Source organism: Thamnophis elegans, chromosome 13 (genome assembly GCF_009769535.1).
Source record: "Thamnophis elegans isolate rThaEle1 chromosome 13, rThaEle1.pri, whole genome shotgun sequence".
In the NCBI taxonomy this organism is placed as follows: Eukaryota; Metazoa; Chordata; class Lepidosauria; order Squamata; family Colubridae; genus Thamnophis; species Thamnophis elegans.
Window position 1 is genome coordinate 22,993,954 of NC_045553.1, and position 143,451 is coordinate 23,137,404.

The following is a 143,451-nucleotide window of genomic DNA, read 5'->3' on the forward strand; positions in this document are numbered from 1 at the left end:
CAGATAAGGTCTGTGACTGTAAATCCTCCCTCGAAAGACTTTGCTGGATGTGAATGAGCAGAATTCAGAGTCAATTGATAAAAGTGTTTTTTGTCAGGACAAGGAGTTTGCTTCGTGCTCTTGGGAAGCCTCTATACCTTATGATTCGTGACTAATGTATCTTTTCTTTTATGTACACTATTCTATTCTATTCTATTTGAATATTCTGTAGAATAGTTTGTAATGTAGCCATAGCCAAAGTATATGAGGCTCCACTGAGCTCTCCTGAAATACTACCTTGGAGAAGATAAGGCACCAAAAGAAAGGACTTCACCTGTGCTGGTGTCACATTCCACATAGATAGGTTGGTCTTCAGGTTCTTCCTGTAAGAGGGAGAGATAATTTTGAGCCTTGTAGAAACTGGTGCACTGTGTTGTGTTAGAGTACGAGTACAGAACAACAGCTGGAATGTTCCAGATGAACTAGGACGAATTTGTCATTTGATGCAAAGTTAGTTACCTTGTCCTCTTTTGAAGCCGGGAAAAGATCTGCGAAAAAGTTCAAAGAATAAGAATGAACAACACCAAAAGAAGAATTTCTCTGGAGATTCTCAGTCCTCCAGGTTCATGGTTGTCCCAAAGGTGCTTTTTTCAAGAGGCAACTGGACTTCCTGGTTTTTCTTTGAAGGCGTTTCGCTTCTCATCCCAGAAGCTTCAGAGCTGAAGAAGCTTCTTGGATGAGAAGTTAAATGTCTTCAAAGAAAAATCCAGGAAGTCCAGTTGCCTCTTGAAAAAAGCACCTTTGGGACCAAAAATGAACTTTCAGAGAGTTGATATCCACAGGTCTTCAAGCTGCCAAGACTGGATAAGCCACACAATAGAACCAGGGATGCTAAAATACTTTCTTATTTGTTGCATTTTCAACATAGGAAAACAGGGATGCGGTGGCTCACTGGCTAAGACGCTGAGCTTGTCGATCAGAAAGTTTGGCGGTTCGAATCCCTAATGCCACATAACGGAGTGAGCTCCCATTACTTGTCCCAGCTTCTGCCAACTAGTAATTTGAAAGCATGTAAAAATGCAAGTAGAAAAATAGGGACCACCTTTGGTGGGAAGGGAACAGCATTCCGTGGGCCTTTGGCATTTAGTCATACTGGCCACATCACCACGGAGACGTCTTCGGACAGCGCTGGCTCTTCGGCTTTGAAACGGAGATGAGCACTGCTCCCTAGAGTCGGGAATGACTAGCACATATGTGCGAGTGGAACCTTTACCTTTACCAACATAGGAATGTCCATTAAGGGTTACAATAAACCCCAAATAAAATTTTTGGTGAATTAACCTCACCTTAAAATTACAAGAAAGATATATAACATTTTTTAAAAAAATGTTAAAATAGCAAACTCCAATTTTCTCTTCCAAATTTTTGGTAAGTTGTCAGCATGTACAGCAAACTCTTTAATTGCTGATGCAACTGGTTGGCTTAGTTCATTAAAAAAATTCTAATATGTCCCAAATTCTGGGGATTTCCAAAGGTGGCAATCATTGTGATACACCTTGCTACAATTCTACCTACCGCTGTTTATGGCCATTTTTGCTTGATGGCCAGAGAAGGCCGAAGTAGGCAAAGACACTCGGCGAGCTGAGGGAGGGAAAGAAGGGGGCTGAGGAGACTTCATCAATCCTTTTTTCAGTACTGTAAAGAGAAAAAAAATAGTTATCCAACTTGCACAATGTTGGGGAATCTTCAGCTGCTCAACAGAAACAGAAAAAAGTGGAATTTATAACATATTGAAATATATGTATAGGGTACTTTAATTCTTTGATTTGAGGTGGAGTCAGGGAAATTGAATGGAGCTGTGCATTTGCTGGCCGGATGCCGTTCCTGACACCTATGCGGAGTTCACAGCAGATATTTTCTCTTTGTGTCACAGAGAGAGAAACATCTGTCGCTGTCTAGGATTGAACTGTCAACCTTCTGAGTGGGGGGCAAGTGTCTTCATCTCTAGGCCACCATGCTACTCTCCCGCCCCCCAAAGTTAATAATCTATCAAAAAGCTAAGTTGCACCCTGGCATCTGGGGTTTTGCTTCTCTGTTTTGATACTGATGGCTGCGGAATTCTGGGAGTTGAAGTCTGTAAATTTTAAAGTTTCCAAGTCTGGAGACCCCTGGGTCAATATGGTTCCAACATGTCTTCATAACCTCTCTTGGTGCACAACAAACTTCCTGCCTACGCCATTGTGTCTTTCCCTGGCCAAAAGAGAAGCAATGGTTGTGTTGTTAGTTGTGAAATTGTGCCCAGCTCACCATGGACAACATTCCTCCAGGCCTTCCTGTCTTCTACCATCCTCTGGAGTCCATTGAAGCTCACGCCGACTGCTTCAGTGACTCCATCCAGACACCTCCTTCTCTGCCATCCCCTTCTTCTTTTGCCCTCCATCCTTCCCAGCATGAGACTCTTCTCCAGGGAGTCCTTCCTTCTAATTAGGTAGCCAAAGAATTTGAGTTTCCTCTTCAGGATCTGGCCTTCTAAAGAGTAGTCAGGGTTGATCTCCTCTAGGACTGACCGATTGGATCACCTTGTAGTCCAAGGGATCGCAGGAGTCTTCTCCAGCACTAGAGTTCAAAGGCCTCCATTCTTCGGCACTCAGCCTTCCTTAGGGTCCAACCTTCACAGCCATCCATTGCAACTGGGGAAACCAGAGTCTTGACTATAAGCACTTTGGTTGGCACGGGGATATCTCTGCTTTTTAGTCTGCTGTCTAGATTTGCCATTTCTTTCCTCCCCAGGAGCAAGCCTCTTTTAATTTCTTGACTGCAGTCCTCATCTGCAGTGATCTTGGAGCCCAGGAAAATAAAATCTGTCACTCCCTCCATTTCTTCCCTATCTATTTGGCAGGAATTGAGAGGGCTGGATGCCATGATCTTACTTTTCTTAATGTTGAGTTTGAAGCCAACTTTTGCACTCTCCTCCTTCACCCGCATCAAGAGGCTTTTTAGTTTCTCTTCGCTTTCTGCCATTAGAGTGACATCCTCTGCATATCTGAGGTTGTTGATATTTCTCCTGGCAATCTTAATTCCAATTTTTGATTCATCTAGCCCCACCTTTCTCATGAAGGTTAAAAAACTAGATTAGGCCACCTTCAAAGATGCAAGTCCTCCCATCCCAGTGTTGCCTCCCCCACAGGCCCCACACTCCAACATTCCCCGCCCCCCAGCAGCCCCTTCCTCTGACCTTCCTCAATGGCTTGGATGTTGATTGTCCCTTCATCACCACTATCTTCAGCTCCAGGCTTTGTGAGCAACTGTAAGGCACAAGAGGAGAAATTTGGTAGGACAAGCAAGAGAACTCTTCCAAAACATCTTGGAGTCCTAGTGGACAACCATTTAAATAGGAGCCAGCCGTGTGCAGCAGTTGCCAAAAAAGCCAACACAGTTCTAGGCGGCATCAACAGAGGAAGAGAATCAAGATCACATGAAGTGTTAATACCACTTTATAAGGCCTTGGTAAGACCACACTTGGAATACGGCATTCAGTTTTGGTTGCCACGATGTAGAAAAAATGTGGAGACTCTAGAAAGAGTGCAGAGAAGAGCAACAAAGAGGATTAGGGGACTGGAGGCTAAAACATATGAAGAACAGTTGCAGGAACTGGGTATGTCTAGTCTGATGAAAAGAAGGACTAAGGGAGACATGATAGCAGTCTTCCAATATCTCAGGGGTTGCCACAAAGAAGAGGGAGTCAAGCTATTCTCCAAGGCACCTGAGTGTAGAACACAAAGCAGTGGGTGGAAACTAATCAAGGAGAGAAGCAACTTAGGAGAAATTTCCTGACAGAACAATTAATCAGTGGAACAGCTTGCCTCCAGAAGGGTATTTGAGGGGCTGCCACAAAGAAGAGGGGAGCAAATTATTCTCTAAATCACCTGAGGGCAGGACAAGAAACAATGGATGGAAACTAACTAAAGAGAGAAGCAACCTGGAATTAAGGAGAAACTTCCTAACAGTGAGGACAATTAATCAGTGGAACTGCTTGTCTCCAGAGGTTGTGGGTTCTTCATCACTGGAGGTTTTAAAGAATAGACTAGACAGCCACTTTGATTAACAGAGTTGGAAAGGCCCTTTTAGGTCATCAAGTCCAACTCCCCTGCCCAAGCAGGAGACCTGACACCATTTCTGAGAGATACTCTCTTCTTGAAAGCTTCCAGTGATGAAGCTCCCACAACTTCTGAAGGCAACTTCTGTTCCATTGGTTGATTGTTCTCACTGTCTGTCAAGAAATTCCTCCTTATTTCCAGGTTGAATCTCCCCTTGGTCAGTTTCCATCCACTATTCCTTTTCTGGCTTTTGGGTGCTTTGGAAGATAGATAAATTGATGAACGATTGAGCAAATTAGCTTATTCAAGAGAAGGGTTTGGGGGTTGCATGACAACTATCTTCCAGTCCTTAAGAAGCTGCCATAGAAAAGAGGACGGACTTATGTTCCAAAGCACCAGAGGGAAGGACAAAAAGCAATGGGTGGAAGCTCATTAAAGTGAGACACAACCGAGAATTCAGGAGACAGTTCCTTAACAGTTTCACAGGGTCGGAAGGGACCTTGTAGGTCATCTAGCCCACCCCCCCTGCCCCAAGCAGAAGACCCTACACCATTCCTGACAAATGACCGTCCAGTCTCTTCTTGAAAGCCTCCGGTGATAAAGCTCCCACAACTTCTGAAGGCAACTTCTGTTCCATTGGTGGATCATTCCCACTGTCAGACATTTTTTCTTGTCTGAAATAGTATAGGGTCTCCTGCAGGGGGGCTGGACTAGAAGACCTCCAAGGTCCCTTCCAGCTCAATTCTGATCATTTTCCCAAACTCCAACAGGTCTCTTACCATGCAGGGCTTGGCATGCAAACTGCCGGGCGGCATAGAGAAACGTCTCACATTTGGACAATCTATGGACAAAGAATGATCTGAGATGTTATTGGAAATTTGCTCTTCCTCCATTTCTCATTTTCTGCTGCTGTCCTTCTTTTCCTCCTATCCCACTTTCTCCATCCATGAAACCTCTTTCTCTGGTATGTAGAGATCCTCCATGGATTATTGAGTCCAAGCTTGCTACATAATTATGTATATGTCTTAAATTAGAGATATTGCCCTTTTTCTGAAGGCATCTTTGACTTCGGCTCTGGGCCACCCAACCGCTGCAGCCAACATCAGGCCAAGTTGTTTCCCAATCGTCTCTTTTTGACAGACCTCAGTTCCCATATTACCCTGTTAAATACCATTTTCCATCAGGTTTCATGAACACCAGGAAGAGTTATTTTATTTAACATATTGATCTTTTTTTTTAATAAAGAAAAGAACTTTCCCCCAAATGTGCAAAAAACAGACATTTATAATCCATCTCTTGCAGGCATGTGACTGAGTTTTTGCCCTGTCACCTGTAACCCTTGACCCCAGAAAATGAATGAATGAATGCTGAGATGGATCACTCTTGCTCAGTTTTGAAGAGTTATTTCATCCACATGCAGTTTAATTTTTAGAGTAATGTAAAGAGAGCTGGGGATTTGAAGGAATTGCTGATCCATAAGTAGCAGTTGCAAACTGGTTGGACAACTGAAGAATAGACAGATTTCCTTGCTAATTATTATAATAATTATTTAGCTTATTTAGGTTATTATAATTAATCTTAGCTCACTGAGTTAATGTCAAGTTTCAAGGTTTTTGGTACCTAAATAAGGATCACAATGGTAACCTCTAGAATTGAGAAAGAATCAAGCAGACAGGAAGCCCAAACCATCAAATCAAACTGAACTCCTGATGACCTCATGGATATCTGCATATGGTTGGCTGTTTTTTTTTTCTTTTTGCAACAGAAAAGATTGCCATTGCCTTCTCCTGATCCAACTCTGTCATTTCCTCCAGTTCTCATCCGAGCCCTAACCAGCTGAATCTTGCTAAGCTTTTTGAGATCAGCCAAGGGCAACAATTAAAACATAAGTGGGGTCTGCAAAATACTAAGAATTTGTGGCATGTATCTTTATTTCAATTAGAGGTTTAGAGGTTTATTACACTTGTATGCCGCCCTATTCCCGGAGGGACTCAGGGCGGCTAACAAACTGAAGGGGAAGGGAATAATACAGACAAAAACAATAAAAACAGAGAAACAAAATACAGAAACAATTTAAAAACAGCCAAATGTCTCAGGGATTAGATCAATGAACCAATTCTGTCTCTCTCTTTTTCTCTCTCTCCTCCTTCTCTCTCTCCTCGTATGTGTGTGAGAGAGGGGTGGGGAGAAGAAAGAAAGAAGAAAAAGGGAGGGAATAAAGAAAAAGAAAGAGAGAAAGAAAGAGGGTATAAAGAAAAAGAAAGAAAGAAAAAAGGAAAGAAAGCAAGAAAGCGTGCCTGATTGGTTTCCAAAATCTACCATGTCCCAAAGTATCTCTTGCCATAGCATCACAATTTGGTCTGCCAAAATCCAGCAACTAAGGTTAAAGGAATACCCCCCCCCCCCATTATTATGATAATCCTTGCATGCTTCTCCCCTCTTTGCAGCTCACCCAGGTATATCCCCTGGTCAGACTCTTGCGGTGGGACTACAGACACTTTCTTAGTCGGTTCTTCTCTTGGGGGAGGTTCATAGGTATCCTGAGCTTCCTCCTCCCCTTCAGCAGAGCTTGGCTGAACCTAAAGAAACATACCAAGAAAATCGCATGAGGTCCTGAAGATGCCTTCCCATGCCATTGTTTCCACATGGGTGCAGAGAAGCCGCGAGAAAACCAAAATAGACGCACAAGGGCAAATATCACAGGCCAGAATTCAAGGTTGCAACACTAACAGCTCCAGATAAGGTAGGTCCCTTTCAGAGGTGGTATTCAGCCGGTTCAGACTGGTTCGGGTGAACTAGTAGTGGAAATTTTGAATGGTTCGCTGAACAGGTAAATACCATTTCTGTCTGTCCCTGCCCCCGCTCCCTCATCCCCGCTCAATGTCACTTACGTCAAATTGGCCATGCCCACTCAGTCACATCACACACACACACTGCCAAGCCACGCCCACAGAAACGGTAGTAAAAAAAATTGAATCCCACGGCTGGCCCTTTCTAAAGACCTGGAGTGTAGAGAGCAACTCCCAAGCACTTCCAGAGCCAGTCCTTTCTCACATGAGATCGGTCAGATGTGCTGGGACTACAATTCTAATCCCAGCTCAGCTGCAGAGAGGGATGCTGTAGAGAAGGCAGGGAAATGTCATTTACAAGAGCATAGAGGTGACCTTGGAGAGAATGGTGCAGTGGCCTAGAGGTTGCGCCCTCGCCTCACAATCAGGAGGCTGTGAGTTCGAACCTAGGTAGAGGCAGATATTTCTCTCTCTGGACAAAATGAGAATATGTCTGCTGAAAAAAAACTGCATTGGCGACAGGAAAGGCATCTGGCCAGTAAACACTCAGCTCCATTCAGTTGCTCAGACTCTACCACACAAGGGATTATGGGGTCATTAAAGAAGAGAAGGAGGAGGAGGAAGAGGTGACCTTGGAGAAGGTATGAAGTACAGCTGATCCTCAAACACCATTGAGTCTAAAATTTCCATGATTAAGCAAGGCCATTGTTGAGTGAGTTTGCCCTGTTTTACAAACTTTTAGCCATAGTTGTTAAGCAAATCACTACAGGTGTTAAGTGAATCTGGCTCCCCCCCCCAACTGACTTAGCTTGTCAGAAGACAGCTGGGAAGGTGACACATGGCAATCCCACGACCCTAGGACATTGCAGGGTTTATAAATACACACCAATTATCAAGCGCCTGAATTTTAATCACACAATCATGGGGATGCTGCAACATTAACTATGAAAAGTGGTCATAGGTTTTGGGGAAATCCGTGTACTTACCACCTCCTCCTGGATGTCTGAAACACACAAAAAAGGTTGGCTCAATTGCATTCACTGCCTTAACTTGAGCAACACAATATTGTGGCCCACCAGTGGCCAGCAGAGCTGTCAGTCAATTGGGACAGTGAGGTGGTTGGGGAGAAACATGGGCCAGTCTTGAAATCTGGGGAGGGCTCTGTGTCAGAGGCAGAGAGGGGGCCAGGGCCATCTGACAGTTATCAGCTGCCTTCGGAGTCAGACATCAGTGAGGCAGACGTACAGCTGGAGCCTGTTCCCAGTGTGCGCATGCGCAGAGCTGCCAGATGAAGGAAACAGCTAAAGAACAGGGGTTGACTTGGGAATAAGGCCCCAGATGGATGATGAATGGCCCCTCCCAGATGAAATAAAAGAGGAATGAAAGGGGAGTGGAGTTTTCAGGAGACAATTAGTTCGCTTAATTGGTCGTGACTCTCCGAGATTCCTTTCCAAGTTCTGCAGATATCGGCTTGGCAGCTCTCCAAGCCAGATAAGGTCTGTGACCGTAAATCCTCCCTTGAAAGACTTTGCTGGATGCGAATTAGCAGAATTCAGAGTCAATTAATAAAAGGGTTTTTTGTTGGGACAAGGAGTTTGCTTCAGGCTCTTGGGAAGCCTCGGTCAGAACACACAATGAGTTTTTTCTCTCTTCACACTTATAATGACTGTACCCTCCCACCCACTGTTATGCTGGTTGGTCTGTCATAATGCTTGACATCATAGATCCAGATCAGAAGAAGTACTAAGGCTAGTCTGATCTGCTAGGGGAAATTATACTTGGGCCTTTTATATGTTAAACATTAGCAAGCAGGAGAAAAAAACTAACTTAGAAAGGGAACAAAAGGCAGGCAAAAACAGGGGAAGAGAAAGACGCGAACAAAGCCAACAATTTGCATTATCTCTGTATCAGAAAGCACAGAACTTTCCAGAATGACTAAAAACAATTCTGAAGTCATCAGCCTGGAAAGTCCCAAAGGGCTCAGCCTTTACGTATTCCAGTTTTTAGGCCCACAAAAGCAGTGGAAGAAAGACAGACGTGAGAACACAAACTGACCATGCCCACATCCCCCTCGGCCCTCCAAAGTCAAACCCAATCCTGATGTGGCCCTCAATGAAATTGAGTTTGACACCCCTGTTCTACTACAATGAGGCATTATTGGAGAAATAATTTTGCTGGATGGGCATGATGGAATCAACAAACATTCCTGACTATCATTCCCCCAAATCTTGGGCTACAAAGTTTTTTTCCCATAAGGTCCCCCTAGTTTGATGGTATCATTTAGAGAAATAGTGCAATTTTGCTGACTGGGATCCAAGCAGGGGTGAAAAGCTACTAGTTAGTAGTTAGTTACTACTAACTACTACTAGTTAGTTAGTAGTTCGTTACTAGTAACGAACTACTACCGGTTAGTTGAAAAGCTACCTGTTAGTTACTATCACCCGAACCAGTAGTAAAAAAAAAACGTCTACCGATTCAGGCGCGCTCTGCGCATGCACGGAAGGTCCTGTGCATGCATGGAGGTGGCACGAATGGACGTGTGCATGCTCACATTGCTACCAAACTGATAGCAAAGGTAAGTGGATTTCACTCCCAGATCCAAGTCTGATTTTAGGAGGTCTCTTAAGCGGTTAATGAAAAATGAAAACTTTTCTGTAAACTGTGAAAGATGCCAAGTATGGTGCTTGATAAGGAAGTTGAACTTTCAGAATGAAAAATCACAGGATCGTTCTCTGATGGGATGGAATCTCACTTACCAGGTCTCTTTGGAGGTTCCGGTGGAAGTTCACACCTTTAAGGACCACAGACAAAGATGGCGAATTTAGAGACGTCCTGAAAGGTTCCTATTTCCTACGTTCGTCACTAAAAATACTTGCAACCTGCCTACCATCTCATTCTCTTGCCAGAGCAAAGAAAACCTGACCATTAACTTGGGCTGTATTTCATTGGGTCAATTTATATCCGCAAGAGTTCAAGAAGGCATGCATGGCACCTCCTCCTCCCTTGCCCCATTTAGTCTCCAACCTGAAGCCATGCTCAACTGGTTTCCACTAAGTTTTTAGAAGATTTCGGGAAAGCTACGCATAGACAGGAAGAATGAAGAACATGAAGAATGCTAGATGGCAACCAACATCTTATTCTTTCACGCAGAAAGAGTGTGGTTAGGAAGCCTTCTTATACTGGAATCCTAATTGGAATGAAGGCGCCATCCTGCATCAGAAGATGGTAAAATCAGTGAATTAACGATGGCCTTGAAGCTGATAAGAATGTAGTATTGCAAGCTAATTCTGCTGACTGCCGGCTGCCTGCAGTTTGGCAGTTCGATTCTCATCGGCTCAAGGTTGATTCAGCTTTCCGTCCTTCCGAGGTCGGTCAAATGAGGACTCAGATTGTTGGGGGAAAATGGCTGACTCTGTAAAACCGCTTATAAGGGGATGTAAAGCACTGTGAAGCAGTATGTAAGTCTAAGGGCTATTGCTATTTTGTTACAAGACCACCTAAGATACCCTGCTCTCTCGTCTGATCTCTTCTTAAATGCCCACAGCTTATTCCAGTTTATTCCACTATATTTCTTGGTCTGACTTTATGCCATAACATTCCATAGAGGTTGTTACTCACGCAGCCTTACTCTTCCCAAATATATTCTGTAGAGAGAATGAGAATGAAAATGTCATCAACATCTTCCTTAATTTTTGAGCATTCCAGATCTCCCAATCATCAAAGGGCCCATGTATTGACCTTTAGCAGCATTGACAGACTGAGGAGAAGTGGAGCTAATTCAAAAGTTCCCTGATGCTCTTTTGTACACTCAAATGTTCCTCCCAAGCTCCAGTTTTGCTAGCAGAGGGCTGCAGGAGACAGCTGCAGCCGAAAACAGAGCTCAGGAGCCAGTTTTCGCTGGCAGAGTGCTCAGTCCTCCCCAGGCACTCAGCTGGCCACATCCACTCTGGCCACACCCACCCCAGCGCCCGAAGTCAAACGCAACCCTGATGCGGCTGTCCATGAAATCGAGTTTGATGCCACTGTCTTAGGAGTTATTTCCCATCCATTCACCCTCAACCCTTCCTCCATAAAATAATGCCACAATCTCTTACCATGCTGAAGCAAAGCAGGTCCTCCGTGCCTGGTTGAATCTCCAGCACTGGAGAGAGAGAGAGAGAGAGAGAGAGAGAGAGAGAGAGGGACTGTGTTTGCCTATTTGCATAGGCCTGCTGCAGGTATCGACAGGGAAGGTGGGGGACGGGACATGTCTTCAGCTAATGGCATGGTAGGGAGGGTTGGGTTCTCTCAAAGGTGTTTTTTCAAAAGGCAACTGGACTTTGTTTTTCCTTGAAGTGGTTTCGCTTCTTATCTAAAGAAGCTTCATCAGTTTTGGCAGAATGGTTTGGAAGGTGGAAGGCTTTGTTCATTCTGACAGGATGGTTTCCCCCTCCCCTTCATCCTGTCAGGACTTAACCTTTCATCTCCCCCCATCCTGCCCAAGCCGATGAAGCTTCCGGAGGGAAACTCACTTAACTTGTGTCACTCAATGGCAGAAATTTCAGGTTCAATTGTAGTTGTATATCGAGGGCTACCTGTATAACTTAGAAAAAAGGCTGCTGGACACTTAGTTTTGGAGATGTTTCAATTGGCCTAAATGCTGCACTCAGATTGCTAGTATTTCTCCCACAGGTGGGATTCAGCCGGTTCAGACCTTTTCAGCCAAACCAGTAACTCTGACTATCAGCTGGGAGCAAATCCAGGCATGAAATGCTCTAATCTTCGCTACCGGTTGGGAACTGGGAGCATGCTCATGCACGGCCCTTCTGCATATGCACAGAGCATCCATGATGACATCTGGGCGGTTGGTCAGAGCTTCCCATCACCGCCACTACCGGTTTGCCCGAACTGGGGCGAACCAACAGAATACCACCTCTGAGCAAAACGGTTCACTCTGACTTTCAGCTGGGCCCACCAGCCCACCCCTGCGCTATACTCACCTATATTGCCTTTTCTGAAGCCCAGCTGACGGGTGCAGCAGAGTGGATTTCTGTGCCTCAGCTGTTTCCCTCCCCAGGAGTAATACGGAAGGTGATTTATCTATAAATTTTGTGCAAAGTGCGCGCATGGTGCCAAATGATGACAAAGGAACTGACTTCAGTAAGGATTAGCTCGGACGTAACGTAAATATTCTCCCCTGAAGAATTTCTCAGAAAATGACCGGGCTTAACTTATCCTACTTTAGACATACGATGCCAAGACCCAGCTCTCTGGAGGAGGCTCAAAAGCTGAGAAGGATGGAAGGAAAGAGAAGACAACGACTGCAGCAGAATGGTAGCGGGACTACGTCACAGTGGCAATGAGGTAGCAATTGTGAAGAAAATGCATGGTGGTTCGAATGCAGTATTGCAGGCCAATTCTTACCGCTGCCAGCAGTTCGATCCTGACCAACTTAAGGTTGACTCAGGCTTCCATCCTTCCGAGGTGGGTAAAATGAGGACCCAGATTGTTGGTGAACAATAGGCTGACTTTGTAAACCACTTAGAGAGGGCTGTAAAGCACTGTAAAGCAGTATATGTCTAAGGGCTAGGGGCTATTGCTATCTGTGCAGTTGCTAAGGAGTCTTTGATTAGAATAGAATAGAATGAATAAGTTGGAAGAGACCTTGGGGGTCTTCTAGTCCAGCTCCCTGCTCAAGCAGGAGAACCTATACTATTTTAGATAAGTGATTGTCTAGTCTCTTCTTAAAACCTCCAGTGATGAAGCACCCTCAAATTCTGGTCGCAAGTGTTTCACTGGTTCATTGTCCTCCCTGTTGTTCTCACTGCTAGGAAGTTTCTTCTTAATTCCGGGTTGCTTCTCTCCTTGATTAGTTTCCATCCATTGTTTCTTGTCCTGTCTTCAGATGCTTTGGAGAATAGGTTGACCCCCTTTTCTTTGTGGCAGCCCCTCAAGTACTGGATTACTGCTATCATGTCACCCCTAATTCTTCTTTTCATGTACATTCATACATTATGCTAAACTATGGTTCACTTCACAAATTAAACCAAAATAGCCAAGTGATTGTTTAGTGAGACGTACGAGCTCATTTTGATGCCATTCTAACGTCAAAGCCAATGCTGCCATTTTGCTTCACTGACGCCAGACCGCCATAAACCCCAAGGGAGAGAAGGAGCCAATGGGGGGGGGGGGGGAGACCAGAAACCGAATTGGATACCTGACCCCAAGTCTACAAGTGTGGGAATGAAATGCAGATCATCCCCCACTCCACCTGTTACCAAAACAATTTGTTTGAATCTCATTGGACACTAAACAGGTAATGGGGGCGGGATCTGGAAAAGTAAGTAGGCAGTTTTCACACGCAAACATCAGATCTGGTTCTTCCTATCTTGTAATCACTTGGCTTTATTAAACTTATACCTTTGATTATGAATGCAGCCAAAGGCTCCTCTTTTCTAAATGACCGAGTCAGGACAAGTCTGTCAATCCTTAGAAAGCCTGGCTGAGGCTATCTTTGAAGCTTCATAGTTGCCACAAGGCAGAGGGGGAGAAAGGGAGGGGGGAAATTAGATAGCTCGGCTTTGCCATCAAAATGAAGTTTTCTTGTGGGAACCAAGGTCATTCCAACAGGTGGTTGAGAAAAGGAAGAGTAAGGCAAGTTGCCAGCACCCCTATTAGACAATGTGACCAATGACCTGTGGGAAAGGGGAAACTTTTACTTTTTAATCAGGTGAAAAATGCAGGAACCTTTAGAGTCTGCTTTCACCAGTGGTGCCAATATGATGTATCCAATGAATTAGCAACAGCAATAACAGTTAGACTTATATACCGCTTCACAGGGCTTTCAGCCCTCTCTAAGCCGTTTACAGAGTCAGCATATTGCCCCCACAGTCTGGGTCCTCATTTCACCCACCTCGGAAGGATGGAAGGCTGAGTCAACCTTGAGCCGGTGAGATTAGAACCGCTGAACTGCAGATAACAGTCAGCTGAAGTGGCCTGCAGTGCTGCACCCTAACCACTCGGCTATTTTTTGTTTTTTGAGGAATCTACTGCCCAATTAAAAGTAAAACTTAGTCACTTCCCCTCCAGTCACATGGTCCAATCAGCATGTAGTCGTTACTAGGTGACCTCAATCTCCACCTCTCAAACACCTGCCCGAATGTCCTTGATTCCCAGGGGAAAGAATTTTATTTTGGCTACAACACCCCAGCTATCTCTACACCCCACATCCTGCCCCCTTAGCTCCAGGCTGTGTCAGCCCTGAAGCAACGCAAAGAGAAACCTTTTTAGAGGAAAGCTACAAAGAGAAAATGGCCACAGTTAGGCCAGCTTCAGGGTTGACACCTACCTGTCTCAGAGTTCTGCTTTCAATGGGTGCATTCAGGGGTGTAATTCAACAGATTCTGACAGGTTCTAGAGAACCAGTAGTGGAAATTTTGAGTAGTGTGGAGAACTGGTAGAGGAAATTTTGAGTTTGGAGAACCGGTAGCAGAAATTTTGAGTAGTGCGGAGAACCAGTAGCAGAAATTTTGAGTAGTAGTTTGGAGAACTGGCAAATACCACCTCTGTTTGGCCGTGGCGTGGGGAAAGAATAGAGATTTTGCAATATCCTTTTCCCAGAAGTGAGGAGGGAATGGAGATTTTGCAGTATCGTTCCCCAGCGACGCCCACCAAGCCACGCCCACAGAACCAGTAGTAAAAAAAAATTGAGTTTCGCCACTAGGTGCATTACTGGGAACACTGACACCAATAGTCAGGAGACTGGTTCTTCATAGCTCGGATGACACAACAATGCAAGACCGGCATTTCTCATTTTTAAAAAAGTGCTTTATTCCATTTTTTTTTCACAGTATGAAGATAGCAACTGCAGTAACAACCATGGACTACACAAAAGGACCTGGTAAGAGAAGTCAAACCAGGCACAATGATTTCTACAGGAATATGCAGAGTCTCCAAGACCTCAGCCAGCCCAAGAAAGGAAGGAGATGACCATGGAGGTCACCCCAACTTCATTCTGTGTTAATCAATGACCAAACTGAAAGAATCCTCTCCGTCCTTCCCCTAAATGGAGAGGTGCAAGGTGGGATATGTAGTCCCAAAGGTTATAGTTGCTGCAGGATGCTGTAGTTCAAGACCATTTGGAACATTCTAGACTGAGAAGGTCACCACTGATGGGGCCAGAGATATTCTTTACTCTGAAGTGAGACCTCAGTGACCACTGCCTGGCCAAAAGAAGACAAGATGAGCAATGAAGGGAGATATAAGGCACTAGAAATTCCACAGGGTGTCTTTTAGAGTTGTTACCACTGGGGTGTGCAACCTTTTAGACTTTTGGACTTCAATTCCCAGAATCCCCCAGAATTCTGGTAGTTGAAGTCCACCAGTCTCAAAGTTGCCAAGGTTGGACACCCTGGGGTAAGAGGCTTGGCTCCTCACCCGCATTTTCCCTTCTGCTCTACCCCAACCCTATTCCAACACAGAAAACTCCAAATTTGGGATTAAAGATTGAGCATCCTAAATTAAAAGGCAGCACCCAGATTGGATTCTGTTTGGAGACAGGAGGAAGCCACTGCCAGGAAATCATGAGGAAAAGGAGAGGGTGTCTTCGGTCTTTGGTCCTAGCCAAAGGACTCAGGAACGGCAGCCGACACCAGAACAAGCTTGCAATTTTATGAGCTTCTGGTTCATCTGCACGAGCAGCGAAGGGTCAACGCTCTTGGCTACATTGGAGAGCTGGTGTGGGTCTGCCGTCAGGTTGTAGACTTCCACAAAATTCTGCAAGAGAAAAGTAGGATCGGGAGTGAGCAGTGGTGGGTTCCGGATCCCGTTGTACACTGCAACAGGGCTGGGTGTCTACCACGGGCACGCACACAGCGCACGCATGCACAACCACTACCTGCGACGCTCCAGCTGCTTGGCGGAGTGTCGTGCAGGCACCATACACTGCACACTCATGGACAAATGGCCCGTTTCCTTCAAATACAGGTAAGGAATGAGGGCTGGTGGGTGAGCCCTCCAAAGCACTGTTCTGGTACGGTGACTGCTGCTTCTGCCAGGCACCGGTACGTGCGTACCAGGGCATACCACCCAGAACCCACCACTGGTCAGGAGGCAGCCCCTCCGAGAGAAAATCCTTCCGCAGAGGGAGAGGATTCCCACCCACAGCCTTCCTTCAGAAGTCAATGGCCATCCAACCTGTCTTCTGCTTATAAGGTGGTCCTGGTTGCCTTCATGTCTGGGGAAAGACTTCACCCCCTTGGCAGAACCAACCTGGGAGAATCATCCCTTAGAACAGGGGTGTCAAAGTCAAGGCCTGGGGGCCAGATCGGCCCATGGGGCACTTAGATCTGGCTCACAGGGCTGCCCTGGAAACAATGAAGGATCGGCCCGTGAAAACAGGGTCCTGAACTCCTTTTTCGGCTACCACGGCGTCCTGCAACCCTCTGCCAGAAAAAAACAGAGTTCACGCAAATCAATGCATGAACAGTGTGACACCTGGGTGTCATACACTCTAATACAAATAAAACTAATAAAGTTGGTTATAGAGAAAAGGAAAAGCAAATCAGAACAAAAAGAGAAATCCTCTATCCATCGTCTCTTGCCTGCTTCAATACTTTAATTGCTATGCTTTTTTTGACTTGCCTCCCAGATTCCTCTCTTGAATCTTGATCTCTGTCTGCATCTGAGAAGCTCTGATCATTCTTGAAGGCCACAGACCTGACTTTCTGAGCCCTAACACAGAACCTTCTGACGCTAGAGAAGGCGAGAGCAAAACCATGGCCGCTTACCTCTTTATCGGCAAATTCACAGTATTGCATGTTCGTAGGCCTCAGAGTGCGCACGCAGGCATATGTGTTGTTGTAGGCATCTTCACACACGCAGTCAGGGAAACAATGCTATGGCAAACAGAGTTTGGGAAACCGTTCATGAACTGAAGATTCAATGGGAAACTTAGGTTCTCCTGCCGAGTACGAAGACGGCTAGTGAGGACTGACCGACTTGCATCAAACTACACCCACCAGAATCGAGGGTGATCACAAGGCTGCAACCCTGTTTGTCTGAGCTTTGCAAAATCGCAAGACCTTTTTCGGTGGGACAAAAACTCTTAGTAGAGCAGTTAAGATGTCAATGCAACCTCACAGGGACTTCCTTGGTAAAGAGGGCATAGCTAGCTGGCTGGCACAGATTTATTCCTTATTTATTGATCGAAGGGGCGGGGCAGTGGCTTAGCAGTTAAGACACTGGGCAAATCAGCTGGAAAGCCGATAGCCCAGGTTCGAGACCTGAGCACTCTTTGGCGGCATGAGCTCCCGCCCTCCCCTCCAGCTCCTGCCAACCTGGCAGTTCAAAAGCGTACAAATGCAAGTAAGTACCACTTTGTGGGGAAGGTAACAGAGCTCCAGGACAGCACTACTTCAATGGCTTTGAAACAGGGATAAGCACCACTCCCTATAGTCAGCAACTAGCGGAGTAAAATTGGCAGGGACTCCTTTACCTTTTTATTGAACTAATCAATGGATACAGCTGCTCATTTTTCAACACAACTCTTAGTGACTTATATAGAATTAGAGACACAAATAGACTATAGCAAACTGTAGCATAATGGCAACCAAGAACAACCTCATTTATCAACAATAGCACAACTGTCTTGTGGGCCCTAATTACCTCCAAGCTCCCATAAATAAGAAGGAAAGACAAAAGTTCATTCGTCTTTCCATCACTTTATGGAACTGTGATGGCGAACCTATGGCACGCGTGCCACAGGTGGCACACAGAGCCCTCTCTGCAGGGACACCAGCCATCGCCCAGGCCAGCTCCATCGCAAACATGTGTGCGCCTCTGCCGGCCAGCTGGTATTTGGGTCTTTCAGGGGAGGCAGGAATGGAGAAAGCCTCTGTGCGCTAGGGAGGAACTGCTCATATCTAGGAGGCAGGAATGGAGGAGAAAGTCTATCTGTGCTGGGGAGAAACTGCAAAGATTGCAAGCCCCCACCCCATCCCCAGTGCCATGTTTTGGGCTTGAAAAGCCTCCAGCTGGAAGCTAAAAGGGGGGTGGGGTGCGTGCATGGGGGGATGCGGAGGGAATGCGGGTGCATGCATGGGGGGACTTACACTGCATTTTGGGGATTGGGACACACACATGTGCATTCACAGTGGGGCACGCACACTTTGGACACTCGGTACCAAAAAGGTTTAACCATCACTGTTTTAGAACATCCGTTTCATTGCCCTGTAACACAGCAACTGCCCTACTCCTCCTCTTAACATGGTGAACTAGGTTCCCAGGGGTGGGAGACCATGCCTACGCAGGGATGTGAGAATGCAAGAAAGCCTCTCTCAGTAGCGTGTTAGGCTGATAGACCCTTTACGTTCACTTTGTGCTTTGCTATTATGTAGTGACCGTCTGTTGTGAACTGTGGGGAGGGGGATGCTTGGGAGGAAAGTAGAAGCTACTGGTGATGCCACTTCAAAGTCACCCAGCTGGAAGAACGATGGAGCTGCATACCACCCTGGGCTCAGACTGACCGTTATGGAAACATTTTGCAGGACAGACAGAGATGCGTGTCGGTGTGTATAGAACTTAGTGATTTGGGCATGTGAATCTTAGTTCTGGCTTTGCATCACTGCAATACATTCGATTTCTATTCAACTCTATATTTCTCCACAAACGGAGCCAAGGACCGTTCTTACAAAGAGGTTCAAGCTGTAATAGCAAGTCTGACAGCCTGAGTTGTAGGAAAATGATGGGGAGGGCCAAGCCAAGATCTGCTTTGCATAGGCAAATGTGCCAGCCTCGTCTGGAACAGAAATGCCATTCCTGATCGGAACTGCTTTAGGGAGGGTGAAAGAGCCTGTTTCTCGGAAGCCAAATAAGACAATGTTCATTTATTATTAGGACCCAGATTGTTGGCAGGTAATAATTTGTACTCTGTAAACCGCTTAAAGAGGCCTATAAACATTCTAGGAAATGATATATAAATCTAAGTGCTATCCTCCTTCCTTCCCTTCTTTTCTTTTTTCCTCCCTCCCTCCCACCCTTCCTTTCCTTCCTCTCTCCTTCTCCTTCCTGGTGGCACAGTAGTTAGAATGCTGTATTGCCAGCTAATTCTGCCAACTACCAGCAGTTTGATCCTGACCAACTCAAGGCTTGACTCAGCCTTCCATCCTTCCAAGGTTGGTAAAATGAGCACCCAGATAGTTATGGGACAACATGCTGATTCTGTAAACCGCTTAAAGAGGGATGTAAAGCATTATGAAGCGGTATATGAGTCTAAGTGCTATTGCTCTTCCTTCCTTCCTCTCCTATTTCCTTCTCGTTTCTGGTACAGCAGTGGTGAGAATGCAGTATTGCAGGTCAACTCTGCCCACTGCCAGGAGTTCAATTCTGTTCGGCTCAAGGTTGACTCAGCCTCCCATCCTTCCCAGGTGGGTAAAATGAGGATCCAGATTGTTGTGGGACAATATGGTGACTCTGTAAACCACTTAGAGGGGGCTGTAAAGCACTGTGAAGCGGCATATAAGTCTAAGTGTTCTTGCTATTAGAAGTTTATCCCATCCTTTCTCTGTGAGTTTGCCCTGCTAAGCACCTAAGTTATGGGAACAGAGTACCAATACAGACAGGCGTTCAATCAGACACAACAGGATTTTTCTAAGACCCATCTTCTCTCTCACAGAGGAGTGAATTTTTTAAATGACAACATTCCACTACCCAGAGGTTTTGCATCACAACTCCCATAATCCCTTGCCGCTGGCTAGATGGGTAGGGGAACTTTTTAGTTTTTCTACAGAACTGCCTACTGTCTTTGTTGGGGGTCTTCTGCAGCTACCTAATAAACCAGAGTCATACCCTTGCCTTCTATTCCTAGAAATGCTTTCTTTACATGCAAAACACATGGAAATTTAGTTGACTAAAATGACAAAGATAAAAGTAAGCCGTTATCTGAGCAGCTTTCACAAGTAAAATAAATATTTGCAAAGGAGGGAGCTGTGTTCTGGCCAGCTGACACAGATGCAAATGGCAGACTCAACGTTTTGTCATGAAAGAGGGTGTCGTATGTGAAAATGAAGCCAGTGCGGACACTTACGGACACTCCTGACCCCAATTTCGGACACTGGGGGTCCGTGGTTGTGTAGCCTTCTCCAGTATATTGCACCAGGAAATCTGACCGCCATGCAGATTTCTGCACCTTGTTCACCTGCATGAAAAGACACTCGTTTCAAGAAACAAGACGTAAATAGTAAACTCACTCTCTTTTACTGTTATGATTTCTAAATGTATTTTAGACACTTCCTTTGTGCCCTATCAGGCACCATTGCCCACCTAACCTCAGAAAGAGAGATTAAAATATTCTTTAATAAACTAATTCTCATCTCTCTCTCTCCTTCCCTCCCACTCCTTCTCTCCCTATCACTTCTTCACTCTGTCCCTTTTCCCTATTTCCTTATCACTCCTTCTATTCCCTCTCTTCCCCCTCCCTACCATTCCTTCTCTCTCCTCCTCCTCCTCTCCCTACCATTCCTTCACTCTCTCCTTCCCTATTTCCTTATCACTCCTCCTATCTCCCTGCCTTTCTCTCTTCCCCCTCTCTCCCTTCTCTTTCTCTCTTTCTCTATTTCCTTATCACTCCTATCTCCCTTTCTTTCTCCCCCACCCTACCGCTCTTCTCTCTCCTCCTCTCTCCCTCTCCTCTCCCTTCCACTCCTTTCCCCCTCTCTCCTTCCCTATTTCCCTACCACTCCTATCTATCTCCCCTCCCTACCACTCCTTCTCTCTCCCACCTTCTCTTCCCCTCCTCTCCCTACCACTCCTTCCCTATTTCCTTATCACTCCTTCTCTTGCTGCCCCCTTTATCCCCCCTTCTCTCTCCCACTTCCCCTTCCTTCTCTTCCTACCACTCCTTCCCTCGGTCTCTCTTTCTCCCTCCCTCCCTCCCCCTCTCTCTGATAGTGGTCTCCATCCATGCAGGACCCTCAAGATTTCTTTATTTGAATTTATTAGAGATCTGCTGAAATCCCATGAATTTTAAGTTCACATTCTGCGGGGTGATTCTGCAACGCATAAAAGTCCCACGTGCGGCTTCTGAGCAAAACCCACTTTCATAAACACCGCAAATACTTTAAATAAACACACACACCCCTCATTCCTCAGGAAAGCTTTCTAACCAGACTCTCCCACTGGACTACATGCCAAAATTCAAGGCAACCTATTACCAAGAGGGGCAGGAAGGAAACCCCATCCATGCTGGTCTGAGAGGCGTTGACTCCTGCAATGTCCAAGAAGGTGGGTGCGAGGTCGATATTCAGGATGGGTTCCTGAGAGGAAGAGAAGAGGGGAGACTTTCTCAAAGCAACTCGGGACCATGGCTCCCTAACCAAGTCTCGCCCTCCACAGCCTGCAAGAAGCTAACACAGACAGTCTCAACTGTTTGTATAGTGACCATTCAAAGTTACAACGGCACGAAACAAAGTGAGCGTGTTTTCATGCTTATAACCATTGCAGCATCCCAACGGTGACATGATCAAAATTCAGGTCCTCGGCAGTTGGTTTATATTTATGACGGTCACAGTGTCCTGGGGTCATGTGATCCCCTCTTGCAACCATCCAACAAGCAAAGTCCATGGGAAAGCCAGATTCACTTAATAAGTGTGTTGCTGACTTAATAACTGCAATGATTCACTTAGCAACTGTGTCAAGAAAGATTGTAAAATGGGACAAAAGTCACTTAATAAATGTGTCACTTAACAACATAAATCCTGGGGTCAATTGTGGTTGTAAGTCGAGGGCTATCTCAACTTTCCATAACAGTGGCAGGAAAACTGCACAGGGGATGAATTCCCCACCCCCCAAGTGCCTTTCCTTCACCTTTACGATTACACGAAGAAAGATGTTAGATAGAAACTCAGTATTATCTAAAGTAAAGGTAAAGGTTCCCCTCGCACATCTGTGCTAGTCGTTCTCGACTCTAGGGGGCAATGCTCATCTCAGTTTCAAAGCCAAAGAGCCAGCGCTGTCCGAAGACATCTCCATGGTCATGTGGCCAGCATGACTCAATGCCGAAGGAGCATGGAATGCTGTTACCTTCCCACCAAAGGTTGTCTCTCTTTTTCTACTTGCATTTTTTACGTGCTTTCAAACTGCTAGGTTGGCAAAAGCTGGGATAAGTAATGGGAGCTCACTCCGTTACGTGACACGAGGGATTCGAACTGTCAAACTGTCAACCTTTCTGATCAATAAGCTCAGCATCTTAGCCACTAAGCCACCGGCGTCCCTGTTATTGTTGTCTAGCTCATCCCAAGAAGATGCTCTCCAGCCACAACTTGGTTGGGGAGAACGGAAGCTGTAGACCTGCAACGAGCAATATCTATCAAGCAAAGAGCTACAGGTGGCCCTCAAAGCGTTCTGGTATAGCCCTCAGAGGTGCTTCCAAGCACATGGGCTGGATGTCTGCTCTTCATTTTGAACCAGGAGACATACCAAAGCGTAACCTCCAGACGAGGCCTACAACTGATGAAGTAATAAAGGAATAGATGATCGGATGCTATCTTCTGCAAACTGACCCAGAGGACACTAGGCTATGGGGCTTCAGATCTTCTGCATCAGGTCTGAAGAGTCTGTTGTTTTTAAATGGGGGGGGGGATCAGGGGCAGGGGAACACAAATGAAGCTCCTCTTTTTCCCCATGCTCCAACTGACCTTCTATCAGCAAGAAGATGTGAACAAAATGGCAGGGTTTGCTCCAGCCAAGATTCTCTGTGACCATTAACAATGGGAGAACTGCAAGCAGCAATCTTGATTGGGGTGGGACTGGAGGATGGAGAAACCTTAATTGTGGTCTAGCCAAGCAATCTGATCATCAGGTACCACGGAGTCCACCAATAGTCCTATCTCTGCCCAACTCAATAGGAAGAATGTATGCTCATCTAACCTATAACTCGTCATAAAGGTAAAGGTTCCCCTGGCACATATGTACTAGTCGTTCCCGACTCTAGGTGGTGGTGCTCATCTCTGTTTCAAAGCTGAAGAGCCATCACTGTCCGAAGATATCTCTGTGGTCATGTGGCCAGCATGACTCAACGCCAAAGGTGCACAGAACTCTGTTACCCTCCCACCAAAGGTGGTTCCTGTTTTTCTACTTGCAGTTTTTATGTCCTTTCAAACGGCTAGGTTGGCAGATGCTGGGAGACAAGTAACGGGAGCTCACTCTGTTACGTGGCGCTAGGGATTCAAACCACTGAAATACCGATCTTTTTGATCGACAAGCTCAGTGTCTTAGTCACTGAGCCTTAACTCATCATACCCGCATTTTAATTGAAGATGCCCTCCCACAAAGCCTGTGCTACAACCTCAGCACAGACTTTTCTTCTGGAACAAGTAAACCTACCAGGAATGTTTTATTTCCTTTAACACCTGGGCCTCGCACCAGCAACGGCACCCGGATATCAAACTCGTAAAGTTGCCGTTTGTCAATGGGCAGCGAAAATTGTCCTGGAGGTGGGGGGACCCAAAAGATAGCAGAACAGACAGAAAGGGAGAGAAAGTCAAGAGGGATGATCGGCAAACATGAAAAAGAATCATTCTTCAGCAAGTGCCAATATTCAGTTTGGAGAGTGGATTCAAAGGGAATTCAAATCCTATTATCACCAAAATGAATTTCCAGATCCGGCTGAGACAACAAATAGCCAAATTAGTCCAGATAACTCACATTAAGAAAAGATTTGGACAACCATTTGTCTGGGATAGTATAAGGGCTCCTGCCTTGGGCAGGGGTGGACTACAAGACCTCCAAAGTCCCTTCCAGCCTTATGATTCTATGGACAGATTTAGAAGCTGGAATTACTTGAGTAGAATAGAACTAGGAGGGACCTTGGAGGTCTTCTAATTCAGCCTCCTGCTCAAGCAGGAGATCATCGAGCCAGCACTGTCCAAAGCCGTTTCCAGGGTTATGTGGCCAGTATGATGTCCTGGAGACCTGTTAGCTTCCCACCAAAGTGGTACCTATTTATCTACTTGCATTTTCACGCTTTCGAACTGCTAGGCTATGGGAGCTCATCGGGTGGTGCTCGGATCTCGAACCTGGGCTGCTGGCTTTCCAGCCAACAAGCCCAGGGTCTTCACCGCTGAGCCACCACACCACCCTGTTTAATCAAAGAGAGATTCTAAATAGAGACATGATAGCAGTGTTCCAATATCTCAGGGGTTGCCCCAAAGAAGAGGGAGTCAAACTATTCTCCAAAGCACCTGAGTATAGAACAAGAAGCAATGGGTGGAAACTCATCAAGGAGAGAAGCAACTTAGAATTGGGGAGAAATTTCCTGACTGGGAGAACAATTAATCAGTGGAACAGAAGTTGCCTTCAGAAGTTGTGAATGCCCCAACACTGGAAGTCTTTAAGAAGATGTTGGATAACCATTTGTCTGAAATGGTATAGGGTTTCCTGCCTAGGCAGGGGGTTGGACCTCCAAGGTCCCTTCCAACTCTGCTATTGTATTATTGTATTATTGTATTATTGTAAATACTTATGCTTAGTGAGGCATTTTATTAGATGGTAGGGCTTTCTTGTAGAATCATATTTTCTGCTGCTTTTCTGCTTCCATTAATTAACGGTTGTAATTCACGGCTTCTTATTAAATCTAGTTTTGAATGTTGCTGCCTATAACACCGGTGGAAGGGTTATACGTTCCCAATATTCCCTGAGGACGTCTTGAAATAATTTCCTACCTCCGTTTGCCCCGTCACAAGGTTTCTTACAAATATCTACCTCTACTCACCTGTGTGGTAGCCATGATCTGAAGTGTAGAACACATATGTGCTGTCCAGCAATTTTAGGGACTTCAGCTGGTCCAGCACCTTCTGTACCATATCGTCCACTGACAACAGAGTTTGCCACCTGAAGATTAAAGAGAAACCACGAGGTTAATGCTGATTTTCCCCCGCTGAAAGTTTAACCATATAGCAATAGCAATAGCAGTTAGACTTATATACCGCTTCATAGGGCTTTCAGCCCTCTCTAAGCAGTTTACAGAGTCAGCATATTGCCCCCAACAACAATCCGGATCCTCATTTTACCCACCTCGGAAGGATGGAAGGCTGAGTCAACCATATGGAATGCTTGCAACAGAGGCATAGAATCAAAATCATGTAAAGTATTAATACCACTTTGCAAATCCTTAGGAGGACCACACCTGGAATACCGCATCCAGTTTTGGTCACCACGTTACCAAAAAGATGTTTGGAAAAAGTGCAAAGAAGAGCAACTAAGATGATTAAAGGCTTGCAGATTAAAACATATGAAGACATATGAAGAAGGGTTGAAGGAATTGGATATGGCTAGTCTAGAGAAAAGAAGGACTTGGGGTGTCATGATAGCAGTGTTCCAATATTTGAGGGGCTGCCACAAAGAAGAGAGGGTCAACTTATTTTCCAAAGGACCTGAAGGCAGGACAAGAAACAATGGATGGAAACTAATCAAGGAGAGAAGCAACCTGGAATTAAGGAAAAACTTCCTAACAGTGAGAACAATTAACTAGTGGAACAGCTTGCCACCAGATGTTGTGGGTGCTCCATCACTGAAGGTTGCTTTTAAGAACAGATTGGACAGCCACTGAATTGGATAGCCATCTGACATGGTACTGGGTCTTGTGTTAGAGCAGGGGGTTGGACTAGAAGACCTCCAAGGTCCCTGCCAGCTCTATTCTGATTGATTGATTGATTGATTGATTGATCAGTCTATGAATAAAAACCACCTGCCTTATTTTTGGGTCCATGTACCTTGCTGGTTTTACTGACGGCCAGCTCAGGTCCTCAGGATGGGTCAAGAAACCCAACAGAAGATCGATTGTAACTATTTTTTGCTTAAGGATTGAGGTCCAGAGAGATTCTTAATCATCAGGGGTCAGCAACCTTAAACACTGAAAGAGCCACAGAGATCCTAACCGGAAGCTCTCCATTCAATTTTGGAGCCGACCGAAGTGCCATTCCCCCACCATAGACTCTCCTCCTAGTGCAGCATCCTTTTTCCTATACTTGCCCTATCCAAAAGCCCTATCAATTGTGGAGCTGACCAGCAACAGGGAGCCGCAGCAGAGGAATGAAAGAGCCACATGCGGCTCCAGAACTGCAGATTGCCAACCCTTGATCCAGGTCATGGTTGTCCCAAAGGTGCTTTTTCCAAAAGGCAAGTGGACTTTCTTGGATTTTTTTCTTTGCAAACATTTTGCTTCTCATCTGAGAAGCTTCTTCAGTTCTTCCGAAAAGCGAAACATAAGGAAGTCCAGTATGGCTTTTGGAAAAAGCACCTTTGGGATGACTGGGCTTACATGTCACACTAAACCATCTTGTGGTTTTTGTTCCTTGGTGGCTTCATATCTTAACCCAAGAACTGGGGCTTTATATGCTGCATTATTGGCTATTTGGGATGTATAAAAAGCCCTTTTAAAATTGTAAGCCATCGTTTATGCCTTATTACAAATATGTGAACCCAAGCAATTATAGTTTGCATCAGGCCAACCAACTTCATCAAGACATCAATAGAACTGGTTTCAGAGGATGCTTTTTCCACCCCTTTTTTCTTTCTTTTTCTTTCACCACTTTTTGGTAAAACAGTGAGAGTCACATTTTCTTACCGGGCTCGATAAACGCGGTCCAAGAACTGAATGGAGGTGTTGGACATGGGCGTCTTTGCTTGTTTTACCAGCCAGTGCTTGTCCTACAAAAAGGAAGAAGATCCAGGAGAGGACTTCCGGAGATATCCAAAGGTTCGAGGGCAGGAATGGACTTCAAAAAATGCAGCAATGGGTTTGCTGCCCCGTTGCTTAGGTGGGCGTGCCATGGTGGGCGTGGCCTAGCCAGCTTCCTGCACCATGGCGGGGTGGTGGTGTTCGCCTTCCCCTGTCTCCGGAAGCCTTTCTTGAGCCTCCGGGATGGGGAAAACTACTTCCCCCGGGCTCCGGAGGCTGGAAACAGGCCCGTTTACAGACTTCTGGGACCCCCGGTAGGCCCATTTCCCCCCCACTCCCCAAGCCTCCACACAGGACTTGCACTTACCTGGTATGATGAACGGGCTGCATAGAGTCTCCCGGGAGGGGTGAGGTGGGGTGGGAGGGGCAATGTGGGGGAGGCCAGCCAGTGGTGGCATGTGGGGGTTTGCCAAACTGAGCACAATCCTAGTTAGAGAATCTCCCGAACCTGTGAGAACCCCCAGCAGCCCGCCCCTGTTCAAGGGTGGATATTAGACAGGGAGGATCTATAAAAGGACCCCCTCTCCACCATGTTCAGGTAGTCCTTGACTTATGACCACAACTGAGCCCAAACTTTCCATTGCTAAGTGAGACCCTTGTTGGGATTTGCTCTACTTTATGCCTTTCTTGCCCCTATTGTGAAGGGAGTCATTGCCGTTGTCAAGTTAGTCACACAGTTGTTAAGTGAATCTTGCTTCTCCATTGACTTTGCTTGTCAGAAAGTCACAAAGGGAGATCACTGCAACCGTCATAGATATGAGCCAGTTTCCAAGTGTCCGAATTTTGATCACATGACCATGGGGATGCCGCAATGGTCGTAAATGTAAAAAACGGTCATAAGTCACTTTTTTCAGTGCCGTTGTAACTTCAAATGGCCACTAAAATGGTTGTAAGTCAAGGACCAGCTGTAGTAATCTAAATGGGGTGCGCTAACGTGGACCTAAGCATACGCTCCCACAGAGCGCTAGAACTCCATCACTAAATAAAACTAGTTTTTAATCCTGGGTAAAATCTTTGTGAGATTGCTGAGTTTTATACCATCATCTTCATTTAATAACCCCATAATCCCTTGTGGGATGGAGTCTGGGCATCTGAATGGAGCTGAGTGCCCTTCCCTGTTGCCAGTGCGGAGTTTTGTTCAGGAAATATATTCTCATTGTGCCCAGAGAGAGAAATATCTGCTTCTACCTAGGATCGAACTGACAGCCTCTTGATTGTGAGGCAAGAGCTCCACCTCTAGGCCACTGCACCACTCTCATACTGACTTTCCTACAATGCGTTCATTATTCATTTATTCCATTAATATATAATCACCATGCTCAAGTGACTCTCTTGAGATATTAAACGACGACGCCCAAATGACAACTGGCACATTAATAGCAATAGCAATAGCAGTAGACTTATATACCGCTTCATAGGCCTTTCAGGCCTCTCTAAGCGGTTTACAGAGAGTCAGCATATTGCCCCCAACAATCTGGGTCCTCATTTTACCCACCTCGGAAGGATGGAAGGCTGAGTCAACCCTGAGCCGGTGAGATTTGAACCGCTGACCTGCTGACCTAGCAGTAGCCTGCAGTGCTGCTTTTAACCACTGCGCCACCTTGGCTCTTATTAAAATGCTGCCAATTCAACTCTGCCATTGATTAGGACTTTGGAAGAGTGCTGCAGTGGCCTAGAGGTGGAGCTCTCCCCTCCCAATCAGAAGGCTGTGAGTTCAATCCTAGGTAGAGGCCAATATTTCTCTCTCTCTCGATACGATGAGAATATATCTGCTGAACAAAACTCCATACTGGTGTCAGGAAAGGCATCCAGCCAGTTCAAACTCAGCTCCATTCAGTTGTCCAGACTCCATCCTTCAAGGGATTATGGGGTCATTAAAAGAAGATGATTGATTAGGACTTTGAAAAAACCCAACCAATGGCTGCCAAAGGAGGTTGTCATTCATGGAAGGTTGACCGAAGAGTTGAAATAGCGGTCAAGTGCAAAGGCTGCTTTAGAAAGTGAAGGCCACTGATCATGAAGTGAAGGCCACTGACCACCTGGCATGCATTGGCAACTCACCTTCCCGTGCACGTTGAAACTGCCATTGCGAGGGGCTTTGAGGGTGCCGTAGGTGGACTTGTAGTGAGGCGCTGCCGTCCAGGGCGAGTGTGCAGCGGGCGGGGCTAACACCATGAGGAAGGGAGGGCGCGAAAGCTTCCGTAGGAACTCCAGGCTCCGGTTCGTCTGCAACACAGAAAGGATTGGGAAGGGTAGAAGACGACACCCAATGACAGGAGTGGAGAAGGCAGCTATTCCGAGTCTTACCCGTAGGCAAGCAGAAGATGGTGGCACCAGGGACTGGTGAAGAAAAAGTCAAGATGGCAGTCACCACGCTCCTCCGGTTGAACCTTTACTTGTTCTGTTGATGTGCCGTGCGTATTGCATTGTGGCCGTGGCTGCCATCTTGACTTTTTTCAGCCTCCCTTGCGGCCACCCCTGCATGGCACCAGAGTGGAGGTGAAGCCCAGGAGGAAGCGGAGTGACTCACGAGCAGGTCCGTGAGGTAGTCCTCCTCATAGTGGTCCCCGTGCTTCTCCTCATGTCCGTTCAATGAAAGGGTGTAGTTGTAGTACTTGGAATTGCCCACCTGTGGGAGGAGGCACATGGCCCGTTAGACACACAGGGGCATTTATTTATTGAAAACATATTTACATTGCTTGCTCTTAAAACCTGCCCTCACAGCAGTTTACATTACCCTCAAAATGCTGAAATGGCAGTTAAAACAAATTCATATAAAGCCTACATTAAAACAGAACAGCACAGAACAGAATAAGGAATACGATAAAATTAATAGAATGGAGTGGAATTGATTAGATTATATTAGAGAATAGGATAGAATTAATAGGATAGGATAAGATAGGATAGGATAGAACAGGATAGAATATAGAAAATAGAATAGAATAGAATATGGAATGGAATGAAATGGAGGGGAGAATAGAATAGAATAGAATATGGAATAGGATAGAATTAATAGGATAGGATAGGATAGAATATAGAAAATGATAGTAGAATATGGAATGGAATAGAATAGAATGGAATGGAATAGAATTAGTAGGATAGAATAGGATGGATAAAATATAGAAAATGAGAATAGAATATGGAATGGAATGGAATAGAGTAGAATTAATAGGATAGGATATAATATAGAAAATTAGAATAGAATATGGAACGGAATGGAATAGAATAGAATTAATAGGATAGGATAGTGTTGTGGCCCAGCAGGAGCCATTGGACCTGCCACCAGACTCCAACAGCAAGGGGCCCTATGAGTCGGCCCTGGAGGATGTGGAGGACCCTGGACAGGGTTCCGACTCCGAGCAGGGCGCAGAGACTGGTTGGCCACCAGATGGCGCCTGAGCCTTGGCTCAGTGGGGAGGAGACAAGGGAGAGTGATCCAGAAACCCACAGTGAGTTGTTCCTGGATGCACGCCATCGAAGAGCTATCAGGAGCAATTACGTAATTACAGGAGGTAATTACACTCAGCTGATGGTCATTAAGCTCCTCTCCAGACTATAAAAAAGACTGCTTGTGCCACGCCCTTCTTGCAGAAGTCAACAGTTTGACTAAAGAGAAACTAACTTGGCAGGCTGGATTGCTGCCAAGGTTTGTTTGAATTGCTGCAAAGGTTTGTCAGACTTGCTGCCAAGGTCCTTATCTGTTTGTTTACTTGGCTTTCAGCCACCAAGATTCTGGTCTTGTTATTAAAGGACATTCCAATTAAGCTTGTCTCAGCTTTCGTTACTGGATGGAGGAGGAGGTCAGAACAGGATAGAATATAGAAAATGAGAGTAGAATATGGAATGGAATGGAATAGAATAGAATAGGATAGAATAAGATGGATAGAATATAGAAAATGTGAATAGAATATGGAACGGAATGGAATTGAATTGAAAATGAATTAATCGGATAGGATAGGATGAATAGGATAGGATAGAATATAGAAAATGAGAATAGAATATGGAATGGAATGGAATAGAATAGAAGCTAGAAGGGATCTTGGAGATCTTCTAGTCCAGCCCCCTGCTAAAGCAGGAGAACCTATACCATTTCAGATGTGTGTGTCTGATGGTCTCTTCCTAAAAACCTCCAGTGATGGAGTACCCCCGAAGGCAAGCTGTTTCACTGATTAATTGTCCTGCTGAGGCTGATGGCAGCTGGAGTCCAGCAATCCTTGTAGGATGCAGCTGTTCACCCGAGTGCTGGAGAATTTGGGAGTTGAAGTCCACAAGTCATAAAACTTGCCAAGGTTGGATACTCCTGACTTGGGAGGAAACCAGATACTGCCCTACTCACCAAACCTAGCCAATGGGTCCATCCCATGGGAACGTGCTGAACGCCGCCGGCTTGGGGGTGCCCGTACTGTAAAAAAAGGAGAGGCATTGGTGAAAGCACAGCAGGCACACTTGCACAATCGGCTTGGTGGATGTGGAGGAGAAGGATACTGCAAAATCCACATTCCCTCCCCACTCCAGGGGAAGGATACTGCAAAATCTCCATTCCCTCCCCATTCCTGGGGAAGGAAACTGCAAAATCCCCATTCCCTCCCCACTCCAGGGGAAGGATACTGCAAAATCTCCATTCCCTTCCCCACTCCTGGGGAAGGAAACTGCAAAATCTCCATTCCCTCCCCACTCCTGGGGAAGGAAACTGCAAAATCCCCATTCCCTCCCCACTCCAGGGGAAGGATACTGCAAAATCTCCATTCCCTTCCCCACTCCTGGGGAAGGAAACTGCAAAATCTCCATTCCCTCCCCACTCCTGGGGAAGGAAACTGCAAAATCCCCATTCCCTCCCCACTCCAGGGGAAGGAAACTGCAAAATCCCCATTCCCTCCCCACTCCTGGGGAAGGAAACTGCAAAATCCCCATTCCCTCCCCACTCCTGGGGAAGGAAACTGCAAAATCTTCATTCTGTCCCCACTCGGGCCAAATACCACATTTGCCGGTTCTCCAAACTACTCAAATTTTCCGCCACGGATTTCCAGAACCTGCTGAATTTCACCCTTGGATTATAGGGAAAGACACGGAGCTCTACCTGGTTGAGGTATTTGCCAGCATAGAAAGTTTGGTATCCTTGCTTCTGCAGGTAAACCGGGAAGGCAAAGGGCTCCTGGAATTTCTGCCAAGCAGCGTTGCTGCAATTCCCTTCCAAGGTATTGTTCCTCACCAAGTGGTTGTGGGGATACAAGCCAGTCAGGATGCTGCTCCGGCTGGGGCAACACAGGGGGGTCACTGTAAACTAAACACAGAGAAATCCGTTGGGAGAAGGGGATGATTCTGTCCACCGTCTATTCCAAAGTAGCACAACTGCAGAGGCTTTCCAAGTTTCTCTTGCTAGATGCAGCCTGGCTGTCTTGGAGGAGGCCGGAATGCTCTAAAAGTTAACCAAATTGTTTCCAAGAGAAGCCATTAAATTGGTGAATGGACAGCAGTTCAAATGCCTCTGTCCAATTTCCTGACAGTGAGGACAATTAATCAGTGGAACGGCTTGCCTCCAGAAATCATGGGCAGTTCATCACAGGAGCTTTTTAACTAGAAACTGAACAGTCACTTGTCTGAAATGGTATAGGTGCTCCTGCTTGAACAAGGGGTTGGACTAGAAAACCTCCAAGGTCCCTTCCAGCTAATTCTAATTCTTATTCTATTCTATGGTCCCCTCCAACTCTGTTAATCTGTTAAGTACTGTTATATATTGTTTGATTCTACATTATTTTCTATATTCTGTTTTACTTCTTGTAAACAAACATGTGTTTAATTAACATAATAGAAATAGAAATAGAATAAGAATTAGAAGTAGAAGAAGAATAAGAATAGAATCGTGATGGTGAACCTATGGCATGCATGCCACAGGTGGCGCACTGAGCCATTTCTGAGGGCACGTGAGGCGTTGCCCTGTTAGCTCCAGCATGCATGCTGACCACCTGATTTTCAGCCTTGATTTTCAGCTGTTTTTCAACCTCCGGAGGGCAAAAAACCACCCAACACACAAACCAGAAGTTCGGGGACGGATGTGCAAAGACCAGGTGGCTGGCTCGCTGGAACTCAGAAGAGCAATGGGTGACAGCTGGCGTGCCCGGAGAGATGGCTCTGTGTACTACTTCCGGCAGGCGTGCCATAGGTTCACCATCATGGGCCTGTTGGGAAAGCTTGCAAGTCCCCGGAAGGCAGGAGGAGATGGGTTGGCTCTCCCCTCCTACAGGTGAACCTACACCAAGCAATTCTGCAAACCCCATTTGGGGGATACTTACAGCATTAGCAAAGGTAGCCCCGAACTGACCAATCAGAACTTGGGTTTTCTTCATCGGGCTCTGAAGATTGAAAGCCAAGAATCAGAAGGAAGCCTTCAAAACAAGACTATTAAACAGCCCCTTCCTTTGGAAAAACTCCACTCATATTCCTGCGGGCTGCAGGCGGCTCTCCCAAGCTCCATTTTCTCTGGAAGTGGTTTGCAGTTGGCCGTCACAGCCGAAAACAGAGCTCGGGAGCTGTTCTGACCCAGCCTTAGCAGAAACAAGACAGACACTCTTTGTCCCGAAAACCCCCTCTATATTTATCTACTGTGAATTCATGGCATTCACCCACAGAAAGGTCAAGGCAATAATCCTTGCAAGGGTTAATTGCAATAACAGACCTTATCAGTCCTTGGATAATTGCCAGGCTGAGAGTAAAATAATTCCTGGCAAGAAGTCTCTGCACACAAGCAAATTTCAGAAAGAAATATGAATTGTTGTCTCCTATAACCATCACTCCCCTTTTGTTTCTATTTATTCCCCAGTCAGGGAGGGGCCATTCAGCGTCCACGTGTGTCTTTCTTCCTGACCTGGCCCATTCCTCAGTTGTTATCCTCTCCTGAAAGCTCTGTACAGCTGTTCCTCTTCACCGCTTATCTCTGACTCTGAAGGCAGCTGGGAAATGTCAGATGGCCCTGGCTCTATCTCTGCATCCCACACAAAGCCCTCATCAGAGCCTTCCCTAGACTCTAGGACTGGCCCAAGTTCATCCCCAACCTCCTCCTCTCCAAGCCTGCCGCCAGCTCCGCTGGCAGCTGGCGGGCCACAACAGGGGCCCGTTTTCTCTGGCAGAGTTTTTGGGCCACCACAAGCATCCCCAACACGAGTGACATCGAGCTGGCTACCCTGGACACACGCGCGCGCGCACACACACACACACACACACACACACGGTCAAAGAACCCTGATGCGGCCCTCAATGAAATTGAGTTTGACATCCCTCGTCTAGGGTGTCCTCCCTGAGCAGGGGTTGAATTAGAAGACCTCCAAGGTCCCTTCCAACTCTGTTATTCTGGCCAGGTCATGTATCAGAAAAGGAACCAAACTGATCTATGCTGTCACATGGAGATGAAACATCCTTCGTGACTGGAGAAAAGCAGAATGGAAACTTCAGACACAGCAACTTGTTTGTGGTTCCTTTACTAAGCCACATGAGCCACACTAAACATTTCCTTCCTTCATCTGCTGGGACTCTCACAGCATCGCCTTCCAAAATCTATAAGCAGCAGCGATCAGAGAGGCCCTTCGGATTAGGACTGTTTTCCTTTCTCAGAGCGGGCTGAAGCACCCATGTCACCCAGTTATAAGAGGTGGCAAACAGCAAATAGCGGGTTTTAATACAATCAGTATTAAAAGAATAGATAAAGGTAAAGGCTCCCCTCACACACTTGTGCTAGTCGTTCCCGACTCTAGGGGGCGGTGCTCATCTCCGTTTCAAAGCTGAATTGCCAGCAATGTCTGGAGACGTCTCCATGGTCATGTGGCCAGCATGACTCAATGCCGACGCCGCATGGAACGCTGTTCCCTTCCCACCAAAGGTGGTTCCTATTTTCCTACTTGCGTTTTTACATGCTTTTGAACTGCTAGGTTGGCAGAAACTGGGACAAGTAATGGGGGCTCACTCCATTACGCGGCACTAGGGATTCAAACTGCCGACCTTTCTGATCGACAAGCTCAGCATCACTAAGCCACCCTAAAAGAATAGACTGGTCTTCAAGGGTGGTAGTCTAGGAACTGCAGCCAAGAAATTAAAAGAGGCTTGGTCTTGGGGAGGAAAGCAATGGCGAACCTAGACAGCAGACTAAAAAGCAGAGACATTACTCTGCCAACAAAAGTGCATCTAATCAAGGCTGTGGTTTTCCCAGTTGCAATGGATGGCTGTGAAGGTTGGACCATAAAGAAGGCTGAGCACCAAAAAATGGAGGCCTTTGAACTCGGGTGCTGGAGAAGACTCCTGCAATCCCTTGGACTGCAAGGCAATCCAACCAGTCAATCCTAGAGATCAACCCTGACCGCTCTTTAGAAGTCCAGATCCTGAAGAGGAAACTCAAATACTTTGGCCACCAATATATGTTAATTTGCAGAGTTCATTCATTCATTATTTACTCTTTCCAAGTCCAATTGCATCACCTCACTTAATCTTTCTATTGTCCTGTTCAGGTTCTTCCTATATTTATTAACATTCAAACTATTAAATAATAAATGGTTTATATGCATTTGATTGGGAGCCTCTCTCTTACACGCTGAGCAGTGAGCAAGTCCTCCTTAAATTGCCCCTCCCCATTAGATATTACGAACACTAATATAAGGTAATGGACATTAACAATTTATTACTTTTAAATAACATTGACAGGCAAGTGGCTGATTAATATTATTTATCTGCACCGGTAGTAGGCTATTTCTTCAGAGTTTCTGTGCTGTGGGGGGGGGGCAGGTTTTTAAGGACGGTTTTGTTTCTAACTCTTAACATTGTTCTTTGGAAAGTTAGAAGGTAGGCCGGTTAAGAAACACTCTGCAAGAACAGTAAATGCTAGAATGTTATCATTGTGTGATGAAATACCAAATTTTCCAAAGGCGTGTGAATGTTGTCTCCACCCGTTATATACAAGAGCAGGAATCTCCAACCTTGCAACTGGTGTAGGATCTCCTGCTTGAGCAATGTGGGGGTGGGGTGGGTTGGACTACATGACCTCCAAGGTCTCTTCCAACTTGGTTAATCAGTTAACTTTCAAGACTTGTTGCATTTCAACTTCCACTTCTGACTGAGGAATTGTTGAAGTCGACAAGTCTTAAAAAGTGGCCAAGGTTGGAAACTTTTGCACGAAGAAAATGAACGCAGGGCCATCTAGAGTCACTTTCTCACCCTTTCCTGGACTAAGGTGCAAGAATCTTCTCCTTCAGGCTTATCTCTGAATCCCGTTCCCCAGAGGAATTTACACTCGGTAGTAACAGTAGAAACTCCGTCCCGCACCTTCCTGGGCAGCTGTTCCCTATCTACGTCCCTTCCCAGAACAACGCCCACCGCAGCCAGCAGGTAGATTTCGGCTGGGCGTTTGAGTAGGAGACGCTTCCACGTTGCGTCCGGGGGGGCGCAACTCCGAGCTCCGAGGCTTACCATTCCCCCCAGCACCAGATCCTGGTCGTCGGTCAGGATGAGGACGATGTTGGCTCTCTTGGCACCGTCGGCTTCTCCGCGTCCGGCACCCAGGAGCAGCAGGAGAAGCAGCAAGACCCCCGCGAGCCCCTCCCGTCCCACCAAACCCCTCGCGGGCCGCGTGGCTAGCATCCTCACTCCGTGGAAGGGCCCCTTTGGCAGCGCTGCCCGAGCGGAGCGACTTTCAGGAAGTGCCGATGTGCCTCTTTGCTCCGCGTCTTATGACTGGCAAATGCCGCTCCAGCCGCCCACGCAGCCAGGCCAGGCTCCAGAGGTGCAAAAACACACCAACACACACACTGCAAACAAACAAACAACTCCCGTAGCCCGGCTGGGGTGCGCTTGGCTGGAGCAGGAGAAAGTGAAGCGCTTTCACTTTCGCTTCGCGCGCTGGACTCCTGGCGGGGAGGCTCGGCGCTCTTTTAAGATCCCCCTTCATTTGCATGAGTGGGCGGGGACAGCTTCATTCGGACCGCAGCTGGAGCAGATAATGCTCCTCGCGCCTTGCTTTTTGCCTTGCACTTTGTCAGCTGCAGCAGCCACTCCTCTGGGCTCGGCGGGTTGCGGGAGAGAAAGACGCGCGGACGCTTTGCGGTAATCACTGTCTCTCCGGAGTGTGTGTGGGGGGGAGGCTTGGCAGTTTTGTGATCGCCCGCCCGCCCACCCACCCACGGCATCCCTTCACCACCACCACCAGCTGACGAAGAAGGTGTGGGAAACCCCCCCTCAGAAGCCCTCACCCCCCACTCTTAGAAGCCCCACCCCCTAAAAGCCCCCCACCTCCTAGAAGCCACCCCCACCCCTCCTAAAAGACCCCAGCCGCCTGTAGTAGCCACACCCCCTTGAAGCCACCCCCACCCCGTCTAGAAGCGTCTCCCCTAGAAGTCACACTCCCTAGAAGCTCCCCAGCCCCTAGAAGCCCCCCAGACACCCCCTAGAAGCCACACCCCCTAGAAGCCACCCCCACACTCTCTAGAAGCACCCCCCTAGAAGTCATACCCCTAGAAGCCCCCAAGCCAACCCATAGAAGCCACCCCCCACCACTCCTAGAAGCCCTCCAGCCCCTCCTAGAAGCCACCCCCACCCCCTAGAAGTCCCCAACCCCCTGTAGAAGCCACACCCCCTCAAAGCCACCCCCACCCTCTCTAGAAGCCGCCCCCCCTAGAAGTCACCACCCACTACCACTCCTAGAAGGCCCCCCCCCGTGGAAGCCACACCCCCTAGAAGCCATCCCTCACCCTCCCTAGAAGCGGGCAGTCAGCAGAAGTAGCTTGCAGTACTGCACTCTAGCCACTGCGCCACTGACAAATTAAATAAAACAATTCATTTCTCCAAGTAGGCTTCTTGGGAAAAGGACGGGTGCGTCACACCAGTGGGCAGATCATGGCCCAACTGCTGGTGAAAAAACGGCGCCCTCCTCGGATTGAGCCGGGTCAATCAGCTAACTCCGTGTACCCAGTGCTTTTCCCCGAAGTCGTGCTCGGCCTGGTTGAGAAGAGGATGGGCACCAGCCGGAAAACGTTCCTCACCTCCTTGGCTCGCAGCCGAGGCTTCTGTGTAGACGATCCCTGCAGGTAGGTGGCTCCCCCACGGGAGTGGGCTGAAGGGCCACGAAGATGGAAGGCAGGGGTGTCAAACTTGAGAGCTGGGGGCCGGACGCAGCCTGCTGGGTCCTTAGATCTAGCCCGTGGAGCCAACCTGGAAAAAGCAAATGACCGGCCCACGGTGCTTCTGCCAGTGAAAACGGAGCTTGGAGAGCCAAGCTCCGTTTTCACTGGCAGAGGGTTGCAGGAGGCAGTGGCAGCCGAAAACTGAGCGTGGGAGCTCTCCCCCCTTTTTAATAAAAAGTTTAAATTTTTTTCTTTCCATATACATTCACAAATATACATTCACTTTACTTTACTTTACTTTACTTTACTTTACTTTACTTTACTTTACTTTACTTTACTTTACTTTACTTTACTTTACTTTACTTTACTTTACTTTACTTCTTTGCTCTTTTCTTTACTCTTTACTTTACTTTATTGTCATTGTACATATATATATACAGTTTACACATACAAATAAATTCACATAACACCCAGAGATCAGGCCCAACACACAACAATCCCCAAACACACCTCCACTCACCAAAAAGTTCCCTGCCTCTAAACCACCCAAACATCCCCACAATAGACCAAGTAGAGCTGCCCAATAGCTCACTGATGGTGACTCTCATGAGTACTCTTAATATTTATCGGTTATTTGCTAGCATTTACCACAATCTGTTTAAACATATAAAAAGCATAATCGCTTTCTTTCCATCCCGTACATCCATCTTATTTTGAAACAACCCTACTCCATTTTTCTTCTCAACCTCCCTTCTTTACCTTCTTCTTTCTTCCTCACCTTTATCTTTTCTTCTTCCCCTCCCTCTCCCCCACTCCTCTCTTCTTCTCCTCCTTACCCTCTCTCCTACTCTTACTACCCCTCCCTTGCTTCCTCTCCTTTACCCCTTCTTCTTTTCCCTCCTCTTTCTCCTTCCTTCCTTTGTTGCCCTTGCTTATTTTCTTCTTCACTCTGATGGATTTTCAGGGAGAAATTCCAATGATTCCAGTCTCGTATTTACGTAAAAATTTTTTTCCTCTTCTACATTTTTTATTTCTCTATAATTCCACTTGTATCATCTTTTAAACTATATTTGTATCTTAATACTTTTCTATTTTTCCCTTTAACTCCCCTAGATTTGATAATGTATCATATGGGTTGCTTAATCTGAAATCTTTTTTATTTATATTCCTTTTTCTAACCAATCATAAAATCACCCCCAAGTCCTGAAGTACACCGATTCCTCTTTGTCCTTTATTTTCAGTGTTAACCTATTCATTACTGCGCAATCCAATATTTTCTTTATTATCTCCCCTTCTCATATATAAAGTTTTTATTTTTTCATTTTCATAACATATAATCACTTGTATACTATTACATAGCCAACATAGTATTATATTATTAAATGTTTACATCAATTTGTCTTACTATCAACTCCCCAAAACAATTATTGGCTTTTCTGCTCTCCATACACCGTATTTGTACCTTATCCATCATTTTCTTCTCGCTCTCTCCTCCTCCCCACTACCTCCTTTCTTCCCTCTGTAATCCTTCTCTTCTCAACTTCCCCTTCCTCTCTCCTCCTCCTCTCTCCCCTTTCCACTCCTTTATTCTCTCCTCCTCTCCCCCCCCCCGCCCACTCTCCTAGCCTTCTTTTCTTCCCTTCTCTACTTCCCACTTTTCATCTAATTTACTTGGTGTATTTCAGCTTCTGAGCAAGCTCCATTTTATGTTGATGGTATTTATAATTCCTTTTCAATATACATATTTAATTTTAACATATATTTTCCTCCTCCTTTTTTAAAAGAGAAAAAAGTATACATATATAGTAATTGTATTTTTAACCACCACCCCCAGGCTATTTTTATTATTTTATTATCTCCCCTTCTGACGGGATTTTGTCTGTTTTCCAGTTTTGTGCAAATACAATTCTAGCTCGGGTGCCCATTTTTACTGGCAGAGAACTCGGGCTGCCACAGGCGCCCCTGAGACAGGTGATGCCATCTAAGGTTTAATCTGTGATTGAGCCCAGCTTCATACATCTTTGCTTTTGGTCCTAGTGAGAAAGTGACTCACGTTGTGTCCGAAGGCAATTCTGGAGATGAGGTGGTTGAGTGGCTGAAGAAGAATGGAAGGCCACCTGCCAAAGCAGGTGTAGGAGATGGGCCAGCTCTGCTGGACTTCATCTGGTTCACGGAGAGCATGGGTGCCAGTCGGCCCGTTGAGATTGAACCCAGGCATCGGCTGAAGGTACAAAAGCATCCTTACAGGTGGCACTTTGGGGTTGTCTTTAAGAACAAGGCTGGAGCTTTTCACCTGTACGCCTTTCACCTTGCTCTGCTCAACCTGCGTCCTTCAGGTCTTAAGTTGGTCTTAAGTCTTCCTCCCTCCTTCACTCCCTCTTTCCTACTCTCCATCTATGCTTCCTGCCTTTGCTTTGCTCTCCTTCCTTCCTTCCTTTCCTTTCCTTGTCCCTTTTCCCTTCCCTATCCTTTCCTATCTTTCTGTTTCCCTCCCTTCTTCCCTCCCTCCCTTTCTTTCTTTCCTTCCATCCATCCATCCATCCATCCATCCATCCTTCCATCTTTTTCCTTCTTTCTTTTTCCTTCTTTCCTTTCTTCCTTTTTTCTCTTATCTTTCTTTCCTTCTTTCTTTTTCCTTCCTTCCTTCCTTCCTTCCTTCCTTCCTTCCGTCCGTCCGTCCGTCCTTCCCCATGGTTTTTGAGACTTTGCTTGCATGTGAATCAGAGCAAAATTAATTAAGGATGACTTGGACACTTCTGAAGTGTCTCACCTCTTTCTTTTTGCCCAGGTGGCCACTCCTATAGGGCCACCAGAAGAAAAAGGCCAGGTGGCCCCCTACATCTGCCAGAGACGGACTCCCCTGCTGCACCACAACTCCACACTCACGGTAAGGTGACTTCCTCTAGACCAGTCAATCTCTGCCATTTAGAGAGGGGTGGACTTCAGTTCCCAGAATCCTCTAGCTCCTCTAGCTCTACCTCCCGGGGATCAAGGAAAGCCTCTGGAGCCTGGGGATGGCAAAAACGCCCCCCTCCCCTGCTGTGATGCAGGAGTCCGAGTAGGACACACACCCTGGTCACGCCCCCCACCCAAGCAACCCGCCTCTTTGGAGGGCTTGGACTTGGTCTGGACCAAAGTCTCTCCAGGTGTCCATGTTACCTTCTGCCTTTTTCTAGGAGGCCCTCGAAACTATGGCGGAAGAGGCGAAATTCAATGGCAGTGAGGGTCGCAGCTTGGCCTTTTCCAGGGCGGCTTCGGTGCTTAAGGCCCTGCCCTGGAGGGTTGACAGGATTCAGCAGCTCCATACTGTGCCTTGCATTGGGGAGCATTCGCGGAGAATCATCCAGGTAGAGGAAGACTCTGGTCGTCTTATCCCATTCGAGCATCGTGACCTTCCTGTTGGTTTTGCATTGTGATGCCCCTTGTTTGTCATCTTTCTTTCTTTCTTTCTTTCTTTCTTTCTTTCTTTCTTTCTTTCTCTCTCTCTCTCTCTCCCTTCCTTCCTCCCTCCCTTCCCCCTTTCCCTCTTTCTCACCCTCATACTCTTCCTTGCCTTCATATTCCTCACCCTCCTTCTCCTCACCCTACTGCTCCTCCTCCTGCTCCTCTTCCTCCTCACCCTCATACTCCTCACCCTCCTTCTCACCCTCATACTCCTCCTCACCCTCCTCCTCTTCTTCCTCCTCTTCCATGGGGAAGCCAGATTCACTTCCCAACTGTGTTACTAATTTAACACCTGCAGTGATTCACTTAACCACTGTAGCAAGAACATCGTAAAACGGGGCCAAACTCACTTTACAACTGTCTCACTTAGCAACAGTTGGACTCCATTGTGGTTGTGAGTCAAGGACTACCTGTATTGTGTGTGTTCCTTCTCAACAGGAAATGCTGGAAGATGGGATCTCTGCAGAGGTGGAGAAAGTCAGACAATCGGAGAGATACCGGACAATGAAGGTGCAGCCAATGGCTACCCCTGCATGGGGGGAGAACATGGCATGGAATTTGGGACGTGGCATTTCATGCATTCCTATTGTCAGAGGTTCACTGCCTGAATTATGAGTGCACTGCTGGTTTCGGGAGAAGTTTAGCTTCCTTAGGTTTTGGGGTGCCAGTGCAAGTTTCTAGTCCACAGTATACTCTCGGGTCAAGATATATACTGAAATTTCAATCCCCAGGTAAAAAAAACACGATTCCCACTGAATATTTTACATTCTGTAGTTCAGGAAATGTACTTCTACATTTAGTGACCCCCCCCCCACACACCCGCTGACTTTAGAGGGGTCCCGTCCTTCAATTTTATTTTTGTGAAAATTATTCAAGAGGTTTTAAGAACTTCTTGGATTCAGCCTGCTGCTAAGCCCCTTGACCAGCCTAGAGAGAGAGATGAATTGGAGCCTGTGGGTTTGGATGATCGTTTACTGGTTTTTTTTTTAATGTAAAGTGGGATGTCTTGGCTATAATTCACCCAGTGAATAGCCAGGATTGAAAACGGAGTGAAACCCATTTTCTAGTTTTAAGAATGAACCCCGATTTGATTTTCTTAAGAAATTGCAGCAGAGAAGTCCAGGAAAATGCTAGCAGCAAAATGATGGTTTTGCTTTGATTTTTGGAAATGCCAATCCTGTATGAATTTCTTCCTCCAGTAGAGGAGAATATTTGCATCTCAAGGTTGAAATGAGGGGTACTTGGTGCTCTCTCTCGTTTTGGTGGTTTTCTTGCAGACGCTTCCTTACCAGCGCACTGATGATGTTGTCTGGTTTGGTAATGAAATGACTGCAGGAAAACAACCAACCTCAGAAAGCACCGTGGACCCCACAGTTTTCCTCCTCCTCCTCCTCCTCCTCCTCCTCCTCCTCCTCCTCCTCCTCCTCCTCCTCCTCCTCCTCCTCTTCCTCCTCCTCCCTGCAAACTCTAGTCCCTTCTAGCACTGATGGTGTTATCTAGTTTGGTAATGAAATGTCTGCAGGAAAACAGCCAAGCACCAAGGACCCCATGTTTCTTCCTGCATTCTTGACCTGTTAAGTGGTTGAATTATGGACCTTTTGCTTACACAGACAGGGAAGGCATTTTAAGGAATTCCTTTTTCTCCGTAGCTTTTCACAAAGATCTTTGGAATTGGAGTAAAGATAGCCAGCCAGTGGTACCAGGAAGGCCTCAGGACGCTCGCTGACTTATCATTGCACCAGGTAAAATTGAACAAAGAACAACAAGCAGGTGAGTGATTCATGCAAAAAAGGTCATTTTTATTTAGTTTATTTGAAGGGCCCTTTGGTGACACCATATTACAACAACGCCATAGAAGATTGGAAGCTGGAGTGATGATTACCGTGTTTTCCCTAAAATAAGACAGGGTCTTATTTTCTTTTGACCCTCTAAATAAGTGCTTGGCCTTATTTTCGGGGAGGTCTTATTATTTTTGAGGTGCAGGAGGTGGCGAGCGTAGTCACCTCATGGCTGCTGCTGCTGCGTTGCAATATTTTCAAGGAGGGCTTATTTTGGGGGGATGGCTTAATTTTAGTGCATGCGCTCAAAAGCCCGATTGGGCTTATTATCCAGGGAGGTCTTATTTTCAGGGAAAACAGAGTATGATTTTGCTTCAATGTGGGGTGGACAATTTTTTGACTGCAAAGACTTTATAGAAATGTTTTTGGAAATGTTGAGATACAAATCTAGTTCTTAGATTACATTTCTGTCTTCCTCCTCTTCTCCTCCTCCTTCTCCCTCCCCCTCTCACTTCTTCTCCTTCTTCTCTTCTTTTCTTCCTCCTTCTCCCTCCTCCTCTCCCTCCTCCTTCTTCTCCTCCTCCTTCTCCTTCTCATCTTCTTTTCTTCTCCTTCTCTCCTCTGCCTTTCCTCTTCTTCTTCTCTTCTTCTCCCATTTTCTTCTTCCCTCTCTCTCCTCTCCCCTCCCCTCTTCTTCTTCTCTTCTTTTCCTCCTCCTCACTCCCCCTCTCCCTCCTCCTTCTTCTCCTTCTCCTTCTACGTCTTCTCTTCCTCTTCTCTTCTCTTCTCTTCTCTTCTCTTCTTCTTCTCCTCCTTCTCCCTCCCCTCTCACTCCTTCTTCTTCTACTACTCCTCTTCCTTTTGTCTTCTTCTCTTTCTCTCCTCTCTACTCTTCTCTTCTTCTGTTCTTTTCCTCCTCCTTCTCACTCCCCCTCTCCCTCTTCCTTCTTCTCCTTCTCCTTCTTCTCCTTCTACTCATCTTCTCTTCTTTTCTTTCTCTCCTCCACCTCTCCTCTTCTTCTTCTCTTCTCCTTCTTTTCTTCTCTCTCTCTCCTCTCCCCTCCCCTCTTCTCTTCTTTTCTTTTTTCCTCCTCCTCACTCCCCCTTCCCTCCTCCTTCTTCTCCTTCTTCTCCTTCTACTCATCCTCTTCTTTTCTTTCTCTCCTCCGCCTCTCCTCTTCTTCTTCTCTTCTTCTCCCCCTTCTTTTCTTCTTCTCTCTCTCTCCTCTCCCCTCCCCTCTTCTCTTCTTCTTCTCTTTTCCTCCTCCTCACTCCCCCTCTCCCTCCTCCTTCTTCTCCTTCCCCTTCTTCTCCTTCTACGTCCTCTCTTCCTCGTCTTCTCTTCTCTCCTTTTCTTCTTCTCTCTTTTCTCTCCTCTCTTCTCTTCTTCTCTTCTTCTTCTCTTCTCCTCCTCCTTCTCCCTCCCCCTCTCCCGCCTCCTCCTTTTCCTTCTCTACTTCTTCTCTCCTCCTCCTCTTCTTTTCTTCTTTTCTTTCTCTTCTTCTTCTCCTTCTCTTCTGACTCTCTTCTCCTCTCCTCTTCTCTGCAGGACTTATTCATTATGAAGACCTCAATACCCCTGTGGAGCTCTGGGAAGCCGAGGCCATCAGCCAGGTGGTCCGCCAGGTGATTGAGCAGATTTTGCCTGGAGCGACAGTCACGCTGACCGGGGGATTTAGGAGGTGAATAGATTTTGTGGGGTTTGTTGCCTCATTTTGAAATAAACAATTGCCAAAACTCCCAAGAGAAAACAAAGGTGATTTTATTTACTACTTACCTTAAATCATCGGTATGTTTTCTTTATATTCCCTATTGTTGCAAATTTACCTCCCACCTTTTCCTCCTTGTCATGCATACATGCATGCATGCATGCATGTGCGCGCACACACACACATGTATGTATGTATGTATGTATGTATTTAGTGTCACAACCCCTGGTATGCCCAAATATGGGAGGAAGCTTACTGCTTCCATTCTCTATCTATCGGCTCGTCACAAGAGACCATCTAGACAGAAACCCAATATTTTTACTGTTGCCTTTGTTGCCTTTGTGTTGTTTTGTGCTGATAAATAAGTAAAGGGAGACTAGTATAGATCTATTTCAAGCTATTTAGCTCTCATCAGCAACCATACCCTTACTGGGATTAGAACCTGTGCTGTATTACATCTTAGGCAGATGTGTTAACCACTAAGCCACAAGGTTCTCTATTTATCAGCACAAATACAACATATATATTTGGTGGTGGTGTGTATGTGTGTCAAATCCCAGTACTTTTGACAGTGATAGTGTGCATTTTGGATTCAAGTTTGTGTGTCTGTGTGTGTGTGTTCCAGCATTACTTTGACTTGACACTATATAATTCATTCCTTTTCCCATCTAGTACAGGATTAGCATAAATAAATACCCAGGCAATGGCAGGTTATCAGCTAGTTAATAATAATTTGAGTATAATGTTTTTGTCTGAACCCAGCCAATGGGGGGTCGATGCAGCAACATTTAGCACTATTAATACAATACCATACATACAATACATACAATACAATATGATACAATACAACAACACAACACAAGTTAGAAGGCACCTTGGAGGTCTTCTAGTTCTAGGCAGGAAACCGGTTCAGAGAAATGGCTATCCAGCATCTTCTTAAAGACTTCCAGTGTTGGAGCACCTACAACTTCTGGAGGGAAGTTGTTCCACTGATTCATTTTTCTGTCAGAAAATTTCTCCTTAGTTCTAAGTTGCTTCTCTCCTTGATTAGTTTCCACCCATTTCTTCTTCTCCTACCTTCAGCTGTTTTGGAGAATAGCTGTACTCCCTACTACTATCATGTCTCCCCTGGTCCTTCTTTTCATTAAACTAGACACACTCACTTCCTGCAACCGTTTTTTGCATGTTTTAGCTTCCAGTCCCCTAATCACCTTGATTGTTCTTCTCTGCCCTCTTTCCAGAGTCTCCACATCTTTTTTACATCGTGGTAAAACTGAATGCAGTATTCCAAGTGTGGCCTTACCAAGGCATTATAAAGTGATATTTAATAATGTTAAAATGCCAATAAAAACGAACTTGGCTAGAAATTTGTCGCGACCGTCTGTCTCTCTCCCCCAACAGAGGGAAGCCACGTGGCCACGATGTGGACTTGCTTATCACCCATCCTTCTGAAGGTGAAAAAATGGGACTCCTGCCCAAAGTCATCAATATCCTGGATAGGCAGGTAGGCCAAGGGCTTGAATGCAAAGTGGTAGGGGAGGATATGGCAAAATGGGCAGATCTGAACATGAGTGGAAGTGGCAAACATATGTTTGTTCAAAAAGTTGCACAGAAATCGCATTTCTGCAGGGGAGGACTTGCCAAAGAGATACAGATTAACACAACTGGAAGGGACCTTGTATGTCATCTAGTCCAACACACACACACACACACACACACACACACACACACACACCGCTCAAGCAGGAGATCCACTACCATTTCTGATAGATGGCAACCCAATCTCTTCTTGAAAGCCTCCAGTGATGAAGCTCCCACAACCTCTGAAGGCAACTTCTGTTCCATGGGTTGGTTGTTCTCACTGTCAGAAATGTTCTCCTTATTTTCAGGTTGAATCTCTCCTTGATCCGTTTCCATCCATTGTTCCTTACCTGGCCTTCGGGTGCCTTGGAAAATAGTTTCAAGGAAAGATTAACCTCTACAGATAGTCCTCAACTTATGATCACAATTAAGCCCAAAATTTAGGTTCCTAAACAAGACATTGGTTAAGTGAGTTTTGCCCCATTTTTGACTCTTCTTGCCACATGTGTGGGGTGAATCGCTACAGCTGTTAAATTAGTCACATGGCTGTTAAGTGAATCTGATTTCCCCATTGACTTTGCTCATCCGAAGGTCACAAAAGGGGGAAATCACGTGACCCGGGGACACCGGAAAAGTCATAAATACGAACCATCATAAATCCATCCCTGTTGCCAAGCGCCCAGTTTTTGGTCATGCCACCCTGGGGATGCTACAGCAGTCGCGAGAGTGTGAAAACTGGCGAAGAATCTCTTTTTTTCATTGCCATGGTAACTTTGAACTAAATGAACGGTTGTAAGTTGAGGACTGCCAATAATTGTGATTTGTCGTCTTTGTAATGCTCCCTTCTCAGGGCTTCTTGCTGTATCACAGTTTCCACCGAAGCAGCCTCCTCTCACTCGAAGATGAAGAGCTGTGGGTTAGCGGTGGTTCGAGCCACATGGACCACTTTGAGCGCTGCCTCTCCATCTTTCAACTCGGGGACCATCTTACTGGAAGCCATCCAGGGGTTGTAGGGGCCGCCGCTGTTCAGACCGCTGGCACCTCTGGCAGGTCCCGTCCCCGAAAAGCTGTGCGGGTGGACTTGGTGGTGACCCCCTATGGCCAGTTTCCGTTTGCTTTGCTCGGCTGGACCGGCTCACGGGTGAGTTCCAGGTGGGCTGGGTGGATCCTGTGTCTGAGCTTGGTGTGGTTTCGTGTTCCTTTGGGTGTGGTCTTGGGGAACAGGGCCTATCTCTCTCCCCCCCTCTCCCTCCCTCCCCCTCTCCATCCATCCATCCATCCATCCATCTCTAGCAACTATCTTTTTATCTATATCTGTGTTTATACATCTAATCAACTATTATCTATTTATCATCTATATCATCTATAACATCATCCATTTCTCTGTCTGTCTGTCTGTCTATCTATCTCTAGCAACTATCTTTTTATCTATGTGTTTATACATCTAATCAACTATTATCTATCATCTATATCATCTTCCATTTCTCTATCTATCATCTATCTATCTATATCCATCCATCCATCCATCCATCATGTAGTTAACCGTGTAGGTATTTGGGATGTCAAATTAAGGAGGAGCCCAAACTGGGGAACAGGCAGGGCCTGCCTATCTCTGTCTGTCTGTCTGTCTGTCTGTCTCTCTCTCTCTCTCTCTTTCTCTTTCTCTCTGTCTCTCTCTCTCTCTCTCTCTCTCTCTCTCTCTCTCTCTCTCTCATCTATCTATTTATACTTGTGTGTCTATATATCTAATCATCTATCTATATCTATCTATCTATCTATCTATCTATCTATCTATCTATCTATCTATCTCCATTCATCCATCCATCCATCCATCCATCCATCCATCCATCATGTAGTTAAACAATGCTGATATTTGGGATGTCAAATTAACTAGCACTCCAAATGTTTTTTGGGGGGGGCTGTCTGTCTGTCTGTCTCTCTCTCTTTCTCTTTCTGTTCTCTTTTTCTTTCTCTTTCTTTTCCTCCACGCGTTTGGGTTTTTTTTAAATTTACCTGGAGAGGCCAGGTGCTCCTGCAGGCAAAGAGTTCACTTTAACCTTTACACTCCAATCCTTCTGCAGCCCTTCTGAGAGAAGGTCAAGGCCCTTCACTGCACAGTGGAAGAGAAATTCACCCAGACTTTCTCGAAGGCATTTCAGTGCCCAGGATGAGAGCTTAGAGTACCAAACGTTGGGGCTGAAATAAGAGCCCTCTGGGCCTCCATTGTTATTGAATTATTGGCCATGCTCTCTTTGAAATGCTTGACTTTCTTCTTCCTAAAATGTTTGTATGAAGGATTAAGAGTCATTTCTATTTTATAAGCCTGTAACCAAATCTCCCATCCTTAGCTTGTTTGCTTTTGGAGATCTTTCCTTTCCTCAAATTCAAGACAATCTCCTACGGGAAAAGACATTTTAGGCATTTCCCTTCTGTAATACTGCAGAAAGAATCCTGCCAACAAAAGTGTGTCTAGTCAAGGCTATGGTTTTCCCAGTTGGTTTTAATTATATATTGTGTTTTTATGTTATTGTATGTCTTCCCCTCCCATACAAGTTGTTAGCCGCCCTGAGTCCCCTCAGGGAAAAGGGCGGCCTATAAATAAACTCAACTGAACTGAACTGAACTGAGTTGCAATGGATGGCTGTGAAAGTTGGACCATAAGGAAGGCTGAGCGCCAAAGAATGGAGGCCTTTGAACTACAGTGCTGGAGAAGACTCCTGCGAGTCCCTTGGACTGCAAGGCCATCCAACCGGTCAGTCCTAGAGGAGATCCACCCTGACTGCTCTTTAGAAGGCCAGATCCTGAAGATGAGACTCAAATACTTTGGCCACCTAATGAGAAGGAAGAAGGACTCCCTGGAGAAGAGCCTAATGCTGGGAAAGATAGAGAGCAAAAGAAGAAGGGGACGACAGAGAATGAGGTGGCTGGATGGAGTCACTGAAGCAGTCGGCGTGAGTTTCAATGGACTCCAGAGGATGGTAGAGGACAGGAAGGCCTGGAGGAACATTGTCCATGGGGTCGCAATGGGTCAGACACGACTCACAACAACAATACTGCAGAAGACTGAAATCAAATTCAGAATGGATATGTTAAAGAACTAGGGTGAAAATTTTAAAAAATGAAACTTAATTCAGATTTCTGTAAAAACAAAATCAAACAAAGGCCTGTTCTCATTTTTTCCAGATTGCATGGAATAACAGATTGCAAACAGAGGAAGGCAAAAGAGTCCTTCTAATTCTTTGATTATCTGGTTATCATCCTGTTAGTTTTCAAAGCTATCTTACCTGGATATTTGAAGTACCTGTTTGTGGCTTTATTCCTACTCACCAGCCACCAAAGTTGACATCTAATCAAAGATGTTCAGCAGACTGGCATTCCTAGAAATGCCAAATTCCTTCCTCAGCCTTCTAAAACTGATTCAAAGTTTGGGAGAGAGCAGGTGATCTTTCAGAGATGGGTCAGGCAAACTCCTCCATTCCCACGTATTTCACATTCGGAGGAGCCTTTATTAATAAACTAGCTGATAACCTGGCATTGCCCAGGTATTTATTTCTCCTAATTCTGTATTAGACAAGAAAAACCCTGATTTGTTGAAAATGTCCAGACCAAACATAATTTCTAATGTTGGATTTTCCCCCATACCAGAGGGAGCCCCCTTGTGGAATACTGTGAAACTCTAACCACAACTCCACTGCCCTGTACAGTAGAAGCCATTGTACGGCAGTACAGTAGAAGCCATTTTAAGGCACAACAGGCTGTATCTTAACAGAACACACACCTCGAGGGGTGTTAGGGGTGTCTTACCCCCACAGTATTTTTCTCCAGAGTGTAAGGTCATTTATGTACATATGTGTGTGTGTTTGTGTGTGTGTGTGTGTGTGTAATCCACTTGGCGCTTCACTCGGGACTAAGTTCTTTCATTTCCTTCCCCTTCCCAGAATTTTGAACGAGACCTCCGCCGTTTCTCTAAGCGGGAGAAGAAAATGACCCTCAATAGCCATGGTCTCTATCACCTGGAGCAGGTAAGGGGTTTCTGGAGGAAGAATCTCAGGAAGGAAGGAAGGATTTTGCATTTGGCACCCTTGGAGAGAATTTTTCTTTTTCTCCTGCAAAGGTTCAGGGTAGATGGTGTCATTGGAGGCAGTAGAGAAACCTGGATACAAATTCTGGTGTATAAAGGCCAAGAAAATCTTGCATTTAGATGGTATTAATTTGTGTGTGTGTGTATGTGTGTGTAGATAGACAGATAGATGGATGGATAGAGTGATGGATAGGTAGGTAGATAGATGGGTGGGTGGGTGGATGGATGGATGAATGATAGATAAATGATAGATAGATATATAGATAGACAGATAGACAGACAGACAGACAGACAGACAGATAGATAGAGTGGTAGTTGGTAGGTAGGTAGGTGGCTGTATTCACACACTTACACACAGAGATTATAGAGACAGAGATTGAGATAATATATAGATTATAAGATCCCCAGAGATAATCTTGTGGTAAGATGGGCACCAATAAATGTTACAAAGAAATAAAATTCCCTTTTATGACCCTGTAATCCCTTAATCTAGGGTACAGTCAATTTAGCTAATTTCATTATACGCATGATGTACAATGACAATAAAGGCTGCACTATACAGTCATGGCAGCTGGATGGAGCTGAGCGTTTATTGGCCGGATGCCCTTCCTGACGCCTATGCAGAGTTCACAGCAGATACTTTTTTCTTTGCTCCCAGGGAGAAAAATATTCACCTTTACCTAGGATTGAACTCTCAACCTTCTGAGTGGGAGGTGATTAGCTTCACCAGTAGGCCACCATGCCGCTGAAATAAATAAATAACTTACACACATATTTTTGGCTCGCCTGGTAGGAAATCCAGCCATTTCAGTTTGCCAATCATGAGTTCTCCAACCAATACAATTAAAACCTGGTTTAGCACAAGCTACGAATAACATCTTAGTTTGTGCACAAGCATACATGTATGGGCAGTCATATGTATTTGGCTATGGGGAATTGGCCGAGCCTTGGACAGGATGCAAAAAAATAGAGAAGGTTTTCACTAATTGATTAATGTGTATGTATTTATTTATTTTTTTGCTCATCCTTCAGAAAATTTTCCTGCCTGCTGCGTCCGAGGAAGAGATTTTCCTGCATTTAGGACTGGAGTATATACTGCCTGAAGAGAGGAATGCTTGAGCCATTGTTGTACAAAGTCCTTTTTTCACCCTATGGAATTCACAAATGAATGAGAATCACCCAGGTTACATTTCATATAACTTTCACTCGTGTGTGTGTGTGTGTTCTCTCTAATACATGATTTATTTCTGGGTTGTGTCAATGAAACTTTAGAAAATACATCACTTTTTTCCCCATACGCTGTTGGTTTCTGTTTTGATTTTTTTCACCCCCTTTAACATGGTACAGATGGTCCTTGATTTAACAACCAGAATTGGGACCAGAATTTCTGTTGCCACGCAATGTGGTTGTTAAATGAATCGCAGCCAATAATATGACCTTTTTGCCATGGTTGCTAAGGGATTGCTGCAATTGTTAAGTAAATCCAGCTTGCCGTTGCTGGTTGGGAGCTAGCTTGGAAGGTCACAAATAGCAATAGCCCTTAAACTTATATCCCGCTTCACGGTGCTTTACAGTCCTAAGGGGTTTACAGAGTCAGCTTATTGCCCCCAACAATATGGGTCCTCATTTTACCAACCTTGGAAGGATGGAAGGCTGAGTCACCCTTCGCAGGTCGGTAAAATGAGGACTCAGAACATTTTTAAATGTTCTGTTGTCTGAGTTTCATGTTTAATGAATAAAAGAAATAATAATAATAACAACAGTAGGAATAATTTCTGATACATATAATAATAATGTATTCATGATGATGATGATGATAATAATTTGGGATACATCATATATTGTACATTTTAAATGTATAGGTTGACTGAGTTTCATGTTTAATGAATAAAAGATAGAAGAAGAAGAAGAAGAAGAAGAAGAAGAAGAAGAAGAAGTAGTAGTAGTAGTAGTAGTAGTAGTAGTAGTAGTAGTAGTAGTAGTAGTAGTAGTAATATGGTTCATTGACATTGCAATACCTGGAGATGCACGAATTGAAGATAAACAGCAAGAGAAAATCACAAAGTACTGGGACTTACAAATTGAACTTGAGCAACTGTGGAAAAAGAAATCGAGTGTTGTCCCAATTGTAATTGGAGCCCTTGGAGCAATACCTAAAGGGCTACCTCCCTATTTGGAAATTTTAAATTTATCAGACTTGAACATTCTGATTCTACAAAAAACCACCTTACTTGGAACAGCTTATATCCTCCGACGTTACCTTAACAATTCCTAGGTCCTTGGTTAGGACTCAAGCTGTTGAGCTACCAACCAGCCCCAAAGGCTGTGAATCTCACCAAAGATTAACCACATAATAATAATAATACAGAAAATGAGATGGAAAACCAAAGCTTTGCATGGACAGCACTTGAAAAACATTGAAAGAAAATGTGATGACAACTTGACATGGACATGGCTTAAGATGGGAACTATCAAGAAAGAAACAGAAGGTTTAATACTGGCTGCTCAAGAACAAGCACGACAAACTAATGCCATGAAAGTGAAGATACAAAAATCCACTGACAACCCAAACTGCCGACTTTGCAATAACAAAGTTGAAACTGTTTCACATTTAATATGTGAATGCAGCAAAATCGCACAAACCGATTACAAAGCTAGACATGACCGAGTTGCTAAATTAATCCACTGGTCATTATGTAAAAAAAATGATTTACTTGTAAATCAGAGAGTCATGGGAACATAAAGTGAAAAAAGTTATTGAAAATAAGAAAGTGAAGATCTTGTGGGACTTTCGAATACAAACGGATCGTCATTTGGAGCACAACACACCAGATATCACAGTTGTAGAGGGCCGAAGTGTACAATTTATTGATATCGCTGTTCCTGGAGATGCCAGAGTCGAAGAAAAAGAACTAGAAAAAATCATGAAATATCACGACCTGGCCATCGAAACTACACGGCTAGGGATGAAACATGTAACAGTGATACCCATTGTCATCAGGGCACTTGGCACCATGTCCAAGAATTTTACAAGATACATCCACAAATTACAGCTTCCTGCAATAACAGCAGCGGAACTGCAAAAAACTGTGTTACTCAGAACATCTTATATTTTAAAACGGTCCTTGGTTGATACCTAGGACTCTGGCAGTAAACCGTAACAACTATTAGCACCAGTCAATGGTATTTGTGATGCATTTTTGAATGTTCAGTTGACTTCCATGTTTAATGAATAAAGTATATAATAATAATAATAGTAGTAGTAGTAGTAGTAGTAGTAGTAGTAGTAGTAATATCAGGGTTGTAGAGGGCTGAAGTGTGCAATTTATTGACATTGCGGTACCAGGAGATGCCAGAGTCAAAGAAAAAGAACTGGGAAAAAATCACGAAATACCGCCACTTGGCCATCGAAACTAACCGATTATGGATCAAACATGTAACAGTGATACCCCTTGTCATCAGGGCACTTGGTACCATGTCCAAGCATGTTATAAAATACATTAAGAAACTGCAGCTTCCTGCAATAACAACACCGGAACTTCAAAAACTGCGCTACTCGGAACATCTTATATTTTAAGAAGGTCCTTGGTTGATACCTAAGATGCTGACAGCAAACCGTATCAACCATTAGCACCAGTCACTGGTATTTGTGATGCATTTTTGAATGTTCAGTTGACTGAGTTCCATGTTTAATGAATAAAGTATATAATAACAATTGACAGCCAGCATGTCCAGGGATTACATTCCTGACCTATTAAGTAATATTAATTGGATTGGGCCATAGAGGCACATTTTGCAACCTAGCCCAGGGTGGTAAGATTCACTTGCAAACCACCCTTGGCATGAATTCACTTCCTGATGCTTCCGTTCAGCGAGGCAGGAGATGCGCTTAGGTAAACCTCAGCCAAACAATGCGTTCTTGAACCACTGGTTCTGAAAGTTTTTCCCTGGGGAGCCGGTCACAACAACAACAGCATTTACAAATCCAGGTGCTTCTAAAAGCATATGACCCCAAGTACCAGCAGCCCTTCTGCTATATGTCACTTTTTTCAGCACTCTTGTAACTTGTATCAGTCACTGAATGAACTATTGCTAAGTCAAGGACTACCTGTGTATCTACAAAGATCAGAATCGTGCAAGCCATGACACTGTGGAGGTGAAGGCTGGGCTTTTGAAGAAGCAGGAAAGGAAGATGATTGAAGTCATTGAACTTTGGTTTTGGAGAAGACTTAGAATAACTCTATTGTCACCTTGCTGACAGGAGTAAAGGCATGGGTGGACGGTGAATGGCCCCTCCCATAGGGAATAAAGAGGAGTGGAGTTTGCAGGAGACAATTGGTTCACTTAATTAGTGTGAAGATTTGTTTGTGACTCTCAAGGACTCTTTGTCAAGTATTTCCTTGTATAGCGTTGCGTTTGGAAGCTATCAGCCTGGCAGCTCTCCAAGCCTGATGAGGTCTGTGGTTGTAAATTCACCTTTGAAAGACTGTTTCCCGGGACTTTGCTCAATATGAATGAGAGGAATTCCCATTAGCTTAATAAAAAAAGGGTTTTGTTGGGAAAAGGAGTCTGCTTCGTGATTCGGTGAAACCTAGGTTGGAACAATTTCTCACTTTCACATCAATTCAATGTGCAACCCCTTTCTACAAAGGGGACTTTGCCATACCTAAGATGCCAGCTCCAAATTGCTTCTTCCTCGTCCCTTATTCTTGACCATCGCTCGCTGAGGAAATGTTCCGGAGAACTTGAGGTCTTCACCCTAACTCAACTGTGGATACGGTAAAGGTAAAGGTTCCCCTGGCACATATGTGCTACTCGTTCCCAGCTCTAGGGGGCAGTGCCCATCTCCGTTTCAAAGCCAAAGAGCCAGCGCTGTCTGAAGACTTCTCCGTGGTCATGTGGCCAGCATGACTAAACACCGATGGTGCACAGAACACTGTTACCATCCCACCACAGTTGGTTCCTATTTTTCTACTTGCATTTTCAACGTGCTTTCGAACTGCTAGGTTGGCAGAAGCTGGGACAAGTCACGGGAGCTCACTCTGTTACGTGGCGCTAGGGATTTGAACCGCCGACCTTGCTGACCGACAAGCTCAGCGTCTCAGCCACTGAGCCACCGCGTCCCACAACTTTGAAACTTTAATAGAATTTGTATGCCGCCCACTCCCTAGGGACTCTAGGCGGCTCACAACAAATAAAAGCATTTAAAAACATTTAAAATTACAGAATTAAAAACAACACAACATCCATTTCATCAAATGGGGCTGGAATAGTCAACAGCCCCAAGCCTGCCGGAACAGCCAGGTCTTGGTTGCTTTACGGAAGGCCGGGAAAGTGGTGAGGGTCTGGATCTCAGCAGGTAGTTTGTTCCACAAGGCCGGTGCAGCTACAGAGAAGGCCCTCCCTCGGAGAGCCGCCAGCCGGTATTGTCCGGTCGATGGCACCCGGAGGACACACAACCTGTGTGATCTTATTGGTCGTTGGGAGGTAAATGGCAGGTGGCGGTCTCTCAGGTAGCCAGGTCCAATACCATGTAGGGCTTTAAAAGTAACGACTAGCACCTTGAAACGGGTCCGGAGACCAATAGGAAGCCAGTGCAGCTCGCGGAGGATAGGTGTAACATTATCGCTCGCGCGGCTGCATTCTGGACCAGCTGTAGTCTTTGGACACTCTTCAGGGGCAGCCCCATGTAGAGCGTGTTACAGTAATCCAGTCTTGAGGTGACGAGGGCATGGGTGACCATTCGAAGTGCCTCCCGGTCCAGATAGGGCCGCAACTGGTGCACCAGGCAAATCTGGGCAAAGGCCCCCCTGGTCACAGCTGACAAATGGTGTTCTAACGTCAGCTGTGGGTCCAGGAGGACACCCAGATTGCGAGCCCTCTCCGAGGGGTGAATAATTTCACCCCCCAGGCTAAGAGGTGGAATGTCAGGACCATCCTTGGGAGGCAGCATCAATAGCCACTCGGTCTTGTCTGGATTGAGTGCAAGCTTGTTCACTCCCATCCAGACCCTGACAGCCTCCAGGCACTGGCACATCACTTCAACCGCTTCACTGAGTTGGCACAGGGCGGACAGATACAGTTGTGTATCGTCCGCATATTGATGATATTTAATTCCGTGCCGGCGTATGATCTCACACAGCGGCTTCATGTAGATATTAAACAGGAGGGGGGACAGGACCGAACCCTGCGGCACCCCATATTTGAGGGGCCTAGGGGTCGATCTCTGTCCCCCAACCAACACCGACTGCGACCTGTCCGAGAGGTAGGAGGAGAACCACCGTAGGACGGTGCCTCCCACTCCCACCTCCTGTAACCATCGCAGAAGGATACCATGGTCGATGGTATCGAAGGCCACTGAGAGGTCAAGAAGCACTAGGATAGAGGAATGACCTCTCTCCCAACTGTGGATAGGATTGGTTTTTCCTGATGGATACTTGTGTTGGTTCCGAAGCTCAATAGCTCTTCTCCTCCCTTCCTTGGCTGTTGCTTTACTGTTTCAAACCACACTTTGATTTGTTGTTCTTCGTCGCCCTGTCCCCTGAAGACTGCAGTAATGGGATTAGTGCCAGGAGATTTGCCTGGCGGTGTGGGCGGGCTGGAGACTTAGTACAAAGACACCTGCACACCTGGACCGAAACAGAAGGGCCCTGTAGCTGTGGTTTAGTTGCAAAAGGTAAGAATTTGGGATAAATTGGGGGAGTAAGACAGGGAAGTCCTTTTGACCTATGAAAGGAATGGGGTCGCTGGGGTTTTTCAGTTGCTTTGCTTGTTGCTCGCAGATTAAGGGCAGATTAAGTCCCTGTTCTTTAACTCCCTATAAAAATGATAATGTGGAGTATTGTTAACGCAAACTGTATCCTATGCTTCTCTCTTCTCTTTGAATTGATTTTCAAACCACCCAGTCTGGAAATGGAACAGGGTACATACAGTAAGTCTCAAAAGAATGAAGAGTTTGGGGAGAAAGACAGTTTTCACTTCTTTCTCTTTTTTTTAAGTGAGACTATTAATCTTGAGTGTTCATTTTGTTTGCGTTCTAAATGAATGCGGATTGTGGATTGAAGATAATAATATATTGCAGAATTTGTCTCTCCATCAATTAGGGAAAGGGAGTTTGTGACCTGAGAGATGCTGTTGGGACTACAGTTCCCATCGCCCCTGATATCATGGGGGGTTGGGGGTGTCATAAGAGCTTGAGTCCAATATCTTCTCAGGGGGGGGGGAACACATTTTTATTTGGAGTTGCTTCTAACTGATTTATTGCAAAAATGTAATGTCTGCTCCGGGGACTTTGATTATATATTTATTTAGTGTATGGGGTATCATAGACGGACTAGCAGCGATATATTAACATTTCAACGAGGTTAAAATAAAAATGTTTTAAAAATCTGGGTTCAAACATCAACGTCTAGGCCATCTAACCAGTGAAGCACAGTGTCGTTTATATAGGTAGTCCTCGACTTACGACTGCAGTGAAGCCCAAAATTTCTTGTTGCTAAGTGAAATATTTGTTAAGTGAGTTTTGCCCCATTGTTCGACCTTTCTTGCCACCGTTGTGAAGTGAATCGCTGCAGTTGTTAAGTTAGTCACATGGTTGTTAAGTGAATCCAGCTTCCCCATGGACTTTACTTGTCAGAAGGTCGCAAAAGTGGATCCAAGCATCTGAAGTTTGAGCTGGTGGGGTTGCTGCCACCGGTTGTAAGTGTAGAAAACGGCCATAAGTCCCTTTTTTCAGTGCTGTTGTAAGTTTGAACGGTCATTAAATGAATCATTGAAAGTCAAGGACCACCTGTGTTAAAAAAAATCAGATACTGGACTCGTTTCTGCCTTCAGCTTACAATCAGTCAACGGTCGTAAGTGTGAAAAAAAGATTTCAGTGCTGTTATAATTTTGAATGGTCATTAAATGAACTGTTGCGAATCGTGGACTATCTGTGTTTGATTTAGGTCCATCTTTTCTCATTAGACCAGGGGATGCGGTGGCTCAGTGGCTAAGATGCTGAGCTTGTCGATCAGAAAGGTCGGCAGTTCGGCGGTTTGAATCCCTAGCACTGCGTAACAGACTGAGCTCCCGTTCCTTGTCCCACCTTCTGCCAACCTAGCAGTTCGAAAGCACGTAAAAACTACAAGTAGAAAAATAGGAACCACTTTTGGTGGGAAGGGAACAGCGTTCTGCGTGCCTTTGGCATTGAGTCATGCTGGCCACATGACCACGGAGACGTCTTGGGACAGCACTGTCTCTTCGGCTTTGAAACAGATGACCACCGCCCCTAGAGTTGGGAGTGACTAGCACAGATGTACGAGGGGAACCTTTACCTTTTCCCGTTAGCTCCTTCCTACTTTTTCTTTTGGGAGAAAGGTGTGGAGCAGAAGCTGTCTTCTGAGAAGCTGCATTAAAATCATTAATGAATATTTAAAGGATGTATTTATTTCTGCATGTAAACTGATTTTTCAGGGCTCCTTGCTCTCTTCCTTGTGCACATCTAGATGCTTTTAGGAGGCACTTTTCACCTTCTCCTGGGTGAAGCTCTGGGAGCTGAGATGCCTAATCTTGCGTCCTTGGGTGGGGGGTTGGACTAGATAACCTACAAGGGTCCCTTCCACTTCTTTTTATCTGTATTTCTTCCTCTTCTCTCTCTATCTTTGGAAATTCTTTCCCCTTACAACCCAAATTGTACCCTCCCCAGCTGGAAATTGCTGGTCCTCCCTTGCTGCTTTTTATCCCAGTTTTCTGCCATCCATCCCGTTCTGTCTTTTGGCTGTTTTAAATTATTAAAAAACGCCCCAATCGGTTGTTTTGTTTTGTAACAAGGGCCCAAGAAGGGAAGCATGCAAGACCTTACCTGAGAGAATCATCCCCTCGCCTGCCCTGTGGGCCAAACACCATCTTCTACGTTTGGACCAGAAATTCTAGCGACCTAATGCGAGGGACGCTTGTATGTTTGCTTTTCGTTGAGAAAGGGATTCAATCCGCTACGAACCGCTGCAAATTCTTCAGTAGATGCAGAAGGTCCTTTGACAAGCTCTGGGAACTGAGATGCCTAATCTTGCATTCTTTATGTGACCTATGTTATTATTTTGTTTTTATTCTTTTAATACAAAAATACAATAGCAGAGTTAGAAGGGAACTTGGAGGTCTTCTAGTCCAACCCCCTGCCTAGGCAGGAAAATCTACACTACTTCAGACAAATGGTTATCCAATATCTTCTTAAAAACTTCCAGTGTTGGAGCTTTCACAAAGGCAAATTGTCTCACAGATTAATTTTTCTAGCTGTCAGGAAATTTCTCCTCAGTTCTAAGTTGCTTCTCTCCTTGATTAGTTTCCATCCATTGTTTCTTGTTCTACCCTTAGGTGCCTTGGAGAATAATTGGACTCCCTCTTCTTTGGGGCAGCCCCTGAGATATTGGAAGACTGCTATCATGTCTCCCCTAGTCCTTCTTTTCATTAAACTAGACATACCCAGTTCCTGCAACCGTTCTTCATATGTTTTAGTCTCCAGTCCCCCAATCCTCTTTGTTGCTCTTCTCTGCACTCTTTCTAGAGTCTCCACATCTTTTTTACATCGTAGCGACCAAAATTGAATGCAGTATTCCAAGTTTGGCCTTACTAAGGATTTATAAAATGGTATTAAGACTTCACGTGATCTTGATTCTATCCCTCTGTTTATGTAGCCTAGAACTGTGTTGGCTTTTTGGCAACTGCTGCACACGGCTGGCTCATATTTAAATGGTTGTCCACTAGGACTCCAAGATCCCTCTCACAGTTACTACTATTGAGCAAGGTACCACCTATATTGTACCTGTACATTTCGTTTTTCTTGCCTAAATGTAGAACCTTACTCTTTTCACCATTGAATTTCATTTTATTAGATAGTACCCAATGTTCTAGTTTGTCAAGAGCCTTCTGGATCTTAAGCCTGTCTTCTGGAGTGTTGGCTATTCCTGCCAACTTGTTGTCATCTGCAAATTTGATGAGTTCCCCATTTATTCTCTCATCCAAATCATTGATGGAGATGTTGAAGAGTACTGGGTCTAAAACAGAGCCTTGGGGTACTCCACAGCATACTTCCCTCCCTGTAGATGCAGTTCCATTGAGGACTACACATTGAGTGCGGTTGATCAGCCAGTTACGAATCCATCTGGTGGTGATGCTGTCCAACCCACATTCTTCTACTTTATCTAGCAGCAGGTTATGGTCTACCTTCTCAAATGCCTCACGGAAGTCCAAGTAAACTATATCGACAACATTCCTCTGGTCCACTAATTTTGTCACTTTGTCAAAGAATGCAATAAGATTAGTCTGGCATGATCTGTTTTTGACAAACCCATGTTGGCTTTTGGCGATTACTTTGTTTACTTCTAGTAAACAAAGTTCGCGAATTAGTTTGCTAATTCGTTGCTTGATTATCTTTTCCAGAATCTTTCCTGGTATTGAGGTCAGACTGGTAGGTCTATAGTTTCCTGGATCTATTTTTCTTCCTTTTTTGAAGATGGGAACCACATCAGCTCTTTTCCAGTCCTCTGGCAGCTCCCCAGTGCTCCAGGATCTCTGAAAGATATAGTTCAGTGGTTCTGAGATCTCATCTGCCACTTCCTTCAGAACCCTGGGGTGTAATCCGTCCGGTCCTGGTGAATTGAAGTCGTCTATGGTAGACAGGTGCTCACTTACTATTTTCTTCCCTATTTCAATTTGTGTTCCTAATCTGATTTTTGTGGTGCTGTTTTCTTTTATTCTATTCTATTATTTTTTATTTTTTATTTTATTTTATTCTTTTGTTTTTAAGTTTTTAAGAAGAGACTAGACAGTCACATCTGAAATAGTAGAGGTTCTCCTGCTGGACTAGAAGGCCTCCAAGGTCCCTTCCAGTTGCTAGTCTAATCTACTCTAGTCGTTTAGTTTAGTTTAGTTTAGTTTTATTAATTCTTTTCTTTTATTATATTTTTATTATATTATTTTATTTTATTTTTCTTCATTATTTTTTATTTATTATTTTATTTTATTCTTCTATTTGTATTCTTTTCTTTTATTTGTATTCTTTTCTTTTATTATATTTTTATTATTTTATTTTATTTATAATTTTCTTTTATTCTTTTATTTATTATTTATTGTTTTCTTTAATTTATTCTTTTCTTTTATTCATTATTTTATTTTATTTTTTATTTGCTTCTTTTATTCTTTTCTTTATTTTTCTTTATTCTTTCATATTTTCTTTATTCTTCTCTTTTATTATATATTTTGTTTTATTTTATAATTTGCATGACACTCATCTCGGAGCAATTTCTTACAATGGTCTTTTCCTGAGCAGACACCCTCCAAGCAAACTGTCAAGCAGTACAAATTGCCTTCTACTTAATCATTCGCTTAGCAATGATTCAAAATGTAATAATGGAATGGAAGTAATAATGGAAAAAACTAACTATAAATTGTCTGTATGGAGATTCTCCGGCATCCAGGACATGGTTGTCCCCAAAGGTGCTTTTTTTCCCCCAAGAGGCAACTTGGACTTTCTGGTTTTTATTTGAAGACGTTTCGCTTTTCATCCAAGAAGCTTCTTTAGCTTCTTCTGTTCTGTTCCATTCCGTTCCTACTCTACTCTACTCTACTCTACTCTACTCTACTCTACTCTACTCTACTCTACTCTACTCTACTCTACTCTTCATTCCAATATCTATTCTATTCCATTCCAATATCTATTCTATTCCATTCCATTCTATTCTATAGAATGTATCTTGTCTTTTTATATACACTGAAAGCATCTGCACCAAAGACAAATTCCTTGTGTGTCCAATCACACTTGGCCAATTAAGAATTCTATTCTTTTCTATTCTATTCTACTCTACTCTACTCTACTCTACTCTACTCCTCTACTCTACTCTACTCTACTCTACTCTACTCTACTCTACTCTACTCTACTCTACTGCCTTCCTGGAAAACACAGGCATATCTCTTGTGCTGCCTTTGCAATATCTCTGCTGCAGTTACCCTGGTAACAATCTGCACACATCCATGCTCTGCTCTTGGGACCCCAAACATGTTGTAACCTGTCATTAGCCAGTGTTAGGAAGTGGAAAACATTCCCCATAGGAGGATCTTTCTCATTAGATCAGAGAAAGCTTGAAAACAACTTCTAAGGAGGACTCTGCAAAAGGGCTAGAACCAGGGGTGACATGATAGCAGCCTTCCAATATTTGAGGAGCTGCCACAGAGAGGAAGGGGCAAGCTATTTTCCAAAGTACCTTTGAAAGCCAAGCAAGGAATAATGGATGGAAACTGAACAAGGAGAGATTCAACCTGGAAATAAGGAGAAATTCTCTCCTTATTCTGATAGAGAGAACAATCAACCAGTGGAACAGGAGTTGCCTTCAGAAGTTGTGGGAGCTTCATCCCTGGAGGCTTTCAAGAAGAGCCTGGGCTGCCATCTGTCAGAAATGGTGTAGGGTCTCCTGTTTGGGCAGGAGGTTGGTCTAGATGACCTACAAGATCCCTTCCAACTCTGTTAATCTGGATTTAAACTGGGTTACCCAAACTCTGTTGCTTTCCCATTTCATGCTTAGGACAATTCAGGATTTAGGGAAGTGCTTGGTGTCAACATGCAGAAGGCCCCATTTTATTATTATTATATTTAATTTATTTTATTTTGATATAAGCAATCCATTTTCCATTAAATAGCATGTCTTCTGGGTACAAATATTTTGTGCCAACAATTAAAATTTACAATCATATTCATTGTTTAATCTATTAATCCAATACCTTAAATGCCTGCTACTATAACATATCCTCATCATGATTTATTTAACTTTATTAATTATATTAACTATTAATACATTTTCTATATTTTACACAACTTCTTTTACTATTAATTCTTATGTCTATTCTCTAACCACCGGTAAAATGATTCCCAAATTGTATTATAATCCATTTGCTCTTTCTCATTGATGGCCAGTATCAATCTGCTACTGCCCATTCTAATATTTTCCTAATCACATTCTCTTCACTTTTCCAATGTTGTGCAAATACAATCCTAGCTACTGTTATAAAATAATAATAATAATAATAATAATAATAATAATAATAATAATAATAATAATTTGTCAGGCGAGAGTACACCAACAGAGTTAGGAAAATTTTGAAATCTAAATTGAATGGTGGAAATACAATCAAGGCCATAAATACCTGGGCAATACCAGTTATAAGATACACAGCTGGTATAGTTAACTGGACACAAGCTGATTTGGACATTTTGGACCGAAAAACCAAGAAACTAATGACAATGCACTACAGTTTACATCCACGTGGTGATACTGATAGACTACACCTGCCCCGAAAATCAAGTGGCAGAGGATTATTACAAGTGAAGCAAACAGTTGAAGAAGAAAAACATGCACTGGCTGATTATTTAAAAGAAAGTCAAGAACATCTATTAATTGAAGTAAAGAACAAAAATCTACTGAAGGCCCAACAGACGAAACAAGAATACAGAAAACATGTGATAAAATCAAGAATGGAGAGTTGGCAGAACAAAGCACTGCATGGCCAATTTCTGGAAAAAATAAAAGATAAAGTGTACAGTGAACAAACTTGGTTATGGTTAACAACAGGTACATTAAAGAAAGAAACAGAGTCACTAATCCTGGCTGCGCAAGAACAAGCTATCCACACAAATGCCATTAAGGCCAAAATCGAAAAATCCTCTGATGATGCGAAATGCAGACTTTGCAAAGAAGCTGATGAAACTGTTGATCACATACTCAGCTGCTGTAAAAAAATCGCGCAGACTGATTATAAATTGCGGCACAATTCAGTAGCACAAATGATCCATTGGAATTTGTGCAAAAATTATAATATTAAAACAGCAACAAACTGGTGGGAACATCAGCCTGAAAAAGTCACTGAATATCAGATGGTCAAGATCTTGTGGGATTTCCGTATACAAACGGACAAAATATTGGCGCATAATACACCAGACATCACACTGGTTGAGAAAAATAAGGTCACAATCATAGACATCGCAATACCAGGTGATAGTAGGGTCGCCGAGAAGGAACATGAAAAAATCGCAAAATACCAGGACTTAAAAATCGAAATTCAACAACTATGGCACAAACCAGCAGTGGTAATTCCAGTGGTAATTGGCACACTGGGTGCTATTCCAAAAGCACTGGAATTACATTTAAAACAGTTAAAAATTGACAAAATCACCATCAGTCAAATGCAAAAAGCCGCACTGCTTGGATCTGCACGCATATTACGAAAATACGTTACGACGTCCTAGGCCCCTGGGTGGGGCCCGACTAGTAACCAATGCCAAATCCGGCGAAACAACTGGCCGCTGTGATACAATTGTATAATCATCATCATCATCATCATCATCATCATCACCATCAAATATATTTTTCTTTACTATTGGACTAAATACATATGTGGCTGGAAAAGTCAATAATATATTGACTTAAAACCTGAAATATTTTTCTTGGGGGGGTTTACCAGAATACTATACTAAAGACAAAGGCCCCAATTCATGGACAGGGCTGAAAAAGCCATATAGATGAATGGTTAATTCAAGTGCAGGCCAGTATTCTCCAGATTTCATTGCCTTCTGACATGACACTTTCTGTATTTAAGAAGCCAACTCAGTTTTTCCCTAAGATCTGTTTCTATCTAGTCACTATCCTATTCCTACAGCAATAATAGCAAGAACCCTGGAAAATCAAGTATTACTACTGTTTTATATTGCACTGAAGCAGGGGTTGGCAAACTTAAACACTCAGCCATTTGGACCTGTTTCCCACAGAAAAGAAAACACTAGGAGCCACAAAGGTCCTAACCGGAAGCCCCCTGTTCAATTCTGGAGCTGACCGGAAGTTCAATTTCCCCCACCATTGAGACTCCTCCTGTCAGCCACAGTTTGCTGACCCCTGCACTGAGGCACGTGGTGGCTCAGTGGCTAAGACACTGAGCTTGTCAATCAGAAGGTCGGCAGTTCGGCGGTTTGAATCCCTAGTGCCGCGTAACGCAATGAGCTCCAGTTACTTATCCCAGCTTCTGCCAATCCAGAAGTTCGAAAACATGTAAAAATGCAAGTAGAAAAATAGGAACCACCTTTGGTGGGAAGGTAACAGCGTTCTGTGCACCTTCGGTATTGAGTCATGTCGGCCACATGACTATGGAGACGTCTTCGGACAGCGCTGGCTCTACGGCTTTGAAACGGAGATGAGCACCGCCCCCTAGAGTCAGGAACGACTAGCATATATGTGCGAGAGGAACCTTTACCTTATATTACACTGGTGAGACCATACTTGGAATATTACACCCAGTTCTGATCACCACAATATAAAAAAGATGTGGAGACTCCGGAAAGAGTGGAGAGAAGAGCAGCAAGAGGAATTAGAGGATTGGCGGCTGAAACATACGAAAAAATTGGTTATGTCTAGTCTAGTGAAAAGGGGGACTAGGGGAGACATGATAGTAGTGATACAATATTGAGGGGTTCCTACAAAGTTGAGTGGGTTGGACTATTTTTCAAAGCACCCAAAGGCAAGATGAGAAACAATGGATGGAGACTGACCAAAGACAGAAGTGACCTAGAACTAAGGAGAAATATCTTAATAGTGAAAAGAATTAACCAGTGGAATAGAAGTTGCCTTCAGAAGCTGTGGGTGCTCCATCATTGGAGGTTTTCAAAAGCTGGACAACCAGTTGTGTGGAAAACAAATGGGGTCTCTTGCTTGAGCAGGGGGTTGGACTAGATGACCTCCAGGGTCCCTTCCAGCTTTATTATTCTGGGTGCTATGTGTCCCTAGAAAGAGCGTAGAGAAGAGCAACAAATATTATTAAGGGGACTGGAGGTTAAAGCATGTGATGAATGGTTGCAGGAACTGGGTATGTCTAATTATGTGCTAGTCATTCCTTACTCTAGGGGGCGGTGCTCATCCCCATTTCAAAGCCAAAGAGCCAGCGCTGTCTGAAGACGTCTCCGTGGTCGTGTGGCTGGCATGAATAAATGCCGAAGGTGCACGGAGCACTGTTACCATCCCACCCTATTTTTCTACTTGCATTTTTTTATGTGCTTTCAAACTGCTAGGTTAGCAGAAGCTGGGACAAGTAACTGGAGCTCACTCTGTTACGTGGCACTAGAGATTCGAACCGCCGAACTGCTGACCTTCTGATCGACAAGCTCAGTGTCTTAGCCACTGAGCCACTGCGTCCCTTATATACCCTTATGGGTATGACTAGTCTAACAAAAAGAAGGACTGGAGGTGACATGATAGCCGTCTTCCAATATTTGAGCAGCTGCCACAGAGAAGATGGAGTCAAGCTATTCTCCAAAGCACTTGAGGGCTGGATAAGAAGTTACAGATGACAAAATCATTATAGAGATCTCCAATCTAGAGTCTGGATGCATATGTCCATCAGAAAAGAATCGCAATCAAAATAGACAAATTGAAAAAGCTGCAGGATAGGTGGCAGCCCAGGTTAAATAGGAAAGCCTTAGCACAGGGTTGGTCCCAGGAAGCCAGCCAGAGTTTGTTCCCTGAGATGGGATGGAAAATGTGGAATGGAACAGAACAGAGAACAGAATGGAATGGAATAGAAAATATGAAACAGGACAGGACAGAAAATGAATGGAACGGAATGGAACTGAACTGAATAGAAAACTAAAGAAAGAAGAGAAGAATGAAGAATAAAATAGGATTGGATAGGATAGGAAAGGAAATAGAAGTAATAGAAATAGAAATAATAGAAGAAATAGAAATAAATGGAAATAGAAATAATAAATAGAAAATAGAAATATAAATAATAGAAATGAAGGGAAGGGAATGGGATCTTGGAGGTCTTCTAGTCCAACCCCCTGCTCAAGCAGGAGACCTTTATTTGTTTGTCAAACATGTACAGGATAGCAGGTATAAATGTAAACATGGACATGAACAAAGGAAATGAATACAGGTACATGGGGACAGTAGGAGAGGGACGGTAGGCACGCTGGTGCGCTTATGCACGCCCCCTTTTACGGACCTCTTGGGAATGGGGTGAGGTTCACGGACAGGTTAAGGTTGAAGCTATGGGGGAGATTGAGGATGTAACAAGGGAGTCAGGTAGAGCATTCCAGGCGTTGACCACTCTGTTGCTGAAGTTGTGTTTTCTGCAATCGAATTTGGAGCGGTTCACCTTGAGTTTGCATCGATATATTGGACTTAACTCCTCCCATCAGCTTTTTAGCAGCCGTGAAATTGTGTAGAGCTCAGCAGGCGCAACTTTTGTGAAACCGGACGAGCTGTGAGGTTTTGCCAGGCAAGTTCCTCAAGGCCATTCAAGGCATCCAAAGGCCCCGAGTGACGCCAGGCTGAGCTCTGGGGAGGCATTTCAGCAGGCAGATCCACGCAAGTGAGGAGGCAGGGCTGGTCCCTGGGGGCCTCATTTAACAGGAAAAGGAGGTGAGGCTTCCATGAATTGTGGGGGGGGGGGAGGAGAGAAAGCAGTGAGGGGGATCAGCTCCCAGAGGAACGCAGTTGTCTCATTCCTCCTCCTGCTTGGTGAAATTTGCAGAGCTGGATTAGCCAGCCCAAAGGTTGAAGCAAAAATGGGGATGTGATTAACACAAAGGTGGGTATTCCTCCCTTGTTTGAAATTGCTGCTGCTTTTTTTGTTGGCATAAACAGGTAAATAAATAAATGCTGGCCGAAAACCAAAACGGAGCATCTTGCCGACTTAAAAGGATGCAGTGAAAATAAACCCCGGTGTAGTTTTTGGTGGGAAACACAGGAAGGTCCCAAAGAATGATTACTTCTCTCCAATGTTTTTATTTATGTATATACTGGTAGACCTTACTTTACAATAGATACAGAGCAACAGATTAACAGAATTGGAAGGGATCTTGGAGGTCATCTAGTCCAACCCTACACCATTTCTGACAGATGGCAGTCCAGTCTCTTCTTGAAAGCCTCCAGGGATGAAGTTCCCACAACTTCCAAAGGCAACTTCTGTTCCTTTGATTGATTGATCTCACTGTCAGAAAATTCCTCCTTATTTCCAATTTGAATCTCCCCTTGGTCAGTTTCCATCCACTATTCCTTTTCTGGCCTTTGGGTGCTTTGGAAGATAGATAAATTGATGAACGGTTGAGCAAATTAGCTTATTCAAGAAAAGGGTTTGGGGGGTTGCATGACAACTATCTTCCAGTCCTTAAGAAAAGAGAACGGACTTATGTTCCAAAGCACCAGAGGGCAGGACAAAAAGCAATGGGTGGAAGCTCATTAAAGTGAGACACAATTGAGAAATTTCCTTAACAGATTCACAGGGTCGGAAGGGACCTTGTAGGTCATCTAGTCCAACCCCCCTGCCCCAAGCAGGAGACCCTACACCATTCCTAACAAATGACCGTCCAGTCTCTTCTTGAAAGCCTCTGGGGATGAAGCTCCCACAACTTCTATAGGCCAAGCAAACAGTTCATTTAGTGACCAAAGTTACAACGGCACTAATAAAATGACTTACGACCATTTTTCACATGTGCAGAAGCAACCCCAATGTCAGATGATCAAAAACTCAGACGGTTGACAACGGTAGCAAGAAAGGTTGTAAAATGGAACAAGGTTGACTTAACAAATGTCTAACATAGCCTCGTAAATTTTGGGCTCAATTGTGGTCCTTAGCTGAGGACTATTTATATAGACAGAAACCTGAGAGCTGGAAGGCAAGTAGTTTTAGGTAACGGTAAAGGTTCCCCTGGCACATATGTACTAGTCGTTCCCAACTCTAGGGGGCAGTGCTCATCTCCGTTTCAAAACCAAAGAGCCAGAGCTGTCTGAAGACGTCTCCATGGTCATGTGGCCAACATGACTAAATGCCGAAAGTGCATGGAACGCTGTTACCTTCCCACCAAAGGTGGTCCCTCTTTTTCTACTTGCATTTTTACATGCTTTCAAACTGCTAGGTTGGCAGAAGCTGGGACGAGTAAGGGGAGCGGATAGAAATAGAGTAGAATAGAATAGAATAGAATAGAATAGAATAGAATAGAATAGAATAGAATTCTTTATTGGCCAAGTGTGATTGGACACACAAGGAATTTGTCTTTGGTGCAGATGCTCTCAGTGTACATAAAAAGACAAGATACATTCGTCAAGAATCCTAAGGTACAACACTTAATGATAATCTTAGGGTACAAATAAGCAATCAAATCATCCTAGGAAACAATCAATATAAATCGTAAGGATGCAAGCAACAAAGTTACAGTCCTGCAGTCATACGTGGGAGGAGATGGGTGATAGGAATGATGAGAAAACTAATAGTAATAGTAAGGCAGCCTTAGTGAATAGTTTGACAGTCGTGAGGGAATTATTTGTTTACTAGAGTGATGGAATTGGGGGAAAAAACTGTTCTTGTGTCTTGGTGTGTTAGCGTCGTTTTGAGGTTAGGAGTTGAAATAATTTATGTCCAGGATGTGAGATATTTTCCCAACCCTCTTTTTGACCCATGCAGTGTTCAGGTCCTCAATGGAAGGCAGTTTGGTAGTAACTTTTTTTCTGCAGTTCTGATTATCCTCCGAAGTCTTAGTCTGTCTTGTTGGGTTGCAGAACCAAACCAGACAGTTATAGAGGTGCAGATGACAGACTCACTCCATTAGCATGGCACTAGGGATTCGAACTGCCGACCTTCTGATCAACATGCTCAGTGTCTTAGCCACTGAGCCACCCTCAGTAGTTTTGAGTTCCACCCAAAGTCAGGAAATTCAGCTTTTTCTGATGTTTTGTTTAGTTACGCAAGAGCATGAGAAGTTGTGCAATTGTGCTCCAAGAATTCTCCTTGGCGCTGAATCTGGCAAGTCGCAGCCTCCAACTGGAGGTCAGTTTGTCTTTGTTTGAAGGACAAAAAGTACAGCCAACTCAGCTACGAGGCCTTGGAGCGTAAAAAGAAAACATTACAGCTTGAAAGCAGAAAAAGAGAGAAACGGTTTACGGGACAGCCGGGAGCAAAGTGCCACCTGAGGGAGAAAATCACAGGTATGGCTGCTCTTATTTCCAGATTTCTCTGAACCGTAACAATTGAGGACGCAGGGTTTTGTTTAAGGTGAGCTTCCTGGGAATCCATTTCCCTCTTTTTTTTAATAAGTGTTTTTTATTAAACACAAATTAAAACATTGGACACAGTGTTTGGACATCGTCCTGGGGAAGTTTTTGCCATGCATACTAAGATATAAAGTTATACATTATAACCACCATGCTTATTTACAATTGAATTATAGGTTTGGAAGCCATCTTGGGTGTTTTTAACAGATTAACAGAGTTGGAAGGGATCTTGGAGGTCATCTAGTCCAACCCCCCCACCCAAGCAGGAGACCCTGCACCATTTCTGACAGATGGCAGTCCAGTCTCTTCTTGAAAGTTTCCAGGGATGAAGCTCCCACAACCTCTGAAGGCAACTTCTGTTCCTTTGGTTGATTGTTTTCACTGTCAGGAAATTTCTCCTTATTTCTAGGTTGAATCTCTCCTTGTTCAGTTTCCATCTATTGTTCCTTGTCTGGCCTTCAGAGGCTTTGGAAAATAGCTTGACTCCCTCCTCTCTGTGGCAGCCCCTCAAATATTGGAAGACTGCTATCATATCTCCCTCTGGTCCAATTCCCTGCCCAAGGCAGGAGGTCTTATCCCATCCCAGACACATCGCTTTCCATTTTTTTCTTGAACTTCTCCAGAGATGGAGCACTGACAAGCTGTTCCATGGATGGATTGTTCCCTCCTGCCAGGAAATTCCTCCTTATTGCCAGATCATATCTCCCTGCTTTGCTTCTTATCTTGCACTCAGGGGCTTTGGAGATGAGATCCCCTCATCTGTGACAGTCCCTCAAATACTAGAAGAAGGCTATCATGTCACCTTCTCTTCCTTAATCCTTCTCTGCCTTGGACTAAGCATATTTAGTTTCCTTAACCCTTCTTCAGGCGGTTTACCTTCCAGAATCTTTATCATCTTGGTTGCTCTTCTCTACACTTTTTCTAGTCTCAGAATTTTTTTTTTGGGGGGGGGGGGTGGTATGGCAACCAAAACTAGACTCAGTATCCCAGTTGTGGTCTCACCAGTACAATCTAAAGTGGTACTATCATGGTGGCTCAGTGGCCAAGGTCGGCAGTTCGGTGGTTCGAATCCCTAGCACCACGTAACAAAATGAGCTCCCGTTACTTTTCCCAGCTTCTGCCAACCTAGCAGTTTGAAAGCATGTAAAAAATGCAAGTAGAAAAATAGGAACCACCTTTGGTGGGAAGGTAACAGCGTTCCATGTTACTTCGGCATCTAGTCATGCCGCATAACCACGGAGACATCTTCGGACAGCGCTGGCTCTTTGGCTTTGAAACGGAGATGAGCACCACCCCCTACAGTCAGGAACAACTAGCACATATGTGTGAGTGGAACCTTTACCTTAAAGCTTCTTGTGATTTTGATGCTATCCCTCTTTTGATGCAAGCCTAGGATTGCATTGGCTTTTTTTTGGCCGCTGCAGCACACAGCTAGCTCATGCTCCAGTGGTTGTCCACGAGGATTCCTAGATCCCTTTCACAGTGAACTACTCTCCTAACCCTAACCCTCACATCTCAGTGTTGCCAAATTTGAAAAACACTGAAGTAGTTGGCGATCCTTCCCAAGGTTTCCCTGACTCATTAGACCCAAAGCTAACTAGCATCCATATTTTATTTAATATGTCTTTATATTTATTTATTAAATGTATATGCTGCCCATGTCACCGATAAAGCAACTCTAGGAGATTTGCAAAGATAAAATATAAAAACACATAGCAAGTTATGGTTTGCAAATTACCAATCTGGGCTAACACATTATCATGTCCTTTAACAACCCCATAAACCCTTGTGGGATGGAGTATGAATGGAGCTAGTAGAGTCTTTACTGGCCAGATGCCCTTCCTGTCACCAGTGTGGAGTTTTGTTCAGCAGATATATTCTCACTGTGCTCCTAGGATTGAACTCACAGCCTCGTGATTGCGAGGCAAGAAAGCCACCTCTAGGCCACTGTGCCAGAAAGCCACCTCTAGGCCACTGTGCCATTCACTAACACAATATGCAAAGCCAGATATGTGATGGTTTAGCCCAAGAGGTGAACCCCTAACTATACCTGCCTGTTTAGATTTGCCTTGCATCGTTGGCCTTTCAGATTTGGAGGGTACTTGAGCTTTGTGATGATATTTCTATCTTTTTCAGGTGACAACTACTTCCTCAAGCAAATATCATTCTGCGGAAGGGTTAATTTGAATTGCTGTGAGCCTGGACTGTGGAATGCGAAATACCAGCTGATAGTAGACATTGTGCAGGGTCCCATCCTAGCAGGAAAGGGGCGGGGGGGGGGAACGAACTGTCAGCAAGCTCAGGTGTGAAGGATTGAGAATTGCAGAGTTTACGCTTCTCATCTCAGAGAAGGTTCAGAAATGGCCAGAGTTTGCCTCCTGCTGCTATGTCTCAAGATGTGTGAAATTCACACACAAGAAGGACGCTGGGAGACCAACTGGAAAAGGAACGACTCCGATGTCATAAATGACCTGCTGGACCAGTGGAAAAGGAACGACTCCAATGCCCTGGATGAGGATTGGAAGCAGCGGCTACCCAAGGGCATCATCATTGGCGTGAGGAAAGGGGGCACACGGGCTTTGCTGGAGATGCTGAGCCTGCATCCCCAGGTGGCTGCTGCTCACTCCGAGATCCATTTCTTCAACGTGGAAGAGAATTACCAAAGGGGATTGGATTGGTACAGCCAACAGATGCCCAATTCCCACAGCACTCAAATCACTGTGGAAAAAACGCCAGGCTATTTTGCTTCCCTAGAGGCCCCGGAACGCATTTATACCATGGACAGATCTGTGAAGCTCCTCTTGATTGTGCGGGATCCTGTGGAAAGGCTGGTGTCCGATTACACCCAGATCCTCTACAATCGCAAAGCGCGGCAGAAACCGTACCAGTCGCTGGAGGAAATCCTGAGAAGGGGCCAAGAGCTGAACACCGACTACAAGGCCATGCAACGCAGCCTCTACGCGCTACACTTGGCTCGGTGGCTGGAGTTCTTTCCCACGACACAGATTCACGTAGTAGACGGAGGCGGCTTAATACGCCAGCCGCTCTCAGAGATGCGTCACGTGGAACAGTTTTTGGGGCTGGAGCCTTACCTAGGCCCTGACAACTTTTATTTCAACGAGACCAAAGGCTTCTTTTGCCTTCAGGCCGCAGGAGAACGGCACTGTCTTGACCCGTCGAAAGGCCGGCCTCACCCCACCGTGGATGAGTTACTGCTGGAGAGACTCTGCACCTATTTCAGCCAACACAATGAGGACTTTTTTGCCATGGTGGGACGGACTTTCAACTGGTGCTGAGTCTGGTGTCGAGACCAAGCTGGGCTTTCCGTGAATATTCCCACTAAAAATCTTCCCATTTTTCTTTCAAAATGGAAATTCAACTCTTCGATTTAGAGTGAAACAGCCAAGTCTGAAGTTGGAGGTTTTAAGATCTTTGGGAAATCACTTAAAGCAAAAGCATTTTTTGATAAGTGTTTTAAGTGTTTTCTAGGAATCCCAGCAGGTGAAGTTATGCTCTTTATGGTTATGGTGCCTCCACCTCTGCAAAAAAAAAAACAAAAAAAAAAACTTTAGTTTAAGCCAGGGGTGTCCAAACTTGGGAACTTTAATACTTGAGGACTTCAACCTTGGGGAATTCTGGGAATTGAAGTCCACAAGTGTTAAAGTTCCCAAGTTTGGACACCCCTGGTTTAAGCTTTAGGATGTAGCTCCATTGTTCTTCCTGAAAATCTTGTATTTAATGAGCCATGGGGAAGCTACATGGTTGGCCTCTGCTCCCATATTCCCACAAACAGCTTGCAAGAATTGGATTTGGCCTCTCTTTTCTAGCCAACCCCGGATTGACTCAACCCTGTAAACTAAGCTATTTGGATGCCTATTTAGCTAACACGGTTCTGACTGGCAGGGACTCCAGAGTGCCAGGTAAGACTTTCGCCATGAGAAATAATTTAATTAGAGTTTAAAACCAGGCCTTTCTTCTCAGTGGCCTTTCTGTCCAAGAGACACACTGGCACTTGATTGTGGGCCTTTAGTATTTCTTTCAATCAACACCTAAGAAATAATGAGTAAATTAAATTAATCATGGAATCTACAGGTATTCCATTAAACTTACATCAATTTCAGCTAAAACGTGGCCAAATAATAACATTTGGATCTTGGCAACAAGTGTATTAATTTTCTGCACTGTGATTAATGCATTAAACGAATGGCCTGGAAATTAGTTGTTTTCAGCCTCTGACAAAAATAACCTTTCACTCCAATCAATCCTTTCTCATTTATTTATCTGTTAGAAAACAGCCTCTTTCATTAGCAAAGCATTGTTGACATTGTTAATCCAGTGTCAAAAATAAAAAGTTGCAGCATCTCCAGTATGGAAGTTCCAACTCCTGGAATGCTGAGCCTTTAGTAACAGAAGCCTTGTCTGTTCTGTAGCTGTCAGTCCAGGTTATCAATTATACAAGAGTGATATTGATTAATGTTCCTAAGAAAAGAAATACCCTATTCCTAGCAGTGCTCATTTGCTATAAGGCTGTTACTGAAGGGACATCTTGTGGGAAAACCTATGCCAAATTCAAAGATCTACTTTGTTATATAAATATCGCCTTTGTTAGGACAGTATTTTATTAATTGCCAGATACCATGGAATCGGCAAATATAACGCAAAATCCCCCTCCGTATCCAAATTGGTCATTGCATCTAACTTCCCTAAATAATTCCACCTCACTCACTTTTACCAAATGTAGCATTTTTGAAAGCTATTTTAATATGGACAATGTTTAAAATTACTTACAATGCACAGGAATATAGTGAATAGTACTTAAAAATACAAATAGCCATCCACACGGATAAGAATGGAGAAACCACCAAAACCCTATTTGACCTCCTTCAATCCAAAATTCTTAACAATAATCTCCTTTAAAGACTGCCACTCCTTATAGTTTTAGATAACTAATCTAAAATTGCTAATCAGTGTAAGCCTGGAATTATAACGGAGATAAAATTTCATACAAGTTAATTTGAGAACAACTATAGGCAAGCCAAGAATTTGGAGAGTTGAGACCAGGATGTCTAATCAGCAAAATGCCTATAGTTCTATTATGTAAAGCAGTTCTGAAAATTAATAGTGGAAAGAAACACTGGCTCTTGTTCAGAGGGATACCAAAATGGTAACCTTTCCAGTTGTAATTAAGGCAGCATTGCTCGTTTAGCATTTTGTTACAGATGAAGTGTTTGTCAGAACAAAACAAAATAATACTGAAACAAAAGCAACTCTGCTGGGTCAATAACACAGCAGTATTCACTGCAAAGCCACCACCTTCAGTGAGATTATCAGCTGTGAGCAGCAAAATTCAGGATGGGCATCTTTGCTAATATGATACTGCGAAACTTTCCATGTTTGTGGAGCGTAGGAATTTAGAGAAAAGATTTTAGGCAAAAAGATTTTTTTTAAAAAAAAGCTGTATTGTTAAAATTCATAAAAGTTATTTTAAGTGACATTAAAATCTGGACTTTGATTTCTATGTTAATAAGCAAGAGTAAACAAAGGCATGATAACCATGATTGTGGCTATATCCAAGTTTAGAATGTGTGACTGTTCTAAACATTTCAATTTAATTTTACTGGATTTATCCCTTGTATACCAGAATGACACACAAGAATAGGTTTTGTAAAAAATGGTTTTATCAGTTCCATTTTTGTATAAAACACATGGGAGAAACCTAGCCAATCAACACACAAATTGCTGCCACATAACAGGGTACTTTTTTTGTCAAACTTTAAATCTAGAACATACAAATGTTTTAAGTCTACAGTCAATTGTCTATGCTCTTCCATTTAACTATTCTTTTTAAAAAATTCCACATATCCCCATATTTCTTCTGTCCCAATTACAGTACAATGACAGGGAGGAAGCGGGCTGCCAAAAGCGCCTCTTTACGCAGTCTTCTGCTGTCCCTTCTTTCCAATCAAAGACTTGTGAATGTGAGGAATTACGCCTGCAGAGAGAGAGAGAAAGAAAGAAAGAGAGAGCAAAGGATCAGGAGACATAGCCATGATTGTATCAAGATTTAAGAGGCTGATCAATACTTATACAAACCCATCAATTCCTCCTCTTCTTCCCTCCCCCATTCCAACTTCATACTTTCAAGCAACTACTGTTCTTTTAATTGCACGCTTCAACCGATATTTAAAAGGGTTTTTATAAAAGAGGAAAATGTCCTTATACTACTTGGAGGACCCTGAACAGGTTGAGAGTCGGAGGGCCTAAATGTGAAACCAATACGCTCAATTGGAGGCTCTCTGCAGATAACAACACACTGTGTAAATGTGGCGAGATGCAGAGCCCAGTCCACCTGCTGGTATGTCGGCTACTACCAGAAACATGTACCGATAATGACTTATTTTTGGCCAATGACAAAGCCAAGAAAGTGGTTCATTCTGGCAGTTTAAATTTTGATCTAGACACGGAAGAAGAATAGAAGATTCAGGAAAGACTACACAATGATTGCTCGACGTTTCCATTAAAATTAACACTGGGAATACAGCGTTGCTAAATATATTGTCTTAATTTAAGACAAATCGTAAGGACAACAGTGCAGAACTGATGTATATATAAAGTAATACCCCGTACAAAAATATGAATTGGAACATTTTGTAATAATATTTTTCACTTCAGGAATGTTGGGCAACTTCAAACTGTCCTAAAACGTTAAACGTTCCATAAATTTCACTGCTGCCAAAGGTTTTTTCCAACATTCAAATATTTCTCCATATAAAATAGGTTGGATTTCATTTTTTTCCACACCAAAGTATGTAGTCCAATACATGTATGGGTAGTCTTTGGCTTATGACTACAATTGAGATAAAATTTATGTTGCTGAGTGAGAAATGTGCTAAGTGAGTTTTGTTCCATTTTACAACCTTTCTTGCCACATCTGTTAAGTGAATCATTGTAATTGTTAAGTTAGTAATACGTTTAAGTGAATCTGGATTACCTTTCGACTTTGCTTGTCAGAAGGTCGCAAAAGGGGATCATGTGATCCTAAGACACTGCAACCCTCTTAAATATGGATCAGTTGTGCAGCATCCGAATCTAAATCACATGATCATGGGGATGCTGCAGCAATGGTCATAAATCACCTTTTTCAGTGCCGTTGAACTGTTGTAAGTCAAGGACTACTGTGTACTGAAATAGGAGCCTCTGACACAGGCATTACTGAATAGCCTTGGATAAGTAGTTAGAATTCAGAAGCTATGGTGAGACATACCTCCACCAGCGATGGTTGCTTTAATAAGGGAGTCCAACTCCTCATCCCCACGAATGGCCAGCTGCAAGTGACGTGGAGTGATGCGTTTTACCTTAAGATCCTTCGAAGCGTTGCCTGCCAACTCCAACACCTGTTGGAAGAAATACAGCGGCATATTTTAGTTTCCTAGCTTTTTTAAAAAACAATTTAACTTGCTTATTTTAATTATAGCGGTAAACATTTCATAGTTCTGTAGGAGGAGGAGTGTAGGAGGAGTCGTCTAAACAGGGATCAGCCTAGAATCCTCACATAGCCTTGAATTCAGTTGACTCTTATCTAACTCTAAACAGGTGCTGACCATTAGTTGAGAAGAGTCCTGTGCAAAGATTTTTAGCAATAAATCAATTCAACTGCACTGTCTCATTTTCAGAGTAATGATGCTAAGGACTAATATCTCTTACAGGAAAAGCCGTTTGTGTTACATATATGATTGTTGCAAACTTCATAAACCCTTTCTTATGAAAATTCTAATCTAAAATGTTGATATGAATATTACAATTATACTTACCAATAAAATCCACAATAGTACTAAGGTGTTGCACAAAATTGGCACAGAACACACTCCGGATTTAAAGGGGGAAATAGTTAACTGCAGCTAAGATCATTACAGGAAAACAAAGTGTTTTGATAAGAAAGTGTTTTTCTAAAGTTTGCCATGTAATAAAAAAGAATAAAAACTACAAGCGAATTAAACTGGAGATTAGAATAGTTTTGGTAGCTTTTTGTGGAATTTGAAAGCAAATATAGTTGTATATAAGTATGTAATTGATACTTTTGGAATAATTGTAGCAAAAATCAGCATATAAAGTCTAAATATACATATCTATCTGGCTCATCCTATTTTTAGCTAGAGAAAATATTAATTTTCTTCTATTAAAAACATGCCTCCTGAAGTTCAGTTCAGAAGAATGTATACACTGATGTAGACATAACCTTCATTATTACATATGTTCTTTTCCTCAGAAATATTTGAAATGAATTACTATTTTAAATGTTTTAAAAACATAAGGGAGAACTAATGGGAACTTACTCAATCTTTTCCAACTGGAAAGAGTATACAAAGGGCTTGCTATTTCAATATTTTGTGTTCTAAAATTTCTGGTGTGTTTATAATGATGATTATAAACAGAAAGGTGTACAATAAAATAGCTTTTGCAAAACATTTGTAAACTTGCAAACAACTATTAGAATAGATCAAATGAAATTAATGTTTGAGAAAATGAAGAAATGGTAGGTATAAATAATTGAAGTATTCAATACCCAAATGTGAGAGGAATATCACATATTCCAACAACTTACCTCAGCAGTGAGGTATTCAAGAATTGCAGCACTGTACACGGCAGCTGTAGCACCAACCCTCCCATGGCTTGTGGTGCGAGTCTTCAAGTGTCTGTGGATACGGCCCACTGGGAACTAGAAGCAAAAGGACTGCTTTAGCATACATGCCCTATCAAGAGGCTTTAACTGACAGTCCGTATTGGTGACCCGTTTCAGAGAGGTAGAAGGCAGGCATACCCTGTCTCATGTTCAGAGTAATGATGCTAAGGACTAATATCTCTTACAGGAAAAGCCGTTTGTGTTACATATATGATTGTTGCAAACTTCATAAACCCTTTCTTATGAAAATTCTAATCTAAAATGATCCAGGCATACCCTATATAGTCTGGATGTAAGTAGCTGTTTTTTTACACCGGACAACCAAATGCCAAAGTACACAAGTACATTATTACTGGGATTGCAACTAAGAAAATGACACAATTTATTTGGCAGGGTTCGAGGTGTAGGCATAAAAATTTGGAGTTCTTTGATATAAGATGTATTGATAATGTTGGAAAACTAGAATTGATTTATATAAGGTCATTCATTCATTCATTCACAAATGGATATAGTTTTTTTTAACTTTAAATATATTAATTTGTGCTCTACAAACCTAAGGCAATGCAGTAGATCTTGCAAGATACACAGGATTAAAATCCCACATCAAAGTAATATGAGATATAAACACTACTGTATAATACAACCAGAATGCTTTTACTATAGGAAAGAACGTGATTTGGCAAGCAATTTTTTTTTACTAACGTATTCCAATTTCCAAATTCCCATCAAGAATAAGATGCCAGCCTGTGTTTATAAGAAGAAGAGCTTCTTCCTTAATGCTACTTTGTTATGAGTCAATAAAAGAACAGAAACCTGTACAAAGTTCACAAATTTGGGGCTTCAACTATAAACAGCAAGCAGCTGGTGCAAGAGAATGGATACATTCTTTGGGCAGTAGTTTCTGAAATATGACTAAAAGATGGAGTTAAGGAGCTTCCTCCTAGAAACTAATGTAACATTTTGGATAGGTAAAACTTTAAATTTAGGGATCCAGAGCTCCAGAAGGAGGGCATGAGTAAGGAGAGGTCTTTTCTCTTTCTTAAAAAGATGTATGTGGAAGCCATTGTAGACAGGACCAAAACAGCCTCCTTAAGTTCAAAGCTCTGCAAAAGCCATGGCTCTGATGGAAGGCCAAGGAATCAGCAAGGATAATGAGCCTCTTCTTATGCATGGTTGAAACTGCCAGAGAACAAGTATCTTCCTGAGGAATTCTTCTAAATACCCATATCCAGTTCAGTGAAGCATATTTCTCCCTCAGGCGCTGTAAGGCAGTACAAAGTACAATCCTGCCTGCTTTGAAGTAGCCATTCTTTTGCAAGCATCCTGATCTGGGCTTCCTTCTCTGGCATATGATCTGAAGTATCTGCAGCTAGAGGCGGCTTAGGAAATGGGGTATTTTTCATTTGCCTGGGTCACTAGTGCACGGATAAAGGAATGTAGAATCCATTCTGTAAAGAAAATCACTTGCCTTGGATGACTTTGGGTCACTGTTTTAGGGCAAGTGTTCTGATATATGAAACGGCTATGCCGTACATTCATTTGGTGGAAAGGAAAAGCACTGCTCCCTTTATTCAGCATCTCTTTCCACAGATCAGACCTAAACACCATGGCCTGAAGTTGTCCACCACCACCACCACAAGTACGGAAATTAATAATCAACTGAAAAGCCACACAAAGACTAGTTTCAGGCTCTCAAAATACTGGCCCACCACCATATACTGCCATCTAGTGCCGTTTGAATTTCTGCTGCCCAGATTTGATAGCTTAAAAAAAAAAGGCAACTTTCTGTTGACAGAATGTCATAAGGCATAAGGAAAACTGATTAAAAAGAAAGGGCAAGAACTGGTTAAAAAGAAAGCCAAGTCACACTCCTATCACCTGAAAAAAAAATCCTCTAAGACTTGGTTTACTACAGACATAAAACCAACCAGAATGTTTTTTTTTAATGTAAGTGGTTAGGGGAATATAAGCCAAACCACAATGGGGTTTAATTTTATATATCAATCAACGTCGGAAAAGAGAAAAAGGAGCTCCTCCCAAAGCAGTTCCAGCCTTCTCTTATCCAGATAAACAGACTTTTAGAGATGCTTAGAATTATGTCTGACTGAAAAAGTAGTTAAAAGAATCTATTACAAAATTAAATAAATTAAATCAGCATGGCTGGCTGAGGAATTCTGGGAGCTGAAGTCCACAAGTCTTGAAGTCGCCATGGTTGGACACCCCTGAATACATAAATAATGCTACTATGCCCCAAACAGAGAATGTTGTTCTCCTCAAATTTAAGTAGGACCATAAGAAAATACAAATAAACATGTCTGTGAAAGGCTGCCTGAAAGCTTACCTGAAGCCCAGCTCTTTGCGAGCGAGATACTGCCTTTGCCTTTGCCTTTCCACTGTCTTTGCCAGCCTTGCCTCCAGCCTACAAAAAGCATAACATGAGATAAATCAATCCTAACACATCTTCCATAATGCCCATTGTATTACTACTTTTGAAATACATGTCACACGTTCAAATTTAGTAATGACCTTTCTCCTGCTACCAATTCATATTTACAATCTTGATGGAATTTTTCAAAAGGAAGTACATTCTTCAGACTTTTCCTGTCACAATGCAAACATGCGGAAAAGTATTTTGGGGAAAAAAATACAAGATCAAACATTGGCCACAAGTAAATCTAGGCATATATCCAATTTAATACTGTAAACGTATGTAAGCATGTATATTTTGGGACAATTAATTCAAGAAAAGAGTTTAAGGACAGCAATATTAGCTTATGTTTCCACCTACAGACAACGGCTGATTCTCTCAGACAACCAACCTTGCAGGTTGGTTTGATTTTGTCCAAGACCAAGTCATAGAATTTGAAAATATAGCACATCATTTGTGCATGCATAACTAGCCACATATACAGTATACATAACTAATAAGTAAAAAAAAGAAACTCTATAAAGTTAGCTCTGGTTTCTCTTCAAATCACATAAATCACAATCTGACACAATTATTGTTGTGGAGTAAAAATGGGAAGAAGGAGCACTGCATATTTGGGCTTGAGCTCCTACAAAATTCAAAACCATTTTGTTGTTGTATCATTCTGGGTGGGGAGGGTCTTTCATCCTGGTCTAACCTACAGCCCAGGAATTTCCTAATGGTCTTATAATCTTAAGTATTAACCAGTTCTGACTCAGTATAACTTTCTGAAATGGGTCAAAATCTCAGGAAGTTGCTAAATTGCAGGACAAAACCAGCTATTTTTAAATAAAATCATATACCTGTCAAAATATAATATCTATCCAAGCCCTAAAACTATGTTTTAGTTTTATTATTTTTACTCCCCCCCAAAAAATAATATAAGTGGATCCTTTTGCTCATTTTTTTCTAAATGTATATGACTGTTATGAAACGCATGTAGGACAAGACTTAAAGCCAATACTCAGTGAAACCTTTTTCCATTTTCATCCTTTGTGCCTCAAAGAAGATATTATGACTTTCAAAAAACAAGTGTATTTAAAAGCAATCCATTCTCAGAAGCTGTTGGCTACTTAGTGTGCTTAGTGTGAGCATAAAAGCATAGATATAACTTGCAGCTGTTCTCAATAGCTGTTGGCTGTACAGAGAGATAAATTTATGGGAAGAGTTATGAACATATTAACCTATTTATTCACATATATATGAAATGACCCATATTGACTTTTTATTTACATGTCTAGTACTGCATTATTTATTTACTTGATTTCTGTAGCCATTCAATTAAACAAGTGACTCTTATGACCCCAAATCCTCTTATTATTGTATCACAATGTTCCAATCAAGGACAGAACATTTAATAGTTTTTCTTTGCCTTGGATCTATAGAAATTTAAAACATATTTATCAATCCCAGTTAGGTTCTTTTTTTCATCACTCTCACATATACTTTCCTCAAAACTTTCTCCCCAGATCTGCTAAGTAAAACATCTCCTACTACAATTATTGGATGAAAAGCTTATTATTTCATTGCTAACAGAAACAAAGAAGAAAGCCTACACTTTTAGGTTATATAAAGCTGACTGCTTTTTCTACACTGCTATTTATTCTTCCAAAGTCAAAATAAATACAGGTAGTTCTCTACTTACATCATTTAACAGCATTCAGAGTTATTAAAAATATATTATATTGACAAAGTTGTGCAAACTCCTATTTTTAATGACCAAATTTCCATTTGTCTCACAACAACACTCCTGTTGCAATACTGGGTATTATTCATAAATGTCTGCCATGAAATATATTTTAAGAATGTTCAGATCACAAAAATTTAAGTGTCCTTGGTACAATAGTAGGGACTCTGATACCCATCCACAATTTCTTTGATACTAGGAATTGTTCCTCAATGGCCATAATGCAGAAGAGGTGTGATTGAAACTATAGTTCAGTACATATTTGGACATTTAAAAAGATCAATATCCTAGAATCTAATACCAAAAAAAGATCATTCAAAAACAACTAAGATATTCACATACTCATAACCACTTACTTCCAATTCTCAGATATAGATTGTTGTAGCACGCACACACTCCAGAGAGAAGGTCTTATCTCATTTTGACATTTGAGCTTTCCTAGGTTTGCCTTTTTTAACAGATAAATGTCCACATTTCTCTTATTTATCTAAACTAACTTAGAGCGTTGTTCAGCCAGAATACTCTCCCATATACAATCAACAATTTATGTTATAATTTATGATAATGCTGCCCACTTATGAACTTTTGAGGATATTCTTCCTTTTGTCAGCTTAGGCAGATGGTGATTGCAAAAAGGGAACTTGAACTATGACTGTTTCCAAAGATTCCTTTCACCTTGGAGATTTGTTTAGAATCAAGTACACCAGAATTTAGTTTAGGAGATTTTGCTTTTTGAATTACAATTTCCACCTGGCTGATTCTAATCCTATCAACCTTTTCCAGAAGTCTAGCAATGCAGAAGCTTATCAGTTAACAGCAGCTATGTCTAAAAAGGAGGTCCTATATCAGACATCAACATTTCCCAGGCTACTAGAATCGCCTGAAGAGCACTCAGCATCAGAGGCTTAAGCAATATTGTCAAAATGACAAATTCATGCATAAATTCCACTCTTTTTATTCATGCAACACCAAAATGCACATAGGGGAGCTCATATCCTACTTTGTACACTTGGAACTGCAACCTTGCATAACTTTCTCTAAAATTATTCTTGCATCACCTAACTTTTTCATATCTTGCTCCTTTACACTTCCCACAGTTGTTACATGCGCAAATATTACTCACTTTTGTAAAATGCTACAAGAAACCCTTTTTCTGGTTATGCAATTTTTTCATCATATGGTGAATAAAAAGTTTATTAATAAATACAAGTGACAGTGAATTATCAAAAGATCAGTTCTTCAAGCCCCAGATTCCTCTTTACATCAAATAAGGACATGAATGTCAAAACTCCTGTTCAAAACTAAAGCAGGTGGTCAGCTTTAGTTTTCCCTAATCAGCCTTCCCTGCATTCATTCAAGATAAGCTTTAACAGTAAAATATATTTAATTCATGTGCAGATAAAAAGGGTCCCAAGTTAGATTCTGGGCTACAATATCCTTAATTGCTGTCAGCCATTAGTATCAGTACAGCAATTGTTATAATTAGTTTATTAACCTGCAATAGTGCTCTACCACTGAAATTGTGAAATTGATTGTTGCTGCATTCTATTCTCTAAAATACAATCCCAGACCAGACTCCCTAAATATACTCCTAACCCAATTTGCTCTAATATGCAATGCTAATTCTAAATATGAACAGGCAATTGCCAAGTTGTTTATTTTTGTAACACTATTATTGAACCTACTCTAATTTTACCAATTTTAAGCATAGATACAAGACAAATGACAAGGCATAAACTGACTTGTAAAACAATGTTTAAATATATTTATTTTCAAACAATACTCTCCCCCCTGTATGTATGTATGTATGTATGTATGTATGTATGTATGTATGTATATATGTATTATGTCACAACCCCTGGTATGCCCAAATATAGGAGGAAGCATACTGCTTCCTTTCTCTATCGGCTCATCACACATTATGTGACATAATACATACCTATTTTCCTGGCTTAGCTGATAAAGAAGGAGAGCCTGTGGCTTAGTGGCTAACACAACTGCCTAATATGTAATACAGCACAGGTTCAAACCCCAGTAAGGGTATGGCTAGCTGATGAGAGCTAAATAGCTTTAAATAGATCTATACTAATCTCCCTTTCTTTATTTATCAGCACAAATGCAACACATATGTGTGTGTGTGTATATATACGCCCATATATGTATGTATGTATGTATGTATATATATATGTGTGTGTGTGTGTGTGTGTGTGTATGTATGTATGTATGTATGTATGTATGTATGTATGTATATATGGGGGGTGTATAAAAGGTCCCATTTCAGTGCTATCTGACAGTGAGTTATGATTGAAAGTTTGTTGCAAAAATACAATGAAAATAGCTTTCTAATGGCCATCCTACTATTCTAAAATTATTGCATAAATTAGCTACAACCCAAACGCATACAGTGGGATGCAGGCAACAGTATATTGTTTTTGTAAAATAGGCTCTAGATTCAAGGCCCTAGCTTCCAAAAATAATAGTATAAATGTTCTTGGCATAAAACAGGAATTTATTTCATGTATCATACTGGCTGTAATACCCAACAAGTCAGCAGTACATCCTTATCATTAACAGAGAACACTCCATGCAGTGCAGATATAACTTAGGTGGGTAATTTAGTCTAATTCTTTAAATTCCAAAAAATATAAAGTAAAAATCTTGATTAATACCATGTTTTTCATATCTTATGCTGATTACAATATAGGACCATGGATACTAATCTATGGGCCTATATAGTATCTGCATAACATGGAAAACTGGGACTTGGCAAGCAAATGGACTAAATGATAAACAGCATGAATTAGCAAATGAAAAGATTGAAAGCAAAATAGATATGTTGTGTACTTGTGAAACTAACAGAAAGGAGAGGGATGTAATCAATGTGAATGAGGTTAGTCTAATGTTCTTGAGTATAATTGATGAATGAAGGCTGGGAAGTTAATTTTTTTTGTTATGAATGTAAGTGCTAAAAATTCATCAATAAGAATGAGTAAGTGGCATCTAAACTGTGAATGCATATGAAACAGGAATTCTTATTGGGGGAAAAACGGTTGCACGCAGCATTCTAATGAACAGTAATAATGAAAGAACCAAAGATGAATTTTGGAAAAAGTGCACAATATTCTGAATGCACTCATGGTCAGAAAAAAAACACCCCATGATTTTGATGATATAAAATGAATAGTTGGGAATTAAGTTCAAGACAGTAGAGATTGGACTCTCTGGAAATCCAAGAATGAATGAAAGTAATTTTTGGTATTTGATTAAAAAAAGATGTTTGTTTTAAATATTTGGTTTAAGAATTGTATTCATAAGTACACACAAAAGGAATGAATATAAACCTAGAAGTATTTTGATTATTCATAATGAAAGACTAAAAATGTAATGAAAGCTACAATGTTGATGAGAACTTCTGAATGAGACATTGTGTTAAGAAAGGATTTTGGAAAAATTGGATATGAAAGAAAAAGAAGACCTGAAATAAAGTAGAATGGCCACTTGAAAAGAAAGCATGGGTCCTGCATGTAAGAAAGCAGATTAATTTCCCAACTGAATGTATAGAAAGTGAGTTTAAGGAAAGAGGATGTGGAAGCAGCTTGTAATAGAGTAAAATATTATAAACTGCCACATAAGCATTTAAAGTTATAGTAATGAGAAATATGAAAAATGCTTGGTGGAATTATGAAGCCAGTCAGGCTATAGATAAGAAAAATGCAAAAAAGAGAATAATTGAATAATTGTTGTGAAAAATGAAGATGAGAGAAAGATATTGTGTAAAGCATATAATATGACAAAACATTGCTGCACATATTGTTAGAGAGAGGAATTATTTTCTCATATCGTAGGCCAAAATGCACAGGAATAAAAAAATGTAACATACATACATACGTACGTATGTACGTACATACATGCATATATTAGAAAGATTAGGTGATGTAACAAGTAATGTTATCTCAAAATTACACATTAAAGACAAAATGTAAATTTGAATGGAGAAAGTTTAAGATGTGCACATATTGGCAAAAAACCAAAAACAGCCTTGTAAGAATGTACTCATATTACTATCTAGAAATGAGAACTGAATCTCTTAGGAAGGTTGAGCAAAATTGTTGTCTAAAGCAGGGTATAAACTAAAACAGGAAGAGATTAGAAAATGTACTGGTGCTGAAAGAATTAAAATGATGAGCTGCCAGTATAGACATTAAGACGGCATGGTCAAACAGACCAAAAGTATGAAGAGCAAATCCCCAAAGCAAATGTATAAGAGTGACTGAATGGATAAAATTGAAAAAGTTGTGGTTGGTTGGATGGAGTTGATAAAACCCACAAGGAAGATGAGAGACAAGCTAAAGAACAGAGAGATATGTATGAAGTAAAGTGGTAGAAGGATGGTTTAGAAAGTTACGGAGAATGAAGTTCATGAGGGTATACATTTATTTTGTGGTACCTTTTTCCTTTTCTCACATTCTTCGTCAATCCTCAAAACAATCTATTTCTCACTCCCCTTCTGCACTTTGCAAGTAATAGAGAAGACATATTATCTACATCCGGGCTTTCCAACTTTGGCAACTTGTGTCTTTCAATTCCCAAGCTGGGTGAATTCTGGGAGGTGAGGTCTGCAAGTCTTAAAAGTGGCCAAAGCCGGACACCCCTGACTCCAGACCCCTTGATGCAAGTTATTAATGGGAGGGAAGGGGGGGGAGAGAGGCCATCTTCAGCCTTCTAGCCAAAAGCAACCTCTCCTTAAAACAGCAAAAAAAGAAAAAAGCACTTTACAGAAATCCTATTCAGAAACCTCAAGCTGGAAAAATTAAAAACTGCTGCTGCGGCTTTTTCTGACCCTACTGGGAACCTATACTGCAAAGAGGTCTTCAAACTGGGCAACTTTAAGACTTGTGGACTTCAACTCCCAGAATTCCCCAGCTGGCATAATTTACTCTCTTGTAATCCCTTCCTCTGCAATCTCTCCATTTAGATCAGAGGTCTTCAAACTTGGCAGGAATCTGGGAGTTGAAGTCCACAAATTTTAAAGTTGTCAAATTTGGGGACCCCTGTTATATTGGGAAGAGAAAGCAGGAAACCTCCCCCTCCAAAAACAAACTTTCCCAGCAATCCCACGTCACCGGGGGGGGGGAGAGACGGGGGACAGATGGTTTCTCAGCTCCGCCAAAGCGGGTGAATATGAATCACCCGGGATGATTGGGGAGGGGGCGAGGGAAAAAAACCCGCAGCCGCCCTGTCTTCCCGGAGCCGTCCCGTTTTTGAGCAACAATTTAAAAAAAAGGGAGAGAATCTCCTGCTTGGGCGGGGGTTGGACTAGATGACCTACAAGACCCCTTCCCACTCTTGTTATTCTGGGAAAAGGAGGAACCGCCGCCGTTGCCGCGCCACTTCCCGCAGCGGCAGATAGGGGCTGCAGCGTGCCAGGCTGTCACCGCCGGAGCTGCAGGGCCCCGTCACTCGGGTTCAGCCTCGCAAGCGGGAAGGGACGCTTGACCGCCGCTTCGACGTCCCGGCCGGCGCCGCCTTTTGTGGGGGGGGGAGGGGAGACGCCGGGCGCGGGAAACCCGAGAAGCGGCCGGTTACCGGCGTGGCACGAACCGGGAAGGGGGACTGTGTTGGCGGGGCGCTGACTGACACCCCAGGCCGGAGGAGGGCGGGGGAGAGAGAAGGGGGGTTCGGCAATCTGAGGAGAACCGCCGAGTCCGTCTCTCTCTCTCTCTCTCTCTTCGCTCCGGCCGGGATGAGGCGCTTCCGGGAACGGCAGACAGAAACCTTTGCCCCGCGCGGCGCGGTAACCGAGAGGCGGGGGTTTCCCGGAGCCGCTCGCCTCAAGGGAAGAGGGAACGGCCGGCGGCGCCGCTGCTTCACCCTCTACCGCCCCGATAAAAAAAAAGACGGCTCGGCCCGCCGCGACTCGAAGCCCCCCCTCACCGGGAGAGCCGTCCCTCACACGGCCGGCGTGAGGGAATCCCCGCACGAGCTTCCCGCCGAACGGGAGCGCGGCATTTTTCCCCCCTCCCCTCACACACCTTGGCTGCGGCCCGCTCGTCGCGCGGCTTTTTCCGGCCCTCCTTACCATGTTTGCGTCGCTCCTGGGCGAAGTCCGGTCCCGATTCCGCGCGAGAGCCGCCTGCGAAAGTCGAGAGACAATAAACCCGCCTGGGCGCGAGGAGGGAGCCTGGCCTGCCGCGGCCGCCCCGGGCCAATCAGGGCTGCCCGTGCTAGTTTGAACCTCCCGCCTTGACCAATCCAATTAAGGCTTCTTACTTCCTCGCCGAGGCCCCGCCCCGCGGCCCGTTTAACGGCTATTTTTTTTACCAAACGCCAACCTTTCCCCCCCACCCTTCTTCCTTTGCACACGGCACGTCAGAGCGAGAGCGAGAAGGCGGGACGAGAGGTTGCCCTGCTGCCAGTAGAATGACAGGCTTAAACTCCAATCAGCGTGAGGAGCCGTCGTTTTTCGAGGACGGCACAGGTTGAGGGGCAGCGCCAAGAACCAATCGGCAGCACGCCGAGTTTCCCGCCCATGTTGTGACTTTCCCTAACTCTCCCCCCCCCCCGGTTGTTTGCGCGGAGAGGTTAAATATGGAACCCTTGGGTTATTGATAATTATATTTCTCACACACGCAGGATGGGGCGCTCCAGCTGGGTTGCCCCATAAACTGATCCCGGCGTGTGGGGACAACAGTCCCGTCGCTGACAGGAATCTCTTCGGGAGGCGGAACTTCCATTTCTTTTTCGCCGCCAAAAACGGGCTCTTCCATCAACCTGAGGCGAAAACATCTGACGTTGTGAGGAGGGGGAGGCCCCGCGGGATCCCTCCCCTCGCCGCCTTTTCGCGGAAGGAGCCCACCGGGGGGACGAGAGGGAAGACGCGTCTAAAAATTGAAGGGGGTCGCGGGGGTTCCCGATGCCCTCCGGTGGGGGTTGAACTTCAACTCCCATCATCCCCAGCGCCTTGGAAGTTGCCTAGATCAGTGTTTCCCAAACTTGGCAACTTGAAGATGTCCGGACTTCAACTCCCAGAATTCCCCAGCCAGCTGGCTGGGGAATTCTGGGAGTTGAAGTCCGGACATCTTCAAGTTGCCAAGTTTGGGAAACGCTGGCCTAGATGGCATATCGTCACTCACTCCCTGGAAGGGCAGAAAGCGGTGAGGCGCGACGTCGCGGGGTCCCAAGGCCTCGCACGACCGGCAGGGTCGGACACTGGAATGGCCTTGACTCTCTTCGAGGGGGGTGGACTAGAAGACCTTCCAAGGTCCCTTCCAGCCCTGCGATTCTGTGTTCTGTGATAATAAAGGAAGGGACGACTTTTTTTAAAAAAAGTTGTTCAGGTAGTCCTCGATTTACGACGACAACGGAGCCCAACATTTCTGTTGCTAAGCGAAACGTCTGTTAAGAGAGTTTTGCCCCATTGTTGCCCTCTTTCTTGCCATAGTTAAGTGAATCGCTGCACGTGTTGTTGTATTTCAAAGGTTTTATTTCTTTTAAAACACAAATATTTCATTTGTCAATCATTAAAACATCGAAGTACAATTTTTTTTGTATGCCCCTCCCTCCCTCCACCCCCCCAACCCCCCTCCTCCCCCCCCCCCCCGACTTCCCAGAACCCGTACACGGTATGGATTTTTAACAAACACAGTCTAAAATCTATTGAGAAAAAAGAAATAAAGAAATTAATGACATTCTACATTGACCTTAGCTTCTTCTTGCTGAACTAACTTTAAACAATTTAAATCATTTCTGATCTTAAGCATAGGCTAACTGGAATTTCTTGGTCCCGTATTTATTTTGTATATAGTCAATCCATTTTTTCCAGTCTCGTTTATATCTCTCATTTGAGTGATCTTTAAGATATGCCGATATTTTAGCCATCTCGGCTAAGTTTGTGACTTTCAATGTCCATTCTTGAATTGTAGGCAAGTCTTCCTTCTTCCAGTATTGCGCCACCAACAGTCTTGCTGCCGTTATTAGGTACAAAATCAAGTTAGTCTCTACCACTGTGAAGTCAGTACATATACCTAGTAAAAATAACTGAGGAATAAACTTTATCCTTCTTTTAAAGATATTTTGCATAATCCACCATATTTTTATCCAGAATGCCTTAACCTTTTGGCAGGTCCACCATATATGATAGTATGTAGCATCAAGAGAACCACACCTCCAACATTTAGGCTGTACATTCGGATATATAGAAGCCAACTTTTTAGGATCTAAATGCCATCTATAGAACATTTTGTAAAAAATTTCTCTCAGATTTTGAGCTTGTGTAAATTTCACATTTCTTACCCAGATTCTTTCCCATGTATCCAACATTATTGGTTCTTCAATATTTTGAGCCCATTTTATCATACAATCTAACTAATTCTGTTTCCGAATCCATCTGTATTAATACATTATATATCCTCTTTATATGCATTAAGCTTTGATCTCTTATTTGTTTAAACAAATTATCCTCAACTTGGATAAAACCAATTTTTTGATCTATTTTCCACCTAGCCTGTAATTGCCCATACTGGAACCATGTTTGAACTACCTTCTCCTCTTTTAATACCTCTAAAGATTTTAATTGTAATACCCCCCTTTCTGAGGTAAGAAGCTGTCTGTAAGTAATTCTGTCCTGTTTTTGTGCTATATTCATATTTTCAATTGCGTGTCTAGGAATTGCCCATATGGGTATCTTGTCATTTAATTTATATTGGTATTTTTTCCAGACCCGCAGTAAAGCATTTCTTAAAATATGACTTTTGAAATTCTTATCCAATTTTTTGTTGAATAACAGGTAAGCATGCCAACCATATACCAGATCGTGTCCCTCAATATTCAATATTCCATCATTAGTTAAATGAGTCCAATCACTAATTACAGATAATGCCACTGCATCATAATATAGTTTTAAATTAGGTAGTTTCAAACCTCCTTTCTCACGTACATCTTGCATTATTTTCATCTTTACCCTCGGCTTCTTTCCTGCCCATACAAATTTGTTGATACCCTTCTGCCATTCTAGAAGATTCGCATCTTTTTTAAGTATAGGTAACATTTGGAAAAGAAATAAAAATTTTGGTAAGATGTTCATTTTCACTGCCGCTATCCTACCCAACAAAGATAAGTGCAATTTCTCCCATTTTTTCATCTCTGTCTGTATACTATGCCAAAGTGGTTCATAATTATGCTTATATAATTTCCCATTTGAAGTTAAGATGTTAACTCCAAGATATTTGACTTTTTTAACTACCTCACATCCTAGCATCACTCCTAATTCTTCCTTTTGTTTAGTATTCATATTTATAGCTAATATTTTTGTTTTTCCTAAATTTATTTTAAAACCAGACACTTGACCATATTGATTAATCGTATTCATTAAGACCATACTGGATTCCTGCGGTTGTTCCAATATAATAACCAAATCATCCGCAAAAGCGCGGACTCTATTCTTGCTGCCGAATCTTGATCCCTTTTAAACCATCCAAGCCCCGTATTTTATTCAACAATACTTCCAAAGTTATAATAAACAATAATGGGGACAAAGGACAGCCCTGTCTTGTACCTTTTCCAATTTGAAAAGAGTCTGTTAAACTTCCGTTGGCTATGATTTGTGCTGTTTGCTGTTGGTATATTGCTTTAATTGACTGTAAAAAATTATCTCCTATCTGCATTTTTTTGCAATATCTTCAACAGAAATTGCCAGTTAACTCGATCAAAGGCCTTCTCAGCATCCAAAAATATAAACGCAGCAGGGATCTGGTTGTTCTTTCCCAAATATTCTAATGCATTAATAATTAATCGGACATTACTTTTCATCTGTCTCCCCTGTATAAAACCTGTTTGGTCCGTGTGTATCAATTGTTGAATAACCAACATTAACCTATTTGCTAATATTTTAGTGAAAATTTTATAATCTACATTCAGTAATGAAATAGGTCTATAATTTTTGGGTTGGGTAGTATCTTGATCTTTTTTGGGTATCAAAGATATAAACGCTGTCTTCCAAGATGGAGGCATATTAAATAATTCTCTAAAAGGTTCTACCATTTCTAACTGTAAGTTTTTATAGTAAACCGCTGTCAAACCATCTGTACCTGGTGCTTTCCCTAACTTTAATTGCTTAATTACCTGCAAGATTTCCCCCGAGGTTATTGGTTGATTCAATTTTTGCCTGTGCTCTTCTCTAACTGAAGATATTTTCTCTTTATCTAAATATTTGTCTATATCTAAACCATTAATTTTATCCCCTTTATTTGGGTAACTTTGTTCGCATCTTAGTATTTAGGCGGGAAGTTCTTCTTATCTCTCTTAGTGTCTATCACTCCATTCCAATCACCCAATAGTATACAGGAACTATAGTCCCACTGTACTAATTTAGCATGAAGATTTCTATAGAATCTATCTTGCTGTTGATTGGGGGCATAAATTCCCAAAAGTAATGTCTTTTTCCCTTCTAGGATTAGGTCTAAAGCAATATATCTTCCGAAGGGATCTGCTTCTATTAATTCAGCTTTCATATCTTTTCTTAAGTATACAACTATACCATTCTTCTTTTCCATAGCGGAAGCTACAAAATGTTGACCAAGTTTTGAGTTAATCAAATATTTTTGATCAGTTGACTTGATATGAGTTTCTTGCAAACAAATTACATCATTCTTAAACTGTTTGAGATAGTGAAATATTTTCTTTCTCTTCTGTGGAGAATTCAGTCCATTGACATTCCATGTTAAAATCTTAGTTGTCATCTTTGGTTGGCTGAAGCATTTTTAAAGCTTCCTGCATGGCCTGTTTAATCTTAGGCCTAGCTCCTCCCACTGCTTCCAGACTTGTTATTGTAGTTCCTTGATCGATGGCCAGTGATTGTTGATATTGTTGCTTTTTAGCTTGTTTCTCCATTCGTCTAGTAATCATGCGGCTAGGTCTTTGTTCCATAACACCTTGCGCTTCTAGAAGAGAGAGATGCTCCATCTTATCTGGTGGTTGTGTAGTTTGCTGTCTATCCTGTCCTTCTTGTGGTCTTTCTCCAGGTCCAGATGGTGCAGGATATCCAGCCTTCAATATATTATAATAAAAATCTTGGGCTTTCCATACAGAGTTGAGGCAATATCTTTGCCTATCAAATGTAAATATAATGCCAAATGGTGCATCCCATCTATACTGTTTCTGACGATTTCTGAGTTCTTCGACCAAAAAAGCATAGTCTCTCCTGGCTCTTAACATTTGAGGTGGTATCTCTTTCAAAACAATCAGGTCTTGACCGCCAACTTGAAGCTTAGTGTTATAAGACGCTTGTAGTACCATATTTCTAAGCTCTCTTGTAGTGAAGTATGTAACGATGTCTCGAGGAAGCTGCTTCTGCTTTGCCAGCCAAGAGTTAACGCTATAAGCTTTGTTGATTTGCCAGTCAAGGTTGGTCCCTGGTCTTCCCATCAGGAAGTCAAAAGCTTCTGATAGGATCTGTTTCAGGTTCTCCTGTTTCTCCTCACGCAGCCACCTTACTCTTAATGCAAACTCCATTTGTCGATACTGTATCATAATAATTTCTTTTTCAGCATTTTCCACTTTTTGTTCCACCACCTCTGTTTTAAATGTCAAGTTGGTATTGGCGTCATTAAGATCCTCTAGACTATCTTCAATTCCAGAAACATGTTCTGTCAATACAGTTACAAGTCTCAGCATTTCTTCTTTAATTTTAACAACCTTGGCATCGATTTTCTCATACAACTCCTGTTTAAGTCCTTTTATTTCACTTTTGATTTCTTCTTTCATTTCTTTTATTTCCTCTTTTCTCTCCTGCCTTATCACCTCTCTATGATCTCTAAGCTTATCTTCCATTTTAATTGTCTGTGCATTAAGAGCCATGCTTAGTTCGCTCAGGAAAAATTCTTTCATTAACACATCCCCAGCAGGGGGCGTAGGAAGCGGAGGCTGCAGCCTTGTGCCAGGCACTGGGGATGTGCCCCTGGGAATAGAGGGTGACGGCTTCAAGTTAAAACTTGGTTTTGAAGCCATTTCAAAATTTATCTTCCTGCAATTAATAGCTTTAAGCAGCTTTAAGTAAAGAAGCTGAATTTCTCCTTTTACTTTGAAATTTGAGGCTTGGCAAAACTTTCAGTGAGTAAACATTGTAACAAGACAGTTCAGCAGATTCATCACCATTTAACTTCCAGATAGCAAGATTAATGAGGGAGTGAAAGTCTTGTAAAAATGAAACTAATTAAAAAGCTTCTGCTGGCCGATTGTAAAACAAGTGATAAGCATGCACCTTTGAAATTTTGAGTTCTTGTGACAATTAACAAAAAGTATTCATTATTACCAGAGAAACCAGCCTGCTCGGCGCCATTTTAAAAGCCTCTAAGTAAATAGACTTTCAGAGGAGAAAAAGAAAAGAAGCTAAAATCTTGATAAACAATTATTGTTCACGCAAACGGATCCAGCTCGTGATAAGATTAAATCAATCAAAACTTTGAACTGAGTGGGGGAGACCTACTTTGTTCCGCACAAGGCAGTTTGAAGTTCCCAGCACGGAGGTCGTTCTGCTTTGGGCTAGCCCCCCTCTCCCTGCAAGCACAAAAGCTGCAAAAATCGAAGAGCATTTGCCAGCAGAACTATTTTTTCTTTCCTTCCTGCCTGAAGGGTAAGAAACCTGTTAAGACGTCAGATGGAAGATCCTCTAAACAGGTACGTAGCCAGGAATTCGGAGGCAGCTGGTTTTTTGCTGCCACCACCAGCAGGCTCCACCCAGGAAGTCCGCTGCACGTGGTGTTAGTAACATGGTGGTTAAGTGAATCTGGCTTCCCCACTGACTTTAGTGGTCAAAAGGTTGCAAAAGGCCCGGGATGCTGCAACCCTTGTATATTTGAGTCAGTTGGCAAGCAGCTGAATTTCAATCACATGATCATGGGTATAGAATAGAATATAGAACACAATAATAGAATATAGAATACAATACAATAGAATACAATAATGGAATGAAGAATAGAATATAGACTAAAATATAGAATAGAAGAATGGGATATAGAACAGACTAATGGAATATAGAATAGAATAGAGGAATGGAATATAGAATAGAATAATAACTTTATTGTCATTTTGAAGGTACACTAATTGGCATACATTAAAATGAAATTTCATTGTATACAGCACCCAAATGTTGCAATTGTCATGTGAAAAACAGTCGCCTCGCTTTTTTCAGTGCCATTATAACTTCAAACTCACAAACTTTTGTAAGTCAAGAAGTACCTGTATTTGGTCAACTAATTTTTTCTCAGGCAATCCTGTTAGATGGGTTTGGCTGACCAAGAGGGTTTGGCCCCAAGTCATCTAAGGGAGGCCTAAAATCACAGACTCCTTGGTTTGTGGGGCAGACAAGAAAATAGCTTAAATATTGAGTATTAGTTTTATGTCATCAATGAAATAAGAGGTTTCAGTCCTGGAAGAAGTCAGCTTTGAACAACTGGAGCCAAATAGGGCTTTGGGTAGAAAAAGTCTTATGACTGGCCTATAAAGTATGATGGAGCTACTGATCAAGTACTATTTTAATGCTTGCTCCAAATTACCAAAGATTTGTTCAGAAAGTGTCAAAATCCCACATATTTTAGCCTATTTAGGGGAGGGGGAGGAATGCATTGTTTTTAAACGGTGTACAGTCATTGGAAATTTAAAAATCTGACTTCACATACACATGCATTTTATTTAATTTGGCATATGGATTGAATGAAATGTTCTTAGGTTAGTATGTGGTCAGAACCCAGCCATTTTGGTCTTCCTACATTAATTAAGCACGCAAAGATTTGAATCGGTGTGTGAACACCGTCTAATTTTATATGCCTATTTTAAAGAAACATCCACATATCTCGAAGTTACAATGTTTTGACTCAACTACACTAAGCCATTGCTTTGTTAACTAGGATTTATTGAATAAAGCACAATGTTGGATTCACAATGCTAAGCCACAAGTTCTGGCTTAGAACTCAGTCAATGCAATATGTTCATCAAAGCCTGGTTTAATTTAATAATGGCTTAGTGTGATATGTGAACCTTAAGCAGTCAAGATAGTAACTTAAGCCACTTAAAGCCACCAGAACACACACAATAAATCTTGGGGAAGAAAAGTTATTTCAATTGTATAAGAAGTTGTACATATAATCAAACCATATTTAACATTAATTGTAAGATAAAAAAATGTGTCACTAATGTCTTAAGCCCTTTACTGTAGATTTAGCGAAAAATAAAATTTTGCATCTTGTTGGTATATAAAATCCTTTATATTCTGTTCTTTTTGGTGCTGGCTTTTTTTAACATTTATTCTTTTATCACCAACAGTAAAATACAAAACAGAGAAAGAAAATAGACTAAAAACATCCAACACTAACAACAAGGAAAAAAAGCGTACAAAAGAGAAAAAAAACTAAATACCCCAAAGATATTGCTGCTAACTTTTAAATTATTTCCAATTTGCTTGTATCTACAAGTCCAGCACTCCAAATCAGTACTTCAGTAAAAGTATTACTTCTTATGAACCATAGTTCCAGTAATACAGCCATATCTACATTTTTTGAAACTACCTTACACTGAATTCTTGTGTTCAGCTTGTGCTCAACCACAATTTTGTTGCCTTTTAGATTTTTGACAGGCCAAGGAGTCCTTCATCCCAAGGAGTCCTTTGTAAGTTTATTCAATGAGTCTAAATGCAAAACTTTATATTTTTCTTGGCTGAATTCAGTTTTCATAACCCCACCTAGCATATTCTGTCATTGTGATTGTGAATTTTATTGCCTGCATCATCTACAGATTTGTTCTATAATTTCCATCAGATGCAATAAAATTCACTGGCCATAAGAGGGCCCACCAGACCACTGCAAATGTTTTAACATGGCTACCATAATATTGTATTAGTTACTTTAAACAGGTTTGTAAGCCACTTATATGTTCATTAAAGCAAAGTGTGTGGGTGGGTGAATGAATGAAATAGATACTACCATCTGAAAAGTTGCTGCGCCGCTTGTAAGTGTGAAAAATGATCATGTTTTCAGTGCCATTATAACTAGTCACTAAATGAACTTGTAAATCGACTACCTGTATTTTGCGGGCTCTCTCTGGATATGGATGGATGGAGGACTGGGACATTTGCAATTAAATGTATTTTGGTGTAGCAGACTATATGAGTACAGCCATTATGACATGCCTAACATGCCATGGTTAAAACATGTTTTACTATATATATATATATATAGTATAGTATAGCATATATATATGACATGGGTCATGATTGCACTTTTACTGCCATCTAGTGGTTATCCAAATATCTGCAGCCCTTATGGGAAATCCAAACCTCAACTTTTATAGCGCAGATGCAAACTGCCTTGCCTGAGATTGTGTAGAATAAAACCAAAAATCACCACAGTGCTCCAAAGCACACAATATCATTATTTTGATTGCATATATTGATTCAGTGCCACAACAGCCCACTCAGCAAGGCAGGGAATGTGTGGGTCAAGCTGACCTCCCAGTCTACTTCAGTCCATCCCAAAACTGTTTTCTTACAGCTGGCATGGGCCCATTGGGTTAAACCCGCCTACAACAGCTAGTACTTGTTCCATGTGTGCCCCCCCCCCTGCCAGAGCTCACACCAGAGACACACAATAGGCTGTGTTTTGTGGATCATCCTGCACCTGCCCTTCTGGGAGAAGAGCCAGCATCTGTGACCACCCCACCATCAGAGGTCACAGCCAGGATGAGCTCTGCCCTGGCAGGAGTAGCACCCGTTACTCAACAGGCATCCTGGCACCTGTTGCACGTTATTTCTACTTTGGCATCTGAATGTTGTAAAGGGTGGGTGGGTGGAGTAAAGGTATAAAAAGGCGGATGGGAGGGGAGCAACATTGTGGAGAAAACAAGTGGGAAGACAGCTGCCCTTTGCCTGTGAGATTCCCAAGTCAGCTTTTTGTCCAAGATCCAAAATTTCTCAGAATTTATTTTCTGCTGTGGGTCTCAATCAAGTCTTGGAAGTGGATACAAGTAGTGTTTCAAAATGTGACTGTTGACATTTTTTTAAAAAAAGAAGAAGCCCCTTTTGCCCCTGAATTGCAGGGAATGGGAAGAATCTCTGATATTCAAGGCAAAACTCAGCGCTGGAAATGACAGTAGCGCTACCTACTTAGAACATTTTCTCCCTCCCCCATCCCAAGAGGAGTCTTCCCCTCCAGTCTGAAGTGTAGGAAGTCAGCACCCGTCCCTCTCCTAGAAAAATGAGATATTTTAGGAAATATTAAAACGGCAGACTTTCCCCTAAAAGGGAGGCAGAAAGTCAGTCCCCCTAACCTTTGTCAATGGGCCCTTAAGGCCTGAGCCAGTCTATTCTACAAAACAAAGATCCACCTCCTTCAGGCAGAGCCATAATAGGAATCCCAAAGCCTTTGCATTACATCATCACCTAGCAAGAATCAAGCCAAGCTTGGAACTCATGACAGCCTACATTACAGAGTTTCCATGGGAGTCTGGTTTGGTTTTGTTTGGTTTCGTTTTATTTATATGCCGCCCTATTCCCAATGGGACTCAGGGCGGCTCACAAACCTAAAGGGGGAAGGGAAACACAAAAACAACAAATACAAGCATTTAAAAGTAACCAACAGACACACAAATCGAGAGGGGAAGGGAACTCATCAACCCCAGGCCTGCTGACACAGCCAGATTTTAACTGAAATACGTCTGACAACCAATCAGAATACAAGCTCAAATTCAAAAGCCCAGAGAGAGCATAAAACCCAGAGACTCTTAGTAACACTCCCACCCCCAGGACCTCAAACCATGTGATCCTGTCCATCATCAATAAACCTTCTTTCCAAGCAACTTCCTTGAATCCAGGGTCTTTTCCCCCCCACTTGGAACTGAACCCACGTGGACATTTCTTCCAACAGAAAGAAATGTGAGAAGCCTCAAAGATGTGGATAAAATGAAAGAAAGAACATTTACATACATTCCTCAGTTATGATTAAAAAACAACAACACAATTTCCACCTATTAGAAAAAAATGCAATGTTTTTCCTCCTTTGAAACAGGTTCTGGAAGTCCACCTTCTGTTTCTCAAATTGGGTAGAAAAAAAAGGGACTGGCTTGAGGTGCAAGAATATGCAACCATCAAATATTAAAACCGATTTGCCACACCTGGATATTTTGATCACCTTTGAACCCTTCCATTCCCTCCCAAATGCCATTGGTGCAGCTGGCATGCATCCGATCACCTGTGGGTTATTAAAATTTTGTTCTAGTCTTAACATAATGGGAAACTTAGAGCAAAGTCAAAGAAGGAGGTATATCCTTGTTCATTGTATTGTGCCAATGTCTCCTCCTCGCTCATTTGTTCCAGGGTGCTGTTTACAAAGAGGGAATGCCTTGCATATTACTAATAGGGAGAAACTGGAAAAATCAAATTCCATCATCCCATCTACAGTACAGAAAGATATATAGAAGCATCATATGCCTCACTAGCACAAATAACATGAATTATGCCATTTAGCTTAGTCTCCATGGAGGCAAATTACAAAATGCGTTCCATTTTTGACTTATGAGGCAGGTGGCATCATCTGCGTCCATCCGATGGATGCGCCTGGATTTCAAGGAGCAGAAAATTAGAGGGATTATGATTAAGAAACAGACATTTTAAAAAAAGACCTCTGGGCATAATGTTGTTTGTTCTACCACCTTTGATCATCTTTCTTCTTCACTGATAATTTTTATTGGCTTAAAGTGGAAATAACACAGTGATTATGTTTACACAGAGACTTTCTTAATGATGGATTCATTTCAAAGGACTTGTACACACATGCAAAATCTCTCTTCCTCCCTCTCCCTCTTTCCCTACCACTCCTCCTCTCTCCCTCCCTCTCCCTTTCTCTCTCCTACCCCTTCTCTCTCACACTCTCTCTCCCCACTACTCCTCTCTCTCCCTCTTCCTCCTTCTCCCTCTCTCTCCCCCTTTCTCTCCTCTCTTCTTCCCACTCTCCCTCCCTCCCACTCATTCTCTCTCCCTCCTCCTCTCTCTCCCTTTCTACCTCCTACCCCTTCTCTCTCACACTCTCTCTCCCCCTACTCCTCTCTCGCTCTCTTCCTTTCTCCCTACTACTTCTCTCTCCCCCCCCCCACTATTCCTCTTGCTCTCTCCCTCTTCCTCCCTCCATCCCACTCCTTCGCTCTCTCTCCCTCTCTCTGCCTTTCTCCTTCCCACCCCCCTCTCTTCCCACTATTCTCTCTCTCTCTCCCACTTTTTCCCTACCACTTCTCTCTCTCTCTCCACTACTCCTCTCTCCCCTCCCTCCCTCTCTTCCTCCCACTCCCTCTCTCCCCCCACTACTCCTCTCTCCCCCCGTCTCTCCCCTTCTCCCTCTCGCTCTCCCCGTCTCTTTCCCTCCCCCCCTCTCTCTCTCACACACACACCAGGGTGGCTAAACTCTCTAAGATGAGCATGTCATGCAAATCTATTCCGTCGTTCTTTAGCTAACCTGGCTAAGGCTGTAGCATTCAAGCAGCCAAGACAGGGCCTTCAGTATTGCATTAGAGTGACAAGAGACATATATTTCAAAACAATTCGTGTTACGTATAAATGCTCTTTTCGTTCTGCTTTAAGGATGTTGGGATCAGGGCTGGGAGGGAAAACCCCACAGGGGAAGGTTGGTGCCAGTTGGAAAATGTTTGTAATGTTTAACTACCTCCAGTGATACATAAATATCCATGGCAGCTTTACAACTTTACAAATGTTGGGTTTTTTCAAATAATCCTTTGGAAAGACGAGATGAATAGATGTGCAGTTGCTTATTGCATCCAAAAGAACCAGGATGGCCATGAAGTCCCAAAAATGTTGATACATGGGAATGCTGCCTGGGGAATTCTGGGAACTGAAGCCCACAAGTTTTAAATTTGCCAAGGTTGAACGTCCCTGTTCTAAACCCTTCTCTGGACACCAGTGGTGGTATTCAGCCGATTCGGACCAGTTCAAGGCAACTGGTAGTGGCGACCTGCCCACCACGGCTATATTTCATCCTCTTTAGCCATGTTTCCTAAGCCAGGTGCATGCGTGCAAACAAAGTGCATGCACGGAAGGTGTATGTGCTCACGAAGCGAGCGTGTGCATGCTTGCACTCACAGTTTCAATGAGTGGCGAACCAGTGGTAAAATTATGTGAAATCCTTCTCTGGACTACATCCACCAATCACTATCTCCCGACTCCAGATTGTATTCAATTCTACCTATTATCAAATCAGGGTAGGTGAAACCCAATGCTTTAAACACATTCGCAGCAGCCCTTTGGATTCAGCACCAGATGGCAGACTTCGTCCACAAACAAACCAGGACCAGCCCTCTGGAGAAGCCAGCTGAGTAAATTTCCAAGAAATATTTCAAACCAAGGGCAGAAATTTCCCTGGATACGAGTCTCACTCAGAGCCCAGAGTAAGCAGGAGATGGAGAAATCTGCTTCTGAGTTAGCAGAGATTTCATAGGGTAAATTAACAACTTGCTCAATTGACATTGAGCAAGTTTAGAAAGGGTACAAAAATTAAGAGTCCAGGCAGTTAAATGAAAATATATATTGGGACGTGGAGGCTCAGTGGCTTAGACACTGAGCTTGTCGATCAGAAAGGTTGGCAGTTTGGCGGTTCAAATTCCTAGTGCTGTATAATGGAGTGAGCTCCCGTTACTTGTCCCAGCTTCTGCCAACCTAGCAGTTTGAAGCATGTAAAAATGCAAATAGAAAAACAGGAGCAGCATTCCACCGCCTTCGGCATTGAGTCATACCGGTCACATGACTATGGAGACATCTTCGGACAGCGCTGGTTCTTTGGCTTTGAAATGGAGATGAGCACTGCCCCCTAGAATCGGGAACGACTAGCACATATGAGTGAGGGGAACAATTATCTTTTAAAGCTCTCTACAAGAATCTGAACTACTAATGGTCAAAAAAAAGTTGGCGGTCGATAAGAATTGACAGAATTCACGGTGGGCTGAACACCAAAAGATGGAACTAAAACACTAACCAAAGCTAGTTGTTACGTTAAACAATTGAGTAAATGTAAATAAATTACATTGCAATAGGGAAAGCAGAAGCTAAACATCTAAACTAATATATAAAGATAGTGTTCCCAATGCTGCAGGACTTGGAAAGGTAAAATAAGAGAAAGAGAGGCACATTTTAAAGATGGTTGAAATAACTGAACGAGAACATTACATCCATTTTGTAACTGTTTGGCAGTCATAAATGTTTGTGCAATCCATTTCCATTGTCTTCATTTCCCAGCCATAAGTACTGTACATAACTCAAAAGAATACGAGCATCTGCAAAAACCAAGGAATATCCTAAGAAATGTATCTGCAGTACCTGCCTGAACAGAAGATATTAAAACATCAGGAACAGACCAATTTCCTTCTCAGGAGATTTAAGTGTGAGAATGTAAAGGGTGTTCATGGAATACAATTTGGGAGTATGTGATTCAGAGGTTGTATTCAGCCGGTTCGTACCGGTTCAGGCAAACTGGTAGCGGCAGCCTGCCCCGGCTCTATGCCGTTCTATTTAGCCATGTTTTTGAAGCCATGCTCATGCGTTCAAGCTGCATGCATGAGCAAAGCGCATGCACAAAAAGGCCATGCATATGCACTTAAGGCGCACATGCTCACAAAGCAAGCATGCATGCGTGGGGCGAACCGGTGGCAGACTAATGTGAACCCCACCTCTGATGTGACGGCTTGCTGGCAAAACGGTAGCATTTTTAATACATGGCCCCACAAATGAAAATACGCACACTCGAATTCATAAACGGGACAGGAGAGTGGGAAGCCACTTATTACAGACCTAAGAATTTATCAGTAATGTTTCCCCTAGGATATGATGGCGAACATATGGCACATGTGCCACAGGTGGCACACAGAGCCATTTGTTAGGGCACGCGAGGTGTGCATGCATCTTAGCGCCTCCATGAGCCCCTGTGACACTCCAGCTGCTCAGCGGAGCATCACGCAGGTGCTGTATGCGCCATGCACATGTGTGGAAGTGCCGAAGACTTAAAAGACCGGTAAGGAGCTCAGGCAGACGGGTGGGCCCTCCGGAACACCGTACCGGAATGGTATCTGCTATCTTGTATTATAATTATTGGATCTGATTGCACTTTAGCATGCCGTGCAATAAGTAGGTTGGAGGTCTCTCCTAGCAAAAGGAGGAGCGTTTACTGCTATCAACAAATTAATCAAATGCAATAAAAGATGGGTCAAGGTTCTCTGCAGAAGAGGGAGAGAGAGAGAGACTATAAAAAAGACGTTGAGACTCTAGAAAGAGTGCAGAGAAGAGCAACCAGGATGAGGAGGGGACTGGAGGCTAAAGCATAGGATGAATGGTTGCAGAAGCTGAACATGGCTGGTATAGTGAAGAGAAGGATCAGGGGAGACATGATAGCAGTCGTCCAATACTTGAGAGAGGAGGAGGTCAAACTATTCTCCAAAGCACCTGAAGGCCAGACAATGAATAATGGATGGAATTGAACAAGGAGAGATGCAACCTGGAAATAAGGAGGAATTTTCGACAGTGAGAACAATCCACGCATGGAACAGAAGTTGCCTTTGGAAGTTATGGGAGCTTCATCACTTGAGACTTTCAAGAAGAAATTGAACTGCCATCTGTCAGAAATGGTGTAGGAGAAATTGAGCAGGAGGTTGGACTAGATGACCTCCAAGGTCCCTTCCTACATTGTTAATCTGTTATAAGTAATTAAGGAGGATATGCTGAAGCCACTGAGCTGAGCAACTGCCCTGGCTGCGGGCGAGGGATCTAGAGCAGGGGTGTCAAACTCAATTTCATTGCATCAGGGTTGCGTTTGACCTTGCGGTGGGGGTGAACAGCTCAATGTCACTCGTGTCGGGGGCACCTGTGATGGGTCTCAGCAGTCTTGGGGCTCCTGAGCTCCATTTTTGGATGTGATGGCCTCCTTCAACCCTCCGCCAGCGAAAATGCCCGCAGCCGTCCTGAGCTCCATTTTCGCTGACAGAGGTCCTGCAGGTCGGTCTTTCACTGTTTCCAGGGGCAGATTTAAGCACCCCCAGGCCAGATCCAGCCCCCGGGCCTTGAGTTTGACACCCCTAATCTAGAGGGAAGAAACAACTGTGCTGTATTCTTGCTTCAACGCAATTGCATCTGTTTAGAACATAGAATCAGGGCCAGAAGGGACCTCAAAGGTCTTCTAGTCCAACCTTCAGCTCAAGGCCAAAGGTACCTGATATCCTCCTGATCAAAGGGTTGGCCAGTCTTTTCTGATGGAAACCCCCCCCCCCAAAAAAAAAACCCTCCAGGAGTCAAGTTTTTATTCCACTCACTATTTATTCTCACTGTCAGGAAACGTCTTTTAACAAACTTGCACTTGTTGCTTCTCGTCCTGCCCTCTGGCGCTTTGGGGAGCATCGTTCTCTGTGACAGCCCTTCAAGGACTGGAAGACAGCTGTCATGTCACCTTCAATCCTGCACAGTGTTGGCAAACCTTCTCAGCATCGAGTGCCAAAATAGGAGTGCAGGAAACCGGAAGAGCAGTTCCCCAGAGGACATACGTGTCCCGGGAAGCTCAGCTTCCGGTTTCTAGTGTGCGCATGCACGCTGCTCACTTGGTCTTCCGATTTCTGGCATGCATGTGCACGCGAAGACCAGCTGGGTGGTGCATATGTGCGCATCGGAACCCGGAAAAATAACAGGCAACGGCTGGGGTGCCCAGAGAGATGGCTCTGCGTGCCACTTCTGGCACATGTGCCATAGGTTCACCATGACGGGGCTAGAGACATACCTAGCTCCTCCTCCTCCTCCTCCTCCTCTTCTTTTTCTTCCCCTCCCCCTCCCCTCTTCTTCTTCTTCTTCTTCTTCTTCTTCTTCTTCTCCTCCTCCTCCTCCCTCTCCCTCTCCTCCTCCCCCTCCCCCTCCTCCCTATTCTTCTTCCTCCTCCTCTTCTTCTTTCCCTCTTCCTCCTTCCTTCTTTTCCTCCTCCTCCCCATTCCTCTTCCTTTATTTCCTTTGCCTTCCACCAACACTGGATATGGAGGTGGTACCTAACACCACATAAATTAAACCAAATAGATGGTTAATACACAAATATTTGCGGGAGGTGCAGAAAGAGGTTGGGACATACAAACATATGTGGTGGATTGTGATAGTGCACAAAAATATGGGACATGGTGTTTAGAGAAATTAGAGCACTTTTGAATGTAAATGTAGACATGTCACTGAGCATTGCATTACTGTTGCTGGTGGAATAATTTTTTGAAGAACCAATAATGTTGGATACATGGGAAAAGATTTGGGTTAGAAATGTAAAATTCACACAAGCCCAAAATTTGAGATAGAACTTTTATAAGATGTTTTATAGGTGGCATTTAGATCCTAAAAAACTGGCCTGTATGTACCCGAACTTACAACCTAAATGCTGGAGATGTGATTGTGTTGATGCTACATATTACCATATATGGTGGACTTGTAAAAAGGTTAAAACATTTTGGATAAAAATATGGTGGATTATGCAAAATGTTCTTTAAAAAAGGATAAAGTTTACCCCTCAGTTATTCTTGTTAGGTATAACTACTAATTGTACTGTTATAGAGACTAACTTGATTTTGCATTTAATAACAGCAACAAGACTGTTGGTGGCGCAATACTGGAAGAAGGAAGATTTGCCTACTATCCAAGAATGGACATTAACAGTAACAACTTAGCAGAGATGGCTAAATATCAGCATATCTCAAGGACCACTCAAATGAGAAATATAAACTGGAGTGGAGAAGATGGATTAACTATATTCAAAATAAATACGGGACTAAGAAATTCCAGATAGTTTATGACTGAAGAAGCAAGGAATGATATAATCTGTTTAGAGTTAGCCTAACAAAAGAGGAGTTAAAGCTCAAATGAAAGATGATACTAACTTTCTTTAAGTTTATTTTAGAACATCTTTGTTAAAGATTTATACCCTGTATTTGTTCTGGGAAGTCGGGGGGGGGGCGGTTCGGGGGGGAGGGTGGGGGAGGGGAGGTTAAGAGCCAAGGTGGCGCAGTGGTTAAATGCAGCACTGCAGGCTGACTGCTAGATCAGCAGTTCAGCGGTTCAAATCTCACCGGCTCAGGGTTGACTCAGCCTTCCATCCTTCCGAGGTGGGTAAAATGAGGACCCAGATTGTTGTTGGGGGCAATATGCTGACTCTGTAAACCGCTTAGAGAGGCCTGAAAGGCCTATGAAGCGGTATATAAGTCTACTGTTATTGCTATTATTGCTATTATTAATATTTGTAAAAGCCTTTTTTTTCCCAAAACTTTTCAATTAAAAAAAAATACTTCCGCACATGCACCCAAAACCAAGAAGGATCCGCCGAGAGAACCAGTTGGGAGGCATGGCAGGCCTGGGTTGCTGCCAGCTCCGGTTCCACCACAAAATCGCGGAGGACAAAATCGCGCTCGACGAAAGTGCGCATTTGACGTCATCACAGCACGACGAAAACATCGCGCTGTGATCGAAAAATGTAAAAATAAAGCTAAAACCTTACCCTAATCCCCCCAAACCTAACCCTAAACCTAACCCTAACCCTAACCCTAAACCTAACCCTAAATCTAACCCTAAACCTAACCGTTAACGTAACGCTAAACCTAACGCTAACCCTTAACCTAACGCTAAACCTAACGCTAACACTCTAAACCTAACCCTAACCCTAACCCTAACCCTAACCCTAACCCTAACCCTTACCTTTATGTGAATCGGCTTGCTTTAATTTTAATTTTATTTCAATTTTTAATTTTTTTCGTCGCGCTGTGATGACGTCACATGCGCGCTTTCGTCGAGCGCGATTTTGTCCTCCGCGCTTTTGACGGGTCACGCCAGCTCCAGCAATCCAGGCTGCCAAGTTGCTACCTATTCGGCCAAACCAGTCCAAACTGGTAGGACTCCAACTCTGCTCCCTTTTCTGCTCGGGAGCTCAAGCCACGCAACCCTGTCCACCATGAAACCCTCTTTCCAAGCAGCCTCCGTGTTTCCAGGCTCTTTTCCCCCACTTGGAGCTGAACCCAGAGGGATGTTTCCCCCAACAGGAGAACGAAATGTGGAGGAGGGCAACAAACAATAAATTAACCCCAGAATTTTTTTTCACATTTTGTTATAGATTTTTGTTTTGTTCTCTGACATACCATTTTAAGTATACATTCACCTGAATTGTTATTCTTCTTTACTGTTGTCATTCTTATACATCTGTTATATCCTTATATAATATATAGTTTGGGTTGCTTTATTTACCATCCCTTCCTCCTGTTGTAACCCCACCTTCTTTTCCCTTTCTTTTCTCCCTCTCTCCCTTCTCTATTTTCCTCCTTCCTTCTTCCCTTCCCTTTCTCCTACTCCTACTCTTCCCCTTCCTACACTCTTTCTTTCTCTCCCTTCCACCCTCCTCTCCTTCCCTCTTCCTTCCTTCCTTCCCTCATCCCCTCCCCTTCTTTCTTCCCTAACCTCTCCCCTACCCTACTCTTCCTCTCCCCCTTCCTAGCCTCTCTCCTTCTCTTTTCTCCCTTCCATCCTCCTTACCACACCCTTCCTTCTCTCTCCTTCCCCTTCCTTCTTCCCGTACGTCTCCCCTACTCCTACTCTTTCCCCTTCCTACCCTCTCCCCTTCTCTTCCTCTCCCTTCCACCCACCTCTCCTTCCCCTTTCTTTCCTTCCGTCCTTCCCTCCTCTCCTTCCCCTTCCTTCTTCCCTTATCTCTACCCTACCCCTACTCTTCCTCTTCCCCTTTCTACCAACTCTCCTTCTCTTTCTCTCCCTTCCACCCTCCTCTCTTTCCCTCTTCCTTCTTCCCTCCCTTCTCCTACTTCCTCTTCTCCTTCCTACCTTCTCTTCCTCTCCCTGTCCACCCTCCTCTCCTTCCCCCTTTCTTCCTTCCCTCCCTCTCCTTCCCTCTTCCTTCTTCCCTTATCTCTACCCTACCCCTACTCTTCCTCTTCCCCTTCCTACCCTCTCTCCTTCTCTTTTTCTCCCTTCCATCCTCCTCTCCTTCCCTCTTCCTTCCTTCCTTCAATCCTCTCCTTCTCCTTCCTTCTTCCCTAACCTCTCCCCTAACCCTAGTCTTCCTCTTCCCCTTCCGACCCTCTCTCCTTCTCTTTCTCTCCCCTTCCACCCGCTCCTCTCCTTACCTCTTCCTTCCTTCACTCCTCTCCTTCCCCCTCCTTCTTCCCTTACGTCTCCCCTACTCCTACTCTTCCCCTTCCTACCCTCTCCCCTTCTCTTCCTCTCCCTTCCACCCACCTCTCCTTCCCCCTTTCTTCCTTCCCTCCTCTCCTTCCCCTTCCTTCTTCCCTTATCTCTACCCTACCCCTACTCTTCCTCTTCCCCTTTCTACCAACTCTCCTTCTCTTTCTCTCCCTTCCATCTTCCTCTCCTTCCCTCTTCCTTCCTTCCTTCCTTCCCTCCTCTCCTTCTCCTTCCTTCTTCCCTAACCTCTCCCCTAACCCTAGTCTTCCTCTTCCCCTTCCGACCCTCTCTCCTTCTCTTTCTCTCCCTTCCACCCTCCTCTCCTTACCTCTTCCTTCCTTCACTCCTCTCCTTCCCCCTCCTTCTTCCCTTACGTCTCCCCTACTCCTACTCTTCCCCTTCCTACCCTCTCCCCTTCTCTTCCTCTCCCTTCCACCCTCCTCTCCTTCCCCCTTTCTTCCTTCCCTCCTCTCCTTCCCCTTCTTTCTTCCCTTATCTCTACCCTACCCCTACTCTTCCTCTTCCCCTTCCGACCCTCTCTCCTTCTCTTTCTCTCCCTTCCACCCTCCTCTCCTTCCCTCTTTCTTCGTTCCCTCATCTCCTTCCCCTTCCTTCTTCCCTTCCCTTTCTCCTACTCCTACTTCCTCCTCCCCTTCCTACACTCTCTGTCTCTTTCTCTTCCTTCCATCCTTCTTACCTCTTCCTTCCTTCCTTCTCTCCTTCCCCATCCTTCTTCCCTTACCTCTCCCCTACTCCTATTCTTCCTCTTCCCCTTCCTACCCTCTCTCCTTCTCTTTCTCTCCCTTCCACCCTCCTCTCCTTCCCTCTTCCTTCCTTCCTTCCCTCCCCTCCTTCCCCTTCCTTCTTCCCTTATCTCTCCCCTACTCCTCTCTTCTTCGTCCCCTTCCTACCTTCTCTTTCTCTCCCTTCCACCCTCCTCTCATTCCCTCTTTCTTCCTTCCCTCCTCTCCTTCCCCTTGAGCCGAGGTGGCGCAGTGGTAGGGTGCAGTACTGTAGGCCACTTCAGCTGACTGTTATCTACAGTTCAAAGGTTCTAATCTCACCAGCTCAAGGTTGACTCAGCCTTCCATCCTTCCGAGGTGGGTGAAATGAGGACCCAGACTGTGGGGGCGATATGCTGACTCTGTAAACCGCTTAGAGAGGGCTGAAAGCCCTATGAAGCGGTATATAAGTCTAACTGCTATTGCTATTCCTTCTTCCCTTCCCTTTCTCCTACTTCCTCCTCCACTTCCTACCCTCCCTGTCTCTTTCTCTTCCTTCCATCCTTCTTACCTCGTCCTTCCTTCCTCCTCTCCTTCCCCATCCTTCTTCCCTTACCTCTCTCCTACCCCTACTCTTCCTCTTCCCCTTCCTACCCTCTCTCCTTCTCTTCCTCTCCCTTCCACCCTCCTCTCCTTCTCTTCCTTCCTTCCTCCTCTCCTTCCCCTTCCTTCTTCCCTTCCCTTTCTCCTACCCCTCCTCCCCTTCCTACCCTCTCTCTGTCTCTTTCTTTCCCTTCCATCCTTCTTACCTCTTCCTTCCTCCTCTCCTTCCCCATCCTTCTTCCCTTACCTATGCCCTACTCCTACTCTTCATCTTCCCCTTTCTACCCTCTCTCCTTCTCTTTCTCTCCCTTCCATCCTCCTCTCCTTCCATCTTTCCTCTTTCCCCTATCTTTCTTTCCTTCTCGCCTCCTCTCTCTCTTTCTTTTCTATTACTGTAGGTGTCTCTTTCAAATCTCAATTTGGGATGGTATTTCCGCAAACCCAGATACGATTTGGCGTCATTTCTTATTCCCTCACCTTCACTAATCTATCCTAACTATGTTTCCCCACTTTATATCTCCTCTTGAATATATAGTTGTATATTAAATATTTTCTTTTCCGTTTTCCCCTTCTTCCTCTCCATTTCCATTTAACAGTGGAAGTTAATTTTTTTTAAAAGGAATGATCCAATCAAATAATTATCATTAAATATGGGGAGAGGGGATTTTATAAAATCAGTGTCGGTGGAAGGCAAGGACCATTTGTTACTCGGCATTTATTCAATGCTGCCGTAACTCCAAATGCTCGCTTAATGGACGGTTGTAAGTCGAGTAATGGATTAGGGAAGGAAACTTGTTCCAAAACTCAAAAGAAGGAGATGTGTCCTTCAACACGTAACAAGGCTTCATGCAGAGGCATGATTTGCTGCCCTGGCCACAATTCCTGGCGGCCTGCAGGTGTCCCTCCAATGATGTGGTAACCCAGCATTTGCTCCCCCCCCCCCCCCCGCCATCGGACTGCGTCCATTAATCTTTATCTTCTTGGCGCACTCATTCATGGGAAAAAGCTGAGAACAGATGGAAGCGCATCACAGGGCATCTGAGGACAGCGGCTGGGAGGGGCAGCTGCTCTCTCTGCGAAGTACAGCTCTCCCCCACCTCCCCACCTCCCCCCCCCCAGCCTCTACTGAGCATGCTCCCCGGCTGCAGCTGAAGGACGAGGCGATGCACAAGAGCGGTTCTATTCCCCCAGCTAGAAAAACAGATTGCGCCAATAAGCGCAGCAGAACTGGGGAGCAGTTTGCGTGGAGAGGAGGAGACTAATCTCCACACAACCCAGATACCATGGCCCCGAACAATGCACCAAATGACGCCCTCCCCACTCCTAGATGGGGGAGGGGGTGTCACAGTGGAGATTTCCTTTTTTAAAAAAATAGTTTTTTTTATTTTTCTCTGTTAAATTCATTCACAAATATACATTCTTATATTTGCTATTAACATTTATCTATTCACCATTAATCCATCGTTATTTTCTTACAAATATATAGAATTCAGTTTGGGTCGCTTTCTTGCCATCCCATGCCTCCATCTTATTTTGCAACAACCTTGCTCCTTCTCAACCTCCCTTCTCTGCCTTCTTCTTTCCTCCTCTCCTTCCTCCTTTCTTCTTCCGCTCTCTTCCCCCCTCCTCTCTTCTCCTCCTTCTTACCCTCTCTCCTACCCTTACTTCCCCTCCCTTACTCCCTCTGCTCTACCCTTTCTTCCTTTCCATCCTCATCCTCCCTCCTTTCCATTGTTGCCCTTGCTTATTTGCTTTCTCTGATAGGTTCTTGGGGTGGCATTTCAGCAAACAGTGGCAATTTTCTTTGTGGGGAGGGTTTGCGTGTGGCTATGTGCCCCTCTGCCTTTCTCCAATGACGCAGCTTCATTTTTACTCTGCAAAGCAAAGAGGGGACAAAAGGCTGTCACAGGGATTTATTATTATTCCCTCCCCTTGTTTTGAAAAGCACGGAAGCATCTCATTGGCAATCTTGACCCCCTGGCTGGCAGTGCCAATCTCCTGTCTTTCATGACAGCGAGAGCTTTTGCAGAAGGCAGTTACGAACACCCCCCCCCCCCTTGAAAACATTTCCAGAAAAGCTGGGCGAGGGATCTGTTGCCAATAGTGGTCTTAAAAATGAAAAATGTAAAGAAAAAAAAAGAGGGAGAAGGGGAAAGCCATGTAGAAAATTAAAATAAAATAAGAATCTGAATGGAAGTGAGGCAGGGTTTAGAATTCTGTTCTCCAACCGAATTCTTAAAATAATATTGCTTGCATTCTCACTTCCCTACAGGAACTGTCCTTAGTCTTATTTTCTCTTCATAAGACTCCTATAGCAAATTGTCCCTTTAAAGATTAATGAATGTCTTAAGTCACATGATTCCACGGATTAGATTCCATGATTAGATTGAGAAGTGAGTTGTTGTTGTTAGTTGCGAAGTCATGTCCGACCCATCGCGACCCCATTGACCATGTTCCTCCAGGCCTTCCTGTCCTCCACCATCCTCTGAAGTCCATTTAAGCTCCCGCCTCCTGCTTCAGTGACTCCATCCAGCCACCTCATTCTTTGCCCTCCCCTTCTTCTTTTGCCCTCAGTCTTTCCCAGCATGAGGCTCTTCTCTAGGGAGTCCTTCCTCTCATTAGGTGGCCAAAGGATTTGAGTTTTCTCTCCAGGATCTGGTCTTCTAAAGAGCAGTCAGGGTTGATCTCCTCTAGGACTGACGGGTTGGATCACCTTGCAGTCAAAGGGACTCGCAGGAATCTTCTCCAGCACCCGAGTTCAAAGGCCTCCATTCTTTGGCGCTCAGCCTTCCTTATGGTCCACCCTTCACAGCCATCCATTGCAACTGGGGAAACCAGAGTCTTGACTATAAGCACTTTGGTTGGCACGGGGATATCTCTGCTTTTTAGTCTGCTGTCTAGATTTGTCATAGCTTTCCTCCCCAAGAGCAAGCCTTTTTTTAATTTCTTGGCTGCAGTCCCCATCTGTGGTGATCTTGGAGAAAAATAAAACCTGTCATTTCTTCCTCATCTATTTGCCAGGAATTGAGAGGGCTGGATGCCATGATCTTCATTTTCTGAGTGTTGAGTTTCAAGCCAACTTTTGCACTCTCCTCCTTCACCTGCACCAAGAGGCTCTTTAGTTCCTCTTCACTTTCTGCCATTAGAGTGACATCATCTGCATATCTGAGGTTGTTGATATTTCTCTGGGCAACCTGAATCCCAACTTTTGATTCCTCTAGCCCCACCTTTCTCGTGATGTGCTCTGCATTTTAAGTTAAACAGGCAGGATGACAGTATACAGCCTTGCTGGACTCCTTTCCCAATTTTGAACCTGAAGGATCAGCTGATGGAATGTAGGTCCAGATGAGGCCCTGGGGATGAGGAGATAAGACCTAGGTATGGATGCAATGGACACGAGAGTGAGGAATATGAATTCTGATAAAACATTTTCTCTTGTCTTCATTTCTTTGCCTTGACAATGAAGAGCTTTGCTCCTTTTCTGTCTCTCCCACTGCAGAAACCAGGGGTGGGTGGGGTGTTGCTGCCTCAGACAAAAGTTTTAAATGGCTTTTACTTTTCTCTACGGAAGGAGGGGGGTCCTGGGGGAGCTGCTTCAAATAAAACTGTTTGTTCTTTTATTCTGCTCTGTAATAGGAGGGGTGGGGCTGCACATTAACAGCAAGACAGAAGTCAGCATCTTAAAACCACTAGCCAGGATATTAGGAGCAAGAATAGCTCACTTATAAGAAAAACTCCAAAACCCACATAGCTGGCACACTTTGCAAGATACCCGTGACCTGGGGTGAAAAACAAGTGATGCAACATTGAGCTATTTAGCATAATAAGCATTGGGAGGGGGGGGCTGAAATCCAAATAACCAATCAATGTAATCTGTTATGCATGCATTATTAAGGGGAAGGGCAAAGGGTTGAATGCGACCATCCCTTGACTATAAAAACTGGTATATAAGATCCTAATTTTGGCCCTTGGTTAGCTTTCGAACTGCGGTCCTTATATCCTGGTACCAAAATAAAAGGTTAATTCTGGATCACACCTTGGGTCCGCTGATTTATCGGTTTCGACACCAAGCAAGAACCCAGTTTTGGGCTCAACCAACTCATCAATGGTTCCGGGAACCATTTCTCACTGTTGCTTCTTGACCCGCATATAGGTTTCTCCAGAGACAAATAAGATGGTCTGGAGAAGGGGGTAACTTTGCATAAATGAGAGATTTTGGGGAGCAGGGATCTACCCAGGATATATTCTAAGCTGTAACTTTCTCTGTCCTGCCTGTCTTCTATTTCTGCTTGAAAAAACGTTGCTAGATTCTTTGCTCTATGTTGCTTTCAATGACGTTTCATACTTAAAAAAAAAAGCAATTTTAGCCTCTCAGAGCTGCAGGAAACAAAACACATTGTCTAATGGGCTATTGAAACAACATACTGACCCAACAGTTGAAATAAACATGGTTGGCTCAGCGAACCTGATTTTTCTGAATCTACATGCCCAGGAACGATGAACTAATGACACACTCTGGATCTGTAGGACATGCGGGGCAAGGTTTCCTCAAATTCAGCAACTTTTAAGATATTGGGACTTCAGGGAAGGAAAGAGAGAATGGGGGGAAGGTGGGAGGGAGGAAGAAGAGAATGTGAGGAAGGAAGAAACGAAGAATGGAAGGAAGGAGGGAGGGAGGAAGGAGAGAATGGGAGGGAGGAAGAAAGGAAGGAGAGAATGGGAGGGAAGGAGGGAGGAAAGAGAGAATGGAAAGGAGGGAGGAAAGGGAGAATGGGAGGGAGGGAAGGAAAGAGAGAATGAGGGGAAGGAGGGAGGGAGGAAAGAGGGAATGGGAGGGAGGAAGAAAGGAAGGAGAGAATGGGATGGAAGGAGGGAGGAAAGAGAAAATGGGAGGGAGGGAGGAAAGAGAGAATTGGAGGGAAGGAGGGAGGGAGGAAAGAGAGAATGGGAGGGAGGAAGAAACGAAGGAGAGAATGGAGGGAAGGAGGGAGGGAGGAAAGAGGGAATGGGAGGGAGGAAGAAATGAAGGAGAGAATGGAGGGAAGGAGGGAGGGAGGAAAGAGAGAATGGAAAGGAGGGAAGGAAAGAGAGAATGGGTGGAAGGAGGGTGGGAGGAAAGAGGGAATGGGAGGGAGGAAGAAATGAAGGAGAGAATGGGAGGGAAGGAGGGAGGGAGGGAGGAAAGAGGGAATGGGGGAAGGAGGGAAGGAGGAAAGAGGGAATGGGAGGGAGGAAGAAATGAAGGAGAGAATGGGAGGGGAGGAGGGAGGGAGGAAAGAGAATGGGAGGGAGGAAGAAACAAAGGAGAGAATGGAGGGAAGGAGGGAGGGTGGAAAGAGAGAATGGAAAGGAGGGAGGAAAGAGAGAATGGGAGGGAGGGAAGGAAAGAGAGAATGGGGGGAAGGAGGGTGGGAGGAAAGAGGGAATGGGAGGGAGGAAGAAATGAAGAAGAGAATGGGAGGGAAGGAGGGAGGGAGGGAGGAAAGAGAGAATTGGGGAAGGAGGGAAGGAGGAAAGAGGGAATGGGAGGGAGGAAGAAACGAAGGAGAGAATGGGAGGGAAGGAGGGAGGGAGGAAAGAGAGAATGGGAGGGAGGGAAGGAAAGAGAGAATGAGGGGAAGGAGGGAGGGAGGAAAGAGAGAATGGGAGGGAGGGAGGAAGAAATGAAGGAGAGAATGGGAGGGAAGGAGGGAGGGAGGAAAGAGAGAATGGGAGGGAGGAAGAAATGAAGGAGAGAATGGGAGGGAAGGAGGGAGGGAGGAAAGAGAGAATGGGAGGGAAGGAGGGAGGGAGGAAAGAGAGAATGGGAGGGAGGAAGAAACGAAGGAGAGAATGGGAGGGAGGAAGAAACGAAGGAGAGAATGGGAGGGAAGGAGGGAGGGAAGAAAGAGAGAATGGGAGAGAGGGAAGGAAGGAAGGAAGGGTGGCAGCAAGATATGTATGTGTTTTTTGGGATGGGTTTCTGTATTGGTTGGTACCTGTTCCCTTCTGGAAGAATATTAAGAGAGGAATGAGTCTAGAGTAGAGTTATCGCGCATTGTTCTCCCACAGTGAGTTGTTCCTTGGCGAATTGGCTGTGGTGAGTTGGCCGCGGCGAGTTGCCCATAGCAAATTGTCCACAACAAGCTGTCCTCAGCCTTTCTGAAATCTTGCCAAGAAAAGGGCAGGGACTCTTCTAGGCAGTCAGCAGAAGCCAATATTGACACAAAAGTACACACACACAAACACACACAAACACACACACACACACACACACACACACACACAGGACCTTGATGAGGGAAACATATAAATAGCAAAAGCAATACTGGGGGTATAGAAATCACACACTCAGCTGTAAAAGCTGCTGCAGCAGGAAAGGATTTAGGATTTTAGGATTTTACTTTATTTGTATGCCGCCCTTTTCCCTGAGGGGACTCAGGGCGGCTCACAATTCAGGGGGAGGGAAGGACAAAACAAGTTACATACATGAAGACAATACATCGTTAAAAAGCGCAACAGTCATACTATTCGGGTGGGGTTGAAGTCTTTAGCCCCAGGCCTGTCGGGATAGCCAGGTTTTAAGGGCTGGAGGGTAGTGAGGGTTCGAATCTCCACGGGGAGTTCGTTCCAGAGGGTCGGAGCAACCACAGAGAAGGCTCTCCTCCGGGTAGTCGCCAGTCGACACTGGCTGGCGGATGGAATTTGGAGGAGGCCTAATCTGTGGGATCTAATTGGTCTAGCGGAGGTGATTGGCAGCAGGCGGTCTCTCAAGTACCCAGGTCCAATACCATGAAGGGCTTTGTAGGTGACAAGTAGCACCTTGAAGCGCACCCGGAGATCAACAGGCAACCAGTGCAGCTCGCGGAGGATAGGTGTTACGTGGGTGAAACAAGGTGCACCCACGATCGCTCGCGCGGCTGCATTCTGGACCAGCTGAAGTCGCCGAATACTCTTCAAGGGCAGAGATTGTATATTCCCAGACACTTTTGACTTAACTGGTCCCAGCTCCTGGACAACCTTCCCAGGAAGCTCTTTCCAAAGCTTTTGCTAAGAGTCTGCAATTGGATCAAGGTCTGAGTGACCCCTCCCCCCTCCAACAAAATGAGTTTTGATGTGGAGAAAAGAAAGGTTTTAGATTTAGGCAGGAAAAACCAAAGGTTTAAGTACAGATGAGGCGAGGCCTGGCTCACAAACAGTGTGAGAAGGACCTCGGAGTCCTAGTGGAAGTCCCCTTGACTGTGAGACAGCTGTGAGTGCAGCAGCAGCCAAAAAAGCTAATATGATCCTGGGTTGTATAAACAGAGGCACAGAATCAAGATCATGTGACGTATTAGTACTCCTTTATAAAACCCTAATAAGGCCACACCTGGAATACTGCAGCCGATTCTGGTCACCATACTACAAAAAAGATGTTGAGACTTTGGAAGAAGTGCAGAGAAGAACAACTAAGAGGATCAAAGGCCTGGAGACTAAAATACATGAAGAACGGCTGCAGGATTTGATTTGGCTCATCTAAGGAGAAGAAGAATTAGGGATGACATGAGAGCAGTGTTCTGGTATTTGAGGGGTTGCCACAAAGAAGGGGCAAATTATTCTCCAAAGCACCACAAGGCAGGACAAGAAACAATGGATGGAAACTAATGAAAGAGAGAAGCAACCAGGAATTAAGGAGAAATTTCCTAACAGTGAGGCCAATTAACCAGTGGAACAGCTTCCCACTAGAAATTGAGGTTTCAAAGAATAGCATAGAATAGCATAGAATAGAATAAGAAAAGAGAATAGAATAGAATTAGGAAAGAGAAGAGAATAAGGAAAGAGAATAGAATAGAATAGAATCTAGAAGAGACCTTAGAGGTCTTCTAGTCCAGCCCCCTGCTCAAGCAGGAGCACCTATACCAGTGATGGCTCACCCTTTTATTGTCACATGTTGAAAGCCCTGTGCATGTGCGCATGACACACACCCCTTCCGTGCTCCCCTGCATGCGCAGTAGAGCTCGCGTGCCCGCAGAAGGCTCTGCGTGCCATAGGTTTGCCATCATGGACCTATACCATCTCAGACAAGTGACTATCTAGTCTCTTCTTTAAAACATCTTATCTGAAATGGCATAGGGTCTCTTGCTTGACCAGGGGGATGGACTAGAAGACCTCAAAGGTCCCTTCCAGCTCTATTCTATTCTAGTTACAGTGGCAACATGCACCCTTGGAAGAACTGAAGAGCCAGATTAAGGACAGACTGTTATGGGGGGGTGGGGAAACCCCTATCTATGTGGTCACTAGAAGTCAACACCGGCTTGATGGCATGAAATCAATCAGAGGAGAACCAGTTCTTATGTTTGGTTCCAACCAGCTTCTTACATGAGCAACAGAGCCGCTGTGGTTAGTAATATTACGCTAATTGACTCTGAAGTGCAGTTTCACATTCCCATTTCCAGAAATCCAGATGGTTCTTGTCTGATTTGGATAAAAGTTTGATTAAAGACATGCCATAATGAGATGCTGGGCTTTTTTCTTTTTCCCCAAGTTTTATAACATCCAATTTTCACCAAAGAGTGTGTGTTCTGGGTACAATTGTGCTTAAGTGACATTTTAAGTGACATTCACCATCATATTAATAACATAAGAATATCATAACATTAATATTTAACATTTAACATCATCTTCTTTAACAATTCTCCTCTTTACCATTTCCTCCAGTTATTATCTCCTCCTTTCCAACTTCCATTATTTAGCCATTGATAAAATAGGTCCCATATCAAAAAGTATTTCGTTTCTCCTTTATTCTTAATAGCAAGTGTTAATCTATCCATTTCTGTGCCGTCTAAAATTTTCTTAATCACATTCCCCTCAAGATGGGATCTCATCATTTTTCCACAGTTGTGCAAATACAATTCTTGTTGCAGTTAAGATTGGCAAGATCTATGCATATATGCAAAGGAACTATAAATTGACAATGGCAATAGCATACAAAGATAATTTATATAAAATGTTTTATATATGGCACATGACACCGGAAAGATTAGCAAAAATGTTTAAGGATAAATCAGCTAAATGTTGGAAATGTTACTAATTGCCAGGAACATATTATCATATGTGGTGGACGTGTAGGGATGCAAAAAGCTATTGGGTTAAAATACAAACATGGTTAGAGAAAATGATACATCACCTGTAGAATTTAAGCAAGAGGTATTCTTATTGGGTATTATACCAGAAAAATATAGTAAAGAAGATTCATATTTGATTGTACAAATAATAACAGCAGCTAGAATTGTATTTGCACAAAATTGGAAAGAAAGCAGACAAAATCCCATCGGAAGGGGAGGTAATAAAAAAAAATTAGATTATGCAGAAATGAACAGGTTGACATTGAGAATAAAGGACAAAGAGGAATCAGTGTACTACTACAGGATATGGGAGCGATTTTATGATTGGCTTGAAAAAAGAGAAAGGAACAAAACATTAAAAAAAAAATAACTCAGATGACACATTATTAAATCACGGGGAGGGGAAATAAGAAAGTATGAAAATGTATACAGGTGGAAAGATGATATGAATTGACAAATGTTAAATAGCAATTATAAGAATGTATATTTAAGAATGAATTTGAAAGGAAAAATCAAAAAGAATTTTTTAAAAAATATGTAAGATCAAATATTTGGTCTTCCTATCATATGTTTCGAGTAGAATGACCAATGCTCTGGTTTCAAATCTATATGTTGTTTTGTCATTTTTCCCAGCCATGTATGCATTTTCGTCCAATATTTTCTGGCTTTAGGGCAATGATGGCGAACCTTTCTGTAAACGTGTGCCAAAATTGTTTGTGCGAGTGCGATAGCACACACTGTGTGCTCCACACACACAATGCAATGTGCCCCAACAATGTGTTGTTGTTGTTGTTGTTGTTGTATTCTGCAGTATTGTTGTTAGTTGTGAAGTTCTGTCCGACACATCATGACCCCATGGACAACGTTCCTCCAGGTCTTCCTGTCCTCTACCATCCTCTGGAGTCCATTGAAGCGCACGCCGACTGCTTCAGTGACTCCATCCAGCCAACTCATTCTCTGTCATCCCCTTCTTCTTTTGCCCTCCATCTTTCCCAGCTCTTCTCCAGGGAATCCTTCCTTCTCATGAGGTGGCCAAAGGATTTGAGTTTCCTCTTCAGGATCTGGCCTTCTAAAGAGCAGTCAGGGTTACTGACTGGTTTGATGTCCAGCCTTTATTTATTTTAGAACTCAGGGCAGTGCGTATAACACTCCTTCCTCCTTTTGCACAACAACAATCCTGTGAGGTAGGCTGAGTTGCTCACAGTCTCCTGGGTCCATATCCTGCACCTGACCTACTACTGTACATCTAACTGATATGGCTATGGAGATTCCCAGTCATCCAGGTCATGGTTGTCCCACAGGTGCTTTTTTCAACTGGTTTCTCTTTGAAGACGTTTCGCTTCTCATCCAAGAAGCTTCTTCAACTCTTCAAAGAAAAACCAGAAAGTCCAGTTGCCTCTTGAAAAAAGCACCTTGGGGACAACCATGGCCTGGAGGACCGAGCATCTCCATGGACATTTAGCCGTATGCACAGAATTGAAGAAGCTTCTTGGATATGAGGAGTGAAACAGCTTCAAGGAAAAACCAGAAAGTCCAGTTGCCACTTGAAAAAAAAAAAGCACCTTTGGGATCTAACTGGTATGTTCAACCAATGATTGATGGTCCTTGGAAAAACCAAGAACTTTGGGATGACTGTGATGATATAGAGGTCTCAACTGCAGCGGTACAGTAACAGTCTAACCCCGACTACTTCTGGGATATTTTTTCCATTCCCCAACCCAGCCTACAGGCCAGAGGTTCCTTGTGGCCTCCTTTCCAAGGCCTGAATCTAGCCTGATATTGTCTTGGCGCCAGACAAGGTTAGCCAAGAGCTGCAATCTGCTTGGAGCCCCGTGAAGTAAACCATAAGATTGCATTACTATTACTATTAATCTTCTCATTGTTCCTATCCCCCATTTCCTCCCATTTATGACTGCAGAACTGTAACTTGTTTGCTTGTATCCTTACGATTTATATTGTTACCTAGAATGGTTTGATTGCTTATTTGTACCCTAAGACTATCATTAAGGGTTGTATCTTATGATTTGTGACAAATGTATCTTTTCTTTTATGTACACTGAGAGCATCTGCAGCAAAGGCAAATTCCTTGTGTGTTCAACCACACTTGGCCAATAAAGAATTCTATTCTATTCTATTCTATTCTATATTCTACTCTACTGTATTATAATCTATTCTATATTCTATTATTTCTATTCCGTTCCATTCCATTCTATTCTAATTATTCTATTCTATTCTATTCTATTCTATTCTATTCTATAGAATGTATCTTGTCTTTTTATGTACACTGAGAGCATATGCACCAAAGACAAATCCCTTGTGTGTCCAATCACACTTGGCCAATAAAGGATTCTATTCTATTCTATTCTGTTTTCTATTCTATATTACACTCTATTCTAATCTATTCTATATGCTATTATTTCTATTCTATTCTAATCAATTCTAATTATTCTATTCTATTCTATAGAATGTATCTTATCTTTTTATGTACACTGAGAGCATCTGTACCAAAGGCAAATTCCTTGTGTGTCCAATCACACTTGGCCAATAAATAATTCTATTCTATAAAGAATGCTATAATTCAATTAAGCAACAGACTGAAGAAGTCTGGGATAGTACAAGATCGCAAGATACAGAAGAAGAAAAAACCAAAGAATCTATGGATTTAAAGAGAGAACTTTTATTAGCAATATCATTGATAACACTACCGACAATCAAAGAGAAGCTGATTAAGGAAACACAAGAAGGGCATCGAGATTGCATGAGTTAAAATACTTGAGCTAATATGAATTATGTTTGTTCACTGTGGAAGAGATGCACGAAAGTCTTTTTGTAACCAACTGAGACACTTTCTATAGCATGTAAAGAAGGATGTGTTTGTTTTAAACTAAAAATAAAAAAAAATATTAAAAAAAGAAGTCTGGGATAGAACTAAGGTGGTTTCCCCTTATCTCTTGCTTTTCCAGGCGTCTCCCACCTTCAGAGATAGACTGCCTCGAGAAGAGGAAGCTCCACTTGGCAATTCAAGGCGCTTCTTTCTTTCCCCATCGCCTTTGCCCGAAGGGAAGTCCCGAAGGGCGACGGCTGAGCCCGGCGGCTTGGAGAGGCGTCGCTGCTGCGCCCACCCCGCAAGGCAGGCCGACGGGCGTGGGAGGAGGGATGTCGGCCCATCCAAGAGGCAGAGACGGCGGCGAGGACAGCTGGCGGTCCCGGCTTTGCGTGGCGGCAGCTCGCAGCCCGGCGGCGGGTCTTACGTGCGCGTCGAGTGTCCCGGCGGCTGCTGCATCGTGCGCTCGGCTCCTTCGTGGCAGTGGCTGCGTCGCGATTCTGCACGTCCGCAATAAACGACTGACATCGCGGGAGGGGAAAGATCTGGCAAGTGGGAGGGGGGAGAGCGAGAGGAGGAGAGAGGCAGAGGGAGGGATGGAGAGAGGGGGGGAGGGAGTGGTAGGGGGAGAGAGGGAGGGAGAGAGAGGAGTAATGAGAGAGAGGGGGAAGAAGGAGTGGGAGAGAAGGAGTGGGAAAGAGGGACAAGGAGAGAGAGAAGAGGGAGACGGACAAACAGAGAGAGAAGTGGGAGAAAGGGAGGAGTGGGAGAGGGACAAGGAGAAAGAGGATTGAGAGAGGGAGAGAAGGAGTGGGGAAGAGGGACAAGGAGAGAAAGAGAAGGAGGGGGAGAGGGAGAATGAGAGGGTGTTTTGGAGAATAGTTGACTCCCTCTTCTTTGTGGCAGACCCTGAGATATTGGAAGACTGCTATGTCTCCCCTACTCCTTCTTTTCATTAAACTAGACATACCCAGTTCCAGCAACCATTCTTCATATGTTTTAGCCTCCAATCCCCTAATCTTTGAAGATATAGAACAACAGAGTTGGAAGGGACCTTGGAGGTCTTCTAGTCCAACCCCTGTTTAGGCAGGAGACCCCTACACCACTTCAGACAAAGGGTTATCCAATATCTTCTTAAAAACTTCCAGTGTTGGAGCATTCACAACTTCTGGAGGAAAATTGTTCCACTAATTAATTATCCCCACTGTCAGGAAATTTCTCCTTAGTTCTAAGTTGCTTCTCTCCTTGATTAGTTTCCACCCATTGCTTCTTGTCCGGTCCTCAGGTGCCTTGGAGAATAGCTTGAGTCCCTCTTCTTTGTGACAGCCCCTCAAATACTGTAACGCTGTTATCATGTCTCCCCTAGTCCTGCTTTTCACCAGACTAGACCTACCCAGTTCCTGCAACCGTTCTTCATATGTTTTATCCTCCAGTCCCCTAAGTCCTGCCCGCCGCCGCCTCGGACGCGTGAAAGGCAGAGAGGAGCCAAGAGGTCGTGGGAAGAGGGCGGCTCTCGCTCGCACACACCGAACCCAACCCAACGCAACAGACACACACACACACAGAGACAGGCTCGGCGCATGCCTGGCGCGCCGCCCGGCTTATCGATCCGTGGCCGAGCACGAGCACCCGCCGAGGGTTCATCCGAGGTAAGGCGGGAGGGCGGGGGAGAAAAGCCCACCGCGTTCCCGCGGCCGGATGAGCGCCGCCCTGCCTGCGTGTGTCCTTCGCCGGCCGCGCAGGGGAGGAAAGGATCGCCGCCCGCAGTGCGTCGAGGCTCCAGCGCCGCGCCCGATGCGCGCCCCCGAGGGATGAGGAAGGGAGAGGCGCAGCCCCCGAGCCCCCCTTTTCCTTCATCATTCCCGTCCTCCTGTGAACCCTCGTCCCCCAGCCTGGCTTTTGCAGCGCCCCCTCCTCTTCCTCCCCCCCTCCTGCTATAAACCGTCGCCCCCCGTCCCATATTTTGCAGCGCCCCCCTCTTCTTCCGTTCCTCCCACCCCCATCCTGATATGAACCTTCGACCACCGCCCCATATTTTCCAGCGCCCCTCCTCTTCCTCCGCCCCCCGTCCTGATATGAACCGTCGCCCCCCGCCCCGTATTTTGCAGCGCCCCCTCCTCTTCCTCCGTTCCTCCCCCCCGTCCTGATATACCTTCGACCACCGCCCCATATTTCCAGCCTGCCAGGCTTGCAAGCGCCCCCTCCTCTTCCTCTGTCCCCCCATCACCGTCCTGATATGAACCATCGCCCCTCGCCCCATATTTTACAGCGCTCTCTCCTCTTCCTCCATCCCTGCCGTCCTGATGTGAACCCGTTGCCCCCCCCCGCCCCACGGTCAGGGTTTTGCAGCGCCCCCTCCTCTTCCTCCGTTACTCTCCCCCCGTCCTCCTGGGAACCGTCGCCCCTGCCGCCCCCCGCCCCATATTTCCAGTCTTCCGGGCTTGCAAGCGACCCCTCCTCTTCCTCCGTCCCTCCTCCCCCCTCCTGCTATGAACCTTCGACCACCGCCCCATATTGATAGCCTGCTGTGGGTTTGCAAGCGACCCCTCCTCTTTCTTCGTCCCCACTCCCCCTGTTCTCACGTGAATCGTGCCCCTGCCCCATATTTTGCAGCGACCTCTCCTCTTCCTCCGCCCCCCCCTTCTTATATCCAGCCTACCGGGTTTGCAAGCGACCTCTACTCTTCCTCCCTCCCACCCGTCGCCCCCTCCCGCTCCGTCTTTTGCAGCGCCCCCTCCTCTTCTTCCATCTCCCCCTCCCCCCTGCTATGGACCACCGCCCCATATTGACAGCCTGCGACCTCTTCCTCCGTCCTCCCCCCCACTGTCCTCCTGTGAACCGTCGCCCCCCCTCCTCCTATGAACCATCCCTGCAGCCCCCTGCCCCATATTGACAGCCTGCCGGGCTTGCAAGTGGCCCCCTCCTCTTCCTCTGTCCGTCCCCCCACCTCCTGTGAACCTTGGGGCACCGCCCCATATTTTGCAACACTCCCCTCCTCTTCCTCTTTCCCCCCCATCCCAAAAAAACATAGGGTCCCCACCTGCCCATCGGCCAACACAGGCTGATCTGCGATGAAGCACGCCCCAGGGACGAAGGTATCATGGGAATCCAGCCACCTGCGGCTTTTCAGGCTCCCTCCCCCATATTTTTAGTAGGGACCCCCCTTCCCCTTTTCCGCCTTGCTGAATGGGGTCAAGGGACTCATCCTCTGTAGCTGGCTTTGCTTCCAGGCAGAAAACCCTGGTTATTGGGGGGGCAGGCTGTGATGGCATCCCTCTCTCAACCCTCAACCGTAATTTAACTAAACCACAATGGCTCATCTGCATCTTAATGGTTTTGCGTTCTGAAGACCAGGATGCAAAACCATAATGGGCACTGCTTTAGCTGACCATGTTATGCGATCGCCCAGTATTGTGGTTGTTAAATACCCTTTGGGGATGGGCATGCAAACAGCTGCAGGAAGCATATTCATTTATTTCTTTATTTTACGGAATCATAGTTTGCTCCCCTGCAACTCTAATCCACGATCTTTACTCCTGTCTGTCTGTCTATCTAATGCAGACTTGGCTTTGTGCAATTCATTTTACAGATATTTAATTTAATCATGTGTTTTTATTCCGTTAGGATACCGCTATCCCATCAAAAAGAAAGTGAAAAGCTTTTTTACTGAAGTGAAAGCTGGAAAGGGGAAATTCGTGTGCAATTTTGATTGTTAAACTGATTTCTTACAACAAATTTTGCTCTGTTTCTCGGCCAATTTTACGCAGTGGAATAAATTAGAATTACTAAAAGGAATATAATAGTACATCATTGCGCATTTCTACTCCTAGGGTTTATTATTTTGAAAGGACTTTTTTAGGCCAGTTGCAATGGATGGCTGTGAAGGACTATAAGAAAGGCTGAGCACCAAAGAATGGAGGCCTTTGAACTCTGGTGCTGGAGAAGACTCCTGCGAGTCCCTTGGACTGCAAGGTGATCCAATCCGTCAGTCCTAGAGGAGATCAACCCTGGCTGTTCTTTAGAAGGCCAGATCTTGAAGAGGAAACTCAAATCTTTTGGCTACCTGATGAGAAGGAAGGACTCCCTGGAGAAGAGCCTCATGCTGGGATGGATGAAGGGCAAAAGAAGAAGGGGACGACAGAGAAAGAGGTGGCTGGATGGAGTCACTGAAGCAGTCGGTGTGAGCTTAAATGGACTCCAGAGGATGGCAGAGGACATGAAGGCCTGGAGGAACATTGTCTATGGGTCGGACACAACTTCGCAATCAACAACAACAAAATAAGCTATTGTACACCTTAGGGCCTCATAATCTACAGGGCCCCACAAAATTTCAGAATTCTGGAATTGCATAGGGCTTATATCCTGTCATTTAAAAATTGTGCAGCAGACTTTATATGTAGTTTAGAATGGTTTTATATGTAATTAATTTAAACCTGCTAAGCCTTCTCATTTCTATATATTCAGGTTTATAATGAAGAGAATCGCTGATAGCAAAATACAAGAAAAAGAAAGCAGCAGCAACTTTAAATAACTTGCTAGTATTTATTTATATCCCATAAATTATTTTTACAAATAACTCAAGGCAGTGAACGTACCAAATAGTCCTTCCTCCTTCTATTTTCCCCACAACAGCCCTGTGAAGTAAATACAAGTAGTCCTTGATTTTCGATCACAAATTGAGCCCCAAATTTCGGTCACTGAATAAGGCATGTGTTAAATGAGTTTTGCCCCATTTTATGACTTTCCTTGCCCCAGTTGATTTAACAGCTTTTTCTATCAGATTAACATGCAGATTTTGGAAGGGCTGGGAGATCTACTCTCTGGAGATTTTTAGAACTTTTTCTAGTTTTAAAATAACGTTTTGAAAGTTTTCATAAAAATGAGAAGCCACTGTTTTGGTCTCAAATGGGGAATCAAGTTGATGACTGTCAGACGATGCAGACAGGAGAAAAATGCAAAAATGATGGCTCATAAAATAATCCTTTTATTCCACCAGTTCTTGTAAATTCCCCCCATTTCCTTTCAAAATAAAACTGCTTACTCTGTCATTTCCACGAAAATAGGATCTCCCTGGATAATAAGCCCAATCGGGCTTTTGAGCGCATGCGCTAAAATAAGCCATCCCCTGAAAATAAGCCATCCCCAAAAATATTGCAACATAGCAGCAGTTATGAGGTGACCGCCGCCTCCTGCACCTCCAAAATAATAAGCCTCCCCAAAAATAAGACCAAGCACTTATTTTGAGTACATCAAAAGAAAATAAGACCACGTCTTATTTTGGGGAAAACACGGTAGTTTGTAGTGTGGGTTGATATCACCATCAGAAAGTAGAATACTTGGAAAGTGGAACGCAAATCATCAAAAAAATTTCAGAGATTGAAAAAACAAACTCTGATTTAAATCAATGGAGGCTGCACTCTCTCAATAGAAAACCTTGATGTGTTACTCAAAATTTACTCATGCTTTATAGCCTCTTTTGGAGTCACAAAGGATTCAATTTTTTCCCCCTTCTAGTATGTCCCCCAAATTCCACTCCTCACTAAGTTTTGCCTTTACACTTACCAGCAGTCTGCCAGTTAGGTGTTTAGCAGGTAAATCAACAGGTAACAAATGCTGCAACCTGAGCTGAGTAAGCTGTAACCTTAGTATTGGAAAGCTTTTGCAGAGTGTTTCTTTGGGTTCAATATTCCATGTACAACTGTTGATCAAGAAGGTTTGGGGCAGTGGTGCCCAGAGACACAAAAACGGGGTTGAATCAGCCCATGGTAAGGCTATAGGGAGAATCTCATGATATGTAAACTTAAGTTTGCAGTTTTTAGCTTTTTTGCACCCAGTGTTCTATGCACTTTTCTTTGCAATGTTATTTCTTATATTGTTAGATTTATGTCACACATTTCTTCTGTGAGCTCAAGGCAGCTTATACAAGAGTGCCTCTTAGTTGTACCTCTGTAAAACAGGTTGGAGAGAGAGAGGGAGGGAGGGGGGAGGGGAGGGAGAGAGAGAGAGAGACAGGCAGACAGACAGACACTGGGTCAAAGTCACTCAGATTTGTGACTTCAGAAAACAGGTCTGCCTTCTGTAACTATATTTTTTTTAACCTGCCTTGGAGAAAAAGCATCTAATTTCAAGGCACTCCCTGTTAAACTCACTCCATTTTGAGGCCAAAGAGGGAAATGTGACAAAAGGAATATTAGGTAGGCTGTGTTCGTTGACCTCCTTGAATAAAATATTGGTTAGGCGTTTCGCAAATTAAATATTTGCAGTCACGTGGAGTAAAAACTTGTCTTTGCTTTTTAAAAGCAAAAAGCAAATCACCAGGTGAATTCTGTGCCCAACATTGTACGGTATGCTTATTTTTGTACCCTTGCACTGTACCTATTTCTTGGGCATATTTCTTTTATTCAGCGCAGCTTCAAATAAAGGATGATTCAATTGATTAATCATTCTCCAAATTGCCAAGCTCAATTCTGTAAATTTGGAATATTCTACCTGCTCCCACTATTTTTTTATTTTAATATTTACTGGAAACTTTCAAGAAGAGATTGGACTGCCGTTTGTCATAAATGGTTTAAGGTCTCCTGCTTGGATGATGGGGAGGAGGGGACTAGATGATCTGCAAGGTCCCTTTCAACTGTGTTAACCTGTTAAATCTGTTAAAATTTGCATTCTGCCTTTATTATTTACTAGCTGATAACCCGGTGTTGCCTGGGTATTTATTTATAGGGGGAAATGGCAGGAATATATATATATATATGTGTGTGTGTGTGTGTGTGTGTGTGTGTGTGTGTATCTGTGTGTGTGTGTGTGTATGTGCGCGTATGTATGTATATAATCTTGTGTCGGCGTGACTCACTGTACAGAGGGGGGGGTCAGAACACACACACACACACACGTATGTATGTATTGTGTCCCAACCCCTGGTATGCCCAAATATGGGAGGGAGCATACTGCTTCTCTTTTCTGTCTTTCGGCTCACCCTAGGAACCATCCAGGCAGAAAGCCTTTTTTTAATGTTGCCTTTGTTACATTTGTGTTGCATTTGTGCTGATAAATAAATAAAGGGGGACTAGTATAGAATTTATTTCAAGTTATTTAGCTCTCATCGGCTAGCCATACTCTTACTGGGATCCCAGTAATAGTATGGCAATAGCAATAGCAATAGCAGTTAGACTTATATACCGCTTCATAGGGCTTTCAGCCCTCTCTAAGCGGTTTACAGAGTCAGCATATTGCCCCCAACAACAACCTGGGTCCTCATTTTACCCACCTCGTAAGGATGGAAGGCTAAGTCAACCCTGAGCCGGTGAGATTTGAACAGCTGAAGTGCAGAACTGCAGTCAGCTGAAGTAGCCTGCAGTGCTGCATTTAACCACTGCACCACCTCGGCTCTATGGCTAGCCGATGAGAGCTAAATAGCTTGAAATAAATTCTATATTAGCCTCCCTTTATTTATTTATCGGCACAAATGCAACATATGTGTGTGTGTTTGTGCAGGTTTTGGCATATTCGGGACTTTTCCCGTGTAAGTTTGACAGTATCTTGGCAACGTTTCGACGAGGTCACACTCATCATCTTCATGCTGGTGCCTTTGGCTTTGTGCTTGTGTGAGCAAAGCGTGATCGGAGCTGCCGTTTTTCTATAAATATAGATGAGGGTGTGTGGAATGTTGGCTTTGTTGCTTTAAACGGATTGGTTGGCTGTGTTGTCACATCTTGATTGGTTGATGGAATTGATGTTTGGTGAGGGTGTCTGGGGATGGTGTCCTGTGTTGTTCTGGGTCCTGTGTTGGTTTTTGTCTCTGGGACTCGTTTACTGACTAGGGCTAGTTTCCAGATGTCTGGTAGGCGGGAGGTATCATCACGTTTATTCATGTTGTGGGGGTGTTTCTCTATTTAGATAGCTTCCATAATTATTCTCTTGTTGAAGAGTTCAGTTTTGGAGAGTCATTTGGTTCCTTCAAAATCAATTTCATGTCTTGTTGCTTTAAGGTGCTGGAAAAGGGAGGAAGTTTTTTCTTCTTTTCTGACTGTAGTCTTGTGTTCTGTGATGCAAAAAAATTGGAATGGAAATGACAAAACCAGTGATCTGGGAAGATAGCTCTCCCTAGTACTAGTACCAGTAGGCGCAGTTCCATGGCAAAGGATAAAACCAGCCCTTAGTGTTTTGATTAGAGTCACAGAGTTGGAAGGGACCTTGTAGGTCATCTAGCCCAACCCCCCCCTGCCCCAAGCAGGAGACCTACACCATTCCTGACAGATGGCAGCCCAGTCTCTTCTTAAAAGCCTCCAGGAATGAAGCTCCCACAACTTCCGAAGGCAACTTCTGTTCCATTGGATATAGAATACCAGAGTTGGAAGGGACCTTGGAGGTCATCTAGTCCAACCCCCCACCCTCACCCAGGCAGGAGACCCTACACCATTTCCGACAAATGGCAGTCCAATCTCTTCCTGAAAGCCTCCAGTGATGAAGCTCCCACAACTTCTGAAGGGAAGTTTGAAAAAATTATGTAAATAGGTTCAAAGCACCAAAAGGCTGGAAGACATAATAAACTCTTTGGAGAAGACAATGGCAAACCTTATCTCTGTACTGAACTTGAGCAGAGTTAAAACTCTGGATGATATCTAAAGCAAGACATGATATGCTCTGGTAGGCCAATTATTCTGAAAAAAATTGCTTTCAAATTCCAGGCCAACTGTCCTTGGGTGAACTGGATACCAGCTTCTTTCTCAGCCTCAGTTTCCTTCTATGCTAAAATGAGGACTTAGTTCTTATTCCTAAGATGCAGTGTTCTCAACTATGGTAGCTTGCAGATGTGTGGACTTCAACTCCCAGAATCCCCCAGCCAGCTTGTTGAAGTCCACACATCTGCAAGCTACCATAGTTGTGAAAACACTATTGTGTTAAGCCCCAATGATTTTAGGGATTTGGGCTTAGGACATTGTATACACCCAATCATTATGGCTCACAGGTGTGAGTTATGGCGAAGAATTTTGTGCAACTAGATTTTTGGGTCGAGTCAATAAATCATCGCTTCATACATGCAAAGCCAATCTATTGTGCAACAATTACTCACCAGTCAAAAACAAAACAGTGTTACTGGCCTTCTCCGGGCCTACAACTCTTAAAAACACTCTAATCAGCGTGGAATAAATCCAGACTATTTACAGGGAAATGGCAGCACTAACCCATCCAGAAATGCAATGGCATTTTAATGCAACTCGCCCATAAAAGTTGTAATTCGGGAGTTACTGGCAGCAAACTCCACATGCTGGGCTCCTCCTTTGTGTCACCTTGCACAATCTTTGTGAAGAGCCCTCCTGCATTGGATTATCTCAGTGATGGCGAACCTTTGGGGCTCCAAGTGGCCAAACCAGACAATGCGTGCATGTGCCGGAAACTCGAAGACCAGCTGGCTGGCGTGCACATGCATGTTGTAAAGCTATTTTTCGGGCCATTTTTGGTCAAAATAACAGCCCAAAAATGGCCTGCTTTTTGCACCATTTTTGGGCCATTTTCAGGCCATCTTCTGGCCTGTTTTCTGGTGCTCCAGCACAAGCGAAGACCGGCTGGTTGGCGCGCCACATACCAGAAGAGCAGCTGGTGACAGCGCGTGTGTTCACAGGGAGGGCTCTGCTTGCCACCTCTGGCATGCGTGCCATAGGTTCTCCATCATGGGACTATCTCATCCACTCCCCCCCCGCAAAAAAAAACCTGGTCATGTTTCACCTTGCAATAATTCCATAATTTGCAAAAGTTCCAACAGAGCTTCACACACACACACACATTCCTTTGTACGTACAATCCCTCCAGCCTGAAAATTCTAACCTCGCTGCCTTTAAAAAAACAAAAATCACACAGACGATCAAGGATGGTTCATTCACTTTTCCGCATACTTTTTATTTGTTACAAACATACAATTTTTAAATATAGACTGTAAAACTCCATTTGCAAAAACCTGCTATTTTAAGGAGTGCTCAACTAGCATTATTCAGGTCATGTGGACATTCTTTTTCTTTTTTTGCTAGTTAGCTAGTGGTAAATCCAGGACCTGCCTAATTTGACAACAGCCTCTTTAAAAAGCAGTCCTGCTAGCCCCCACCCCCGCGCCCCCCCACCCCCCCAGGGAAATCAGAATCTAAGCTTCAGCCAATGGGCAGCAAGACAACAGGCAGCTCTTGACCCTGTGGAGGATTTGAACTCATTTCCAGCGCTCTGCTTGGCAGGTGAGAAAGGACTCGTCGGTCTTTTTCAATGGGTGCTGCACTTTTACCACACTTCTAAGTCTGAAACTTCACCATGCAGCTAGATCTGCGTATGTAGGTTGCCAGTTAAAGTGCATTTAAATTTTAATAAAAAAATAAACAAGGAATAAACTTTATTTTTATTTTTTAATCAAGGTACTTAAAAGTGAACTTTTTGGTCTCTCAGCAGATATTCCTGAAATCAGTCCTATATTACTACAAATTTCTAGAATTTATATATTTATAGAGGGGAGCCTTTTTGTGTATATGTATATATATATATATATTATAATATAATATAAAATTAGAGCTACTTTTGCATCTAGCAGAGAAACAATTTTATAAATACATACACATGTACACAGACATGTTTCTATGTATACAATGTACAAACGTGTATATTTACAAATGGGTTGGCTGATTATATCTTTATATGATCAATTATCACTTGCACAAGTTTGGGTGAATGCCACATCAAACTCAAATTATTTGCTTACTTTCGGACATTTCCACGCCCTGCCTGTACTGGTTCCCCATAACTTTTCCCCCTTCATCATCCTGACCTTTAGCTTTCGAGAAACCCACTGGCAAGAACACTTAGCGACAGAATTCACTACGGGGGGCACGTTGATTATGAGCCCCTTCCTCGGAAAAAAAGATTTGGGTTGTTCCAATACAGAACATTTGCTTGGAAAATTCACCAGTTGTGCAAATATTTGTTCAACTTAAGTTGCAAAAAAAAAAAAAAAAAAAAAAAAAAAAAAAAAAAAAAGAGCAGGGTTTCCAAAATCGGAACGAAAGTGTTTGTTCCAGTGGTTTTTGGGAGAACGTGGAAGACTGCCAGCACTCCAAGGCCTGGCAACGTAACATTAGCAAGAATAAACTCCTCACCACAAGAACAGCCGCTGTTCAAAGCTCATTGGGTTTTTTTTTTTTTTAATCTTCCAACCTTGGAAAACCTATTTCAAGTGGGTTTCTCCTGGCTTGTGCATCATTTGGAGAACCAGTGGCACTGCAAAAGTCTTCTCATGGAGAGGTGACAAGTTCTTAGCTTTGTCTAGCACACTAGTTAAACACGGAGGAGCCCTGGATCCATAGATGATGATCAGTTAGGGGAGAAAAAAACCTTTCTTGTGCAGAAGTGTTAAGGATCATCCTTCTGCTTACCTTTCCAGAAACTAGAAGCGATGAGCCTTTACTTTCGGCAAAAATAACAAGGGGTTATTCGATTAAACGCTAAACATGCCAAAGGGAAAAAGTTCACAGCAGCTTCCTGAATAGGTAGTGTCTACCAAAATTCTGCCAGCTCTTCTACCAAGAAATGACCGGGTTCAACTATTCAGGGATTCTGCACAAGCCAGATCACTCAGCTACCCACTTAGCATAGCATCTTAAATTGAAACATAATGGGCCGATATTTCTAATTTTCACGAGAGGGGAGAAAAAAATGAAAAATCTTAAGCTGTATTCTGCTTGTAAATCCCACAAGTTCAAATGTGGGAATTTTCTAACCAGAAGGGCTTTCAGGGGGAAAAAAACAGGGGAAGAAATTAAAAAATTTGGCCTTGGACATTTACCTGGGTGAAAATGACAAGCAGTGACTTCTGTTTTAAGTTATTTTTCTTTCTGCGAGTTTTAAATACAATCCATCTTGGCTAGGCAAAGCAGGAGCCAGCTTCAACAAACCACACAACCTTCTGTTCTTGGCTGTGGGTTACTTACTTTGTACTTAAGCGTATATGTACATATATATATACACACAATACATTACAATATTAAGGCTACATAGCAGCATATTACAAATGGCTTTGAAAAAGCACACTAAACCTTCCTTACACCGAATTTCAGACATAAACTTTTGTTGGCATTTTGTTAGTAGATATTGGAATTGTGAGCACTAGATCTCCTGGTCAAATTTTAAAATGGAGGGGAGGGAGCAAGAGAGTAGCAAAAGAACACTTTCACTCCTATGTAAATTCATCAATATTCCTTATTTAAGTAAACATGTTGGCAGACTAATGATTCTCAATAGAAAACTTCCAATTGTGAAAGATAAGCAAGGCTGGAACTGCCACTGGGAGCAATCCCATTGGCCAGAATTCTACTTCTATGGAGTGTCTATTATTTTATTCACATTAGTGTCAAATTAGGCACAAATTAATAAACATAGCTGGGTTTAAATTCCACAATCATAGAATGTATGCTGAAAATCAGAGGCCACAAATCTTTCATTGTATGCAGTGGAATTGTAGGCGCTGAGCGTAATTTTGGGCTTTTTCTCTTGACAAACTAGAACTCCTCTGTGCTACAAACTTTATTTCAAAAAATCCCTCCCTGGAAAAGTGGCTTTTTTAGGCTATAGAGAGCACATGTTGCTGTCTGAAAAATCCAGTTTAGTTCAAGCTAATAAAAGTTGCTGTTCCACTCTGTATCTCCATTTGGTAACTGTTCTATTATTTTTTTTTACAACCGTACATGATAGTTGTTTTAATGTCTAGACCAGAACAGGGAATTTCAAAATGGAAAAAGAAAAAACAACTCCACTATACATTACGATAGAGAAGCCATGAAAGTATATTTAAGGTGAAATTAGTCTAGCACCATTGCAGATAACCGTGATTTTACAGGTACAAGAGGTAGTAATCCATCCATGGTTACATCCCAATGTTTGAATGTTTGCTTCAGATATTAAAATTTCTTTTAATCCTGCAGGAGACAGTGATTGGATTTTGCTACGTTCCTCTCCTGAATGTCACATTATCTCCAAAACTAAACAAAGCATAATCTTGGTGTGTGTGTGTGTGTGTGTGTTTAATCGCTAATGGCTATAAAAGCTACAAAGTGCAAAAGCTGAGGTTTCTTGGAACCTGCAAAAGGGGAGGGGGATGCGAACTATTTCACTTCAACCAGACTTTTCTTTCACCTGCAGTTATAATCTATTAAATCACTGCAATCTATGCAAAATTTAAGGGAAAAAATCCTCAATCAAAACGATTTGGTGAATGCTCAAGCACAACATCTAACTATTGCAATTCCATTGACACTAAACTATTAAAAGCAGCAATACTGTCAAGAAGGCAAGAGTTCGGGAAAACTTCTCACACACCAGGAATCAAGAGTACCACAGATTATATTTCAGGCCAAGGGAACAAGGGACCATGAAGATTAGGCATTTACACCACAGGGTTGTTCACTGGTGTGAACGAAGAATCAAGAAATATACCTGTCGCTACTTGGGGTTTGTACTGACTTGGGAACATCCATGCGCAGAGTTATCACTGCACAGCAAACCTGATTGCTGCCTTCTTTCTACATTTTTTTAAAATTTTTTGAGATGGGCACTAGATATCTGGAAGCATTCCTATCAAACTATCCCCCCAGATACAAACATGACCAGGCATCTGACATAAACCCATCAAGTCTGTATTGTAGCTGCTGTGCCTGTAAGATTGTGCTAGGTGAAACTAATTATCTACACTGCATTTCTTCATAAATAATGGTGATAACTGCTATTTTTAAATGAGCATAATGGTCCTTTAGGTTTTAGTTATTTAGCCTCAGGCATTCCTATTCCTTTATAAAACGAAATTCATAGCAAACATATTTCAATACATCGACCATTTCACCTGCTTGTAAAAGGAAGCATATCAATATCATGCCTACGAAAAACTTTGCAGAATCAGAATAGTTTTGAAGCCAAAGAAAGTGCCACTTACATATAGGGAAAGCTTCTCTTTCCTTTCTTTGAAGAGTCAAGGCCACATTTTTGTTTTTTAAAAAAGAAACAAACAAAAAAAGCAAATATCTGCTGAGAGATTAAATTGTGCATCAGATAAAGTACCATCATCTTTCTATTAAAACTTTGAGACGTCCAAAAGCATGTTTATGCAATGAACAATTTTTTCTACCAAAATCACAAAACTGCCACCCTCATACGAGAAAAGCAGCCTGAGTTAGTTACTTTTCAGATGTCTTGTAGAGTCAGATATATTACACCTTTTTTTCTCTTTTTAAATGGCGGGATTAAATCAAAAACCATCTTCAGCTATTCCAATACCTGAAGTGTGCAGTCAACAAAGGGACCACTCAATATGAGGGGTTTTATTGAAACCTGCCTCTTGCGCCCATTATCCTGAAAAGTACAAGCAAGGACAGGACCGTTTCAGTCGTATTTTTTTTTTAGAGACACTAAAGCAGAAGCTAAAATCTTGCTTAAAAAAATAATAATCTGTGATTTTTGTGCAAAGAGGATTCCAGGGGAAGCAACAGGAATTGCTTTCTCTTTTGAGGAAAAATAGAAGAACTCAAGCCTCCTCGGTTAGGGCCTGCAATCACTCTGAAGCAGATAGCTATGGAAATAGGAACATGGCCCATAACTAGATGTGAGCTAAAGCTATGGGCATTTTATACCTGTATGTCTCGCATATTTACAACATTTGGTGCTATACAAGATTTACATTTCGTTTGTACAGCAGATGCACCATTCTAAGGGCAACGCCTAGAAATGCCAGATACAGAGGTTACCCATTTCTCCCCCTCCCTCTACAAAATCTACACGTAAAGATGACAGTGCAGTCCAAAGCCCCCTCAATCGACACACCTCACGTTCCCACAGCTCCACTCCCAAACCTCCCTGGGATATTATCACGCACGTTTCCATCGTGAAGGTGTGCAAGGATGTGGCCGCCTGTAGAACGCACTGGCACACAATCCAGAAACATCGCTGCAGAAAGGGATCAAGGATATGAGTTAAAACTGCAGCACCGAGAATAGAGAAGCTTTTCGTTACTCAAATGGACATTTAAGCACGGGAGTATAACAGGAATACTAAAACTTCACTGGCTTTGGGTGGAATCTCCAGGACAATGGGGTTTTTCCTAATGGGGTTGAACACGGGCCCCACGTGGACAGCAGCTGGCCCAAACGGGACACCAAGGTGCCTGCTTGCAATCTGCAGAAACAGGTCGCTGAGGCGAACTACCAGACATAGAGCTCAGGGATGCAATACGTTCAGATATGGTCTGTGCAAGATGGTGGTAGCAGCTGGGAAGGCAGAGGTTTCTAAATGCTTAGCCGTAAGTAATCCAGGCGCCATCTCTAGCAGAGGCCAAATTAATTTGAAAAGTATCTCTGCAGATATATATATATATATATATATATATATATATATATATATATATATATATATATATATACATATATACACACATATACATATACATATACACACACATACATACATACATACATACAGAGATAATTTTCAAATTAATTTGGCACATATATATCTATATATGTGGCACCAGAATTAATTTCTCCCTAGAATGACTCTTGGGCATTAACCTAGCACGAAAGCCTCAACATTTGTGGAATTCGTTAAAAACGCCTATAACTTATATGTGAGTACAAGCAGGCCCAACACCTTAGTATCCCCACGGACATCTTACACTGCCACCCTAACGACACACCTTGAAGGGTCATGTATCACTTGATATACCCAATATCAGTTTAGTTGGGACTGCAATGCCTCTTCCTGGTTGCCAGAGGCAACACCATATATGGCAACGCTCCTTGCTAAACAACTGATATGCCATTCTGTCCGCTTCCACATACTTTTTGGGCAGCTAATTATAGCTTATTATAGCCACTGACCAGGGACAGTCAAACTCCTGCCACTACCATGTAATACAAAGGTAAGGCTAGTTACTACAACAATTCAGCCCAAAACACCCCCCTACTCCCCCCAAAGATTCTCCTGAAAAGGAGAGGTACTGCATCTTTGCAAGAACTGGCTCATGGCAGCTGAGCAACAAAACAAAACCAAACCAAATAATAAAAAGGGCAAGGAGAGGGAATCGATTACCACTAACGCAACAAAAAATGTTGGTCTATAAAAGTATTATTCACTGTTTTAAATTGAATGAAGAGTTACAGCAATAGAGATTAAGCATTTGCAGCCTCCATTTTCACTGCTGCCTTTTATAGTCTTATTAGTTAAAAGCAGAGTTCTCTGCAGTCCTAGCCAGGCTGCAATCTTTGTACACTGATTTTTTGGGGGGTGGGTGGGTTAATATTGTTCTCCGTAGCAAAGAACTAAATACAATAGAACAAAAAAAATACATAGGTAAATACAGCAGGACATTATTGAAAACAGCTGCCTCGGAGAGTACAAAATACAGTACAAGTATATGGACGTAATTAAAACATCAAGAAATACTATTGCTCCCATTACAATTCAGGAAACAAGTTCTTTGCAACGGAGAAAAATGGAAAGGAAGGTTGGTTTTGTTTTTTTTCCAAGGGTATAAAATCTACCATGAACACATGGAATAAAGGAACAGTTTTTAAAATAAACAATCAATGCTTGTGATAAACTAATCTGACATTTGCTGAGCTTTGTAGCAAAACTCAATTTTTTTAAAAGAAAAATTCCAGCCAATTTTCCTACTGCAGCAAGAACTGAGTGAGGAAAACGCCTTTTATATGCCTCTTTGCTTTCTAATAAATACAAAACAAAGACAGTATAGAGAAGAGCAATGCCAAAATAAGGTAAATAAGGGTATGCAATAAATTAAAAAGGCAGCTCAAATAAAAGACAGGCATGCACAATTTTAAAAGATTGTAGAGGAAGCTTTACCTGCCTCTTTTTAAGATGTCACACAAACAATACCCGAAACTTTGCAATGAACAGTACGCAATTTCCATTCAATTCAAAGTTACTAGTATATAATGTTGTAGCTAAAAACACTTTTTTTAAAGAGGGAATAGGACTGACTTCGTTTAAAAAAATATCATTTTAGGTAAGAATCCATTTAAAATATAGATGAGGCAATTCTTTGGGTGGGGAGACCCAACTCTGCTTGGGAAAGACAACTGGACAAATAGGCAGTAGCTAGTCTATAGTAAAATTTGAAGGTGGTTAAGATGCTGCTCGTGTTCATAGTCACAGAACGTGGCTTGATTCTGCTCTTTTGTTTTATGACGACGATGATGAACCTCCCAGAGGGCAGACGGTGCTCTAAACAATCCACTGCTGTTGACATTAATGTGAGTTACTGAGGAAATGGGATTGCGTTTTCTTCTTGTTGTTAAAAAAAATCTTGTTAAAACAACAACAGATGCTGGACTTCTGGACCTGAGGTTCTTGGTGTCTATTTTCATAGAACATGTCCACTTATTTGCATGGTGAAAGCAGCTTTCCCTCTCGTATTTATTTATTAGACTTGAAGCCTCACATTTGTTCTCTTTTTACCAGATTTTAATGCTTTTGTTGTGTGTGTTTACAAACCTGGCGAGTTGCAGAACAGATTCCACCTTACTGGAATAGATCATCTTTTTTTTAAGGAAAAAAAAAAGCCCAGAGAAAGGCAGCTCCAATTTTTACTTCCCACTAAAGCCTAAAGCCATTTTGCTCTTTCACCTTATTTAGAGAGAAGGGGAAGAACTTTCAATGAACAGCAACTAGTCCACTCTGCATTCCTTGTGCTTTATGCCTTTTTTTCTTCTTTTGAACCTGCCTCTTTGCAAACCCCTCACCCCCACCCCTAAGGAGGAGAAGGGAAAAAAACTCATTATGACCTGCCAACTTTAGAATAATAATTTCGTTATCAATTCTAGTTCAGGCACCTGTAGCTTTACGGGTAAAAATTTAGGAGGAGGAGAAGATCAGTGGACGTCGGTCCAGATACAGGCTCCATCCCTATTTCAATCCATCTTTCGGAACATTCTCAGGGTTGTTTCGGCCATTTTTCCTGTCTCTCCCTCCCTTCTCTCACCCCCCCCCCCCCGTCCCATTTCAACTCTCCCATCTGCCTTGGGCTTCAACCTTCCCCTTCACGTTGGGGTTTTTGTTAAGAACTTGCCCGGTTAGGCTGCTGGACTTGGATAGCTGTGCCAGCTTCTCTTCTTCCTTTTCCAACTGTGCTCAGTGGCCACGCAGTCTCCAAGAATGCTGGTTTTTGAGAGCGGAGAAGGAGGAGGAAGAGGAGGAGGAAGAACATGAGAGCTCAAAAAATGCAGGAGAGGGGAGGGCACCGAGAGAAAGGGAGAGGGGAAACCCAAGATGAAATCCTCTCCCTAATTTCGCCCCCCTCCAATAAATTAAAAAGAAAGGGGAGATGTAAGTAGGTGGGTGGGGGGAAAAAAAGATACCACACATTTCAGCTGTGGAGTGGGGGGCAGATGAGAAGCCTTGGGAAGCTCGAACCGATCAATGGTGGAAAGGATCCCCCTTTTCTCTACTCTGCGGGCCAGGAGGACGGAGGTTAACTGAGGTCACCGGAATTCCTTCCTCTCTCTCTCTCTCTCTATGGGGCAAAGAGGATGGCAAGCCTGGGGGCGGGAGGGGTGAGCTTAAAGCTGGGCCAATTCACAAGGACAGATGCTGTATCCTGGAAGGAGGGAGGAGGAGAGGGGGACAACAGAGTGGGGAAAGGAGGCAATTCAGAAGTGGATGGAGGCAGGGCAGGCAGGGCTCCTCTCTCTCCTTGGGGAGAAGGAAGCTTAGGATCAGGTTGCCCTGCGCCCCATTTCCATCCACTCCTCCTCCTCCCCGGTCCATGGAGGCGGGGGACAACCCCTCCTCCCCGTATAGCGGCAGCTGGGGGGAGGGAAAGAGGGGTTTGGAGAAGAGGAAGAAAAGAAGCTCAATCGTCGTCCACATCATCCCCGTCGGAGTCGTCCCCGGCGCCGCTGCCGCTGCCCGGGCCGGCCGTCCCAGCTCGCCGGTCGTAGAGCTTGTCCCGCTGGCGTTCCTGGATGTCTCGCATCTCGTCGGCGTAGCGGCAGAAGGCGCCGCCGAACTTGGCCCAGGCCTTGTAGGGCACGGTGATGGCGTTGCGGTAGGAAGGCTTCACCTCGCTGACGCGCAGGAAGACGCCGTACTTGTTGCAGCCCACGTCGAAGAAGAAGCGCTTGGAGTCCACCGTGATGGAGGTGCCCTCGGGGAGCTCCCCGTACAGGCCTCCGCCGCCGCCTCCGGGGCCACCGCCGGGACCCCCGCCGCCGCCCAGCTCGTCCTCGTCGGCGCCGTAGTCATCGATCAGCTTGGCCAGGGCATCGCGGAACTCAATGAGGCCCTGGGCCGGCAAGGCGATGGTCTGGCCGCTCTGGAGGCCCGGGGGCCCGCCGGGGAAGCCCGCCCCGCCGCCGCCGCCTCCTCCGGGCCCGCGGTTGATGGTCTGGCGGATGCGGAGGAAACGTCCCCGCTGGTTCTCCTTCAGGTCCAGGTAGTATTTGCGGTTCTCGCGCACCAGGAACTCGCTCTTGAGGGCCCGCCGGGGGCCCCCCGCGCCCCCGCCGCCGTCCTCTCCGCCCGGGGAGGCCTGGGCGAGCTGTTCGGGGCTGCTGGGCCCCAGCTGGGCGTAGTGCTCGATGAAGTCCCCCAGGTAGTCTCGGAACTCGGCGGCGACGGCCATGGAGAGGGTGAGGCGGCTCTTGGAGCCCCCCGCGCCCACCTCGGCGATCTTCAGGAAGCGGCCCTTGGCGTTCTGCTTGACGTCCAGGTAGAAGCGCTTGTTCTGGATGTCCAGGCGCTTCGAGGCCAGCTCCTGCGTCTCCTGCTCCGGGCCCGGGCCTCCGCCGCTGCCGGGGCCTCCGCCTCCTCGGTGGCCCTGGAAGCCCACGCCGCTTCCTCCGCCACCGCTTCCGCCTCCACCGCCACTGCCGCCTCGCTCGCTCCCGCTGTCCCCGTCCGCCATCTTCTCCGCCCGAGTCCTTCTCCTGCTGCCGCCGTCGTCAGGCCCAGCCCCGGTCTGCCTTCCTGCCTTCCTGCCTTCCTTCCTTCTCCTCCTCCGCCTCTCTCTCTGGCTCTCTCTTCTCCTCAGTCGCTGAGGCGTAGCCGTCCACGCGCACGCACGCGCGCCTCCGAGACGGGGAAGGTTGGGTGGGGGTTAAGGGAGAGGGAGGGAGGGAGTGCGCGCGCGCACCTGGGCTCCCGCTCTGCCTTAGCCGACGACGCCTCAGCCGCCTCAACCCCCGATTTCCTTGCGCGCGCTCTCCTCCCCCCGTCTCCCAACGCGCGCGCGGGCGACCGACGCCGGAAGCTTTGCCCCTCCCCTCACGCAAACAGAACTTAAAGCTCCGCCCTTTTTCTCTTATCTCAGAGTCCCCTACAGAGAGAGAGAGAGAGAGAGAGAGAGAGAGAGAGACCGAGACCAGCCCCTCCTCCGCCGTAGCGGTGACGTCTTCCGCCCGCTCCCTTCTTCCGCTTCCCTGCGACAAGGGCGAGGCCGCGCTGACGCTTTCCCACCCCCTCCCTTCACTCTTTCCCTCCCTCTCTCCCTCCCCCCCTCTCTCTCTCCTCGCGCGCGCGCTACGTCTCGCCTTCGGTAGGTGCGCGCAGCCTCGCGCCCCGGCTCGCCCTCGGATGCGCGCGGAGTCTCGCGCGCCGGATCGACCCTCGGATGCGCGCGCAGCAGCCTCCCTTTCTCGACTCCCCGCGGGGAAATTTCAGGGGCGGTATCGTGCTGCTTCTCTCCCCTCCGTTAGGTTTCTGGAGGACGACGACATCTCCCATGGTTCCCAACCCCCACTGGAGTGGGGTGAGGTGGGGGCGACAGGGGAGTCGTCGCCCAGCCTTTCAG

The 143,451-nt window shown here is 44.0% G+C and overlaps 5 protein-coding genes across 5 annotated transcripts; 2 read left to right on the forward strand and 3 right to left on the reverse strand.

Annotated features, from left to right (window-relative positions):
- Positions 1–14,653: 14,653 nt before the first annotated feature.
- LOC116516859 (N-acetylglucosamine-6-sulfatase-like) lies at positions 14,654–36,458 on the reverse strand. Its single transcript, XM_032229499.1, has 13 exons — positions 36,027–36,458; positions 32,870–32,929; positions 31,657–31,860; positions 30,916–30,981; positions 29,110–29,208; positions 28,641–28,805; positions 26,466–26,548; positions 24,612–24,730; positions 23,225–23,328; positions 21,055–21,156; positions 19,929–20,039; positions 16,633–16,740; positions 14,654–15,619 (listed from the first exon to the last, which is right to left on the reverse strand). Exons 1-13 carry the CDS (start codon positions 36,195–36,197, stop codon positions 15,476–15,478), a joined length of 1,536 nt encoding a protein of 511 aa, XP_032085390.1. The 5' UTR covers positions 36,198–36,458; the 3' UTR covers positions 14,654–15,475.
- A 70-nt stretch (positions 36,459–36,528) lies between these two features.
- POLM (DNA polymerase mu) lies at positions 36,529–51,553 on the forward strand. The gene is made up of 12 exons (XM_032229498.1): positions 36,529–36,659; positions 37,405–37,639; positions 39,713–39,902; positions 40,464–40,562; positions 40,852–41,022; positions 41,558–41,629; positions 42,769–42,889; positions 44,447–44,579; positions 46,008–46,110; positions 47,038–47,328; positions 50,126–50,209; positions 51,301–51,553. The coding sequence occupies exons 2-12, from the start codon at positions 37,449–37,451 to the stop codon at positions 51,385–51,387; spliced, it is 1,542 nt and encodes a 513-aa protein (XP_032085389.1). The 5' UTR covers positions 36,529–36,659; positions 37,405–37,448; the 3' UTR covers positions 51,388–51,553.
- Positions 51,554–69,927: 18,374 nt separating this feature from the next.
- On the forward strand, positions 69,928–73,888 carry LOC116516455 (heparan sulfate glucosamine 3-O-sulfotransferase 1-like). Its single transcript, XM_032228938.1, has 2 exons — positions 69,928–70,262; positions 72,465–73,888. The coding sequence occupies exon 2, from the start codon at positions 72,689–72,691 to the stop codon at positions 73,622–73,624; it is 936 nt and encodes a 311-aa protein (XP_032084829.1). The 5' UTR covers positions 69,928–70,262; positions 72,465–72,688; the 3' UTR covers positions 73,625–73,888.
- Positions 73,889–75,848: 1,960 nt separating this feature from the next.
- On the reverse strand, positions 75,849–89,369 carry LOC116516888 (histone H2A.V). Its single transcript, XM_032229552.1, has 5 exons — positions 89,242–89,369; positions 81,350–81,427; positions 78,931–79,044; positions 77,593–77,722; positions 75,849–76,320 (listed from the first exon to the last, which is right to left on the reverse strand). Exons 1-5 carry the CDS (start codon positions 89,242–89,244, stop codon positions 76,259–76,261), a joined length of 387 nt encoding a protein of 128 aa, XP_032085443.1. The 5' UTR covers positions 89,245–89,369; the 3' UTR covers positions 75,849–76,258.
- Positions 89,370–138,749: 49,380 nt separating this feature from the next.
- Positions 138,750–142,954, reverse strand: PURB (purine rich element binding protein B). Its single transcript, XM_032229637.1, has one exon. The coding sequence runs from the start codon at positions 142,564–142,566 to the stop codon at positions 141,514–141,516; it is 1,053 nt and encodes a 350-aa protein (XP_032085528.1). The 5' UTR covers positions 142,567–142,954; the 3' UTR covers positions 138,750–141,513.
- Between the last annotated feature and the right edge of the window lie 497 nt (positions 142,955–143,451).

Bases quoted from the DNA above. Each gene is read 5' to 3' on its own strand.
- LOC116516859 (XM_032229499.1), bottom strand. From the start codon at position 36,197: ATGCTAGCCACGCGGCCCGCGAGGGGTTTGGTGGGACGGGAGGGGCTC. The intron at 30,982-31,656 runs GTAGAGCTCCGT...CTTTTTTTACAG, and splicing joins CTGGCAAATACCTCAACCAG to TACGGGCACCCCCAAGCCGG. The intron at 20,040-21,054 runs GTAATAGGTTGC...CTTTTCATGCAG, and splicing joins TTTCCTTCCTGCCCCTCTTG to GTGAACAAGGTGCAGAAATC.
- POLM (XM_032229498.1), top strand. From the start codon at position 37,449: ATGGCCCAACTGCTGGTGAAAAAACGGCGCCCTCCTCGGATTGAGCCG. The intron at 41,023-41,557 runs GTAGAGGAAGAC...CCTTCTCAACAG, and splicing joins ATTCGCGGAGAATCATCCAG to GAAATGCTGGAAGATGGGAT. The intron at 41,630-42,768 runs GTGCAGCCAATG...TTTTCTCCGTAG, and splicing joins AGAGATACCGGACAATGAAG to CTTTTCACAAAGATCTTTGG.
- LOC116516455 (XM_032228938.1), top strand. From the start codon at position 72,689: ATGGCCAGAGTTTGCCTCCTGCTGCTATGTCTCAAGATGTGTGAAATT.
- LOC116516888 (XM_032229552.1), bottom strand. The intron at 77,723-78,930 runs GTAAGTTGTTGG...TTCTTCCAACAG, and splicing joins TTGAATACCTCACTGCTGAG to GTGTTGGAGTTGGCAGGCAA. The intron at 76,321-77,592 runs GTATGTCTCACC...CTCTCTCTGCAG, and splicing joins AGCAACCATCGCTGGTGGAG to GCGTAATTCCTCACATTCAC.
- PURB (XM_032229637.1), bottom strand. From the start codon at position 142,566: ATGGCGGACGGGGACAGCGGGAGCGAGCGAGGCGGCAGTGGCGGTGGA.